Here is a 114,235-nt window from a genome sequence, read left to right on the forward strand (position 1 = left end):
TTAAAAAAAACCTGAAAAAACAAACGTCATGCAATTTACTTACAAAACAGTAACAGTAACAGTCCTTTCCACCACGTAATAAAGCATCTATTGTGTGCTTATTAAACACCTTTCTCTCCATTTACCAGCTTTGTTAAATTCAAAACGAGCTCTTTTCTGGGCACATCTGTAAAACGAAGCAGGAACTTTAAAAGAAGCGATTAGTTTTGTACCAAAGCTACGCCTACAGCACTCAGCAGTACGAGTTTTGAGCAGCCCTTGAAGGAAGCTCAAAGTTCTCACAGTTTGTCTCGGTGAAGTTTGCGAAAAGCTGATATTTTTTGGGTTTCTTCCGTCTGGGGTTTTGCGTGTTTTTCGCCAGGTTTGATTTTATTGAGGATGTGAGTGAGCAGTGAGTCACAACGATGTAGAAACTTCATCGGTGACGTGACGTGACGTGACGGCGATTTCCTTGATTTTGTTGCTCAAATTGTTAACTTGGTTGTTTTGGAAGAAGTCTGACATGCAGCTCCTCCTCCCCGAAAACTCATCTAAACTTTGATTTTTCTCAACGAGCAGCGACTCCTTATCGTTTCTCTGTGTGGCAAACATGCGGGAAAAGTTGTCACGTTACTTTGCCGCGGAGGAGAAACTTGTGCGCGGACAGAGCGGCTGGACTTCGGCGGCGGTCGCGGTGCTCCTGCTCGGGTTGTTCGCCTCGTCCTGCTGGGCAGAAGAAGCGTCCTGTCACGGGGCGTACGACCTCTACTTTGTTTTAGACAAGTAAGTGAAAACTGCAGGCAGAGCTGGTGAACTTTAGATGACTCCTGTGTGATCGCGCTGCAGCAGCATGCTAACTGCTTTTTGTTATGGACTTCTGTGTTTGCCTTTGGAGGAGGACGAGCCGGTGCACCCCTGGGATGTTGGGGGGATAGTTTGGTTAGGGTGGACAGATTATCTGCGACCTGATTAGGAATATGCGTTTTCAACATATCCTGTATCTTATGCAGACTGTGTATAAATTTGTGGCACTATAAGGTTTACATTGGGTTACTGTTACTGGCCGAAAAACCACTCAGGTCTGCTGCGTTATGGAGATGAAGTGCTACGGCCAGGGCCTTACCTAAAGGGGGGGCAAAGGGTTGTTTAAAGTCTGATGGGGCCCACTTGGTGCCTGCTTCTCGACTTTAGTTTCACTGAAAACTTTATACACTCTACTCATTCCATTTATTTACCAATTATTTTTCACATTAAAAAATAAATAAATAAATCTACTTATATGTGATGCTGTTTTGCTTCTGAATGTCAGTTTTAGCGGATTTCTTATTTCCCAAGGGGGTCACATGGATTTCCATGTTAGAGTTGGCAGTTTTTGCAGGCGATGAAGTCTAAGTTTTAACATCCAAACGTGCAGTTTGGAGTGGCCTGGCCTGAACTGCGCCTCTGCCTGAATCCCATCTGTTGACATCAGTGGCAGACCCCAGTCATGCTGATGTGGCTGACTGGGGTAAAAATGTGTTGTTACAGAAGTGGGGTTGGACAGGGGGGAGGGAAACGTAACAAACTAAACCACTTTAAAAGCCAGCGAGTTGTGATAAAAATGAATTGACATGTTATAGTTAACTATACAACTGAAGCACAATAATCAACTGTGAAGTGATGCTGAAGTTGCTGATGTTTGTGTGTGTGAAGCGACTGATGGATACAGTCAGCTCTAATGAAGCTTCCCTGAGCTTTGAACGTACTGTTGTTTTGCTAGAGCGCTTAAAGCTGTGCATGTAAAAGACTTTATCACTGAAGGTGATAACAAGTTTCATTTGCCAAAACTCACAGTACAAAGAAGGAATGTGCGTGGCAGCGTGCAAACTGATCACTCCTGGCACTTGCTTACTTTGGTGTTGTTATGGCTAGCTGGCTATCTTTTAAATTCTTTGTAATCTGGTGAAAGTGGAGACTGGTTCATATTCAAAGTGAATAAGCTGCCGGCACCAGTCTGTGTTCAGGTCTACTGATATCTCAAAAAAAACCATCAGTGAGATCCTGGCAGGAATTTACTAGTGTGATAAAACCTTCTTCAGTATCACATTTTCTTTTTCCAGAAGTATAACAGTCTTTATTTTCTTGATACATTTAGGAGAAGACTACAGCAAGTCGGGGAAGTATAAAAGGTTATATTTACTGTGTTAGCATCCCGTTCATTCTCACAACAGCAAATATGTCAGCCCTAACTGCAGCTTAAGAGTCATGTACATAGTTATGCAAGGCAAATTGCACAACAGTTTAAATGATGTATCACATGAATTACAGCACGACAAAGGATGATAGATTAGTAACTTCACCAATTTCTGTAGCTGCTGCATCACAGGGTTTTGGGTACCTTAAAAATTAGGCAGTGTGTAAAATCTCATTGCTAGATATCAGAGGTTTGCAGATTGCAATCAATAAGTTGTGTTTTCTTCCACCTCCCAATTCAAGTACATAATCCTAGTTATGGTGGTCACTGTAGGACAAGCATCTCTGACCCCCAGTCAACTGTAGTGACTGTCAGTCTGCTGTTTGTTTCGTCTGTCAATATGCAAAACTGTAATATGCAAATAGGTAAAGCTTTGTGAAAGAAGTCAGTGGAGCTCACTTTCATCCAATGATTCAGGTTTTAAGATTAGGCTTCAAACTTTCCTTTTTGCTAAAGCATATAGTTAGGGCTGGATCAGGTGACCCTGAATCCTCCCTTAGTTATGCTGCAATAGGTCTAGGCTGCTGGGGAATTCCCATGATGCACCATGTATTTCTCCCTCAGTCACCTTTCTCACTCACTGTGTGTTAATAGACCTCTCTGCACTCAATCATACTTGTTATTATATCAGGCTCTCCTCCACAGCATGTCTTTATCCTGTCTTCCTTCTCTCTCCCCAACCGGTCGCAGCAGATGGCCCCGCCCCTCCCTGAGCCTGGTTCTGCCGGAGGTTTCTTCCTGTTAAAAGGGAGTTTTATGTCGCCAAAGTGATTGCTCATAAGGGGTCATATGATCGTTGGTCTACCTTACAAAATAAAGCGCCTTGAGGCGACTGTTGTTGTGATTTGGTGCTGTATAAATAAAATTGAATTGATACTGAGGTGAGATGTTGTGAATATCCTGAACTTTTCTGTCAGTGACTGTGAGCCGGCTTTTCTGAAGTATTGGACTCGGATACTTAGCGAATAAACTCTCATACAATGTGAGGATGTAATAGTCATTTACTGGCATTTAGACTCAGCTGACATAATTTCACCTTATAACCAGCTGTTGTTGTTTAGCTGGCTCGTTGTCAGCTGCATGTCTAATCTCCTGTTAGTTTTCAGTGAAGCTTTAGTGTTAGCTGTAACTAAAAAGTGGAAATGGAAATTGGGATTGCCTTGTAATGTAATGTAGAGCCTTCAGTTGGTCTGCAGCTGCAGGAACTTTGGATGGATTAAAAACAGCAGATGATGATTATAATGCACTGGCAGCTTACAGTTTATGTCTCTGGAGATTTCATGACATGGCTTGAAAAAGGTCTCTGTTTAGCTGCTCGGCTGTAAAAAAAGCTTTGATAAATGTTCGAGGCTAAGGTCAGATATTTGAAAAGAACTACAAGTGAACTCGAGATCAAGCCGGGGCTGTGACCGCTCAAGTGAATGATACTCTTGGGCTGTGTCTTGGTTACGTGGTGTACTGCTGTGCTTCGTGGTTGCATGTGGTGAAGCGACTACTGTGACAAACTCGTACCACCACACAAGCGTTACCGTGACCTCATCTTTCGCACCCTGAACGTTAACCAGACTTCAACCATAATATTTATGGTATGTTTAAAGAGCACAGTTGGTAACAGGTCAGTAACATGTCATGGGCTTTTTTATAATGTTATCATTCTGGGAAATGCTGAAATGTTGAGAAGAGGAAGATTGAAGGTTTCTCAACTGTTGCGGTATTGTTTCATTGTTTCAGTATCCATAGCAACAGCTATCTGACATGACAGCAGAGCATCTTCTAATCAATTAATTAAAGTCTTTTAATCATTGATTAAAGTCTTGACTTAAGTCTTTTTTTATGTGAAAGCATTAACTAGTGTGAGTTTTACACATATAAGCTTCTAATCCTCGAATACCATTGAAACCACCCTTATGGTGCACCGACAAACCCAGCGCAAGCAGCTTCGAGCAGATGTTGATGCTGCATTACTTCCTGTGTTTCGCACTCTCACAGCCCTGCTGCAGACATCACACATGCAGAGACTTCACAGCCACATTCAGTTCAGCAAAACTGCTTTGCAGAAGTAGTGCCATGCAAAAAGACCTCCTGTATACGAAGGAGAGTTTACAGCCTTGACAGCAACTGTTTTTAATCCCACCCTCCCACGGCTTGGACATGTGCCACCGTGCTGAGTTGAAACACTGCTCGCCTGGCCCTTTTGTGTTTGACCTACCCTGCCCTGGATAAAATTGCATAATTACAGGATGATGACCAAGGTTTTTTGGCACAATTATGTCAGCGTGCACACATCTTTGCTTGTTCAGCATTTCTTTTTTATAAATTTGCCAAATGCGTTGGATTTACAAATGCAAGTTTAAATGTAACAGGTCTGAACTTTACTGTTTGTTACTTGTCAGCTTGCAGCATCTCTAAGTTTACTTTATCTCTGCAGCTATGATGGCTCTACTTCAGGATTTCCTGGTTGAACTGATAAGACTGTGCTGTAATGTTTGCGGCAGCAATCACTGCCTTACCTTTTTCTTTCAAAACCCTTTTCAGAGCATCTGTCAGTCACACAGTAACACAAATCATAATCCTTTTGGACTCTATTAGGGAACCAACATTTACAAGTGAGCTTCCTGTTGTTTTATAAACTAGCAGTTGAGTCCAAAAACCCATCGGGAAAGTGTTTACTGAAAGTACAGAGCAAGAGAACTGAGAGCTACTTTCCCATAGACTTCCAGCAGGCCATTAGATAGGTTGGGCACTTCTGCACTAGCTTCACTTTTTAGCTTCACTTGTCATCTTTTTCCATTCACACTTGGCAACCAACCTGTACATCCTCAGTGTGACGTCAAAGAAAAGCAAACACTGATTGAAATGGTTTCTAACAGTGGATAGAGCACACTCCACCTGGAGCTTTATTAGCCTTAAAGATTTATGAACATAAAATTCAAGTATTTCCAGCCTGTTAAATCATTCTGAGATAGTTTATTTAAACTGGAGGATAGCGCAACACTATGAGAGCGACCTCTGCAAACTCCAAAAGCAAGAAAATTCTTGCTTTTGGAGATGCAACAACACACCAGCTAATCAAAACAGGTTGAAGGAGGAGATACTATCAGCTAATGACTCTGCAGCGCTCGCTAGTTAGACTCCATATCACAGGAAGAGCAAACAGTAGATGGAAATTACTGATTTGGGTATTCGGTGAAAAAGCAGGGTTAGCTGGTTTAAAAGCTCGACCCAAGATAAAACATCTCACTTTTTTGAGTTTTGTTGCATGACAGTATTGTGCAGGTCCTGATGAGTTATAACGTTAAGTTACTTTATTCTTTGTCTTGATGCACGCTCAATCATCCAGGTTAGTAAATCCCAAAAGTTGATTCTGTTCATCTGGACGCAGCGTTTTGTGGGAGAAACGTTTCGTCACTCATCCAGGTGACTTCTTCAGTCTCAGCTGACTGCAGGTTTCCCCAAATCTTATAAACAGCACATTTGCATAATGACTGAAACCAAATTAATCTTGTGAAATTTGGCACCAGGTTATAAGAGCAAACCCAAATGTTAATGCACGAAGCAGAAAACACTCAGAATAAGATGTCTTTATTGTTATGAACACATAAGTAGATTAAGTTGGGAGCTTCATGCAAATAAAGATTCAAAATTGCTCATTATAATTTTTATAAAACCAAAAACCAACATGTTTGTTTTCTCAAGCCAGTTATGAGTTATTAAACCCAAGCATCGCACTGAACAAAGATGATGACATTGAGATCCTCCAGAGGTGATTCTCATCCCTTTAACTATTAAACCAATGTTTAGCCACAAAGAACTCACTTAAATATATGCAGAGTCACCAGCGTTGTCAAAGTAGAGTAAAACTCTTCTTTATTCTTGCCTCTTTCCTCCGCTGTGTGACCTTGTCTATGGGCAGCAGGGAGGAGAAAGAGGTGGCATGAAAGATGAGCCTCCTAACGGTCAAACTCTTCTTTTTTATGTTCTCCGTACATACATAGAATTGTAATTATTGGTTTAATTACCTCTTTGTCGTTACATCAAGGGCACATTTTACACACTTCGTTCATTGTGGTCAGACCGACTTACTGAGGGGTGAGAGGGGCCAAGGGCTATAGGTTCACACCCACCTTGGAAAATTTATGTGTCGTTTTTAGCAATTACCAACTCTTAATTAGTTTTAATGAGACAAAGACAGTAGAACAAGCACTTGCACCTTATTCCATCTTTCTCTGCACTTCTTGTAGAGCTCGTCTGTGTAACGAAAGGTTGCAGAAGTGGGCCTGTCAGACATCGGAGAACTCCCGCGTTACTAAACTGCACAAATTAACTGGATTAAGTTAAACTGCATTCTGTTGCTTCAACCTCTACCCGGTAACTTCCTGTTAAATTTCAGATCTGTTGGCCAAGTACATTTGTAGAGAGGCAAGCCTCGTGTGAACGTTCGAGGATTCTAACAGCTGAAGTGGCTGCTGTAGTACACAGACTTTGCACAATTATCCAGCATGTGGCTGGTGTTAAATGTCCAACTGTGGTTGTGGTACAAAGCACAAATACTGTACAGTATTTTACTCCCCAGCACACAATCTGCTGCAACTGATGAGCTGTGAGCTGACTGTTGTTTTCTTGTTTTCAGGTCTGGAAGCGTTGCTAATGACTGGCGTGAGATATATTCCTTTGTGAAGAACCTTACTGACCGGTTTGTGAGGCAAGTATGATATTTTCCTGCTTTCTCATATCTCACGGATGTTTAAAAAGAAAGAGGAATAAGTTGGGGAAAATGGAAGAAGGCCTTTTCTTCTGTTTTACATCTGTTTGACATCAGCATGGCGGTTTTATGGGATAAATGTCTATCACTCAAGCGCTCACACCGTTACTTCCAGCCAGTTGCACAGATTTAAATGACTTCCCACCTGTTTTACAAACTATCATTGTGCAGAATCTACGGCATCCGTCTTGCACATAATTCATTAAAAAGACAAAACGGCAGAAACCGGCTTGAAACGTTCAGCTTGCATAACGTTTGAGTCAAACGGCGCCTGCCAGCACAGTACAGACGGTAGCGACCCAGCCAGAATGAAGTGGTTGGTTGAAGAAAATAGCAAAGGCACCAGGTGGGAGTGGGTGGCAGAGAGGAGCAGTCTTCTGGGCTGTGAGAATGGCCATTTGCACCAGGGGGGGTCCGGCTCCACACTTATCCCCTGCTTCCACCACAGAACGGCTGACAGGCAGACAATGTACAGTAAAGCAAAAGAACACTGGAAGGCGATGAGGACAATCTGCTAAACAATGCTCGCTCACCAAGAGCACTTCTGTTCCGCCATGTGGAGCAAACTGGACTACTTCATCACCCCCCTCTCCACCATTCTCAAAGAAAAAAAAAACCCAACACCACCCTCTGATTTGTCCTTGGCATCAACTGCGTCTTTATCCCAAGTCTTTCTTAGAAATAAGAAAAGATCCCAGTACTGCTAAAGAGGTAACAAATAACATCTTAAGCTCCAGTTAAAACCTAAAGTTCGACGTTAAGTCACCACCCACGATTTCTCATCCGTGACTTGCGTGCGGTTAGTTTTTAGTCCACATATGAGTCCCGAAACTTGCAGACAGGATGTGGATGTATACGGCTGCTACCGCTCCCTGCCAAATCTGGCCGTGTGGCTTAAAGATTGTGCTATTTTTGCGGGGGAGGATCGCGACTGGGCCATGTGTCATGTGGGTGAGAAATATCAGCACCTCTCCTTATGCTCTGAAGGCTTCGGATCTCTGAAGGAAACACTTAATTATCTGAAGTTTAACTCGCTCTGTGGGATGGCATCCGTGTGCTTTCTGTCTGTAGCAGAGGTGTGAAGTAACCGAGTGCATGTAATCGAGTATTCACCAGAGTATTGTTTAAGCGACGCAGAAGTATCTTTACTTTAGTTACTTATAGCATCCTGTGATTTCATGGTTACACGATGTTTTTCACCCTAAATTGTGTCGCTGATTGGAATCCACATATGACGAGGACGACCGCGTCGCTGTTACCTTTATGATCGCGCAGGATAAAAACGTTAAGGTCAAGCTTGCAGTGTAAGAGGATTCTGTCTTTCAGTTGACTTGGACGCTTCGCAGTTTGTCTGTGGTCTGGTCTTTTTTACACCATCAAACACTTGATGCTCGAAAAGTTAAACCGTAGGACACCAGCCTCACGCTGACGCGTCTATTTTTCCAGCACTTCTTTATTTTAATTTAACAGGAAAATGTGTTACAGTGAACGCCACCTTTAGCATGAAAGTCTCTCAGTGCGGTCACTTCTCAAACCCACTTCCTTGTAATCATATTTTTAGGTGGCTGTTGGCAGAAATATTTGTTTCGTCACTAGTATTTTTAAAATAAAAAATCCCTTGTAGATGTTCTCTAAAGGTTTAGTGTATATTTAATTTGCCTGCTCAATATTTCGTGCTCCTTTTAACCGACGACCCATCACGCCCTTGTGATTGATTTCGGTATTCTAGTGAGGACGAGTGAAAGTGTGTCACGCCCTGCTGCTGGTTACTTAGAGCTTCTTTGGATTTTAGTTTGTTAACTGAATTTTATAGTGAAACCTTACTGAAGAAATGCACTTGTAGTTTATGTTGGCTTAAATAAAAGTATTGAGAAATCATTGTTTTATAATATTAAAACTAAATAATTCCCCCAGTACTCATCAGATCTTGTCATTTTTTAAATCCAGCTTAGTCAGAGCTTATATCTATATATGAAAATGTGTAATTTTATATATTCTATTTCATTCATTTCTCATTTTATGGCTTTTATTACAGTTCTAATGTAATTTTATTACCCCCAGTTTTGGGGAATGTCACCATAGCCATGTCTTCGTCCCTGCGTCGGTGTGTACAGGACTCAGAAACCAGCCATGTTTGTTTAAAAAAATTAATTATTAATAATTCATGAGGCGGCGAGCGAGTGCTCGGAGATGACAGAGCGGTACTGAATGTAAACAGCGCTGGCTGTACTGCGAACACTTGACGCCACACTGTTTGGTCAGACACACATCAAAGTGTCCAACGTGTCGTTTAACACCCTTAAAAAGTCACAGGTACAAAATATATAGATTCTATACTATATTTGCGCCTGTGTATGTGTGCGCGTGTGTGTTTGTTCGTGTGTTTATGCGTGACTCATTACCACAACATGTTTCCTGTCTTATTAATCACTTCCTCAGTCCCACAGAAGCTGCTTTAAGTCATCCACTAATATTAGTTGACATTAAAAGAGCCCCTTCTGTTTGGTTCATTATTAATGCGTCTTTAATTCCCTTTAACTGAACTGAACTGATGTAAAAGCTTTATATAACACTGTCTGTCACACTGACACATTCCCAGCTAGTCTGAGAACTTCACGTGTTTGATTGTGGCCGCGATCGTTTGGTAAAGACAACAAAGGACAGAAGTGCAGATTTTTGTACAGGATAATAAAACGTGTCATATTACAGGGTTATTTTAGTTGTTATTATTTAAAACAAGCAACTAAATGAGACATTTAGAGTATTGCTTCTGTTTGTTTATTTAAAACGAATCCCTGTCCTTCTGTTTTTCAGTCCGAGAATGAGAGTCTCGTTCATCGTTTTCTCTGCCCAAGCCAAAGTCCTGCTGCCTCTGACTGGAGAAAGGTACCAGAGTGAACCCTAAATGGCACACAGACATGTATATGCAAATACACATACACTGTACTCACTAAATACACACACACACACACACACACACACATATATATATATATGTTAGGGGTGCAACGATACCGTTCAGTGCTTTCGGTTCGGTACGCATATGTAGCGAACAATACAAAATGTTTAATTTATTTTATCAACTTTTCTTCTGACGATGCTGTCTGTGTTGAGAGCTCAGTGAATCTGCGTTCGACTACTCTGCCTAGGCTGCACTGTCGAGCGCAGATCCACTGAGAGCAGCACAAGCTAGCAAGACAGAAGCTAAGCTCGTTGCAAGATGGCAAATTGAAGCTCCCCCACCCTCATTCAGATCTGGCCTTTGGAACTATTTTGGTCTTCATGTGACGTATGACCCTGAAGGTAAGCGAGTCATGGACTAAAGTAAAACAGTATGTCGGATGTGCCACGCAGTGCTCAATTACATGGGTGGGAACTAGTGCGTTAGCGCAGTTAGCTCGTTAACGTGTTGACGCCGTCCAGCCCCACGCACGGGGCAATCAGTGGTAGCTCGTTAACGGAGATTTGCCGTGTTGTGGCGTTAACGTCATTTCAGATTAACGCTGACAGCACTAGTGGGAACACAACGAATATGACTGCACATTTATGCCGACAGCATCCTAGTGCAAAGACAAGTGGAAGCAGACAAAAACAACAAGCACGCATGCTACAAACTTTACCCGAGTCATTTAGACAGCCGTTAGCACAGGATTCTCCTTATGGGGACCTGATATGTTTAATATGCTGCTGAGAATATAGCCCAGAAGAAGCGTATAGTATAGCTTTTATTTTGGAAAGAGCCATTTCTCTGTAATAAACTCTCTTTTCCAAAGATGAGTGATTTCTCCATCAGATAGATTATTTTATTCCTTTGTTGTTTCAGCAACATTAAATTTAAAAACTGTACTTTTGAGTAAAATATATATTTATAATTTTAATAAATGACAAATTAAAAAGGCATGAACTTTTTTTGTATCGAAAAAATATCGAACCGTGACACCAAAGTATCGAACCGAACTGTGAATTTTGTGTATCGTTGCACCCCTAATATATATGTGTATATATATGTAAATGCACATGTAAATACATATATAAGGTGCATTATGCATGAAGTGGTAACTGTAACTTCATGCATAACTGCTTCTTTTTTAATTAAAATTGCAGAAGGGTTTTATATATTAATGTTGGAATCGAGCATTTTCACATTTTCATCATCCTAAAAAGCTTAAATGTGAGGATCAATGATCTGCATGATAACTACTGATTTAACATTTTCACCCAAGAAAAGGAAAAATGTTTATTGATCTGAATTCCAATTCTTTAAATTAATATTAAATACTTTGACAAATAATAATAAAAGCATTTTTAAGTGTCTTTTATTTTTTGGTTTTTACCACTTTAGGGTATAAATAATTTGGCAAGTGGTTTACTGTCGTATTTTTATCTGCACTGTCATCTAAATCATATCTAAATTTAGCACTATTTTTAAAAATGACATAAATAACACTTTAGACAAAAGTGTGATGTGTCTTATTTCTGGAAAGTGAAACTTTTTAATACTTATTAATATCAGATTAAGAAAACAGGGGATGCACAGATGACGTGAAAAGACACTGGCATCTGCACTGGAAACATTTTGGAACATGGCTGATGCTGAGAGTTGTTATTATGAAGAATAAAATAAGTGGTTTTTAAAGATGTTGGAAGTGTCTTTGTTATCTTTGAACATTAAGCCAAACAGCAAAACTGATGCGAAGAACAAGAACAGTAGCGTAACTGTAATGATGATATTGCAGTCAACAAAGCCGATGTTGGTCAGAATAGTGAGTGTCATCATGTAGCTGCTGTAAAGACATTTTACACATCAGTGCTGCCAGAGAACACGCTGAAATGTGATTCGGTGTCAACACGTGGCGTGAGCCGCTAAGCGTTTCTTTATATCGTCAACATTTTTAGACACGAGATTGAAGAAGGTCTGCGGCTTCTGAAAGATGTGACTCCAGCAGGTGAAACGTATATGCACAAGGGAATCGAACAGGTTCGTTTTCTCTCCTTTTACTTTGTAAAGTAATCGTAAAACACAAATCTGATAAAATGCTCGTCACCAATCTGGTTTTGCAGGCCAACGAGCAGATAAAGCAACAGTCGCTCAAGTCCTCCAGCATCATCCTGGCTCTGACAGACGGGAAGCTTGCAGTTTATGTTCACGAACTGACTGTGAAGCAGGTGATTTTCATTCTGACCACAGCTCTAAATGTAGCTTATCTCCCCCCTTCCCTTGCTTTCTTACCTCAGCGTAGTTTAAAATTAAACTCTGCATTTTTCCTCATTCAGAAAATAAAAACCTTTTTTTTTTTAACTTATTCATTTGCAGAAGTATCTGTTCATCTGTTTATTTGCACTCTGTTTCATGATGTTTTTTCTTTTTCTTTTTTTAAATTTCAACCTGTTGCACATCATCCACGCATTTATTTGAACTGCAGGCTGACGAAGCGAGGAAATATGGCGCTCGTGTTTACTGTGTGGGTATCAAAGACTTTGATGAGCAGCAGGTAAGAGGGCTTTAGTCTTAATCTAAACATAAGACGAGTCTGTCGCTGAATGTGTGCTCAGTGATTCCGGTTCTGGTGTAAGACACATTGGCGTGTTGGAAGAGTGTCAGGAAAAGGTAAACATCATCAGTGCTTTTACCTGTGCGGAAAAACCAAGTGAAGTAGTAGGACACCCAAACATGTTCTCGCTGTCAAACTTTCACCTTTTAAAGGCTTGAAGATGGCTGGAAAAAATAATAATAATTTACATTAAAGCAGAGAACAGAGTCTTCGTGACATAAAGCTTGAGTTCATGCCGGGAACACCGGATGTACAGTTGAGGGAACATATGAAGTCTTTGGAATTTCCAGGATTTCTGCATCGATTACTCTTAAAATGTTGTTGATTCTTCTTCTGTTATTATAGACAAACACCAGCTGAAAATACTTCTAACATGTAAATAGTTGTGCTTTTTCTGCCTTTCTGAATGCTTCATATAACTACTTGATGATGTGGAGGAGCTTTGGACCTGGAGCCATATTTCTGGGATGTCTTCATCCCTGTCAGCTCGATCAAATTGTAAATTCAGTGTTTACACATCGATTTCAAGGAGCAGGAGGACGCAGCAAAACCAAACCATGATGCTGCCTCTGTCATGCAGAGCGCACTTCCTCTAGTCCTCCACTGTACAGGAAAGCCCAGCTTTAGTCTCATTTGTTGAAACTTGAGATGCTGCAGTATTTATTTGCAAAGCTTCCTTTGGTCTGTGTCAGTTACTGCAGACACAACCCCTCGGTTCATGACTGAACTTATAGTGTTTGGTTTGTTCAGGATCGCCACTGCTAACAGCAGCAGTGTCGCTGGATTTCTTCCATTTGTAGACACTTTATGTTTGTATTAATAAACACTCGCTTCATTAGAAATTCCTCTGTAGACTTTTCCAGCTTCTCGCATCTCCGTGGTGCTTTTGTGAAAGCTGCTGTAATCAAAGCTTAGTTTTTGCCACCCAGCTATTCTCAAGAAAAGTAACCAGACTTTGTATGCCTGTGATTATTAGGAACACCTCAGTCCAAGCAGCTTGTGGAGAACTTGTAAGCATAAAGGTTCACCTTTTTTTTCCAGCCTGCAGCATGTTATTGTGAATTAGATTTAAAAAAAAAACAAACCCAAACAATTCATGAATAATCTGTGCAGAAATCCGTCTAATCCAAAGCTTTTTTCTTGCACCCGTACGTGTGACCAGTTCTCTCACCTTAAATCACTCTCGCTTTTCAGGTGTTGATCTTAACCCTACACTGCCATTTGTAGCATATTTGATAGATGAGTTTCTGAGACCTGTATCTCATCAAAATGATCAACACTTGCCATAATCTCAAAATGTTATGGACAAAACTCTTTTTTTGTTTTGTTTGTTTTTTTTAAAATTAACATTGACAACAAAAAGTTGCCAAAAACGTCCAAAATATCAAATGTGATACAAAAAATATATAATAAAAGTATATCATACAGAGCACGATATAGCAAAAACAAAATTTGGATTTTGTTATAATCTCATTTCCAAAAAATCAGAATTTTCTGCCTGTTTTTTGTTGCTTTGGGTCTTACAGGATAATATTAGTTTCATTCCCAGTGGTCGGTCATTATTTTCCCAAAATAAGTTGGAATGCTGTACATGACTTTCTAGGACATGATATTTAAACATTTACTCTTTTTTTAGATCGCATGATCAGTTATTACTTTTCATACTTTTTATTTTTGGACAAGCTTCCTTTTGAAATGGAATGAGAGGGTGCATAAAGAGGGTGCACACTAATATTTTTGGTTCATCGTGTGTTTGTTTTTCACAACATTAAAGAATGCGTGGAAATTTAAACCACTCTGAACTTTAAAATAACATTAAATTGAGGTTAATTACATTACAAATACTTGATACTAGCGATATGACCAGAAAATAAACTAATACACAGTAAATGAACGTGTGATCATACGGGAATAGTTAAAGTGCGTTTATACTATTAAGCCAGAATAGCGAATTCTTTAAGGTTGATTTAGCGTGTCGCCTGAGATTATATTAAGCAGTACAGAGACCACAGGAGTGTAACTATTAAGGCTTACTGTGAGCATTTGTTGTCATTAGAAACTGTGGAGTAAAAGCACCATTTCTGTTGGCTGTGAAATCGGTTATTGGCTCCTCACACCGTTCACACTATTTTTATTGTATTTATTATTTGTCTCCGTAACAAATGATGAGTTTGTGCTCATATCGTAAAGTGACGTCAAGAATTTCTTCCCTCTAATGTCACCGATGCTCAGTGCTGTCTGCACTTTTACTGTCACTCTTCCAACATGGTGGCCTGTCCCTTGTAACCATTGGTAACCGATCCTTTGATGAGAACTTAAGTCAAAAACAATGGCAATGTTGCTCCCAATTTGTGCTGCAATTTTTTTTTTTATAGTTGAGCAAAGTGTTTGCCACAGTCATGCCATCTGTTTGTCTCCTCCTGCCCATAATATGAAGGGAAAGACAGAGCTCAGTCATAAAGAGGAAAAGAGAAAAAGAAGAAAGCCGTGTTAAATCAGCACTGCTCCCTGTTTACTCCATTCTTTCGTGATACCAACAGCTTGCTGAAATTGCGGACACCAAAGACCATGTGTTTCCTGTCAAAGATGGCTTCCACGCTCTCAAAGGCATTATCAACTCTGTAAGTTTGCCTGACGTCTCTTTTTTTTGTGTCTTCGTGAGGTAGCTTTGTCGTTCGTGCTGTAGACTAACAAGCTGTGGGTTTCAGCTAAACCTCTCTTCTCCGTATGCAGGCACAGCTCAGCTGCTAACATAGTGCACGCTGTTTGTCAATTCAGCAATTGAGTAAAGTTGTTTCCTTTGGCTTCGTTGGCATCTCTCACAAATTAGAGCAAAACCTCAGTGGACTTCCTGCTACGCTGTTTGGAAAATGTCTGTGGAAATAACTGGTCGTTGTGTCCTCATTTTGCACACAAAGACGGAAATGTCTTAGCCACTCTGTCGCAAATTACACGCTGTGATGGGAACAAGTAGTCACTGTCCATATAGCATCCGCTTCACGCTGTGTTTTTTATTGTGTCACAAGGCGCGAGTGCAGCAGCAGGGCTTCAGTAGAGCTAATTCTCATTTTTTTAGATGATTTTTCAAAATAAAAGCTGGTGTAAGCCACCAGTGCGACACAGAAATCAGCGAGTCGCCCTCAGAGAGCGAGAGTCCCTTAAACAGTGTTTAAATAACGTTCACAAACAGCCGCCTCATCCTCTGCCAGCCAGTTAGTTATACTTTCCATGTGCTGCAGCTTTTAGCCTGAATGCTGTCAGCCAAGGTGGGGGTTTGTATGGCAACATTTTCACATGAGTCTGAGCCCAGAGTCCTGCAGAGCACTCTGACCCGAGCTGGACTTACATGAGCTGAAAAGGCCAGCAGTGTTTAGGAAAAGAGCAGAGCTAAATGTTGCTGTCAGACATGCAGCTGGAAGCACACAAAGCCAAAGGGTGCGACTTGTTTCTGTGTGATGCAAAGAACCACGAGCTATGATTGATGGCTCTACTTTTAAAACGACTGTGATTTACAGGAAAGTGCTGCTTTCTACCTTTGTCTTGTGAATGCAAAAATAAACAGGTAAGACGGAGATACTTCATGCCAGTTCTTTATAAATGTGTTAATTTTATAGTTTATTTAGACACAGAAACATGTAAAGCTTTTAATTTAAGCACTGCAGCTGCTGTTAGCAGAGTCTCGCTCGCGCATGTGCAGCCACGATTCATTGAAAGCAGCTGTAATTGTTGTTGAACTATTGTGTGTGTGTGAGTAACCACAAAGATGAAAATGTTCTCATGTGTAAGTCCAAGAATACTATCAACTGTCAGAAGTACAGACACCCAGTTTGTAACAGTTAAGATCAGAAGATAAAAGACTTTGGGGTGAAGGGTGAACATGATTACTGATATTTTGAAGAAAATGCTTCAGTCTGTTTATTCTATCAGAAAGAGAGCTTTGTTCACAGGGCACTCTTGCCACTAAAGGCACATGTGCGTGTTTTTTGTGGTCTCGAGACACTCCAACCGTTATCCAAAGCGTCTGAAAGCCTGTCTGAGAAAGTCCAGGACAACAACAAAAAAGCTCGTCCCCTCAGAAGAGGAGCTGAGTGCAGTGACGCTTCCAGCATCCAAATGAAACGAGGAGCATTCCTCTCTGATTACTAATACTGGATTCCTGACTAGTTGGCCTTCTTGCTTCACTGTTGGATTTTGAGGATTTGAGATCATCTGTGCAGCCTTTTGCTGCAGGATCCACCCCGCCTCTGTGACCAGCATGACAAAACTCGCAGGAAAAAGCTCAGCAAAGTTGGGTTTCTGCACCCTCGTTTATTTCTTCTGCACTGGCCCTTTGTTGTCTGAGCTGCAGGCCTTTTGGGAAAGCCCCAAATTCAACTGCTATCAGTAACTTCCTTTGCTACTGGACTGTTAAACTCTGCACCATTAGTTGTTATCTTGTGGCACTTCACTGCAAAATAATGCATATGACAAAGAGTTCATTGCCATATGAACCTTTTCACTTAATTATTTCCAGAAAGTGATTAGACTAGCCTCATCCTTGCAGAAACCCCCGCCAGTTACAACACTGGCTGAGATATTTGGATGACTTTGGGTATTTGGACGTCTGCCTCCTTTTCCCTCTGCAGCCCGTAAATAATGTTTGTCACTAGATCCCAGAGAAATGAATAGCTGCTGTTTGAGTTGAAGCAAACGGAGGCCTCTAATCTCAGCATTCAAAGCTTATATTTTAATATCTTCAAAACACCGAGGATGTAGTTTGTGGATCCTGTAACTCAAACAATTTACCAAATTTTCTTTAAGAGTGAAATTTTTCTGTATGTGTGAGATGGAATTTCTTCAAGTGGAAAATTTCACTAGATGGAAAAACAGTGTAATTCCTGAGGTCCTCCCATTATTTTAAGCTTAGGGAGGCAAACAGTCAGTTGTTGTTTTTTTTTATTTCCCCCTTCTTTTTTTTTTCTCTATCGCACTGCCAACGAAGTAATTAGACCGGGAAAATAGTGGCACAGAGGAACAGCAGCAGATCCTTTTCCCTCCCAGCTGTCATCTACAACCCTCTCCCCTTTTAACAATTCCATATCAAACCGTCATATTTAATAAGGCTGCTGTAAACACTTCCGTCTTCCTCTTCTCAGATTGAAGTTTAACCCAACATCAAATGAAAGGTTCAAGTGTCCTATATTGCAGTTAATATGCTTCTTTTTACTGACTGTGTACTGGGATTTGCATAGTTTGTCCTTTGTTGATTTATTGAATCATAGCCGATAGTGCGGCTCCATGACAGTGGGCTCACACAGGCTCTTTATATGGTAATGCAGGATCCCCGAGGTTTTTAATCGAAGTGAGGAACAGTAATAGTCTTGCATAATTTTCCCATAAAAGCTGACACAGCTGCTGTTCTACCTCCTGTTCTCCTCACCGCTGATATTCAGCGCTCTCCTTTAGCCTGCAGGTCCAGAGGAGCAAGACATTTCTCAGGTGTTGCACTCTAATCTGTTTTCTAAACTTGACAGAGTCGATAACGGCCAGGACTTGATGTATTTATTCTCAGCCCTCAAGCAGTAATGTTTGCATTTCATGTCCCCTTCCCCTCTTATCCTCAAGATATTAAAGAGATCGTGCACAGAGATCCTGAGCGTGGAGCCCTCCAGTGTCTGTGTGAATCGTAAGTAAATCCCGATCAAGTTTTTGGAACTCAAGTCGATTTATCCTCCACAGGAATCTTTTTGTTTTTACATGTGCTGAATGAAACAATGACATCCTTCCAACTGTGTCGAGCCTGCTCACAGACAAGTAAAACTTTAATGTTGGTAGTGCAAAGTCATACGAGAGGCCATCAGAAGAAAGGCGAAGGCTTTTAAAATTCCTCCTCCGAGCTTGTCTGCTGTTTGTTTACATTCCACAGAGTCCTTTGATATTGTCCTCAGAGGGAACGGCTTTGCCCTCGGACGCAGCAATGAGGGCGTCGTCTGCAGCTTCATAGTTGGCCAGCAAACCTTCAGTAAGTGGAGAAAACCCAGAGTAAAAGCTTTATATACATACACCATGTAGTCGTTTAATGTCATAACTCACTGTGTTCCTTCGGGTGGACTTAAGTGGACTGGTCTGTGCAGTAAACTGATGGTGAGCATGCAGGATTCAACTCTGCACAGTTATTGATTAATAATTTGAAATGACTCTTAAATATACAACTCGGGTACCAATCATAGGACAGTAACTCCCCGTTAATGAACTGCTGAAGCCACATTGTCCAATATAATCATGATTACCAATGACCAGAATGATGTCCTGACGAGCTCGTTACATCCTGCACAACCGAGCAATCGTTGCAGCTAAGCTGTCAAATGATCATTGGCCCAGTCCTGTTATTCACGCAACACATTCACATCTAAAACTTTTGCAAATATTTGCTCAGATTTGTATTTTTACAGTGTCGTAAGTTTAAATTTTGCTCGTGGCTTTAAAAAAACTACCAGGGAAGTCGAAAATCATAAAGAGGAAGTCGGCATGCCCGCAAAGGAATTTTTTATGAAGACAATATCATGTGGCTGTCTACCACAATCTGTCCATCCAGTCTTTTTTTGTACAGAAATATTTTCTTTGCATGACCTGTATTTCTTTGCTCCTTCCAGTAAATATGTTTCCCAATCTTCTGACTAAAGGGTTCCAAATTAAATTGAGTTGAATCTTCCCGTTGCTCACACGGCAGGACCATGTTTTCACGTCACGTCTCCTGAAATGTCGTCTTTATTTATATGCTGACAAACAGTGTTGGTCAAATTGCTTGAAAAAAGTAATTAGTAACTAATTACTGATTACTTCACTGTAATCACATGAAAAAGCCTCTTTTTAAAAATTGTTTTTTTTTAGTTTAAATCTTTTAATTTTATGCACATTGCATCAAGCAGAAATTAAATTATATGCAACAGTCTTTGACCTGAAGACATTCTTTAACATTTAACCCTATTTTCTGCATATTCCAGCATATAAAGTAAAATATTTTTTTGTGTTTACACTCTTTCAAATAGTTGCAAGTAAAACAGCAGAAAATAAATAAAATCAAAGTCCTGTCGCTCTGAAATCTATTGTCACCTGTTTATCAGGAGTGGGGTGAGTGGAGGTTTGCCTGGCGCCACAGCGGTGATGTCAGTGGGGGGATCCGGGGGTTTTTTCTGTGAAGTTCACATTCCCGTGGCAGCGTGCTCGATGTTTAGTTTAGGGGTTTTTTCGCTGTAAAAAGAAGTTTTTTTCCCCACGCAGAGAGTACAGCGGACGCTAATGTCTTTGTCACTTTTTACGGAATCAAAACTCGAAGTAATGTGATTACTTCCACGCTTTAAATGCGGCATGGTCGTTCTCTCTCCCACTCTACATATTATCCATTGTTGAGCTACACACGTCCGTTACCACGAATGTCGCTCACAAACAAAATCACAGTTTAGTAACGCAGTAACGTAGCGTGCTTACAGGAAAGTAACAGTAATCTAATTACTTTTTTTGCAATAGTAATCCCTTATTACTCGTTACTTGAAAAAGTAATCAGATAACAGTAACAATAACAGGACGTTATATTGCAGAGGAAAAACCAGTACGTGATGGGGAAAAACTCCAACAATAATATGAACCCTTATGGACAAGCACTTGGCGACAGTGGGAAGGAGAAACTCCCTTTTAATAGGAAGAAACCTCCAGCAGAACTGGGTTTAGAGACGGGCTTCCATCTGTTGTTAGAGGGGAAAGAGAAGAGAGCAGAGGCAGATGGGACAAAAGGTGCACATGGGAAAGAACAAAGCAACCACCAAACCTTAGAATCTGCACTGGGGACATTTTTCTTCCCAAAATTTGGAAAATAACCCAAAACTTGCAATAATAATTGCAGACTAACCCAAAATCTCAGCAATGCCCTAAAAGCAAACAGTAAGTGTTCCATCTGCACTGAGCTCAGCAAATTGTGGTTAACGTTTTTGTACGCTGCATCCTGAAATAGCTGTCTGCACTCTGATTAAAGGTTTCCCCAGAGCCACACTCGCAGTAACAGACACTCCACCCTCTTTCTCCACTGCTATGAATGGATCTTATGTGCGTTCATTTATAGTGGAAAAACTATGAGGATTTATTGTCTTTTAAGGACGTAACGTGAGCGACACAGACATGGAATACAGTATGTGTTGGAAAATCTTCATCTCGCTGAGAGGTCGGAAATGGCAAAACAAACCCGGCCCGGACATGTCTGTTATCTCACTCATCTCAATGATCTGAATTCAGCAGAAGGAAGGGGGGGATGTACAGTAGGTCACCGCGCTCCTTATTTTGTGCTTGCAGTCTGTTCTGATAAGAAATCCTTTTTTTAGGAAGCAAACGGGATTTGGCACCTAGAGCCAATCTTTTAAAGCTCTCATTTGGCCGTGGGATCTGTGGGATCGGTGACTGCCAATGACAACACTTCCATCCTTGACAAGTTATTTTTGATTTTCAACATTTCAACTTGACTAAAATACTTGGAACATATTTTTTCCCTTTAAAAAATAAATTCATCTGATTTAGGAAGCGGCCATTAGCAGATGTCTTCCTGTTAGTCCTTTCTCAGTTTAGGCTGTCTCACATTCGCCCACTTGGGGCTATTTATTCCCTTACTGGCTTTTGCATGTGTTCAGTCCAGACCTTTTTAACAGTGGGGCACCTTATAATTATGGACAAGCATCATGGCAGCTATGGAACACAGCACATATGTGAAGCAGATGCTTCACTCAAACCAGTTGGATCCCTCTGTAGAAAAGGAGGAACAAGTTTCAATCATCAGAGTGACCTCTGTGACTGGAGACGCTTCAGGTTTTTGTCAACCTGTGCTGAGGAACGCTCTCAGATTATAATCCAGTCATTTATTTTATTTTGTGCCAATCGAGTCCCAGTTCCAAAATCTCATAGGATAAAAAATCCTGAGCGTAGAAGAAATGTTCATTAACACAAGTCAGTCAAAATGTGACAATATCACTGATTTTTATTCAAATGGGAAAGATACAGGTCTATTTAACCTCCTAGGACCTGCGTCCACATATGTGGACATCACATTTTGGGTTATTTAGACCAAAATACTCAATTTTGCTCTACAAGGGCCTGATATCCACTTACGAGGACATCATGCTGCTACTGTTCTATCGAAATTTTAAACGAATATCCTCATATGTGGCTCTCATTTTTCTTAAAAACAAAAATAAGGTAAAAAAAAAAATCTGGTAATTCTTTGTTTTTACATTCATCGGGCCCCAATCAGCCCAAATATCAAAGAGAAATTAAAAATGCATGCTGTGGAAGAGTTCGGGTCTTAGGAGGATAACACAGACGCTCACAGAAGGCTGTTGGTTGCCAGAGAACCCCAGAACTGGCAGGTTCACCATGAGCGGAGGTCATCCTGTGGGGCTCTGGCAGCGCTGCTTTTGTTCCTCCTCTCACAAAGCAGCAGATACCTGTCTTACTGTTGGATTGATGCTGCCCCTCTCCAGCTCTCCTTACGTAACTACTGCTCTGCTGCACACTGTTGAGACTATACTGGGCGAGACCGCAAACCCAACCTGTACTGGACGCAGTTGCCGTCTTGTGTTACCAGTAGACCAGAACTAGAGAACAATCGGTCAGGAAGGTGAGGAGAGAGCAATGGTCTGTGTCCACCACCATCAAAAATGTTGTCTTGTTTTTGGTCCTCCAGTGGACCTGTTGTGTTTTAAATCACACCAGAGCAGGTGAAATGGATTCGTGATGGTTTACACTTTCTAACGGGACAGTTTAGTTTAACTGTTTTTGTGTTACACCGTAGTGATCGAGGGTTTCCTTCATGTTTGACTGTGTAGACAGAACAAGCACGGATACATAAACAGATACTGTGTTACGATCCGTAATCCGTACTTACCTCATTAAACAATCTGCAAAGTTAATAATAAAACTTTTTTTTTTATTTCTTCCAGCTGAGAAGCCGAGCACGGTGCGTAATGACTATCTGCTGTGTCCCGCCCCGAAGCTCTATGAAGTCGGACAGTAAGTAGGACGTTGTTTCATTGTCGTATATGGAGAAGCCGTCACAAACAGTGGAATCTGTGCTAACAGTGATGCTAAAATATCAGAGAAAGACCTCCAGATATGATGCAAAGGCGAGGTCAGCTAGAGGTTATGCTTCCGTGCACACCTTTAATTTAATTAAGACATTTAAAATTATTCAAGGTAAATATATATGCACTTCGGTATATTCTTTTTTTTTCCATAACACTTGGTGAGCATGAACAAAAGTGAACTTTCTTGGCTGTAAATATTCACTGTGTGTGGAAATGCAGCAGTGTCTTCAGGAAGCATGTTCTCAGAAACATATGACATGATATATGCAGCTCGTTTGTGTTTCTATAGATACATTTATGTTTTCATCTTGGCACGATGACAAGAAGAGACGTGTGAAGTCTCAATGACAGGATCGCGCTGGCGTCTACAAATAGGGACAATCTAAATAGATTCAATATGCTGCCCTATAAATTGTTACGGCAAAGGAAAGAAAGGAATGTTGTGTAGGATAAATGCCAGAGCTCAGTGTTTGTTTTTCAGCTTTATGTTGAATTCGGGAAGCTTAACTCAGTCGGTGGATCATATATAAGGTCACGTCCTTTGTAGTAGTTACTTCCCCTTTCTTACATTAACCACATCAAGAATCTTCCCCCCAAAAAAAGCAAACTTCCCTTTTCTGGAGAATTTAAGCTTCTTTTGTGCAGCTCAGGTCTCTGTGTTTGTTTGTTTTCTTCTTATTTTTATTTAAATCACACGTCTCTAAAGTTTTACTGAAAGATTAAAGTCTTGGTTTCTCTCGTGCACATTTTCTATTTTTTTCCACTCAGTTTTTCAAAAGTCTTTTGTACAAACAATCAGCTCCTAAGTCTGTAAATTAGCTGTATGTTAAAACGCGTAAAGACGCAGTAAACAGTGTAGAAGAGACAAACACCCCATACATACAAGCCGCAAACACTCGAGTGAAAACAGTGCAAATACGCGTTTATTCCAGCCCGCGTTGCTGTTGTTTGATTTTAACGGCATCTCTTATAATCCCAAACCATAGCAGATGATCGCTAAGGCATTATAGATGGAACAACAGATTTTAATGTCCTTGCTGACTGCAATCCAATCAAAAATGTATGATTATGAGTGCCGCTGGCTCCTGAAGGTCTTCCAGCTCTAAATGAGATTGTGTATAATACAGTATGACGGCGGCGATGCCGTAACTACACCGATTCAACTTGAACCTCACCTCAGTTAATCCGCTCATGTCAAAAATCTAAAGTGTTCATGAAAACATGATATTTTCATTTTTTTTTTATTTTATAAAAACAGTGGCCTAAACTACAGCGAAGAGATGGAAGCATACACATACAGACTCTAAAAAACAGAATTTAAATGCAAAAACATACATCAATGCATTAATAACACAGGTCTGAAAAAAAATTATTTTCAGTTGCATGACATATTTTTGGTCAATTTTATGAATTTTAGGGTGCTGAATCCAAAAATGATCTCCATTTCCATCCATCACGTACAGTTTTTGCAAAACAGGAGGAGTTTACTTTAAATAAACTACAACAGCGGTGAAAAAAACCCCAGTTTTTATTACAAGTAACCATGCATAATTTTTCTGAGATTCCTTACTTTCCACTATGAGCAAAGTAAGCCTGATAGGACCTACTTTGACTCAAGTATAGATACCAGATTTCAGTTTAAGGGAAACTATGCACTTAATTACACTAAAAGTATGAGTTTTGCAAGGAAACCTATCGAGATTCAGTTCAATTTTATTTAAATAGCGGCAAATCACAACAACACTCGCCTCAAGGCGCTTTATATTGTAAGGTAGACCCTACAAGATGGAATTTTAAAAATATTTTTCCTGGTTTCAGTGAGTAAAAATCTATAAGACAGTCAAAATATCCTATGCAGTTTTTTGGTTGCAGACCTGTCAGTACAGAAGCATGCATTTAAACAACCCTCAGTGTTTGTTGTACTGCTTGTAGATGGAATTGGTTATTTTTCTGTTTTATTTTCAATATATAAAGTCTAAAAAGATCTTTTCATGTTTTTATAAGGGAGAAAAAAGATCATTTACATCACTATATAACTATCAGTTGTTTTGATTGTGGATAAATCTATCAAATCATTATTTGATGGATTTAATAGATTCATCCTTGTTTTCTCAGTTGAATGCCACAAAAATCCCAGATCCCAGATTATATGGTTAGGTACCTTTAAATCTCTTCAACCGGGAAGAATTCAGTGATTTTAATATAAAAGAAAAACATAAATTCTTATATTTTGGAAATTTGAAGGATCATTTTGGCCATTTTGCATAAAATAAAATGATATTAGATCATAATTAGAGCTGGTTATTTATTGTCTGATTATTTTAGCACTGCAATAACTGAACAGAGGAAGGAGCCTGAAGTTGAAAAGGTTTCTTTAGAATTCTAGAAAGGTCATTTGACACGTCTGTAATTTTTTTACTGCACAGATAAAGTTGTGAAGTCATGCATATATTTTATAATTTTATAGAGTTTTGAGAAGCCTTGAGGATTTCTCAGCATTTCAAAGCGTCTGCTGGACTTTGTCCAGGTTCTTTCTCCTGAGTCGAGCTCAGGGCAGCCAAACACAATGTTTTGGTTCAGCCTGTAAAAAGATGAAGCGGACGCCCTACATCACAGGTCTCCAGCACCTGATAGGACCTGAGCTGACACTGATGTTACGTACCCGCCATTTGCAAAAGGCCTGCTTAATTAACTCTTGGCTGCCGATGATGACCCATTAAGTAGTTAGCTGGTACGGGTGGTGAGTAAACACATCTGCTGGAGGGGCTTTAAAAGGATGTGCGACAGATGCAGCCGTTCCCTTTTCCGTGCTCTCCATTTAAATAATTCACCATGCAGTGACAATCCCTGCACCCCGGACCACCTGCGTGGAACTCCAGAGCCCAGAAACTTCCGTCTCCTTCCATCTGTCTGCTTCTGCTCCATCACCACTGCCGCCGCAAAGGATGCTCCTTTAACACGGCTCTACTCAGCCGGAGAAGAATTGTCATTTCATCGCACAATCCTTTCCCCCCTTTCCAGCCATGTTTTGTTACACATGGGGCCTTGTCCTCGCGAGCACTGCTTGAATTTTTGTTTTTGCCTCACAGATATAAGTTGCTGGGGAACATATTTCAGATACAGCAGTCGACTGAGTTGAGGTCCTCAGCTGCGGCTTCTTGTCCCGCTGGGGTCCCGGGGCACACGGCACCACATCTAGCTTTGGCGTCCAGGAATCAGAGCGTTCCCGGTCATCGAGCTGTGCGGGAGCACTCACGGCAGAGGCGTCATCTGTGCTGACAGCTGTGGCATCAGGCTTGAAACTCTGGCATCTGCTGACACTCTATGCTCCCTCCTCCAGCCCTCCATGCGCATCCCCATTAGGAGACCCCGCACACCCCACTGGGGCTCCTCACGAAGTGTTCTCACAGTAATGGTGGAAACAAAAAAAATACCTGAAGAGGGAGGTGACAGCTGCTTTACACAGCAGGTGCAGTGAGGCTGATATGCCGGTGGATAAATAAGACGCGCTGCTGCAGAGAACACCGTCACCCCGTGTGCTCCCCGGGGGGTATCAGGATGTTTTGATTGAAATGTCCTATTGTCTGAATATCCCTTCATGTTGCGGCACAGGCCTGCTTCGTGTCTGTTGATTGGTTGTAACATGATCTGAATCTGGATCTGGACCCGACCGACCGTGCCTGGGCCAACCTCATCGAGCAGCCCAGGGCACTTTATACTTAACAGCGCCAATGCTCTCTGTTCAAATTCACTCAAACCTGTTGTAGGTGCAGGTCACCTGGTGCGAGTGCACATATGTCACCCATCTCTGCTTTACGTCTCCATTAGTCAGGTTTGTCCAGGAGTTTGGGCTTTCTTTTAACTTTTTTTCTTGGTGTTTCTGATTAACTGTAAAATTGGTAGAATATTTTATATTCCATTAATCTAATGCAGATTTCTCTAAAAGCCTTTTTGACTGTCTCAGTAAATCTGTCCAACCTTTGATCTTCAACGATGGGTAAACAGATCCCTTTCCTACATGACTTTGGGGATCTTTTTGCCACGTTTTCTAGACTAGAATAGCGGCGAACCCTGTTCCCTGTCTCTTAATAAGATCCATCCACGAGAGGGAATGTACGTGGAGCTGAAAGTACCAATCAGAAGTGCTCTCAGTTGGTATTATCTCCCAATTGGATTATTGGTTATAAGAAGCCGGTCAATATTCCAATTTTGTACGGGGAGCCAACTTTTAGAGTAATAGCGGTTGTCTCGTCTGGACCACATTCTCTCATCTGCTGTCCAGGCTTCGTGAGGCGATCCCTCCCATCAACTGAGCTTCAGAACTTCTGCCACACAAACACATACAGACTGATGATTCCTGGATGCCGGGTGACAGGCCCCACATATGCTCTGCTGTAAATTATTCACCCTCCTCAATTTTCACATCTTTAAGGGAAGTTTGAAAGCCATTAGCGTCACCATTGTCAGCCGCTCCAGCTGCATCGCATCACCAAAGCTTAGCGTCACAGAAGGCCTACCTTCTGATGAATTATAGCGAGCCTGGGGACAAACTTTTTCCAATGCGGAGCCAGAGGTCTGCGGCGGGAAGGAGCCTTCGGCCGTTCAACCGGTGTCCCTGGGAAGCGGTGTCTGTTTTTGAACGATCCCTCGGCCCTGTGACAGTCTGCCCTTTCAGCTCCCATTTATTCAAACATAACTACAGACCCACCAGCAGCTGCAGCTCTCTCCTCAGTGTCACTCATTGGCTTTTACTGTGGAAAAGTTAAATGACAGCCTGCTCTGTTTTCAATTATTCATTTACTGGGTTGCCTCTTTAAATTCTTTTAAACCTTTTAACCCCCCCTCTCCATAATCAAATCGCTAGTATTGCATTTAAACATTTTTAAAATGAACTTTACAACTGACTAACGAAAAAGCCATAGATTCATATTCTGCGAGCAGCAGAGTGACTAATCATTAGAGCAACACTTTAATAGATTTGGCCACGCAATTACTATATTCTTTTGGTCGTCTTCATGGAAATAAAAGTGTGTAAAAGAGAAGAGGATCTATGACTTATGCCTCTGTGTCAGAGCACATTCTGCCTACTCAACAGTAACTTGGTAAATTAGCAGTCAGTGTCTCAGAGAGGGAGGAGAAAAAAAGGCCTCGCTCACTATGGTTGGGTTGTGGTGCGTTAAAAGATGTCCGGCGTTGTCGACCGAGGGAGAAGTGGGTTCGTCAGTGTAACTCGCTTGGGAGCTTTTCCCCCCTACACACTGCGGGGTCCACACCTCCAGCTTGATTAACAACCTGCCCACCATTATCACGGATTGATGGTGTCAGCTAAATTAGCCTCTCCCCTCATCCATTCAGCGCAAGCGCTTAGTTAACATGCAGGGACCTAGAACATCTTCGCCGAGCTACGGAGGCGTGCAGCGTTTCCAGTGATGCTTCCTGATGGAAGCAAACTGATTCTCATTCAAAATCTTCAGTTTTCAACTCTTAAAGTTACCATTCATTCATTTTCAGTCCAGTACCAGAGTGTTTCTTAGTTCCCTGTTAATGATTTCTGAAAACTTCTCCCACATTTTCCTCGAATTGCAAAGTTAATCTGTCAGCGTAAGGTGTCGCGGATAAATACAACAAAATAAAACCAAAAAAAGAAGATTTATTCATAACACATGGGAAAAGACCCAGGGAAACAGAGTTAATGATAAAAATGATAAAATAATAACGATTAAAAACCCTGAAAACCATAAATTTCACACCCGACTCTCAACTCTGGCGGCCCGGTACCAAACGACTCGGCCCATTGGTTGGGGACCGCTGACCTAAAACTAAAAGAGCATTACATTTACTTATTATTTTGTTATTTTGCTACGTTGTAATCCTTCACTGACTGTCACTATAAAAGTGTCAGTGTATCTGCAGCACACATAACAGAATAGAATAAATGAATAGAATATTTTGCCCTCTGTAGCATTGCCTAAAATGCACCAGCTGCTTAAATATGAAAGACCTGCATCAAATATCCAATAAAGATTTATTTTTTTTAATATAACTTTATTAAGTAATAGATAATTTGAAAACACAAGTTGATCATCAACAAGTTGGTGAGGTGTCAGAGCGGATCCTGCTTAAAGGTCGCTGCATTGTATTTTAAATATTTAGCGCAGTAAATAAGGTGAGGTGCAAAAAAGTCAGTTTCGAATATTTAGACGGCGCAGTAAAGGACACATGGTCTGGTCGCTCATCTGTTCAGAACCACAGGAGAATTGGTGGCCCAAGGCACTGCCTGAGGCAAAATCCACAGCAAAGAGAGCACTCTTGTTATTATTCCACTGCACCATTTTTAATGCAGGCCTCCTCTGTACACTCCCGTGCACTCACAGCTGGCCCCTCGCACACAATACCGCTCTGCGTACTTCTTTCTCTCGCCTCTTTTCTTTTTGTGTCGGAGGGAATATTTCAGGCGTTTCATTCGTTCCATATCCTGAATTCTCATTAAACCTGCAGTAATTGGATTGGGCATAATAGACATATGGAAATTGCGGTGCCGTTCATCATTAGGGTTTTAATTGCGCCCATTTTGGCGTTGCATTTTTCTCTCTAAATAAGTCTTCGGAGTTCAGGAGCCTTGTTACTGCCAGTCAAGTTACTTCACCCACACACGGTGATTATGTGATAATGACAGGATTTCCTCCCACTGAGGACATTTATTTAATTCTGATTGTTGTCTTTATTGAGCATTGTGCTAACATGACTCCAGGACTTATTAGCGTTTGTGAGAACAGGATTTGCGAGAGCAACGATAGAATTATAGAGCTCTTCTATTTTTAAAGTCTTGATGCAGAGCAAAGTATTATCAGGGAGAACAACATTGTTTTCAGTAACACTCAATACATATTGTTAGATTGATTAAACACACACACACGTAGCACGGTAGAAGAGAGACAGGTAAAAATAATAATGTTGCTTGGCAACAACTCGTTACTTAAAAAGCAATTAAAGCTTCCCAAACAGTGCTGCTACCTCTAAGACGGCGGTGTCAAACATGAGGCTCGGGGGCGAGATTTGATGATCCCATTTGGCGCACCGGATGGCTTCGCCGTGTGATAAAATTACAGTGAAGTCATTAATTACACGTTTTTGTTAAAAACAAACCACGTTGCTGTTTACGGTGTAGTAATGCATGACCAGTATAACTACACATGAGTGTGTGCAAATCTGAGCAGGATCTCTGATTCATATTAGATACAAAAGCTTTACATGTGATGGTTTTATGTCTTTTCACATCCTTCAGTTAAATTGTAACTACTCCAGCTTTACTGGATGTACAAAAACTGAGATACATTCTGTGTTTTTCTGAAGAGATCAGGCTGTTTGTACAGGGATGGTTCGTTACGTTTGAAAATTAAATAGAAAAAAGCTTCTAGAATTATTTTTGGCATTTAGGCTTCATTAGAGAGGGAAGAGGAGAGAGAGGACAGGAAACCAGGGAAAGAGTGGGGTGACGTGCAGAAAAAGATCTGGAGAGCAGACTCAAAGTTGGGCTCCTGCAGTAGCCTTCAGCCAGCAGGGCGGCAGCTCTGAGCAGACTTCTTTATACTTATTTAAAAATGAGAAATTTAGAGGCGTGTGTGTTTCATATAGGCTGTGATGCTGTAGTGTTATGGCTTCCTCAAAGTGGGACCAACTGGACTAAAATGAGTTTGACATCATTGCTTTAGGATGTTAAAGGCCAGCTTATTGTGGGGGGGGGTTGAATAGAGTGTCTCTGAAACATGTGTCCTAGTATAATTAAGGGTACTTTGCAGTACTCCAAAGGGGACTGGAAAATAAAAATTGAATAAATTGAATTACCTTATAATAAAAAATTACAATATTCAAAATTTCATTTTATTATTAAATCCTGATTTTATGGACACAGGTTTTGCACTGGTTGGAGGTCAAAAAAAAGTCTTTTAGGAAAATTGCTGAGGTGACATTTAGCCCCTGTAAGACAGGACCGAGGGCACGATGTTGCAAAAAAACACAAGCTGCAGCGCGATGCTCGTCCTTCTTGGAGATTAAAAAGATATCAGCTGAGACCCGATGTTTACAGTTGAAGTATCTTTAATCACAAAGTTTGCAAAAACAGAAAACGTATGACGAAAATTCCAACACAGTGAACTTCCCTGGAAATGCAAACGTGTTTTTCTTCTCTGACAAAAGTGATAGAACTGGCAGGATAAAGTGAGACGAGGTTTTAATGGTGTTTCCTGCTGTTTCCTTTAATTTCCTCTGATACTAATTAAACTCTTTCCTTTACAGGAAAATGGATGTTCTCATCAGCCTTAACAACGGCAAGTCCTTCATCTCGAGTGCCCACACCATCTCTGCTACCACATGTGTGAGTTTAATGCTGAGCTCTGATATTTCACGTTCCAGATTAAACTTAAAGTCCCTTTAAGAACATGAAGCTGCGTTTCCTGATTTTATAACTGAGGAAGTGATGCATAAAACATGGGTTGCCTATAAGGTTACAAGTTTTCCTGTTATGTTTGAGCAGAACTTCCTTTTTTTTTCAGTGTTTCTCATATGATGAAGCAATGTCATAGTTTTATAGACACTTTCCGGTTATCTGGGAGTCACGCAATTCCTGATGATGAAAATTTGTGAAACATCTGCTTGCTCCGATTTAGCTGTTATCGACCGCGTGTTCCCCTTTGTTTCTATTTCGTATTCCTTCTAACAAACTTTTAATATTTCTCCTCCAGCTTTGACGCATCCAGTTGTTTCCAGCTGTGTGACTGTTTTGCCTTTTCCTTTTCTCCTTCAGTCGGACGGTTTTGTGGTGGCGATAGTCTTCCTGGTGCTGCTCCTCCTCGTGGCCCTGGCCCTCATGTGGTGGTTGTGGCCTCTGTGTTGCAAAGTGGTGAGTGCTGCTACACCGCCTATAACCAGCACAGTCATGTTTGGTCAACCAAAACTGATAAATGAATTAAATCTGGCTTTGAGCGGAGATGAGAGCGGGTTCTCGACTGTGGGGGGAAAAAAACACGCTAAAGTGTTGCTGCTCTTTGTTCTGCCTCGTCCTGTAAATCTGATGAGGATAAACCCTATCACCCACTTTTTTTTCTCTTCTTGCTGAAAAAGATGAGGTCGCTTGAAAAAGCACAAACTGTCTTGTAAAGTCTGACCTAATTTGGGTGAAAGATGGAGTTTAATCACCAGTTAAAAAGCACAAAGAGGTGACGGGCAGGCTCGGCGTTATTCACCAAGCTTTGCCGAAGGGAAGTGGTGCCGAACATCTGTTCAAGCTCGTCACCTCCCGCTTACCGCGATAAGTCACACTGGTTTAGCAACACCGCAGAGGAACAACCTCAAACAGGAAGAATGTGAAGAGGCCACATCCTGCAGACCAGCGGCCGATCGCTGCACATGCTATATCTTCAGACAAGTGGAGAAGTCGCTTTACACAAACAGACTGTTAAAAACAATAACATAGACCAGCAGCAGGAAGATGTGAGTGACAGATTGCATGAAAGTTAACAGAGTCTCTGTTTGTTTAGGACTAATGTCGGGCCTACCTGGGGACTGAAGGGATTCAGAATAATCACACAGACTTTTAGCGGTTTTATCGCATTAGAATCCATCATGTCCTGCTTCAGCTTAAAACACTTTTACACATCTATTCAATCATGTTCTAGATACACTATTATGAATATTTCTTATTCTTCCTCAGTGCTGCTAATATTGTTTATTTAAACCTGCATTAGGCAGAAGTTGGATTAAATAAAACGTCCCTCTACGGTCGCTCTCCCTTTGCTGTTTAAAACCCGCCCACTAAAGACCAGAGGCCTGTGCGTGTACTTCACTAAAAAATAAGAGTGAATACTTTTGCTGATTTTTGTTTGCTCCTCACCCGACTAACACAAAAGTGAAGATGCTCGACTGGATGTGGTGACTGTGGAGGCCTTTGGAGGACAGTGAACTCATTGTTATGGGCTGGAGATGATTTGAGCTTCGCGGCGTGCTTGAAGCAGCCATGAGGAGACGAGCACGCTGTCGTCACAAAGAGACGGAGATGCTCAGCAACAGTGCAACCTTTAAACTGAGCTCAGCTGACACTAAAAGGCCGCCGCGCCAAACTGCAGATACAGGCAGGATCGATCGATGCAGGTTTGACATGTCGTGCGTTACGAGGCGGCTTCTTGTGAACCTTGGCTGGAACGAGGGGTTATTTGACTTTCTGTTGCCTTCCTATGACTCAACATCAACAGATCTGCTACTCAAAGGATATTTTCTTATTTTTGGACCATTATCTGTGAACCCCAGAGACGGTTATGTGGGAAACTCCCAGCAGTGCCTGTCTGCCACCAACAACAGTCAGTGTCTACCCGCCTTAATTCCTGGAGTTGCTGCCATGTGATTGGCTGATATAACACTTGTATTAACAGGCAGTTCAATAGATATAATTACAAAGGTGGCTGAGTGTGTAATGCACACATATACCGCATATGAAACGGACAAAAAACTTGACAGGACAGATTCTTTTTCAGCTTCATCCTCATAAATTGAGTAAAGGATGTTGAAACAGAGACACACACCTGCTGTAAAATGATCAAAAATGTTCTTTTGTTCCTTCGTTTTGGTCCTAAAAGTGTGAAAAGTGGAAACAGCCGGTTATGACTTAAATGTTTCTGCTTAGGGATACGTTTTTTTTTAGTTTTTTTTAGTTTTGTGTTTCTTGGTCGTGCTTTTTATTCTCTCTCTGTGGAGGTTGGGAGGTTCTTCATTAATTCCACAAGTCACCACATTTCCAGTCCCATGTGTACGGGGTGTTTTAAAGTGGAACTTGAGGCTGCGTTTAATTAATTCATCTGAAATCTGCTCTTAAAGTCATAACTTATGACTAGAAAATATTTTTAGCTTTTTTGTCCAGAGTTGAAACTTTGGTTTAGTTGGTTAAAAAAAAAGAGTACTGTTTTAAAAACCTCGCTCTGGCCTCACCCCCTTTGGAAATAAAGTCTCCCCCGCTTAACCGTTTACAAAAATCCACAACAGATTATCGTTTGAGGCTATGAGAGAGGGGCTACAGATGGTGTGCGCAGCCTCTTTTTTCTGTCTCTGCCTTTTTCTATTGAGATCTGATAAAGGCAAATTTACCCTCTACTCCGCCGACCCTCGCGGCGGACCTCTGTTCCCGCTCACCCGCACCGGCCCTTAAATGATAGACGTCACCTGGCTTTGTGGACCTGAAGGGATCCCATCCAGGATGAGATGGAAGCATATTTTTGAAAACCAACAAAGGCATTAAAATGTAAACCCCCTGCAGCATGTCTGGCGGTGGACGTGTTTGTCTTGGTGGAGAGAGCTGCTGTTGCCTTCCATCGAGGGACGCGGCAGAAGAGGAGGGCCATGTGTGGCTTGTTAATATTTAAACCCCCAGTCTGCCAGGTTTCAGCAGTCGGGATGAGGCCGCGCACACACGCTCGACACACACATACACATACACAGAGACACATGCCCAACCTCTTTCCCACAATCCCTCTCTCCCCTTCTCTCTCCCGCGTGGACCGATGCCAGGAGAGAGGTCATACAAGCTGTGGAGTGGTAATTTCTTTGTTTATGATTTGTTTGGAAATTAAACTCGAATGGCATCGCCTTTAGTTCAAATCAAAGGATTCAGGATTGGAGATGCCGTTTTAAATTACATTGCCAGTTTATCCAAATTACAAACTATTCGCTGCTAAATTGGATGCACTTTTGGACACATTTGCGACTCATTTGGTCCTTAATATGTTATTAATCTCTAATTATTTCTTGTTCTTGCAGAACTTTTGTCGTCTTTGTTCTCTTTCAGTTGATTTTTTTATTTGTTTTGTTCTCGTACAAACAGTTTCTCCGCAGATGAAGACCTAAAGCAATTTTAAACTTTCGAATATGCTATCTGCCACTGATCCGTCGTTATAAGCCCCCCGAAACAGCTTGACACGACACGGTTCGAGCTTAAGGTTGGGAACGAACAGATTATAAAGTCCAGTTGGACGTTTACGGAGACGGCCATATGGGGACAATACCCCGAGTGCCTCTGATTGGTCCAATTCCCCCCGGTGTCGTGGCTGCGGCGGCGGGCCGCTGGGGCTTGTGTCAGATGGCGAAATATCCTGTGGTTTAGTTTTTAATTATGCCACCGCGCTGCTCCTCTTCACATCTGTCCATCAGGTAGCTGGGAAAGAGCAGCAGAGCGTTTGTGTGACGCTTTATTTGTCTCACAACATGTGCAGGAAATCTGCTGCATAATTACTTAATAAAAGAGATAATCCTGTGAACGTAAGGTGTGGCTGAAATGATGTTAATCAGCGTATGGCGAGGCCACCAGTAGCCCTTTACTAGATTTGCTTACAGCAGGTTGTGTGTCACAAAGGAATTAATTAACCCTAATTGATTATTTTTCATTATTCTAATGACAACAGTAAGCAGAGAGTGTGATAGCGTCCCTGAGCTTAAGAGTGAATGAAACAGCTGTTAGGATCTATGATATGCCGTAATTACATCGCTCCTTTTCCCTCCGAAACCACTTTAGCAAATGCATAACCAGCTCTGACACTGTGGTATCTGTCTTTGATGACTAATGAGCAAAGGTCAGCTTTCCACTTTGCAGCGCACCTCAGGTTGAGATATGTCCTTAGTGCAATTATAAGCACTGCATTTATAGGGCACCTACTGTGTCCACCCCTGTGTGGGGAGCGGGGAGTGGGCGAGGAGGTGAACAGAATCCTTTCCCTTTGTATCAGGATTTAGGTTTGAATAAATGTCCCACAAAATTCCAATAACACTTCCTGAGCTCAGTTTGATGACTTTGATCCAAAACCTGAAGACTTTTAACAAACAGTAACAGAAAAAAGGAAAATTTCTCTGAATTTGTAAGAAGATACATCTCCCTGCCTTCACTATAAATAATTTGCTCTATAGTTAAATAAATAAAAGTTTTTGTCACCAGCATGTTAATCGATTGAGTAATAATGGAGACATTATTCAGAAGAGGTTGTGACCTCACTGTACTTTAAGATATCGCACAGTATCTCCACACAGCCATTCTGCAATACTCGCTATATCATCAGATTTCATGATTTAGTTAATTGAAATCTTCACTGTGAGCTGCCGTCTGTTTAAATTACACCGTTTGATGAACTTCAAGTCGTGAAACAGAGACTTTGTTCATTTAAAAAAAACTGGCTGGGGTCACTCTTAAAAGCATCAACGTGTTGTAGTGAAAATATTTAGTGCCAGTTCATCCATAATCTTATCGCAAGTGGAAACAGTACAAAATATTGGCTTGCATTGGTATTTTTACCTGCTGGATCAGCTGCTGGACGAGTCATCCAATGGTGCTAATCTGAGGCGCTTGGAAAGAGAAGCGACTGGACTTCTTTGAGTTTATCGATTTTTCACTATGTAAAACTTGACTTGCATTGTGACTTTCTCTTAGTTTCCTTGCGAAAAATACACAAAATAAAAGAAAACTAGTTAAAAAGCATTAAAGATGCAAAAAGAACATAAATAAACTGCAAGTGTGCAGGCCTGTGTTTTCACGTGACGGCTGTGACCTACAGCAACTGACAACACCGAAGAATAAAGCGCCTCGGTCTTTCCAGCGCCAGCCCGCTCACAGATGGGTTTTTGGTGAGTGAGTGGCAGAAGCGTCTTCAGTAAAGAGTCGGGCATCAGTATGTGAAGCGTCTGACTGACACCTGACAAATGTCACTGTCAGGCCTCTCTTTGCTTTGCCGTGCACATCTGAAAAACCCGGCCGAGGCATCTTGTCCTTGAGTGGAATCACATTGTGGACAACCTGCTCCTCAGGTGCCCTCTCATCCAGTGTTGTCACAAACAATGCCGCTGGGCCGGTCACTCTGCTCTGGGAGAGTCGTGTCCTGGTTATATGTGGGCGAGGGCGCACGTGTGTGTGTTTTCTTGTATTTTCTGTGTGTGTTTGCCGCCACTCATCTTCCCTTCAGACGGGGCTTGGAGCTGAGCCCAAGCCTCCTCCTCTGTATCTCATTGGAGCTAATTAACTCCTTAGGACTTTATGATTGGGGGGATTGCTTGGAAGCACTGAACCCCATCCAATTAATTAAGAGCTAAACGGGCAGCGGCGCTCGCCCCAAAGACTCCCCTGTCAACAAGTTGATTTTCAGCTTTTCTTTATTTTGCACGGGGGGCCCCTGATGTTGGTTTACAAGCAGAATCCTTGTAATCAGCAGTCAGTGACGCGATGGGGCAGCAGTCGCTGCTGCAAAACAGGCTGGCAGCGACGGCGTCTCCACCGTGAGATGAGCTCAGGGATGTTTCTGTTTGGCTCAGTCACCTGTCACGAATCACCTCTGTCAGCCTTGTCTGCGCTCGTCTTGATGAGGTTTGAGCGCGTGTGTTTGTGCGTGTCCCAATGCGTCTCCTGACGGGCTGTGCTGACGCTCTTTTGCTTCTTCTGTTTATCCAGGTCATCAAGGACCCGCCGCCGCCGCCTCCACCATCTCGCCCTCCACCGCCCGTGAGTCACAATTGTTTTATTTTCAGGTTTGAAAATCCGTGCGGTGCAAAAGAAGAAAATGGGAGTCAGAGGAGGTTCCAGAGCTCAGAGTGGCGCAGCACTGAAATTTCAGGGAAATTGCATTGAATCAGGATTATTGAGCGTCTCTCTGAGAATTTCACAGGGCCGTTATCGCTGCATTAAGCGTCTAACTCGAGCCAATTCAGACTAAAACTAAAACCATAACGTGTCCCTTTTACATTTATGTTTGTGTACAGATCATATAAACAAGATCACATTTTAATTAGTGAGCTGGTAGATGGATTTTTGAACTTTGGACAGAGGCGTGCTCGCTGTTTGCCCCGTGATTTCAGTCTTTCTGCTAAACTAGAGTAATCCCAGCTCCAGCTCTGCACACAGACATGAGAGTGATGGAGCTTGTTTCTTCTCATGATGAAATGAAGTCAGTTTGCATATTTCCCAACGTGTCGAGCAGTTCCTTCAAAAAACGACTTTAGAAAAGTTGGTGCTTGTGATACACCTTTCGTCTTCACTGACTAACGATTATCGTAAAAGACTGAATCAAAAAGCGTCTTCTGCAATACGAGATTCATTAACAGAAAAAGATTTGAATGTTTAACTGATTATTTTAGTTAATTAAATTCCAGAGGGAAACAGTCAATATCAAAGTATGTAGCTGAGGTCTAATATTTTAGATTTCACCGTGTAAAATCTAAATTTTCACACCATTCCTGAACTGAATCTCTGTATCCAGACGGATAAGTGGATCCGGGTCATTTTGTGATACTTAATCACCCCTAAGCTGGACCAAACCTCGCCATTTTAACTTGTCTATAACATTTAGAGCAGGGGTGGGAACTCCAGGCCTCGAGGGCCGGTGTGCTGCAGGTTTTAGATCTCACCCTGGGTCAACACGCCTGAATCACATGATTAGTTCATTACCAGGCCTCTGGAGAACTTCAGGACTTGTTGAGGAGGTCGTTTAACCATTTAAATCAGCTGTGTTGGATCAAGGATACATCTAAAACCTGCAGGACACCGGCCCTCGAGGCCTGGAGTTCCCCACCCCTGGTTTAGACAATCAGAGAGTTGCCGATGGAGTTACTCAACCTCCTTGGTGAAAATCATTTGCAGGTTTTTAAAAGCAAAGTAAAATACCGTACTGCTTGTAAAGCTTTACACTAAATTTCCCAGCATCCTCAGGGAGCTACTACCTCTTGACTTTTTCCCCCCCAGAGCGGGGGTCTCAAACTCGCAGCCCACGTCACCCCTACTTTGTTAGGGAGGATGTGTTTGTTGTTGAGTGCAATGTTGAAATAAGTTCCTTAAAAAGCAAAAAATGACTTAATATGAGCAGAGAGCACAGACACGTTGAGGGCTGTGTTAGTTCAGAGAGTCAAAAACGAATGTCTGCGCATTTATTTTGTTAAATACGAACAAATTTATAGCAGAAAACCCGCCTGAGTTTAGTTTATTTCCAGAAACATTGTAGCGTAAAGTAGACATTTAAATATCTGGCTTATCATTGGCTGAATTTTTGCCAAACACGTTAGCATGATGCTACAGTTTTGTTGAGTTTTTTTCTGCAGGGCACAGGATTACAGTGTAAATGCTTCTGAAAGCTTTACCCTGTGTGGTAGTTGATCCCATCCCACTGCAGCATTTTCAGTTTGCGGCAGATGGAACTGTAAACGTCAGCAGAGCGATACGAACGGTTTCCCCTCTGCACTTGAACACGCGCTGAGCCAGGAGTAAGGCCTACGTTTCCCTTCCTTCCTGACAAAGTGACATCTTCCCGATGAAAGGAAACGTTGTTCTGGTGTGCAGGGACAAATATGGACGAAAGAAAATAGAACAATAGCAAACACATCATTGCACTTCCTTCCCTTTGTCATTACAGTGACTCTGATTAATGTCATACATATAAATATGGAAAGAAAACTTGCACACACTCTTATTTGACACACGACTATGTGTTTCCTGGTTTTGTTTTCTGCGTTTATTTCTTAGGAGCCTGAGCCGCTGCCCAAGAAGAAGTGGCCAACCGTGGATGCCTCGTACTACGGAGGAAGAGGAGTCGGAGGGATCAGTCGGATGGAGGTCAGAAACTCAAAACTATTGGCCAACATGCTGCTTCCGTTCTTTCTTAGTGAAAAGCTGAACGAAACAAGCAAAAACAGCTGAAATATTCCAAAGGTCAAAATGCAGACAGCAGGAAATTACACATATGTGTGGTCCCGTAAACTTGCATCATCATGTTCAGTCTTTTCTGCGAGGCGGGAACTTTGTTGAGTTACGCAGGAATCAGGAGGAGAAACCCACCGAGCGAGCGACTGACGGGCTGACTGACCGGCCGGGCCGCTGTCCTCGTCAGCCCACTGATGCCTCCGACATGACAGGCCCTGCCATCTCGTCCTTGGCCGTCGAGGGCTGATTGGATCAAGTCGCAGCCGGGATGAAAGATTGAGTGCTGCTGTCAACTTGACATACCCACCTCTCCTCTCTGCTTCCCCCGTCTCAACTTCCAGACCTTGGCAGCTCGCTTTGTTATCCGCCTCCTCCGAAGGGAATTCAGGTTTAAAAGCGAGCTGCCCCTCCCCCTCCTTCCTACTTAGCCCCGAGGAAGTTGGTGGCATGGCGGGGATTTCCCAGCATCCTCGGGGAGCTCCTACCTCTTGACTTTCCCCCCCCCAGAGTGTTGCTGAGATCCAATCCTGGCTGTTACCTTTCTCTGTTCTTCCACTAGCGTGTTGATTCCCGTCGACAGGCGCGTCTCCACATCTGAAGCCCCCACTCCCTCCCCGCCGTCACCCCACTGGTAGATAACGAGTTGCTTGTAAAGACCAACCCGTCCTCTCCTCCGCATCCGCATTTAAGACGTCATGCTGAGAAAACCACCTCCGCCGCTTTGCCGCTGCCAGCATTTCGAACGATTATTGAGGTGACAACGTATCTTTTATTCATGGCAGCCTTTCTCTTTTCCTGATGATGCGGCAGGCCGGCGATGTATCCCAGAGATGATTCTGAAAAGCTGTTCTATATTGTCACGGCTTAACCTACAGCTTGAAAACTGTGTTGCTAATTAATCACCTCTCCCCATTCATGTGACGGTGGGTTTTTTTTTCCTTTTTTTATCTCCTCCTTGTAACAGATGTGATGAATTCAATTAAAAAGCAGGACAGCTTTACTTAACACACAGGCTTGCTTTCACACGCTGACACCCCCCCAACACGCACACACACACACACACACAATAACACATTATACCAAATGTAAACGTCCTTATTGATAAAAGAATCCGAGTGATTTTTCCAACACGTACAGATCTTTTACTGAAGCTAAAGTTGGTCACAGATAGAGGTGTTTGGCCGGGCTCATCACGCTGACACACTGCTGTAGTGATCACACACAGTCCTCACAGCATCTCTAATCTTATTTCCTGTAGTTTTTCTCAGACTGATGGACCAATCAGGTGTTTAACTGCTCGATCGCCCTCATTTAACGTTTCTATTTTCTTGTTCAAGGTGCGCTGGGGGGAAAAAGGCTCTACTGAGGAGGGGGCCCGGCTGGAGAAAGCAAAGAATGCCAAAGTGTCCATACCACAGGATGTAGAGGAGCCAATGATCAAACGGCCCACTCCAAAGCCCGCTCCCAACCATCCACCCGAGAACAAATGGTACACTCCTATCAAGGTGAGAGTTACTGACTGACTTAAGGATTTTTCTTTTCCTACTTTGGGTACTTCTAAATGATACTGATAGGAAAAGTCTCAGCTTAAAGGCCCATTTACTAGTTCTCCAAGGTTCATCCAGCAAATTACACTCATGTGAAAATCTCTAAATTGTGGTTAAAAGTTAAATGGTTAATAGAGAATGGTTGAATATTCATTTAAGAGGCCACGACTGGCATCTACGGTGGAAAACGGCATCCATGGATGTCTAATGTTTACCTTAAAGATCAGTCTGTAGAAACACCGGTTTTGAAAATCTACACAAGATTACGTAAATAAAGACAACCGACACAGTTCCGTTTCTGTGCTTCATCAGGGTCGTCTCGATGCTTTGTGGGCTTTGATGCGGCGGCAGTACGACCGAGTGTCCCTCATGCGACCCACATCAGAAGACCAGGTAAGTCAAAATTCATCCCTGATGTTCTTCTCAAACCTAAAACAAACTCGAAGCTTCTCAGCACCGGTAATTTGCTCTAATGGAAACAAAATATTTGCATATTAGCCAAAAATACAAACTCATTTGCGATTGGTGAATTATGCAGGAGGAAGTCATACCGAGAGTGAAGTGTACACGTGTGCAAAGATTGTGCAGTGCTGCTTTTTAGTTGCACAAACCAACAGCTTGAGGCAGTGAGTCAAAGTCTCATCAGTGGTCATCAGTGCAGTTTATAGTACACAGGAGCAAAAATAGAAAATATCCTGCAGTAGTCAGCAGCGTGGATGTTCTTCTTTTTCTTTTTTTAAGTTGTAAATGTTCCTGTAACCATTCCATGAAGTCCCTAATCCCCTCTATGCCTTAATAGGAATACTTTTATCCCTCCAAATCTTTAAAGTCACCGCAGTTACACTTAAGAGCTCATTGTTTTATTGTATTGTATCGCAGCTCCTCTCGGCAGAGGAAGCTGCTGGCACAAGTTGTGCCTTGTGTTGTTGTTACCTAAGGGAGCCAATGTGAGCTGCAGCTGCAGATACTCACAGAAGGAAGCGTGACAGGGATGACCTAATATGGTTATGCTCTGGGTTTTTTGGTGTGTGTTTTTCAACCAGTGTAAAAGAAGAGGAAGCAAATCGACTCCACAAATCGGCACAGTGAAACCTGACGCCCCACAGGCGGTTAAGAAAGAGCACTGCACAGAAACCGCTGCTAAGTCAGTTAACCAGATGTTTTTATATATTTTAATTGCTGACTACAATCCAAACACAATACAATCTGCTGTGCTCGCTGTGCTGTATGCCAAATGTCAGAATTAATGGTGAGATTAGAATCAGGTTGCAGACAAGTGGAGCAGCTATATTACTGTGGCCCACAAACACGTCCTTGGCTTTTCCTGGGCTGCTTCTTCTGAAGTCTGTGAGGTAATTTTAGAAATTCCCCATCAGTCTCCTTTTTAACATTACACAGCAGAAATGTATTAGTATTAAAACTGCCATGGGAAAACCAAACGTGAATCTTGAAAGAGAAATGCGCGGACTCTTCCAAACTCTCATCGCTTTCCAAAGGACGGTGCTTCACGGGCACAAGCTGTGCAGGCGAATGGGCCAAAAAAATCTGCACCTGTGTGGTGCACATACATTATTTCCCTGTTGTCTCCAACTTCTGTGCATCTTCCTCTTCACAGAGGTTAGAGAGCAGGAACCATCCAAGCTTTTAGTAGTTTAGAGAATGATGTCAGGCTGCAAATCTCTCAAGTGGAGTCGTGTTTTGCAACATGGAAAAAACCCGAGCCAGTGGGCCAGCTGTGAGCCTGCCAGTTGCTACTCGGGGTGTCACAGTGCTGTTTAGCAAATTTCAGAATGCCAGAAGATGCACTGGTAAAAATAGATAACAACTCTCATAGTTCCAGTGAGCAGTGATGTGACAGATCACATTTTAGAAGATGTTTAGATATAGTGGTTAAAATTCATCAGAATCTCACTGCGACGTGTGTCGCCAAAATTTGAATGAAAGTATTTTAAAGCCATGCAGACACTGATGTTTCTGAGCCAGTGCTGATTTTAATTGTTTTTTAATTCCAGCTTTTGTTTTTAAGAGATGTGAGATGTTTGTATTAATATAGAGTCTTACAGTCTTACTTTACATTAGCAGATATTCTTTTGATCCATCATTCTGATACGACTTTGGACGCTCATGTTAACTTGGTTAAAGTATGGACTAAAATCAGTTTATGTACTGCAGGATGTCAGTAAGCCCAGATGATCCTAATATGGTCATCTCAGACATGCAGTTCTGATTGTGAGCGCAGAAGCTCCACCCACCTGCTGATCAAACTTTATTGTTGAGAGGGGCAGCCAATCAGAGAAAAGCACTGCTTGAAAACAGGAGGAAGGGAGTTTAAACAGGTTGTTTGAAACAGTGAATTATGCAGATCTAATGTAGTATAGGCTGACTGTAGTAATGTGAACATTCGGACGCTCTTCTTCATAGATTTCGTTTCTCTTTCTATTTAAAAACAGAAGATTTTTTCCACATTTTTCACCTGTTTTATACATATTAGATTTTTTGAGTTGTAGTTATATATGCAAGTCTCTCAACTCAGCAGTAACCACACTCTCTCCTTTCATGTTTGTCATTGTCATGACGACCAGTAGCCAATTAAAATTTTTGCTCATTTGTACAGTGTGGTGTACCTCAGTGTCACAGTGAAGATACTGAGATACGATACAGAGTACTGAGTTCAACCATTGCTGTTGATACATCAGTGATGGATCAATATAGAACATTATAGAGCTCAGTTTTAGGATTTGCGACACCTTGGGGTGCTGTGAGCTGTAGTAACGTGTAATCTGGACTTTTTAAAGTGACAACCTTTTAACCGAGTTAGTCAAGACATAAAATGAACATCGGTGGAAGTCAATTAGAGGTGTCGTGATCTGTTTCAAACCTGTTTGCCTTCCTAAGCGACTGAGCATCAACCAGTTATTCTCTACAGGAGCGTAAACAACTCAAGTATGATGTGAAGTGACAAAATAAATTGTTAAAAGTTTGTTAAATAGGCTGATGCTCTTTGAGTTTGTTGAAAGGCTTCATGATGAGACTAAACGTGCATATTTACCTGCAGTACAGGGTTTTCGTGAAGTGACAGGAATTCCCCTGCCCGGTATTCATCCAACTGTCTGAACGTGGAAACATCACGGCTGCTCCAGCTGTGTAGAAGATGACTGATATTCCCACACAAGGGGTCACCTCTGTCGCTCTGAGCAAACTGTTTGGAAACAGAGTGAAGCCCACCAGTGAGTACACAAGTTATGTCAAAGCACGTCGGCCGGAGGAGGGAAGGCTGCTGAAGTCTCGCTTCATTCTCATGCCGATCACTGCGTCCACATTAAGTCTGTGATCAACATCGTACACACAGGACGCGGGAGAGAATCAAACAGAGGGCCACGAAGTGCGTTTGAAGTGATGTCTCAACTGAGAGGCAGTGGAAGGTGTTTTGAAACCTAATCGCGTTTTGTAGATGATTATTTTAAATCGCCTACTGGCTCACAGTTGAATTTCAGCTGTGTTGCTAACATGTAATTGATTTCATGCGAGTTTCGTAAGATTCAATCAATCTTTCATCCTTGATTCTATCCACAAATATGAAATCCAATGAACCGTTCAGCTGATTTGATTCACTTTCTAACTCTGAAACTAGACAGTCAGCTGCTAAGTTGTAGCAATTTCCAGGCTAGTTTTTTGAGAAGCTTTTGTTAACGACACAAATTCTCAGAGTTTTTGGGACTTGGGATCCTTACAGGTCAGACATCCTGAATGATTTAATGATACTCCTAAACCAGAGTATTTCCACTAGTGAGACTACATCATGTCTGGAACATGTGAGGAAAGAAATGGAGCCGAGACCTGATTGTTTATCTCGATTTGTGGTTTTACATTTCATTTTCCATTTTAGTATTTTTCCAATCTCTATGATAAAACTGGCTCTGGTGTCACATGTTGCCTTTTGATTGGAGTGGAAATGCTTTGGGAGCTTCCATGCATCGGTGTTATCATGGCAGATATCTCATATTTGACATTCATTAGTTGTTAGAGAGCTTATTTCGAATCCGTACGCGCTGCTGTTGTTGTGCTTCTCCAGCCTGGCCCCGCTGAGACACGTGTGATATCATTCTGAACAGATTCATCAAAGTGTGAGGTGTCTGAACTGTCCAGTGACAGGTTAGGTGTAGATGGCAGAGCAGACAGTGACAGAGAGAGGAGAGCGGCGGCGGCAGAGGGAGGGGACGAGGGAAGGAGGGTAGCGGTCTTTGAAGGCGGACAGGAAACCTCCAGGGTCATGAATTTTTCAACGCGCTGCTTCCGCAGGGTTACAAGGACTCGTACAGGTGTAAGGAAGCAGGTTGTCGCAGACATCTGTTCTGCACGGGGACCCGGGTGTCCGTGCTACCCCCTCGCTCCTCTCCATGCTTCCATCCCTCCCCCTTCTCTTTCCCAGCAGTCTCCTTTTGTGTCTCCCCCTCCCTCCCTCAGTGCTGCCGCCCGGAGCCAGACCGCTGGATTGTCAGCAGATGCAGAAGAGAGACAGAAAATGAGAGTGAAACAATTTTTTTTCCCTTTTTTTTTGTGGTCTCACATTTAGCGCCTGAGGGCCTTCAACACCAAAGGTAGAGTGGGGGTGGACACAGCTGCAGTGCCGAACTTGCCCCAGGCACAAATAAAGAGATCTAATGCGGTTTGACTGTGTTGTCGGTGAGACCAGGGAGCCGGGGAGGCACTTCAGAGCCAACTTAGCACAGCAACATCTGCCGCCAAGTTTTGCCGGGGATCGACTGGGGACAGCAGGTAGAGGAAGGTGGCAGAGAGAGAAGGGGAGGGCGGGAGAGAGGGAGGTTGGCCTTATTCTGATGCTCTCTCAGGCTCTTTTTGAAGAGGCGGCGGTGTGCGTGCACGCATTTCTTTCTGCATTTTCCACCGCCTACCTCTGAATTCTAGGTATTGTTTTCTAAAAACAGCTGTTTACAAAATGTCCAAACAGGGTGCATCACCATACATTAAACCCTCCTCATCCTCCTGCAGATCAAGACGCAGGAGAAAAAAACGGAGAAAGAAGGCGTTTTGAGTTCTTGTGAGTCCGTGAGGATTTACAGTTGAATTTCCATTTGTTCCTCTCAGGCTCATCTGTTCCTCACCAGGGGGATGTGTGGGCTGAGTGTGCTGGTGTGTGCGGAGGTTAATAGTATTAGCTGACGCTATTGCTATTGGAAAAAACTTACTTCTTTGTGGGGAGGTGGGGAATCTCCATTGAACGTTGAAATGGTAGTTTAACGAGGTGATGGGTTCTGATCCCAGGGGTAGAGAGAGGACACAGAAGAGAAACAGAAGCCTTGTGTTTCCTCCCACATCCATCTCCTGATGTCATTTTATCCCAACCTCTGCAAAGGTTCTGCGTTTTTATCGAGTTTTATACCTTTAAACTAAATAGTTAGAGATGCTAAATGCAATCAGGGGATTATTCTTCCTCAGCTAAAGAAAAGGAGAATAGATCAAAGTCAAAACATAACAGCAAACTACAGGGATGGTACAAAAGGAGCCCACGAATCCTCCTTCCTCAGCTGGATTGTGGGTTCCTCTCCCTGCCTGTGCTTGTTTCTCTGACAGCATCAGTGTCTTTATTTAACAACCATTGATCGAGTTGTGGACATTTAATTAAGTGACTGTGAGCCGAGCGACTCCTCAGACCTGCTTGGGAAGGAGGGGGAGGAAGCGATGGACGTTAAAGGGAGGTGTAAAAACAATTAAAAAGGACCATCTCGAGCCGAGGGCCACTCGGGGCAGGGGTGACAGTCTGCTTGCCAGGCATGCGAGAGAGCGCGGTGCACGGAGGTCACAGCAATACACGCTTCATTTTATGTTCTCCATTCTCAGCGGCTCAGTGTTGTGCCCTCGTGTTTTTCTGTTTGTGTTTATCGTCTTTCATCAGTTAAGATGCGACGCTATTGTTTCCTGAAATAGAGCCGAGGCAAACAGTGGAGTACGATTTTTGCTTTTCAGTTTCAGTATTTAAGCCTTTAACATCAGTAAGTCATCAGTAATTACAGAGACATGATCATAATTACTGCAAACAAACACGGCCGTGGCTGAGAGGATTGGCAGCCTGTTTCTGGCCTCTGCACTGCATTTTTACATCGCGAGCCACGAGGTCACATTTTGCGGGAAATGTTCTTCCAGTGCAAATGGAGCTCAAGTTTCTCTCAGAGTTTTTCTCAATGGCAGATGGTGGAAGGAGTGAACGACTGATGGCGGAAAAAAGTCCAATATGTTTACAATCTTCAGAAACGCTTTCATCATATCATCATCTGTCTGACGAGCACTGGGAGGTTTATGGAGGCATTTTCTTAAATAAGTTGTACCATTACTTTGTTTCTGGCAATATGTTCGCCAAAGCAGGGACTCCATTAAGTTTCTTCCTTAGTAGTAGTAGTGATCGTTTACAACACATTTTTGGTTGTTTTGAAAGAAAATTGCTAATGTCCTTGGAAGAGTTGGTCAGTGCATCAGCAAAACTGAGGTGAAAACTCAGAATAACCTAATATTGTGGCAGAGCCTCAGTGCCAAGGCAAACCATGAATGGAGAAATGGTTCAGTGTCAACCCTTTTCCAGTGATGCAAAACAAAAACTAGCAGATTACAGACAGGAAGTGAGTCTTAACATGTAAGAAATGCTTTGTAAGGTTATTTAAAATCTATAAATATAAAGTGGACTGAACTATTCTGATACACCAGGCTCTCCTGTCACCTCTGCATGGCTGCAAGTCATCCAGAGAAAACGCACAAAACATAAAAAAATGTTGAGTTGAGTTTTATCGTGATGCTCTGTTCATCTGTAATCCGTCAAATTCGATGTCCTAATGTAGTTCTCGACCAGTGTCGTACACTTGCAGCTTTCACTGAGTCTGCAGATCTAAAGAAAATTAAACCGTTTCATCCTTTTAACCGGAGTTCATGATCACAGCTAAGATTAAGACAAACGATTAGGATGTTTAATTCACAAAGAAATGCCAGTTCATTTACAACAGCGGACCCCGACCCCTGGGCCAGTCCGGGAGTCGTTTGGTACCGGGCCACGAGAGTCGAGGCTCGGGTGTGAAGTTCATGGTTTTTATCGTTAACTCTGTTTCCCTGGGTCTTTTCACGTGTGTTATGAATAAATCTTCCTTTTTTTCGGTACCGGTACTAGTTTTATTTTGTTGTATTTATCCGCGACACCTTAAAGGCCGGTCCGTGAAAATATTGTCAGACATGAACCGGTCCGTGGCGCAATAAAGGTTGGGCACCACTGATTTACAATATGTGTTGGTGTCTAACATGTTACATTCGACTGAACATGTATGATTTAAAACAATGAACAGCTACATGTGGTGGGCTTGGTGAGCCTATAGAGAAATATTATTAATGTACTAATGTGAAAATGACTTGTAGTAATACCTCCAGTTGTAGACTACGACTGAATACCACTGAGATTTAATTGTCCAATCAAATTTAAACCTGTGAAAAAACAAGTCAAACCTGTGAGTTGCACTGGAAACTGCACTGGAAACTAGGAGGCTGGTTAAGGCTTGAGAGATGCACAGTGATCCATTTATACAATACAGGGAATAAAAAAAATACTGTGAAAGAGGATAAACTTTAAAACTCCACCGAGCATGTCTGAAAACTCTCTCAACAAACCGTTTATTCTTCCGTCAGCAGCTTCTTTCTTTGCATCTTTTGTCGCTTCGTCTCAGTATGTAAAGCAGAGCAAACATTTGTTGAATATAAAAAAAAGAAACCCACACAAACAGATGCACACATACTCATCCTTTCACGCTTTCCTTGCTTTTGTCTCGTTGCATTACAATGCCACATTGAATATGGTGAGAACATCTTTCTTGAAACTAATAAAGCCGTCAAACTGTATCGTTCGGTGTAAAAATAAATGCCTGATAGAAGCCAAAACATGACACATCCTTGTAGGGTTTCGGCGCTGGAGAAGGCCGTTTCGCTCTCTCCACAGCCGGTGAAAGGAATAATTTGGTACCTAAATGCTAATGCGGCGCTAACAAATGCCTAAAGAAAGAGTCGATAGCAGCGCTAACACGGCACAAACGCGAGGTGATGCACGTGGGAGGACTCCTGCATGTTGACATCAGTCAGGATGTTTACCGTCACACGGACAAATGCCTCGCTGAAGCAAATGTAACACTTAATTTCACAATAAAAGGCTTTAATCGAAAGTAAACAACCTGGCAAATGACATTAAGTTGAAACAAACCTCGAGATCAGAGAGCATGAGATTTCCTAATTAACAGGGGTAATTGGAATTAAACCAAGGCGTCACGAATAATGAAGCGTTGGGAGAAGAGACTATGCTTTATCGAACAGGGCTGGAGTTGACTCTGAAAAACAAAGCTGCAAATGTTGCTCATGCTTGAAGTTTAACCCCCAGCTACTGTTAAAATGATCGCTTCAGTTTGAGGATGAAAGCATTAATTCAGGGGCTTTTTGCTCTGCTAAGAGAGAAGCGCGGGTTGTTCTTCATCACACTGCGTATGTGCTGTGTGGGCTTCGCTCAAGAAGGAGACGGACAACAGGCGACATGTTGTAACTGGCCAACACGGTGAAATGTAACATTTCAGGGAAATCTGCAAGTCCTTTAGTTTTTTTGTTGAGTTTGTAAACTCTGTCAGGTTTTCTCAGTTTCTCATCACGGCTGCTTTGTCGGCAGTCCTCCTACACATACTTTCAAAGGGGGTTTAAAGCCGTTAATACAAAACCTAATGGGCATTTTGCAGATCGGCTTGGGCGCTTACCTGTGACCGATAATTTCTTTTTAATCAGAAGGAATTACAGGAATTAGTAACAGTGGATTACAGAAAATCTACCGCTCAAGAGAGCAACCAAAAGAACGCAAGAGAAGAAAAAGCTTCAGTTTTTGCCGTTTTCCAGCATTTAGATGTTGTTTAAAGTCACAGTGTTGCAGACGTGTCAACAGTCTGCAGAGCTTACACGTGTTTCTTATGTACAAATCATATTTTTCTCAAATCCAAACCCTGCCTTTTTTTAAAAAGTGATATGTAAGAAGAATCAAATAAAAATAATCAGATGTTTTTAAAAAAATCTGCTGATGAAAAGTGGAAAGAATGTATCCACTTTCTGAATTTTACATTCATTTGTAACTGAAATTTAAGCTCGCCCTCTGTCCTTTCTCCTTGTGTGCATTATATAGCAGAGAATGCAGCTGAAGTAGTGGCGGTGTGGGCTGCGTGGGGTAGCGCCGGGCCCTGGGCCTCATTAGTCCTATCAGTGGACGGCCTTGTTAGCCCTAACAAGTAGCCAGCTGACAGCTCCATTCAGCCGCCGCTCCCCCACAAGAGAAGTGACAGCTTTAACTACGGCGGAGTGCCGCCGATTTACGAGCCGCGCCCGCGCTCTCTTAACTAGATTAGTTCTTTTTACATTAACCGAGGAAAAGTAGGGCAGATGTCCGTGTGACTGGCTGTAAATTTGATAATGACCGCCATGTTAATCCCCCCTCCCCACCATCCCAGCACATCCTCGTTCACGACCTGGCTGGTAACAGGATTACCGAAGAGGGGGCCCTCGTGCATGCGTGCGTGCGTGTGTGTGTGTGTGTGTGTGTGTGTTTCTTTAACCAATAAAAAGGAAGCTAATTGTTGTTGGTGGTGACTGGTTGGGGAAGTAAAATGAAAAGTGGTGTAATGGTGGAGAATCATGAGAAAATCACCATGAGACAGACACACACACACACACACAAATTAATTTTAGGTCTTTCCAAATTTCTCAGAGACTGATTCTTGGATTTGTTTGGTAATGAGAAAAAAAAACATCCTGTAACAGCAAATGTAAACGTGTTAATTGAAGTAATGACGCAGATTTAGGACATTTTAATATGCAGTTACACTCTGACCAGTCCAGGCAGGCAGATAACAGCTTGTTACTTGGAGATAAACGTGTGCATTTTATACACTTTCTATATTTTGAAGTATAAATTATTTGTGTCTTGTAATCTCTTCATTTTGTGTTTTTGTAGCCTCAGTGTTGTCTCATGATTTCTCGAGCAAACAAAGAAAACGGAACAAAACAAGCTGTTTGTCGGACGCTTTAATATCCTTCCAGATTTAATGTCATTTCCGAGCATGTGAAGAGTCTGACGCTGGATTAGCTCGTGTTTTTCCCGCTCCCTTAAATCTCATTCTGCACTGAAATCCACTTTGCGCACAGCTTTATATATTAAGTGTTTTCCAGTGTTGCTGAGCTCGATACTGTTTTCTGGGACGGTCCAGCACCCCCGCGAGTTGGGCGGTCTCCCCTTTTCCTCTCCATTAGCTGATCGGTGTTGTTGTATTTGGGTGGCCGGGGCTGGTACCTGCACCCGCTGTCCCTCCCTCTCCTCTCCCTCCCTCCTTCCCTCCCTCCTTCTCCGCCTGATACGATGTGAACTGATGTCCTGCCGGTGCCTTTTTTCCCAGTACCCCTCAGACCGGTCGGCGCGGCGGCGCCGTGTGCCGAGCCTTTTCTTCATCACCTATTAAAATCAAAGCCCCGTCGTTTGGCGAGGACCGCTGGGATCTTGGCTTTAATTAAATTACATTATTGTTAACGTCAGCTTTGCCGAGGCCAGCTCTGTCGCCTGCACTTTGCCCTCCTCCTCAGCTCACCTCCTGACAGACATATAGGACTTGGAGGGGGGGGTTACGGGATACATGAAGTAATATATTCTAAAGCTCTCCTCCCATCGATTTGAATTTTTAAAAAGATGAAAGCAGGGAGTCGTGTTATGCAGGGAATATGTTCACAGTGAATATTCAATTAGCCCGATCGTATTTTGTATACATAAATGTAACGTTGTGACAGTGCCGGCTAATATGTAGTGAAGGGCCCTCGCACGCAGCTTCATGCAATAAGATCCATTCTAAACAGTTTGCGTTGCGTTTGATAGCAGACGTACGCTATGAATAAACATGTAAACATGTGCCTCTGAGCCTCAGATGGTAACTCTCGCAGTGACGCTACAGTGCAGCAGTCTTTAAGTTAATTCTTGTTTTCATACTTGTATAATCCTCGCTCCTTCCTGTCTGCGGTAATGCTGTTTTTCTTATATCGCCTCTAACACGAGCTTATATGATACTCCTTCTCATCCTGTAATGGAATTAAACTTTTTACCAGCAGAATCAAAATCACTGCCGACTGATCTTTGGTAATATTTGTGCTTGTTTTTAATGTTTCTCTGGGAAAATATGCCGAGTGGCCGGCTGAACATCTCACCCTGTGAGCCTCTTTCTTCCATTGTGAATAGAGGGTGCAGTGAAGTGTCACTAATGTGGCTCTATTCATTTGCTCGCAGGCTTGAAATGTGTCTTCATGACAATAAACACCCCGACAACCTCCTCCTTTCTCCTCTGTCCCTCTCTTTACTGCTGCTGTTGCTCCTCAAAATCGTGTCGATAACACGGCTCCTACAGGTTAGCCACTTTGACCCCCCTGCTGGATACTTCTGACAATAAAAATTCAACTTGATTCGATTCTCCTTTAGATCAGTGAACAGTTTGAATGGTCACTCGGCCATAAGAAAACCTCAGCTTGTAGGAGGAGGAGCTCGTGAAATTGAAAAATAATTTTTGTGCCAAGGAGTAATGTCCAGTTTCTTTCAGGTACACTCAGCTTTACAAACAGACTCCTGCACAGACAAATGGGAACGTCATATACCGCACACGCCCTCCCAGTTTATGTATTTAGGGTTTCCCAAAATAAATGATTAATTTGTAACAATAAGGTCGTTTAAATATCACATCAAAGGAAGGAAGTTTGAGCGGTTTTAGCTCAGCGTTTTCAGAATTAGACATAAGAAAGCAATTCTTACAGGACTGGTCCTGTTTGCATGTTTCCATTTTCAGCCTTCACAGGGTGATGAAAACGTATCCGGGGAATTAAATAGGTGTCAAATGTGGTGGACATTCCAAAAACTGTAACAAATTATTAGAAAACTATATAATTCTGGAATTTTTCGTTGAGCGCTCTTGGCTAATAATGCTAACGTGACGTTATAATACAAAAATTAAAATTACGAAGACACTTTATTTGTGACAGTTATGTTGGAATATTAGCAAATACTTACGTATGAGTTAGCATCTGTTACATTTAAACTTGCTTTTATAACGAGTTCACACAGCAGCAGCTAAACTTCACGTGTTGCAGTTCGGAGCCATTTTTAGTCTGTGGCAGCAGTTACAGCTTCTGAGATGGAGGAGAATAAAACTGCACTGGCTGCTTATCAGACAGAGACACCAGTGTGAGTGTTGTAAGTGTGTAATTACTGTCACTGCCTTCAGGGGGAGACGAGCATTCTCGCCTGCAGGCTTATGATGCATCTATTAAACCGACTAGTAATGGTTAAAATTAATAAAGGTAAAATATGACGCATGCTGCACTGAATCAGCCAGAAACTTATTATTGTCAATTACTCATTTATTAAAAATATTTCCTTCTTTTATTTTATTGCATTAATATTTTTAAATATTAAGACGTCCCCACGGTGCTGACTGTATCTCACAGGAACCAAAGTTCGGCCTCAAGTGGCCATTTAAGTGAATTAGCGGTGCCCCTGTCACCGCCGTGAAAGGGTCACTTCTCAACCAATTACCGGCTCCACCTCGTTAACTCTTTCAGCGCCGGGCTTCTGTCGTTTCTTTAACATCCTTCCTAATTAAGCTAATGAACTTAAGCATTAGCTCTTTCATTATAAACTGTGGGCTCAACTGCTGTTTAAAGATGCTTTAATTTGAATTCAATTTGACCTTTTAATTAATTTTTTTCCCACATGACCTTAGATGAGAAGCAAAGCAGCTTAAAACCTGGTTTAATTATTTACACAGCGGAGCATTGTTTTATTATTTTTATATGGGTGTTTTATATTAAAGGTGTGTTAAAATGTTTCTGATAAGAAACTCCAACCTCCTGAGGCTCTTCACTGTATATGCCCAGTGATTTAAACAGATGTCTTCTGTAAGATACTGCAAAAAGCTTCTTTTTTTCTTTCCAGTGGTTAAATTCTTCAACCAACTGGAGCCTGAACATTTCATGAATAAATTACAGTATTTCATAATTGATTGAGAGAAAAGATGCAGATGTGACAATAGTTGGCAGAGCAGCACAGTAGCTAATTGAAAACACTCTTGAAGGGCTTCCAGATGTAGTTGTAATTTTGGGGGGATCTTTCTCACCTCTGGAAATATCCTTAGTGCAGTTATTTTTTTTCTACAGTCAGAAACAGAATCAAGGTTTCATTTTTATAGGACGATTTCACCCGTTTCTCTCTCTGCCCACACCAATTTCAGAAGCACACCCATTTTTACTACATATTTTATCAATATGTCATTTATTATTATAATAGATTTATCTAATGTTAATGATGATAGTTTGTAAAACAGCTTATTAACCTTAATGACAGTGTGATCTTTTACAATTGATCGGTTGTCTCAACTTCAATTACACTGAGTAATGATGATACAGATTTAATTAATGCTTAAGTGCTCTAATGGCTTTCTTTAATGCCTGTACAACAGCTCACAAGTGCATCTTTTAGTGGGTTTTTTATTATTTTTTGACATTTATTTATATCAGTATAAGCCGGAGGCACAATAGCAGATGTTTACTGAGGGGCACACGAGAAATACGTAGTTTAGTGCGCCTAAAAGTGCAGAAAACGATTATTTTTAGGTGCAATACTGCAAAAAGAAAAGCGCGTAAAAGAAAAATCAAAAGAAAGAGAATGAAACGTGAGCAAAAATTAGGTAAACTAAAGCGCAACATACTGCGATGATAAACAATCTTTAATTCATCTTGAAGCCGTGTTTGTTGATGAGCTCCCAACGAGATAAAGCCTCCATAGAAGTGCAGAAATAAAAACACAAAAAGAATCTGTGTTCCTGAGTCGTCCCTTTGCTTCTCTGTGGTCCGTCTGTCTATGTATCTGTGTCTCAGAATGAATGCCTCGAAAGCGGCGTTCAATCCCACTGTTGGGGAGCACAGATGCACATTCAGTCCTGTGTTCTCTGCAGTCTTAATAGTGTTAACCCGTCAGCTGTCCCCACACTGAGGACACAAGCGTCTCCAGTGTTTTCGCCACTAAGCCGGATTTTCACTCTTTCTCGCTGAGCAATTAGCCAACACAACTTCCACTTTTCATCTCTTCAGCAGAAAACCATCATCCGCCTTATTTTTTGAACTTTCCGTGCTTCTAATAGCGGGCGTTTAAAAATTGTACAAGGTAAAATCTTAAAGTTAGATTAAAAAATTCTAACACTCTTAGCTAGTAAACAGAAGACAGTATTTAGGCAAGAATGTTTTAATAGTTTAACATGCCGAGTAATTTCAAGCTTATGGTGCTTAATCACCATTTTCTGGAACCTAAATTTAACTATGCTTGCCCTTGGGTACCAAAATTATCAAAGTATCAATGCATTAGCCTCGTATTCAAGTAAATATTGTCATATTTTAATCATTTTGTCAGTTTTTTTTTAAACATAAGAAAATCTGCAAACTTTGCCTGCCTCAAAGCAGGCCTTCAGGGGAACGACAAAGCACATGAGCGTGATTGGTTCAAATGTGGTTAAGCAGCTTGCCTTGCTTAATAGTCCCTGTGCAGAAGACGAGGCGTGTGCAGGATGTGCACCGTAAGCCTCGAAAGATCGAGACAATCTAACTGGATGCTTGAAGTTTGTGCAAACTCGCTAGTTTATGTAAGCTAGTTTACATCAACTTATTTTTGAGTTAAACAAAAGCAGTAATGAAACATGTGCAGTTACAATATTTAAATCGTTTGCACAAAACTTAAATGTTTCTCCTGATTTACATAGGTTTGAAATTCCCTTCAATATTTTAAAGGTGAGCAAACTCTGGACAGACGTCTTTGTGCTGTCATCATCTAAGCCAGTTACAGCCCACTGCACTCGTAGTGTCACACTTTGGGTCGTTTGGGTTTCATATTTCTCAAACCGAGGTCTGAAAAATTGTCATCCCACTGAGAACATTCTAGTTCTTTATCAGCGCTGCTGTGGAGGACTAGCATGTGATCCTTAGCCCTGAAGTTAATGCGTGTTTTCTGCAGCACAGGATGAAAATCCTTGCGTACACTTTGCTTTGCCATCTGGTTTGCGTGACAAAAACTTTCTCTCTTTTTTTTTTATTGCACGCTGTGAACTTCCAGCCACTCTTCTTCCTCCCCCTTTTCCCAGTCTGCCTTGCTCTTTCTCCCTCCCACTGTACATCTTTCCCTTCCTTCTCCCTCGCCGCCTTTGTCTGCCACCTTCGTGTCTGACTTTGCCCTCCTCTTCGTCTTTCACACTCCCTTCCCGTCTCCATCCTTCTCTGTCCGTTCACATCGGGACGAGGGGCGCTGGGTGCCTGTGACAGTGCTCCTAATTAAGACGTAAAATTGTGGGCAGCAGGTTTCTGAAGGTTACACTGTCTATACTGCGGGAAGTGATAAAGAATGGAGTCACTGATGACATGTGACGTTTTCACCAGGGATGATGCAAACCGCTGCTAATGAAGCCAGAGCTATTGAGGAGGAAGCGATGGGGACAGGGGGTCTCTGTGTATCTGTATTTGTGTGTGTGTGTGTGTGTGTGTGTGTAGGGGGGATATTAGCATGTGTGTGTTGATGTGTCTATGTGGCCTGTGGGATTTCAGGGGCAGTATATTTGAGCCAATTAGACAGGTCAAGTACGCGAATTGCTGCCCTGCACTTAGACTCATGCAGTGTATGATGGTCGTGCTGTATTCTGCAAATATAAGATCATTTCTATGGCTGGGTGACGAGAGATGCTGTCATTTACTGACTGTTAATTATCTGCATTCAGACTTGTTACCCAAAGACATTTGTAAAAAGTGTGTGTGTGTGCGATTGAGTGAGTGTGAAGCCTTTCATCAGCATCTTTGCACGTGCTCTAAAGGATTTGGGAGTTTAACCGCTCTATCTGACAATGTCTTAATAATTTAGAGTAATTGGAAACGTTTAGTCTCACTGTGTCTTTGATGCTGCAAGGAGAACTTCATGATGCCTTCTGCAGCATCTGCGTTCACCCATTTCTCCTGCATATCAGGTGATAAACTATAAGAAGTGTCCCGTAACTACAGTTCATGCTATTTGTTTGCATCTCCTGAAGAATTATTTCTTTTTAAGTGCAAAATCTGGCTTCATAGTCTGACCAGTACTGTGATTAGACTAAATATTAGCAAGGCTCAAAACTCAAAGTCGAAACTTGAATGCTTGAATTTTAAACATTTTTTGGCTCCTTAAAGCTGCTTTGTGCTGTTGACACGGCGACCTAATCGGGAAATAAGTTTGATCTGATGGTTGTTCAAATATTTTCAAGATATTAAATATTCGGAGTAAAATCATGGTGGGAAAAACTGAAGAATTTCTTCAAGTGAAATTATATTATTATTAATTTATTCTTCAGGAGTAGAGGTCAGATGTTTTTCTCCAAGATGTCACACTGACTTACATAAAGCAGGCAAAGGCCACGCATCATAAGACGGTCACAAGTGCAGTGGAAACACTAACTGCACTTGTGATTTTTACCTCGTGTCTTTCATATAAAATCCCAAAGTTTCTATGCTGACTTTTAGTTTTTGTAATAGCTCTATGAAGCACTTCTTCTTCTTTCTTTGTAACCTAACGATATCTGCTGGAGTTGTGTGTGTGTGTGTATGTGTGTGTGTTTTATATTTAGAATATAGTATTTGTCTTTCAAAAACATACTTTGTTATATAAAGAAACAGCTTTGAGAAAGAAAATAAATGAGTGAATAAGTTGCTAAAAAAACAGACCTGGTCAAGCGTGCTGTGCTGACTTTCTTTTCTTGAGTTATTCACACTGGGTGCTACAAATACGTTTCCCTTAAAAAGTATTGAGCTTCTATTTCTAAAAGTCCTAATTAAAGAGGTTTGCTTCTTGACTTCTGAGCCCATGCATTGTACTGGCACCAGTATGGAGAAATGTTGAAATGATGGCAAATTACACTAATTAAGATTTAAAGTGCCTGTCAGTGTTCAGTGCAGTCGTGTATAGATGTAAGAAGAACTGAAATAAAGCACGAGCTGGAAGAATATTTGCATCTTCTGTCAAAAGGTGCCCAGACAGACACACCTGTGGTCTTTGCACATTCAAATTTGGGTTATTTATTGAGGATAAATTCATAAATGATGTAGTGCTTAAGAAGAAATTGTTCAGTCCATTTGTTTCAAATAGACCAGTTTAGACACAATCTATGAAATAAAGATGAGATGATGCTATAGCCAAACACATTTCCATCCAGATGCTACGTCAGTGTCAGATCCCATCGCCGCTGTGTCGAGGGTCTGCTGGCACGCGGTCAAGGCCGAAGCATCTGCGGCGGCTGTATGAAACCTGCACGCTGTAAAATATAAAAACTGAAGCTCAAGTCAAGCTTCATCGTCCAACAGCTACGCGCAAGTGAAACTGAACTGAAAGCGAATGCATAAAACATGACAGCTGGCGTTTTCCTTCAAACGAAATAATCTTGACACACTATGTTGAAAAGCGCATAATAAAAGACTACAGAATGAGGCGCCGCTGATTAGCATGCATGTCGCCCTAACAGTACAGCTTGACTCCCCAAAAAACTTGGATACGTGCAGCGACATGCTCTCGGCCAGTTAGCGTAACATCATATGTGGGTCCTCCTGGTGAAATATCCTCTCGAGACTCACAGTATGCACATAGTAATGAACTGCATGGCCACCAAACTCGCCATTAGGAAAACGGCGGCGATATTAGCCTTTTTAATGCCACGCAATGGAGAGCGGACCCGCTCGCCTTTGAATAATTACACTTAAGACTGAGTGTGTTTGAGATCGGGCTGCAGGCAACTGCGAATGTCTGTAGTCTCCAGCATATGCAAATAAATTACCATAATGCAGATCGTGCTCAGAGTTTTGCTCATGGCAGCAGCAGAAGTTGAAACGAGTGTTGACCAACTGCCTGGAAACCCGATTAATTAAACAGTGCAATCAGTGTTACTGCAGAGATTTAAATCGTGAAAAGAGCAGCGACAGAAACTTGATTTTCACATGTGGAGCTTCACATTTGAAGATTTGGAGTCTGTGACTAGAGGCCGACTCAGATTCTTAGCTAATATTGTTCTGATGGATGTTTCAGCGTCGATCTTTTTCAACAAATATCTGTTTTTCTTTCAGTTAGTCACCCCAGTCTGTAAACTAAACTAGTGCTAAAAATGAATTCATATTTTTTCTAATTTATCACCTAATTGTTTCTGCAATAAAAGGATTCAGTCATCACTGCTGAAGTAAAACAAGGAGGACGAATGACTAACATGACATGACCAGTATTTATCTGACAGGAATCCCTGGCAGCTGTGTGACAAAACTATTTTCTTTTAGGTGCAAGAGAAGACGTTTTGTGATATTGTTGTTGGCATTATGAAACTGAGAACATATTTCAAAATATCTGATCACCTTAGGCACTACACTGCTGGAAAACGTGGTTTAACGCCTCCATTTCTTCTTCTCCTGAACCATAAGCAGTCATGAATTTACAGTAATCAGTAAATGTATTTAAGAGTCAGCTATTTAAATTTCAACTGTTGAATGGAACAAACTTAATACCTCAAAATCATACGAACATCAGTCGTTTTGAAAGGGTTCCAATCTCGTTCTCGGCTGATGTAAGAAGTGCTGACAGAAATGTGAGAGGAGAATCTGATTCAGCTCTTAACTCAAACTCAGACCTGGAAAACGTCATTCATGCACTTTTTTATCTGCTGCATCCCTCCTTTCCTTTCTGACTGTATTATATATGTTTGTCTGACCTCTTTGTAAACTCTGTGTTAAAGACGCTGTGTACACTATGAGATTTACACGTTTCGAACAAATACTATGTGCAGCGCTGGTCTGCTTGTGACGGTTAATAGAAAGTTGGACTGCTGGATGTCAGTGTACATGTGGTACAGTTTTCTCGCCGCCGCCTCTAAGCTGCTAAATCTCAAACACGGCCGCGGTGCCGCAACTCGACAATCCTCACGATTTCATTGGTGTGAGCATCTGAGCCCAATGTGAACTCTAGCCCAAATGTGACACGCTGGCTCTGGCCATATGCGAGCTTTTCACCCCTCCTCTCTGTGCTCATACTGGTGTTGTGAGTACACGAGTCACGACTGTTGGCTGTGGCAACACTCTGACTCACATAACCCCTCATAAAAGATCGGGCCAAGCTCTCAGCCCAGGCCAAGCCAGGCCGTCTCTGCATAAGACTGTAATTGATTTGATGGACTGTGTGCCGTTCACACCCCTTCCCCAAACAAACAGTCCGCCCAAGATTTGTCTCCATTGAGACAAAGAGGCAGTGCCCGCCCTCCTCTTGCAAAGAAACACTCTGCGACCGCCGGAGAAGGCAGCGCAGGCCTGCCAAACTTGCTAATTTCACTCCTGTGCCTCAGGGAAGGTTTTAGTGTGCTGTGCAAGGATTCATCATATTGCAAATCAAGGCTCCCGCCCATTGTTATACCAACTCCCAGGTCACCCAGAGTTGACACAGGTTTGCAGGCAATTTCTTGCCAGCATGGCGAACACTGCTCACGTAGGACAGTTGTGAGAACTGTAGCTGCCTTTGAGAGTTCTTGAACAATCTAGGTTTCTTTAAGTGTAAAACGCTCCAATCCATGCAAGTACAGCGCGGCCTTTTTCTTTAAAGAAACTCCTCTTGACTTTGCATTACTCAGCATAGTTTTGTCTCAAAGCGTGAGGAGTAACTTTCCAGTGAACTCTTGGCCTCTATAAAAATGTGCCTCTTTCACCAAATGTGCTTGAACAAGCAGAAATGACAAAAGTAATGTTTTTATAACTGAAGCAAAAACTTGATTGAACGTTTTATTGTCTGGATGTGCAGAGCTTGAAACACCAAAGGGTGATTTATGTATGTGTTTGCTGATCTCCTGTTCACGATTTTGGAGTGTAAGCTCTGAGAACATGGTGAAGGTCAAGGGCCTGTTGTCACTCCAAAGGCAGCGAGGTGACTCAGTCGCAGTCAGGCTGAAGTTACAAAGGCGCCGTATTCCTGAGAAGATGGCAGGCTAGTGTGTCCGGACTGTTACCCTGCTGAGCAGAGGATGACGACTAAAATAGACTTACTGGAGAAAAAGTGGGGTTGTTTTAATGAAAAAGAGTTGATTTATTCAGTTTTCTCCTCTTTAAAATCTTTGGTAAAAGCCAAGTGGAACATAGTATGACTAAAACAGATAAATCTGTCATGTTCTCCTGACATTGAACTGTTTGCATTGGGACTTGAGCTCAAACAACAGTAGAGTTTTTGCCCCCTTGTGAAGAATGGTTGACTTACTAAAGAGTCATTTGTTGTTGTGTGTCAGCAGAACTTTATGGAGACCTGAAGTTAAGTGATGACGATAACAACAAACTTACTGATGTTTACGTAGTTGTTGAGCAACATTAAGCGTAACACTATGTTTGCCTTGAACGTGCTGGATAACTTGTTAACCTGACTGAACCACTCGCCACTACAGTCCAAAAAAGATTGTTATTGCCGTCTGAATGGATATGTTGGGATGTGCCTGCATGAAGCAAGGAGAGCCATAGTGACAACAAATACAACATTAAGTAGGTGAGAAACAACATGGGGGAAAAGAAGGAGCTGGGGTGGAGGTGGGTTGCAAAGTGGTTTGCAGATGTGCAGGAATGTTTGGAAGGCTAAAGCCAGTTGAATGTTTTGAGGGCTTATCAGATGATCCATGGCAGGTGAAAGTTTGCAGTAGTGAGCTTGACTTTGTATCTCCACTATTGTTTTGTTTTTATATATAAGATATTTTGCAGTCTTTATTTTATAGGGATAATATTTGAAAGCAGTCAGAGGAGTAGGATATAAAAGATAGAGGATTTGTTTTAAATTGATACATTGTGTTCAAATACATGCATGTATTAGGACTAACAATGACACTATAGTAAAATAGATACTGTAACATTATTAACATCCACACAGTGTATCTCAGTATGGTGTATATCTAAACTGTTACACAGACAAGCATTAACAATCAGGTGTGTATATGAGGCCAACCCAGGCTTCGTTCATCAAGCATCAGCATTAATTTGGACTAAAAATTTGTATTATTGTGATATTATTTTGGAAAAGATGATAAACTAACATGCAAAAAACACAGTGAAGCCAAATCACATCCACTTGAACGTTGCTCACAAAATAAAAACTTGTTTATAGCTTTCCTCATATATATTTCTTCGTCTTTGTGTGTGGGTTGCTGCTTGTGTCTTCTGTGCTTAGGACATGTTAACCCAGCTCTCACAGTTTGTAGCCCATGTTCAAAAACAAGAAAGACAGAAAGAAAGAAAGAAAAGCACACAAACACCTCCCTGTAGTCAACGTAGCTTCAGGCTCCTTCTCACGCTGTTATATTTCCAGCATCACTGGCCGATGATCGCATTATTTACTGCTTGTATTAACATGCGGCTTGATAAGCATATTTTCCTCAGTAGAGCTAACAAGATGCTTTATCGCCGAGCCTTTCCGCCCGCCGTAGCAGGCTGCGGCCACCCGCTCGTATTTCCACCCTGTGGTAGTTTACAGCCTCGTAAATAACAACTTTTCTCCAGTCGAGATTTAAAGCTGGAGTTTTTGCCGTAAAATCAGATTTAACTTTGAGCGTGAAGACAGATTTTGGCTGTGATTTATACACACAGAAGCTTCGGTGTAAATCAGCCGCAAGCTCTGCTAAATAAGCAGAACAACTTTGGAATATATACAACACAACAGCACAGAGTTCAAAGTCAAAATGACAAAAAGGGAAGAAAAAAAACGAACCGGCCTCTGCCTTTGAGTTTCAGTGAAGCCGATGGTTTAAGGTAGCATTCTTAAACTTTAGAAAAATCAGGTGTATGTTAACTGTTAAAATTGCATATTTTTTGCAACATAAGTAAAATAGATATTGTTTAGGAGAAAAAACTGTGCTGTTGTGATTATTAGCACACAAAATAATCCAGAAGAAAGCTTTAAATACCACGAATGACTAATTGAGTGTGGGAGAAGGAACTTTTCTGTCTGTCAGCGTCCAACAATAACAAGGCAGCTACAGATGTTCACGTCCTGGCAAAGATGAAATAAACCACAGTTGTCAGAGAAACTAATAATAACTAATTCATCAGCCCACAACGCAATTATCTCCTTTGTGTCTGTGATTAGACACAATTTGCCATTAATGCTTTTGTTTTACCTTTTTTGTAATTGTAGTTAATCATGTCAGCAGCGCGAACGCTGCATCGCACGTCTTTGGCAGTTCACGCCGGCACGTCGTTAGCTGCAAATCTGCATCTTTAATTTGTTGATTAACTCTTAAAAGAGAAACGAGGGGCTGTGATCTCGCTCTCGCTAATTGCGTCTGAAGGATCAATGATTCAGTAATGATACAAATATGAGAGCTTCTTTTCTTTAGATTTGGGAAATCGTTTTTTTAAAGAATCGGCAGGAAAAAAAATATGAATATTCATAGCAAATTAAATCCAGCGGAACTGTTAAAAGTGTCACATTCGAGGATAACACCAAGAAAAGTGAAACAAGTAGAAATAAGTATTTAGGATTTTAGGTCAACATAGACCGGCCCTCCCTTTCACCTGTCAACCGGGCAAAAAGCCAAACCCGTTTCCTCCTGCATTAGTCTCATCAGGGACTTTAATGTGTGGCACCCTGCAGGAGGGGACCCGCCCTGGCATGTGCACAAACACGCACACACACACACACACATATATATAAACACACCGCCCCATCTTGACAGCTCACTCCAATTACTGGCCCTCGCTGTCGCATGGCCTGCATCTCCACTCAGAGCAGATCGCATGTGACCCCGTCCAGCATGCCGCTGGTGGAGGGGGAAGAGGGGGACCCACGCAGGGAACAGGAGCACGCACACACGTGCGCACACACACACACACACACACACACACACACACACACACTAAAAGGACACTTTCCAAAAATCAAGGCCAATCAAAGAGTTTCATTTCAAACTGAGCTCTTCAGCACTTGAAAATATATCTGCCTCCTCTGACGAACACGACTGGCATCGAAGTAAGAGCACATTGCTGCTAGTGAGTCATCTTAAGACCTTTGTTTACAAATAGGTTGTGAAGATTGAATCATCTGTGTTTTTCAAATATTGACAGATTCATTTGAGGCAACAAAGTTTGGCCAAAATGGATATTTGCAATATTTGTATAAAAAGAACCTTTAAGACTAAAAAAAGGAAGTAGTATGTCGGTGGTTTCCTGAAGATGTCCTGTTACTACGTGACGCGTTAATTATGTAAATAATTGGCGTTAATGTTACAAAGAAAACTGGAAACCGAAGAGCTGAAATCTAATGTCAAATTCTTAAACATAGCATTGAAAAAATAGAAAACGTGTAATAGTTCAAAGACACATTTATCCTCTTTTGACTTTTTTCAGTGCTTTTAGTAGTTTTTCTTAACTTGATTCTCATCCCCACATTCTTTATTTCTTTGTCCTATTTTGAATGTTACAGATCCATAAATGATGAAGATAGCATTTGCGGCAACATTTCAAATATACCAACGAAAAAAAACGTATTTTTTACTTGTGCAAACAGACTCGCGCTGCAGAGCTGCTGAGTGACTCTGATGAGCATTTACACGTCTGTGAATACCATCAGTGCATTTCTTATTGTCCTGTGGAAGTTTTCTTTCCTTGAGGAGGGGCACGTGTTATTCTGCCACATTTAGCTGGAGGATGCACTGATATTAAAATATGTTTGACGACTGCAGAAATGACTTTCTGTTCATGTTGTAACGCCAGAATCGCACCAGCTGACTCAGAGCGATTGTTGTCACCTCACTGCCGTCTGTAACTTTGAAATATTTTGCATTGTAAGTCCAGCATGCACGGTGTTTAGTTATCCCCCAGCGTTGTGTCATCTGCAAAAGCCTGTTTGTTTGCTACCTTGCTTCACATTTTTGCAGTGTGGTGATATGTCCTCGAGCAGAAACACTGACATGTCCAGCAGCTACACGAATCCTATTTGTCCATAATTTAATTATCGGTGCCTTTGTTTACTTTAAATGTCTAACGACCCTCAAGTTTAAGCAGCAGCGAGGTTTGTTCCTCTGAGCGTCACACGCACAAATATTCCGCACGCTTTAAGTTCTAAAAGATGCTTGTTGATGATGGCCGGGAGACATGATGTGAGCTTATGTTTTTAGTGCAGTTCCGAGTGTTTGTGGCGTCTCTCCTGGCCTCTCTGTGAGGACAGTTGTGGTGATGACGCATAATTTGAAAGTACAGATGAGCCCACTGGCTCTCTGTGGACACTGATACACTGTGGCACCCAGAAGAAAAATTAACAAATGCCCCCCTTCTTTATTTTTGGTTTGGCGTCCTTACTCAGAAGTGTTGCACATGTTATCTGAGCGCGTTGCACTGTAGATCTGAGCTTTTGGGACACTAAACAGCTGACTGTCCGCTGCAGAACTGGCTCCTTTTTGTTTTATTTGTTTTTGCAGAATTCCGGTGCTGCTAGTTCGCATGTTTTTACCTGAAGTGTGCAACAGCTTAATACCTTTTTTGGAATTTTAGGACAGATTGGATCTATTTATTGTGCCCTACTTGCACCAGAGAAACTTTTTCTATGTATGTCAGTAGTTTTATAATGTCGTTCTATAATTTTCTAGTTCCAAGCTGCCCACTTATCCGCTTTTTTACTCCTATTTGAAAGCCGCTTGCATTTTTAGAAACCACACAGACGGCTGAAAAAAGCTCAAACATAAAGTATCATGACCGCTTGGAAGTATTTAAACTTTTATCAAAAGTACACGGCGCTCCAAACAGGTTTTTGGGAGCCATTTAGCACCAGCAAAAGCTGTGACTAGTTCTTCCTACAAGCATCTGTTTAGCACTACTAGCTAAATAAGAGACATAGCAGTGTTTTTGTGAATGCATTACACAACAAATGTTAAAATTGTGCAGTATGTGGGCATCACGTGGAAACGCAGGGAAAGATTTCGTCAACGAGGAAAAAAAGAAAGAAGCCTAAATGCGAGTCTGACGCCTCACGGGTCTCGGAACAGGCTATCGGCTGGCTCGCACGTTGTACAAAAGTACCATTGTACCAGGAGAAGGTGCAGTCTATAAAGCGGCTCTTCCTTGGCACAGAGTGTTTCAGTCTGTCCATTAGCTGTATACCCAGTTGTCGGACTGGAGTGGGTTGACTTGGATGAGGCCTGTCTAAATCGCTTCAGCACATATCAGCCCAGGAACAATCTCTCCTCTGTCTGATCCTCTTGGCACCACTCCACGCTGATCCTCCCACGGTCTCTCTCTCTTATGATTATTTTATCATTTTAAATTCTTTATGCCGCATTGCCGTGGCACCGGCCCCGCTAGAGCAGAGTGACGCGTTGGCCATACAGTACATTCACACTACAGTTATTTGGACGGCGCTCCGGTGTGGCTCTGTCCCGGTCCCTCGGTTGGATTCTGCTCGTCCATTAGTGCCATCTGTGCCTTCATGCGCCGTCTGTGAGGGCCCCGTTGACGCCAAAACGATTGGCATTTCTCTGGAACAACCAGAGGGACGGTGCCCAGAGCTTTTAGCTGCCAATGATGTGCACTTATTCTGACAAAACCAGAGAGGATGGGGGTGAGTGGAAGCAAGCAGGAGGCCTGGGCAGGAAACAGCTGCACCTACAGTACTGCTGCTTCCGGAGATATTGTTTATCTCTGCAGCGAGAAACGCACGATGCAGAGGCTGTTGCAGGACGTGCATGTTAGACATTTAGCTGGTGCTTTACTGAGCACGATGATCAGCTGCGTGCTTGAACAGGTACAGGTACAGATTAGCGCCTGCTTACCAACAAGCTCGTCCTCATCATCAGGTGGTTAAACCTAATTTAACCGAGCACAGACCTCAAATGTTTGCCGACATGTATTTGTGCATTAAAATTACACCTTTTCTGCAGGAAACTGAGAGGTTGCCTTGCCTGCAGATTAGTTTTTTAGCTTTATTTGCAAGTAAACCGATCACACCTGCAAGAAATTAGAAGTGAAAGAATGGCTGTTCCTCTTTTTTCTCACAGACTTCTTGGAGATTTTGATGTAGAGTTCATAGTTTTTCTGCCAAGTCGGGTAAAAAAGGAGCTACGAAAAGCCGAGGTTATCCCAGCAGCATAGACCCAGTAGTAGATACATCTGTCTGCTAAATATCAGGCTTCAAGGTGTTCATTTGATGTGTGTGCAGAAAAAATTAGGCTTGAAAGTTGTGATAACCGAAGGGGGGGGGGATACACGTCCTTGCCGTTGAAGTAATCTATAATACAAAATGAAGACGTGGACTGTGAGAGACAGTAGAAGCAGTAGCGTGGGATGTGCATGAGAGTGGAGATAATGATCGTGTACGAGGCATGAAAACAAAACCAAAGAAGTGAAGAAAAACTAAGAGGGCGAGCACACAGCAGCCAGGCGGGAGAGGAGTGAGATAGAAAGATGCAAGTGTGCCAGCAACAGTTGTATTGTCTGGAAACACTGGGCGAGGAAGGGGCTGGGGTCTTCACAGCGTAAACGCATCTGTTTTATCGCCTCCGGGTCGCGGCAGAGGGCGGAAAACAGAGGAAAATAAAGGCTAGTGTGTAACTGAGACGTGCAAAAGCTCGACTGCTGTGAGTTTGATGCACAGAGAAGAAACATTAACAAAAAAATCTACAATCTAGATTCTTGTTAATGTTAAATGAATCAGTTCTTAACTATAACAGCTCTCAGATTTCTGTAGATCCGATCTGTAGATCTGATCTTTTGACTTTGGCCGCTGACTTGCTGTAATGGTTAGAAAACGAACTCTGCTGCAAGATCCTCCCGATCTGATCGACGCAGTTTTCAAAGTTGCAGCAGAAACGTAAAAGAAGAAGCAGCCCAAATAACTCGACCTTTTTCTTTTCTGCCTTCAGATTTTCTTTTCCGCTGAAATATTCTCCTGTCTGCAAGAAACGGGAGCCAGCAATGCTCTGACAGTCTGCAGACCATATGCTGCTGCCTGTTAGCGTAACTTTTTTACTGCAAGCTGTCGCTCACTCCCTCTCTGCTCCCAGGGTCAGTCAAGTAGCCATCAGAGCCCGATTTCCCATCATCCACTGCTTTATTCACAGAGAAGCGAAGCGGCGTCGCAGTTTGAAAACCCATGAAATATAAATATAGTGTAGAGAATTTAACTTTATCGTCACGCAATTTCAACTGCAAATCCTAGTTAGTGAATTATTAAAGATGTCTGAATGTATATATCAGTACTACACAGACCTGGATATTTATATTTAATTCCAGCACAGTCGCTGTGGTGCACCCGTGTTTTCGTTGTGCGTGTACAATGACAGTAAAGGGCTATTCTGTTCTATTCATTCTATTCTATGCTAATGTATTAGGGGCTTGGACACTGACTCTCTGGAGGTGTCTTGCATTAGAACAGCAGTGGATATTTCAGGTTGGGATCAATGTCATGTTTCTGGAGACAACATCTTAGGAGCTTCTTTTATTGTCTTGCTGAGGGAGGCTGCAGCCATTGGGGAGTGCCCCAGGTTTCTCAGCAGAGCTCTGTATAATCAGTGTGATGATGAACAGAATTAACAGAAGGTGTCAGTGATATTTAAACGGTGGCCAATTAGTGTATTTAAAGATTCACAGAATATGTTCTGATTCTGGGCGGAGCCTTTCTGTGTCCATGTTCTCTTCTTTTTTCCGGGTACTCCAGCTGCCTCCCACAGTCCAAAGGCATGCAGTTAGTGGGGTTAGGTTAATTAGTAGCACTAAATTGCCCATATATGTGAATGTGAACCTGTTCAGGGTGGAACCTGCCTCATGCCCTATGGTAGCTGGGATAGGCTCCGGCACCCCCACGACCCTCATAAGGACAAGAGAAGAGAATGAATGGATGGAACAGATATCACAGCAGACGTGGTGCAGTCTACAGTCTCTTTGGGACTAAAGTTAACATGGGATGTGCAGTTTCTGCACTTTTGGTTTGCAATAGGTTTTTTTTTCTGGTGTGAATTAGACTCCTTGGACTTTGTGCTAACATTTTTTCCTTTCTACTGATTCCTTGTTGAAAATGTATTCCAGGAAGTGTTTTCTATGCAAAACCTTGGTACAAACAAATATTGATCCATTAAAGTAAATTGCAGCATATGCAGGACTTCTAGCCTCAGCTAATTTTCAGACTTGACATGGTTAGGTTTTTAAAACGCAGTATTGTTGGACAAAGATGTGGAACCAGCAGTAAAGTCAAACTGAAACAAAGTATAAGGCGGAAACAATGACTTTGATATTTTATTGATGTGTGTCTCAAATTTTCGCTGAGGGTCCCATATATGACCGGTTCATCAAGAATTTGTACACCACTTTTGATATTTGGATATATTCAGAGTTTAACACCCAGCATCAGTGTTGGATCTTTTACTGAAAGGAAGCAAATTCCAGCGGCCAGCTTAGTCCAGAGAACGGATGTTGTTACAGGAGCACACGATCCAGTCGGTGCTTTATCTGTCTGCATACTTTTGACCATGCAGTTGCACGTTTTTGGTAGTGACACAGAAGCTTAATGAGTATCGAAGTGCGTGTAGTATTGTGGCTCACTGCACTATAGTGTTTGCATGTACGCACAGCTCTTAAGGCCGTTAAGTAAGAACGGAAACTCTTTCCTGTTTTGGAACTTTCCTCCTGAAAGTCGTACTTTTTTGCCAGCTTCTTCCGAGCTATCTGCTGAACTTCACAGCAGTACTGAAGGGAGTTACTGTTTTTTCCTCCAATGTACCTTATGTGCTTGTGTAATCTTTATTCATCTCTTTACAATCAGTAGAAATGCCCGAGTTGTCAGCGAGCATCATGTATTTGGCCGAGTCTCAGGTGGCTCTGATTTCCCAGCAGGCCAGATGGCAGTGCTGTGTGGGCAGTGTATATGTGTGTGTCTGTCTTTGAGCATGTGTGTGTGTGGACGAGGGGCTGTGAGAAGAGGGCCAGCAGCCTCATGAAGGGAGGATTGCTCACACTCTGGCTCTGTCCTCTGTCCCCGTGCAGCTGTGCTTCTCCGTCCAACTTGAACTTTTAATTTGTTCAATATGTGGCAGAGGACACCGAGTAAAACAGAACACATGTCTGGTGGCTGAGGCTCGACAGGCAGGGACTCGAAGGGGAGGATGACACCGCGCGGAGTTGTTTTTTAACGTGTCGAAGTCTGCTGCTTCCGGGAGATCGTGGATTTCATAAGGGAATAGTTCACACCTTTTTTTTAATCAAGCGTTTGCTTTCTTGTACTTGGGTTTGAACCAACGCTGCACAAATACACAAGGTGGCTGCGTGTTCTTAAAAGTCTCAAACATTTACTAATAAAAAACTTAAAAAGTATTAAATCGATTTGAGTTCACGTCACGTGGATATGTTTTCAAGTTTGTAGGAACGTCACCGTGTGAATTTCCAGCACACGGTGGTGTTAGTTAAAGTTTATACGGACTCTTCTGGTCTGTTTGTCTGATGGTAACAGTGGGATGCTTAATTCACGTAGCTTAAACATCTTAAAAATACAAAAATCTCCTCCTGCAGGTCTCTGAGGCAAATTATATTTGCTCCTGCTTTAGACGCACTGATACAGTCTGATTCTGCATTATTGACTCAGTTAATTTTTCCTGTTTTTTCATAACAAATAAATTGAAATTGTTATAAAACACAACAGATTAAATTGCACCTTTATTTCTCTTCAGATCGCTGCTGTCAGTGTGATTTAAAAAGTGGATGTTTACATTTTTTGTTGGGCTCACAGAAGTCTTAAATAAGGTTTAAGAAAAGAGCTTAAATTAAGTTAAATCAAGTTAATCCATAATGTAACTCAGGAAACGACAACATGGTCACATGGTATCGGATTTGTCTGTTTTTGGTGTTTTGTTTATGAAAACTCAGCAGATTACTAAAACTAAGCAGCTTATAGCTCAGTTCAGAAACCCTAAAGAATTGATTCCTTGATTTTTTTGAACATGGAAGGAAACTTTGCATTCATCTTTTATAAAATTCTGTCCCTGAAGAACCTTCATATTTATTAGTTAACAGGATACCTGGTGAATCCTCATCCGTTGGATGGTAGCATATATCCATCCCTGTACAGCATCTACTTAAAGTCAAAGTGTGAAGTGTAGCAGTCTCACGAAAGAATAAAACATCACTGGTGTCTAATCCTTACTTCATATTATCTCATTCAAAACATATTGATATAAAGAGGAGCCGTGAATCAATCAGGAAAGTTATCAGTGTTTGTTATCGATATCTCTGACCCAGAGAGGGAACACGGGAATATTAAAATAGTCATTGAATTAGTCTTAAAATGCTTATTTATCCTTGATCTCATCAGCACAGGATAGTGTGTAATGCAAAGGCAGTAAGGCCCTTTAATACAAAGGAGGGGGGGGCAGTTCAAATGTGGTGCACTGATATTAGTTTCCTGCACAAACAGAAGAAACATGAAAAATATGAAATGAAGTCCTGAGCAAACTCTGCCAGCTAAAGCTAAAATGTTATAAGTCTCTCACCAATATGTAATTTAATTTGAGAGAATGATCTTCACACAATAGTGAAATAGTTCAGAGAGGATATCAAGTAATATTTTGGCTTTTACACTGAACCTCTGGGGACTCCTGTGGTTTCTGGAGGAAGGATGTTGAGGCCTCGGTGTGACGGACTAGACGTACTTGTTCATCCCAGAGACGTGCAGTTGATTCGTGGTGTGGTATCTGCTGAGGTGAGGAAAACAGCCTCCTGTGTTTGTTGCCATCTGAAAGTGATGTGATGGAGGTGACTGTGTCAAAGTAACATGCACGCGAAGTGTAGTTTTATTTTTCATCTCTCTGAGGCAGCGGCACGACTGTTGGACAGTCTCCTCACTTTTATTTTGATAGTTTAGTTCCTGATGACCACCTGTGGTACATTTAACAAACACACTGTTAAATTCGCTGTCGTTGCTGTATTCAGACCCATGTAGACGTCTCTGATCTCTCCTCGCTCGGTCGGACAGACTTTAACTCCATCATCTTGAGCTGCAGAGCAGTAAAGAAACTTTTATCACCAGCTCCGGTCCAAGATGGTGGAGGTGGTGTCCGAAAACAGGATCAGGAAGTTACCGATCTGAGGAAGCTGAGTGTTGCTTTGTTATTTATTGTTACAAAGGATTTATGATATTCTCTAAAAATGTATTTAAAGATTCTGGGTGCACATGCTACTGCTTCATATACAGCGAACATGTTTCATTGGGACAAGTCTCTTATTTAGTGGTTTAAATTTTGCAGACGATCGATGGATACAATATTTCATAAGTGTCAGAAGCATTTGTCGCAGTCGTGTTGGACGTATGATCTTTCTCATTGTTAGCGTCACAACTCTGACATATGATGTGTGCATCATGAAAAACCGCGGCCTGACCTCGTGCCACACGTGGTCACTGTAAGAGAAATGCAACATGCATAACTGTACGCGAGTACTTCGCAGTATGAATTTGCTGCTCAGCTTATTAACATTTTGTCTCAACCAGAGACGAGTGTTGGAATAATGAGTGATGAGTGTTGCTGTTGGATTAAGTAAGCCCTAGATTAACTAAGCTACTGTATACGCTGCAAAGCCCTAATGTGGAAAAAAAGTCTCTGTTCTGGTAATAAAATCTTTCAAAGCCTGTAGCTTATCACTGCAAAATAAGCATCTTGCAACTGGATTACAACTCTCATGCTTGCAAGTGTTTTCACACTACAGTCCAGATGGGAGATTCGTTCTGTAACCTAAATGGATTCTTCTTTTCGTGCATCTTCTTTTTTTTGGTTTCTGATATTGTAAATGTGACAAACTATACAATCAATTAATACACCAAGCCAATACAAACATTTGGAAAGCAGCTAATTCTCCATCAGCTGTGTTTATTTCCAGCAATCTCCCAAAAACGCCGATGGAAAAACATTTCAAACTTGTTCTGACAAACCCAAGTTTTTCTTTAGCTCATAAATCATTGATGGTTTACAAGTTATTTGCTTAATTAGTGCAAGAAAGTCTGGAATGCATGCTCAGGTTTGTGTTATTCCAGCCAACAGGGGGACCCAGAAAGTTGTCACAGGTGTAAGTCCACCTTTGTTGCGCGTGTCCTAAAACCCTGCACATTCAGGAGAGTATTCAGCAGTGAACGGAAAATAATATTTTCCGCTTCTTTAGTGAAATGAAAGCCGGGTCCGCAGCTGTGCCGGCTTACTAAAAGCATTTCATGCACAAACATTTCAAACGCTTCAGACTCCAGGTTCATCTGTGTTCATGTCAACAGCAGACACAGTTCACTCTAAATAAGTTCGCGAGGACCCGAGTGATTGTGTGCAGATATTGCTTTTAAATAGAAAGTTGACTCTGGAAACAGTTGCAGTGCACACACACGCACACACACACACACACACACACACACACACACACACACACACACACGTTATGAAAGCCGGTTTGCTAAAGCCAAAGCTTTCTGAGGTTATGTGACATTTCTTGAAGAGTTTACACAACCTCAAGTCATCCCCTCTCCAAGTTGATGTCAGTAGTCAATGCATATACACATGCAAACATACAGTATACAAATGCAGTAAATGAAAACACTGAAATAATAAAAAAGTAGACAGGGACACCTTAAATATTGCAGTTTCATATTACTGAAAGGCACCGAGATGTAAAACAGGAGCGCTGTGAAGTTTAAACCTCACGCAGACATGTGGCAGCCAATCTGTGGTTCGAATTTGTCGTGAAAATGCACGACTCGAGCACAAAAAGAAGGAAAAGTACTGCTCCTTAAATTCCCTGTTAGTTCACTGAAGCTTTGCTGGTTATGATTTGCACGTTTAATAGCAAGAAAAAAAAATCTCGCAGAGTTTAGTCGCCACTAACAGTTTGCAGAATCTCACAACCTCGTGCAGCAGAGATCTCCAAAGAGTTGTGGGGGACTCGAGCTGCTCAGGGTGTGAACGCTGCGAGAGATGAGAGTCAAAATCACACATGCAAACACGCGCACACCAATTCACTTCTGGAGCTGTGCCTCAAGTAACGAGCCGACAGTCCAAGTGACAAACATGTTGTCTGAGGACTGGACGAACGTGGACCTCTGCGGCTCCTCTCCGCACGCCGCGAAGGCCTCCTAACACGGCTGCGGCGTAGGTGGCGACGGCCCCGATCAGATTATTATTCCTTCCACTTTGGAAGTTTTTGTTCTCGTGCTGAGAGTCTCGCAGAACAAAACTGTGAGTAAATGGTGCGTAAATCCTGTGATTTTTATGGTGTTTTACCTCTACGGTACGTTTAAAAATTATCACAACCTTAAAGCGTTTATTTTGTTTATTTAATATATTTATTAATTTATTGCAAACTGTTTCCATTAGTTTCAATTGAAAGCCAGCGGGGGGTGTCTGTAATGAACCTTATTAATCGCAGTCTTCATTTGGATTTGATGACCCTCTCTGACCCCCCTCCTCTCGTCTCCGCACCTCTCCACCTCCCCGTCTGACTAATCCGACCGTCCATCCGCAGTCACGCTGCCGTCCGTCTGATGAGCCTTCGCCGACGCTCCGTGCTGACATATTCAGACTATTGTTCTGCCGCTGCGGGTGGCACAGGTGGGCCTCCGTCTCTCCAACATGGCCCAGTTACAATGCAGCGCTCCCTGCCAAGTCAGGCCCCGTTCATCCGGGAACAGGGGAACTGGAATGGGTTTGACCGTATTGTGCTGCACCTGCTTCGCCCTCGCACCATATCCCCCTGCTTCGCCTGCCATTCTGCCACTGCAGAGAACGCTTCTTCCCTCGCAAGCCCCCGCGACGTAAAACCCGTAAAATCCACTGAACTTAGCCGCTCTGATGGCCGCGGCCAAAACAGCATCTGATGTGCCTTATTTGTTGACTGTGTGAGATTAGTTGCAGAGGGTACACGTCGAGGGGCTTATCATGCAGAGATGGAGCAAAGCCCCCACCCCTCCACCAAACACCCACCAGCCTTGCCAAATAATGAGAAATGGAAGAATCTCCAGCTTGTCTAAAGCCCTTGTCACAGTCGGTCCGTGCACACTTCTGCTCCCGAGCCAGACTGTAGAGCAGATACTGTAAGAGCTCCGGGACCAGAGGAGCTGGCTGCTGAGCTCCACATTCAGCAGGCAGCTCGGGAGCCAAAGTCCTGGTCATTCTTGTCCGCCGTGCCTCAATAGGAAGCATCCACCTGGACGGCGTTAGGCCTGCATGTGAAAGAATGTGCTTTTGTTTCCACAGAAGGAGAAAGAAGCAGCTGTAGCGCTCGAACATGTGCACGTGTCACCGTGTCGGTACAAATGCAGCGCAGGAAATGAATCGGGGCCTTTCAGATGAAATCTTCAAAGCGTTTCAGCTGCCTCTGTGTTGAAAAGCAGAAATAAAATGTTCATCTACTCTTTGCTGCTGTGAGTCAGTGAGCTGCTCTTCCTGCAGAGCAATGCAGCCGTGCAGAAATCCTGATTTTATAAACCCTGCCAGCCGCAGTACCTGTTCATGAGTTTTGCAGGACTTGCATAAAAAGCAGGCTGTTTTTTTTTCTTCTTCTTTAAGCTCATAAATCCCATAAAGGTTTGATTTCGGGATTAATTTTCCAGAAAAAATCAAATGTATAGAACTCAATCGATCATGTTAACGATGGGATTACAGAAACTTTCCACACAGGCAGCCCAGGAGCGCCCTCGACCTCAGAAAGTTAAGGGTCCAAACTGTACTCTTGTTATTGTTGTATGTGTGAATTGACCATTCGCCAAACCTAAACGCCAAAAACTCCATGCAGAAGATCAGGAGATGTTTACATGCTGGATTTTCCTGTTTACTCTCCTCTTGTGCAGTTGGTCTGTGGCCTGTGGACCTCTTGGCCCGTGTTTGAACCAGATCTCTCGCCTCACAGAGGGCGCGAGCTTTGCGTAATAAAGAATCAGTGAAATTACAGAACAACCCAGTAAAACAATGAGTGAAAGACAAATTCCACAGCTAGCATCAGTGAATGAAGTGTAGCTGAGCACCTGGATGATGCTGGAGTCAGGCTAAAGGGAAACACAGAGAGAGAGAGAGAGGAAGCTCACGCAGGCAGAGATGTGAGGATGGAGGCTGACGGGCTGCTGGGGATTCGCTGTGCGAGAGCTCCCTCTTGGTGCCAGTCGGCCTACTGTTAGTGAGCAGGGCGCTGCCGCACAGAGAGGCTCAGGCAAAGCTACAAACACACAAGATAAAACAATGCACAGGGACGACTGAGATCTCTTTTATTTTGAGCTTACTTTATTTTTAAAGCACTGCTGCAGGGTCACCAGTTGATTCTTCGTTTGCTTGAAGCTGAGACAAAGATTTCAGCTCAGTGTAGATTTTGTTTCATTTGATTTATTCTGAATATCCATCCCGGTGTGTTTACACGCGCTCTGTGTGCATTTATGAAAATCTTCTTCAGTTTGGTTTTTTTTTTTTTTTTTGTGCGTGGGGAAGGGGATTGTTTTGTGAGACCTATATCAGTATTTTATAATATAATCGCAATATTGATTGATTTATTTTGCTGTCTGAATTATACTTTTCTTTTCTACCAATTTAAAGAATATATAATATGTATAGAAATATCTCCCACAGGAATACATGTTTTCAAATTCTGCAAATTCAAAATCAAATGCAAATCATTTTATTTAATATTAAGACATTTAAAAAAAAAATGTGTAATTTGCTTGAAAAACTGCAGTAAAATGCAAAGTGGACGTTTATTACTAAAGTTTTAATCCTCTCGGTGTGTGTGTGTCATTTTCAGGGCCGGTGTGTTAATTTCAGCCGTGTGCAGCACGCGTAAAACAGAAGAAGAAGAAGAAGAACTACTGTGTGAAAACCAGCATGTGCTGATTGCTGTGGACAAGAGAAGAATTTCAGGTTGTTCTCAAAGACGTGTAGCCCTGCAGCTAAAACCACTATCTGTTCGCTCTGCTTCACTTTGTGCACAAAGTTTCCCCCTCTGGTTCTTTTCCTCTCTGCAGTTTTAAAAATCACACGAGGGGAGAACGATAGTGCTCTAATTTTCATTTATTAAGTTATTTACTAGATTTTCCTCAAACCAAATCTTTTTATTTAATAAAAAAGGCCAAAGCAGGAATGCAGCGTGCCCCAGAACTTAGCACTCAGACACGGTTAGCTTTTCATGCGCACCAAAGGCTTAACATATTCTGACCATATTGCAGCTTCTGTGAAAAACCTCATTTCGTGGACACAGACAGAAGCTATCTTTAAAAAAAAAAAGAAAAAAACATGGAGGAAGGGGCTGTTTGCCTTTGGCGTGGAAGTCGGAATAATCCCAGCGGGCCTCGCAAGTGCAGAAGTCCACTGCCTTTTGGCAATGTCTCATCACGACTCCTCTCCAACTTCGGCTGTGCTGGGTGCCTGGCGGCTGCCCTTTGACTGGCTTATCTTGTCATTTTAACACTGAGAAGTGCACACGCATGACAAATTGTAGACAGGATGCCCCAAGGTATTGGAAGGCACCAAGACTTTGCCCTTTAGTTTTTTGTTTTTTTTTAATACACCTTCCTTTCATTATGCACTCGGGACAAGGAAATTAATAGAGCGTTATTCGACCGCAGGACAGCCTCCTGACCGGGGTGATCTCCAGCTAGGTTTGAGGGATTGATGCCTTTAAGACCTTGACATGGCGCTTGGTGTTTTTTGCCCCTGTTTTCAGTTCAGTCTGCTCCCTGCTCAGTAAGGCGTAGCACATCACAAACCATAAACAGGCCTATCAGTTAAGAGTTTTAAGATATAGATGCGGCTGCCTCGACACTGCCCGACTCTCCGTCTCAATTCTCCGAGGGCTCCCGAGCTGCGTCGCAACTCGCTAGTTCGCTCAGCAGCGGAATATCAAAGTTTAATTAAAATAATTAAAGGCAACAGCAAGCAGCAGCCTGTGAAGACCTGGCTGTCTGTTTTTTATGCCTTTTGACATTGAATGACCTATTACCGCGTTATTCACAGGAAAAAGAGGACACGGCGCCACGGTGACGGTGCACCGCGTCCAAAACGTAAACCCAAAGCAGCGGATGCGATGGACGGATAAGTATTGTTCATTTCCAGAAATTATTTCGTCCCCCTCCCCTTCCTCCGCCCCAACCCAAAAAGAAAGGGATATGTACTTAAATATATTGTGGATTTCTCAAGCGCGCTGTCACGACGCCAATCCCAAATGATGTTAGTGTGAGCGGAAACACTGTGGGGGAGGAAAGGGGGCAGCAGCTGAAGAAAAAGGCTCGAATGATCCAGTCACTTTGGATACCGTACTTCAGACGCAAAATGGATATTCGAGTCGAAACCTGACAAAGCGTGCCGGCTTTGACGGGAAGCGGTATAGACAATGACCAGTGGCTGGGTCAGTGGGATGTCTCTGTGCAAGCAGGGAAGCTTATCAAATGACACTAAAAATAAGTTCAACAACCATCAAGTTTGAGGGGGAACGGGCGAGCGTCTCGCATTCGGTGGGCACGAGGGTGCGTGAGACGGGCGGCGAGCAGCACGCCGGACTAATTATTCCTTTGTTTCCTCTCCGTCCCGATCGGAGGGACATAAATAATTCCGAATCGAATCCTCGGGGTGCGCTGGTATTTATGTTCGACTTAAACGCTTTTAGCCTCTTGCATAATTTTGCAGGCTGACATTTAATAGGCTCATCAGCTCTGGACTTGCAGGGGACGGAGAAATTTTAGCACTTAGATCTTGTCTTCTTTATGTAGCGACCGAGAGCACGGGAATATTATTAACCCAAACTAATGAGATATTTACATAGCAGTCACAACACAACTCATCCTGCTTACAGCATGTCACAAGTCACCGCTGCGTCCCCTCCCCACACCACATACGCCGTTGTTGTACATTTAAAGGTAACAAATCAAATTTGCTTGTACCTCTCTGTAAATTAATGCTTTTTTTTTTTTTTTTATAAATGCAAGTATTTTTGTACTTTTTTTAAAACATCTTTACAACAACTTTAAACTTCACATTTTGATTTTTGTCCACTTTTAACAAATTCCGGCTTCGGTTCGATATGCATGCACAACTTTCTGTATCGGCTCATTTCATGTGCAGAATTGTAAATTATCATTTTAATATCTTCAAGTCTTTTTTTTATATTCACGTAGAACCTTAAAGACCAAGTTCGACTCGCATTCGTGTGAGCCGCTGCATCTACTTTTGTTTTTAAAGCTTTTCTGAGTTTTACACTGTTTTTATTTTTAATCTGATTTTTTTCTGTCACTGTTGTACACTCTGCAGTCTGTTGTATCAAATATACATTCAACAAAAAAGTGAACAGTGTTTTTGTGTGTGTGTGTGTTTTTTCTTCCTCTTTCTCTCTTTTTAACACATGTGTGCTGGTAGGGGTGGTCATGCTAAAGGCTATCTTTAATTGGGCCCTCACAGATTTATAGGGCCCGACAGGGAACATGATTATACAGAGTGTGTGTGGACAGAGTGGACAGTGTGCAGCCTCTCCCCCTGTGAAGTCAGTCACCGGAGGCACACACACACACACACACACACAAAATCCCTTCAAGGTCTTCAACGCCCCAAAAATGAGGTCTTCCATTTAGTAAAAAATATGCGCTCGTACACCTTCTGCTTTATCCACATTTGCATGCTGTGACAAGATGCCAGCTGAGGTGTGTGTATGTGTGTGTGTAGGCTGTATATACAATAACCCCTCCGCCATGTTGAGGAAGGATTTGTTGTGTCATGAAAACACTTTTTTTCTTAGTTTAGATGCTTCACTCATGAGTGTTGTTCAGCAAAAATCTGATTTTTAATGTCCTTTCTGGTATTTTAAACATCGAGAAATAATCTTGTGCAGTCCACGAGTCAGTTTTGAAGTACAGTAAAGATGTTACTTATTCATAAAACTGAAATTGTCTTCAGATACCAGAATTTTCTTAGTAAAACCCTTTTTTAATTAAATAAATCAACTTTTTTTAACGTTACAAATAGTCGAACCAAAATACTCTCAGCTGTTCACATGAGGTTGTAAAGTCATAACGACTGTGTTTGTGTGTTGTTGTTGTTGGTTTGTGTTTTGTTTCTTTCTAGAAAATCATAAAAAAACAAGTCAAATTTCATGAAACTTGATGTAGAGACGGAGGATGAACGAATCTATTCAAACGGCACAAAAGAGGCGCAGTTTATTTAAACCTGCATGTCTGCACATCGAGCTTTTACTTTAATCTATCAAAAGTAAAAGTCAGCAGAATGTTGTTAAAGTGCTGAACAGACCCGCACGCTGTTTACTGAATTTATAAATGTAGCAGTGATCATCATCTCACAGTCGAACGAGATCTTTAAAGAGTCTCGATTTCTTTTTCCTCTGAAACAAAAACACAGGATTAAGACTAATTAACACTGATTTAATTTAATTGTAATTATTTATTATATCCTTATAGAGCGATTTTTTGTCTTCTGCCTATGAGATCAGATTAACTTTGTTGATCCCACACAAAGGAATTAAAGTAAAAGCAGTTTCAGTGTTCAGAAAAAATAAGTAGATGGAAGATGATGCCACTGGGGAATTAATGTTTTCTGAATAACTGACTAATCAATCGTTAAAATTAAAAGTATTCAAAACGTCCCCAGTTATATAATCACAACACACACAAATGCATTGACATATTGACAGCAATAAAATAGGAGTCACAGTCTGATCATTTCCTTTCAAGTAACTGAAATCTGACAATTTTTACAAAGACACTGAAGAAAAACTCACTTATGGCCTTTAATTGTTGATCAGTCAAAAAGATTTTCTTTTAAAGAAAAAAACCTCTACATGCAGCATAATTCAATAATGAACTAAATCACGAGAAGACTCTCGCCCCTTCACTTAGCTTTTAGAAAACAGAGACATTAGAAATCATCTTTTTCCTAAAAATGAAATCGCACAACTCTACAAACAGCTTTAGTGAAATATCAGCTCGTCTGCTCTGTTTACCGTTGTGCTTAGGACGGCAGCTACACGCGGGGTTGTTTTAAACAGAGCAGGCTGCAGGAAGCACTTGGTGATAATCTGACTTTAGTATTCAGCCCATAAAAGTTGACATTTCTAGACTGAAGTCTGGTGTATGACGACTTCCTCCACAGGGTGGGTTTATGTAGAAGCTGGCCTCTGATTTTAAACTGCAAACATCAGATATTTATATAAAACACATTGAAATAAAGGAATGAATTAAAAGATAATAACTACAGAAGTAGAAACTGGCAGGCACGACTAATCTAACTGCAGGTAAAGATGTGGTGATGATCAAAATTACATTTTTGCATTTTAATTGTTTTTATTTTTTAATACTAGTAAATTAATTTGTAGGATATTAGAAAACGTGTGTTCTACCTCAGCCTCGCTCTAACTGGATGAACACTGCTGCTGTTTCAAACACGATGCAGTTTCATTTTGTTAATTTATAAAGTTTTTTTTCCTTCTTCCTGCATTTTGCATGATGAATTTCCTCCTTTATTCTTTTTTTCTCGGTTTGTGTTCATCAGTAATGAACGCTGTGCAAGATCACATAAAAATGTGAGTCCGAGTTTCTAGCAAACACCAGCTGAATGTCTTCACACAGAAGGGGTAAAAAAAAATCACTTGAGATGAAATAAGTCCAACGATCGAGTTGGCTATCCTTCTGGGAAAATTGAGCCGTCATCAGAGCTACCAACGAGACCTAAAAAGCCTTTTTTTTATCATTATGAAGGCTGTGTAGCCATTGATGTGTCTTAAATGCAAACAATAAAACATATAAATGAAAAGAAGAAGAAGAAAAAACAAAATGCAACTGCAGCGATGCAGAGTTTGTCTTCCAAAAACACTCTTCACACATTTTTCACTCATCTGCTTTATTGCCTTTACTTCACTGAAGCCGCTTTATATACCATGCTGTCATTCAAGCTTATACATCATGTGCTATGTAAATGGACTCGGTGCATATGAACACACTGCTATACTAGAACAAACAAAATAGTTTGGAGATGAAAAGACATCTGAGAGGAGAATAAAGCAGCCGATTTACCCAAAAGATGTCGTGTGTTTAAAGAAGCTTAGATGCTGCACATATTCTTCATTTTAGCAGGAAAGAAATTCACAAATGCGTTACAAAACAGAAACATGAAGCGCCGTGGAGGAGAAGTGAATTTTGGTGGTAATTTTCTGACTGAACGCTGGAGAAATTCACGTCCTTCCACTGTAGCGGCGTCTGCCTGCAATTCACTATTGTATTTCAGATGGAAACTAACGTCGTGCTTGGAATAAAAGTGGCACATGAGGACAGCGGCATCCGAAGGTCTTTGCATTCTTCTATTTTTATATTAGCGCTTGCAGCCAAGAAAACAGCAAGCAAACTCCTAAATCCACCCTGATCTGTGCCACAAGGTTCTGTTTTCACAATTTGATGGAGGGGGCTTAGCTGCCATAAAATTTCAACCTCCACTTCCCCTGATAAAGTTTCTCTGGCAGGCAGCGAATGGACTTAAGCAGCTGTTGCCCCCCAAAAGCCCGTCTGGCTTCCCAGGTTATCCAGATTTGCACAGTTGTCTCTGAAATTCGGGTAACTGTGGGATCAAATGCTGCAGCGCTGCACAGCCGCTAACCTTTCAAAGCCCGAGCCCAGACCCTGTCAGATCCAGAGGGCCGTCCATCCGCCCTAAGAACAGCTTGTTAGAGTTGACAATTGATTTTATGCATTGTATTTCCGAGAGCATTACAACTAAATCCCCTTCTCAGGCGATATGGAGGGCTGCTGTTCACTGACGGCTATGGAAAATGCAGGTGGGAGGATTAAGAGAGCTTGACGGTTTGGGATTTCAGAGCTTTATCTTGATGCTCTTTCCTGTGAGCTTGCTGTGAATTTTTAAGCCCAATATACTATATATGCTGATAAAGATTTAGGACTCCTGTAAGATGATTAGAGTGTCGGTAATGGTGTACATTTATTTCAAGAGAACAGCAAAGTAGTGGAAAGCCACATATATGTAATGCAAGTCATAAAGCTTTAATGTGACGGAAGAGAAGAAAATACGTTGTGTGATTTTCCAGTGGCTTTAAGTAAATGTGGAAAACTGAGATGGAAAGTGCAACTACAGTGACTCAGTTCTGCTCTTAAATGATGTTATCCATCAAGACAAAAGCTCCAGGGCTGACAAACAAAGTGCCAAAAACATAATTTCACGTAGGTACCCGTGATAAAATGCTTTCTGATTGTGTGTTTGACTTTTGTTTTGTTTAGTTTTTAATAAATAAGCCATTTGAACATTAGAAAGGCCTAAATCTGTGCATTACTACATAAATAGTCACTTTCAGCTACAGGTGGCTGCCATTTGCTTTACCTACCCTAGTTTCAGTTACATCTTGTTTGTGTTTGATGCATTTTGGAATATTTCAATGCAACTATTTGTCATATATGGCTTCCCATGCACTAATAGCACATTTTTTGGTGGTGAGGCCTTTTTTCTGTTTCTGTGTACCACCTAAAGGGGACCAGTATAGAACTGGGGTGGGGAACTCTGGGCTTCAAGGGCTGGTCCTGCAGGTTTTAGATCTCACCCTTGGTCTGCACACCTAAATCACATGATTAGTTCATTACTAGGCCTCTGGAGAACTTCAAGACATGTTGAGGAGGTAATTTAGCCATTTGAATCAGCTGTGTTGGATCAAGGACCCTGCAGGACACCGGGCCGTGAGACCTGGAGTTGCCCACCCCTGGTATAGAAAGTGCTTCTCACCCCCATCTGGTCAAGGTGAATGGCTGCCCCTCCATGAGCCTGGTTCTGCTGGAGATTTCTTCCTGTTAAAAGGGAGGTTTTTGTTCCCACTGTCGCCAAATGCTTGCTCATACAGGGTCATCTGATTTCTCTGTATTGTTCTATATCTTAGAATATCAAGCATATCGGCACTGTATACATTGAACTAAATTGCAGAAATGTTTGGGGGGCACTTGGCAGAAGTCTGATTCAACAGAAGTCTACAGGAAAACAACGCTTCTGCTCCCTTCATGTCTGTAGTCTTATCGGATATAACATCGTGTTAAGTTTACATTAGAGTCAGAAAGGACAATTAAACAGGAAATGTGATTGACAATTACGCCATGAGCCTGCAGTCTTACTGTTTTTGTACAGTCGACCCTACCCTCGGTCATTTAATTACAAAACTCCAAAATGGTGAGGGCATTTATTTCATATACAGTCAATTATTAGCTGTAAACCAGCCGATTGTTCCCAGGCGGACAAAATACATCCAAAAATGTGCTCTGGTGGCACGTTGGTTTTCAGTCAGGTCCCTCACGTAGCTTCACAAAAGATAAGGCTATCACAGTGGCTATGTCCATCTTTATTAAACATTCAGTGTCCTTTGGAAGTTCCTTGCTAATGCTAACAAGCTAAGTTAGCAAGTTAGCTAAGTTAGCTAACAGCATTTTTATTTAAATAGCCTGAGGCTCCAAAACGGACAAAATGTTAAAATAAAATCAGGTTTAAAAACAGGACTCCGTACACCAGTGAGTAATATCAAGTTGGTTTTGTCTATTTTTCTTATTTAGGTTCTATATGAGTTTTATAACTGAATTTCCCAGAGGAACCCACCCGAGGGATTAATAAAGTTCTATCTAATCTAATCAGTCTATAGTCTGTAGTTTCAGAGTGTTTTGCATCATTTTGCATCATGTGTGAAAAAATGGTTAAAATAAATACCATCTTGTATTTGACATAACATTTCAGTTGCCAAAATAGTTTAACACACATGCAGCCCTGTTAATGTTTAACTGTCTAATCAAAACAGGACTTAATGCATATCAACCCTTAAAGTATACTAGTACAAAAAACAAGTTCTAACTGTTAAATTCATTTAAATTAACATATGTACCATCTTTAAACAAAGATTAGTCGAGTAGAGGTCTACGAACTCTAAGTTCTTGTAAAGTGGTTCATGTTTATACATTAAAAGGCCATTTTAATTTAGTGTAGATACAGGAAATTTCTTTATAAAAGTCTTGAAGTAACAAACATTTTAATGCCATTTGCCATTTCATTGGCTACAGTTAAGAAAACCTTTCCATTTACCACTCAGGTGAAGTGACATGATAAGCAGGAGTTCCTGTGGAGTCTGCGTGTGCTTAGAGTGTGTGTTTAAAGTAAATCTCTATGATCAGTTTGCAAACGTGATAAATATTAAGCTAAGACTCTGGCAGTGGTGAGCGACATGACAAAAATCTTGTGTTGCTTTTTGAAATCGCTTGTGTGAAGTGTTTTTGAAGCTGTTCTAAAATGAGCAGATGGCCAACACATGCAAAAGGTTACGGATGCCATTTCTGTGCTTTGTTTCCCTCTCCAACCTATTTCTACTTATGCGGGGGAAAAAAGCTCTTTTCACAGTAGCCGGCATTTGCACCTACATTTGGGCTGTGCTACGTGAAGCTCCTGCTAGGTATGAAATAATGATGGCACAATATGTGTGTTGAAGCTCCACGGGGGCATATGTTGAGTCAGGCGGCCAGGGAGAGATCACCTGTCCGGCCGGAGGGGTCGGCAGGCCGTCTGGAGCCTGATAATGATAAACCTCCAACATACTGGCTGTCAGCTCATGGCAGGTCTTCTTTGAGCAGAAGATCCACGCAGGCAGCCGCGGTCGCTTCTGCTCCACGTCTGAACCCATACTGACCCACTACCCGCACTGATGGATGGCCCTCTGAGCCAATCGCGTGGGGCTCTGGGAGCCCGGGCTGAACCGATGGGGGTGGAGCTGCAGCAGACCCGGGTCGAGTCACCTTGCCAGCAGCGCTCTGCGTTGCACTTTAATGAAGGCAGAGGGGAACATTGGCTGGAGGTGTTTGTATGTAATCATGTCACATTTCCAAAGAGGCATGAGCAGAAGAGGCAGCAGATCGCCTCTGACTTCTCCAGCAGATGTTTGGAAATGGTGCTAATGTAGTGGATTATGTCTGTGGGTGAGCAAGCAGTGAGAAGCTCTGATACTAATGAGAACTGAGTTAACTTTGGTGAAATGTGCTTTTGATTTCCTGCACAAAGAAATACACAAGGTAAGCAGTGGTGGTGCTTCACTGTTTCTCTGTAGTCTGTTACGTCTGGGGTTTTTACTCATATCACACATGCCTGCTTTGTAGAAGTGTGCTTAATTTCCTACATGATAAACAATAAATTATGCTCCAACACAACAACACATATGCAAGCAGACAGGTATAAAATGACTGAAGAGACCAAACGTGTTATGTGCTCTCCTTTAGCTTTTAGTCTTTTTTTAGTGTTACTTTCTTTCTTGTATCTAGTATTCATCTATTAATATCTGTTAGTTGTCTGTTTTATTCACTTCCTGTTTTTTTCCCCTTCTGTGTGCTCATCACACCTGTGTCTTGTTTCATAAGCCCTCTGAGTAAATACCCCTTTGTCTTCTGCTTGTCTTCTAGCGTCTCTCCTCTTTGCCCAGTTTCAAGGTCTGTGCTTTTTATTGTTTTATACTGAGCTTTTAGTAATCAGCGCTCCATAAAAGGCACTTTTTGCCCCGTTCTTGTTCCTTCTACCTCCGAACTGATCTTGACGCTCCATAAGAGGAAAGATTGTGACCTGAATGTCTTGCATGTTTGGTAATCCAGGTAAGGAAATCCCAGAGTTGATTCCGTTCAAAGATCCAACAACCATTATTTGCAAAATGAAAACCATTATTGTGGATATGATTTGAAGTTAACAACTGAAAAGTGTTTACTGATGTCACAGATGCACCCATTATTTTCCCACAGACTTTTAGTGGGGTTTCCCCGGCTGGCCATTTGCATCATGTGTGATGCCATCTGCAGATGTCAGAGCTCACATGGAGAAACTAAAAATAATCCCAGTTGACCAGTCAAAGGTTTTGTTGACTCCATTTGGTGTTAGTAATCGCCTGGAGTTGCACATTAAGTGTGTTATTGTGATACCTTCTGCATTTTACATTTCAACAGAAGTAGCTCTCTCTTATTTTGAATGGATCAAAATAGAAACTGTATGTGTATGAATGCAGGGAGCTCAAGAAAAATACGTTTATAGCACAGTGAAACGTTATCCTGCAGAGAGGTGTGTTGGCTGGATCTCACTCCTAGTGCGTTACAATCAACTTTTTATGGCAGTTTAACTGAGTAAAACTTTGACGTGTCAGAAAAAGGTGGTTTAAACTTAGCGACCTGCAGTAGATTCAAAGTGTGAAGATGAAGCCTTCACAGTTTGGGACCTCTGTGGGGTACAGGCCATCCAAGACGTTTATGTTTTGGGTCCAAAAGAGAAAAACCAAGGATTAACCTTCCGGTAGCTAAAACCAGCTTTTTGTACAGGCTACAGTATTAACAAGAGATTTCCAAAAATACCATCTGACTTCTTTAAGTGCATGTGTTTGGATCCTTTGTTGCTTATAAGAAGCCATTAGTTATGGTATTAATCACATGTATGTATTGTACATGTCATTAAAAGGGGCTGCAAAAATACCCATGAGCATCTCATCAAAACTGATATTATATTTAAAAACACTGGTCTGAAACCCGGGCGAAAAATCTGACATTGGTGTTTAAATAGTAGAGTTTTGCTGATGTTCTGTTTCTCCATTCTTCTCCCCCTGGAGATGAGGTCTGCTCGGAGCTCGCACTCCCAGCAGGCCCTAATCTAGGCCAGACTGCGGAAGGAGGGCAGATCTGAAACGCTGTTTACAACCTCAGCTGCTGCACTCGCTGGGCCGAACAAACACAGGCCTCCCACATGCCCGGTGCCACTTTTCTCCGTGGCTGGCATCGTTTAACATTACGATATTTTCCCGGTGTTTGCCCACGGATGATGAGGCTCTCATTGCTATGCATGTGCCAGATGAATCATAAACCTATACCATATGCCATCGCAATTTGCTGATGGGCCCAAGCTGTTTTGGTGGATATAAAATCCAGGGATTATGGAGGCTTGATCCTCAGTGAATGAGGGGAGAAAAGGACAGGGAGATGGTGAGAGTGAAGGGGAGAAAGGTGGAGGCTGGTGCTCGCTCCCCGCTTTCCTATTGGTCCACTGCAGAAAAGGTAGTAGGCAGGGCTGCTGATTGATACCTCTCAAACTGTGTAATTTAGCAAAGTCTGCGAGGTATTAGCTAAACCTCGCGGTTTGTAAATGCAAACAAACAATTTCATGTGCACACAGACAACAACATGTTTGTCACCTTGTCCCCAGTGTCATATGGTGGTAATTGAAGTAGCTGTCAAAAACAAAGGGACAAAAGCCTTCAGGGAATTACTGTTGTTGTCATTCTCCTCCCAGAAAGTGAGAGTATTACATGTGCGTCTATCATCCTCTTTGTTAGCACTAAAGCTCATATTTTAGAAAGAAAAAAACTGTTTGTTGACAGAAGGTGAGGTATTCCACTCTGCAGCAAGATGAGTTTGATTGTTAACCAAAAACAGGAGTTAAGAGCTTAGTTTGCATCAGTGAGAGTGGATGTTTTTGTTTTTCCTCCCGCAGTACCTGAACACCTTTCTCTAAAGTATCTCGTTCCAAGCTGAGGGGGTTCCCATGCACTGCTATAGCAACATAACATCTCCAGTATTAGAAATATGGAGCGGGTGCTCAGTGTATACAGTAAATAAAAGCATAATAGTGTTTTACATTCAAATCTAATATTTTACTTTTTTATTTCATTCCTCTTTCTATGGTTTTCATATAATATCAGCCACAAGTCTAGTCTGAGAACGTAAAAACACATTAAGGACAAAAGCAGTTACTATGACTATTTCATTTCATTATGTGTTTCCCTGATTGTATTTTTAATTCTTAAATGAATTAGTTTAATCTGGAAATGTTGAGATTTAGAGAAGTGGACTAACAGTTAACTGTAAATCTGGATTTTATTAATGAAGGTAGGATACGGGTACACAAGAAGAAGGGAGGATGAGTGGTGCTGTTTTCACTTTGTTTCATGGTGGTAAAACCCAACAAAGGTATTTGGAGTACTGTGGCACGTGTAAATCTGTCTCTGTTCATCTGTTGACAGATTTTGTTTACTCGATATTAGCACAACTATGTGTGCGATGATTAAATCTTGCAGGTGTGCAGTTAAAATAAGAAAATTATGGTCATTTTTAAAGATGGGTTTGATTATTTCATAAAGGGTACTGAAAGTATTGTGGGAAAATAGTCATATGGCCTTTTTTGTTTTCTATGTGCAACCCCCCCAAGATGGTCTTTACAGTAAATTTACCAGCATATATACGGAGAGAAGATTAATATTTAGTGTTTGAAAAAACTTCATCGGATATAGAAATGCTTTATCAGTCGTTCACAAGATGATTTTTCATTTCTTACTGCAACACTTAAAATATTGAATTCATTTTGTACCAGTTTAGTAATTTATGGTACAGAAACTTTTTTTCTCTAGTACATTAGTGGGTGGCAGTGGTTTGCACCATCACCTTACAACAAGGAAGAAGGTAGATTTGAACCTGTCGATCGGCCTCTGCCTTTCTGTTTTGTGTTTTTTCCATCTCTTAAGTTGGTTTTATACAGGTGCTCCAGCTCCCACAGAACAAAAACCAGTTGCTCGTTAGTTCAATTGGCTGTAAGTGTGAATGTGAGTTTGAGTTTCACCCGAATCAATCACACAGGCTAATTCGTAAGAAAATTTTTAAATGACACGAGCACTGTCACTATAAATAAAATGAGTAAACCAGATCTACTTGTCATATTTAATCTCTTTTTGCATATAAGAGATATCCTGTGTTAGTGAAAGTCAGACACATCCTGTGTGTTCCTCTGCCACTGTTGTGTACATCCTGAATACTTTGTTAAACTGTACAGTGATGTTGCAGCTTGCACATATTGCAGACAAATTAATACTTCAATCAGAAGGCAAGAGCCGGCCTACTCTAGAGTGGTTTCTCACCCCGGTGTGAGAGGTCAAAAAACAAACCGATAAACAAGTAAAGAGGCTTAACTCATTTCCAGGTTTTGATTAATATCAATATTTGGCTTACAGACAAAGAATTCATGTCACGCTACAGACAGTGGAGGAAGGGGATTATGTCTCACAGCAACATTCGAGCAGTTTTAATAGGAAAAAAAAAGAAAACGGTACGATCCAACTTTCTATTTAACTTTACTGCACTTTTAAAGGTCACCTGAACTTAAACCTTTGGTACCTTCAGAGGTTTAATGTATCATTTCTTAAGTAATTGCACAATAGACTCGGGAGCACCAGCAGAGAGAGACCGCACTAACCACCATAACTCAAACTAACAGCATGTATAAGCGATTACCTCTTACTTTTTAATTGAGTGGGTTCAGAGAAGCTCTAACTTCCAAGTTTTACGAGTCAGGGGTCTTTTAACGCCTCGGCCACAGTAATTTGATAATCATTTTCATTTGGTAGAATGCTGGCGATCAATCTGATGGATGACTTCATCAATCCTTATAACGGAGTCGTATAGGCCGCAGAGTCTGAGTGTAAGTCGAGAGGCCATGAATCGTCCCTTTATGAATCACATCCCAACTAAAACTTGATTAGTGAGCTATTGCAGCAGGGAAATACAGCCGCACTTGATATTCATTAAGATAAGGCGTTACTGCCAGCGTTACATGGTTTGTGACAATAAATTTCCCATTTGCATGAAAATGGGCTCCGAAATTTAAATGGCAAAAATACAGTCTAGCTCATTGTGGCACCGTTTGGCAGTGAGGAGTGGAATAATTTATTCATGAGGTTGGCAGGATGTTGTGTGCTACCATCTGAAGTGTGTGGTGAAGAGTGCTGATACTTTGTTGATCTTTCCTAAGTGAATTTTACTTTGTTTTTTTGCAGCATGTATTATTTATTTTTTTAGCATGTATGGTGGAATCCATGTAATTCCAGGATTTTTCCTCCAAATCCACCAAAAGCACCTCAGATCAACACGGTGAAGTCAAACAACATGACGGCTGACCAACGGACTGAGCCGAAAACAAGTCACATCGCTGATCCCAGTTTGATTATGTACATGTGTGTATATATAATAATTCCCTACCTACGTTGGCCTGCCTTTGTTTTGTTTCAGCCTAAAGTCTTCAAACAATTGGTGAATAAATCATATTTTTTCCATCCTATTAATAACTGAGATTATCCTCCTGATTATCCTGTTTTGCACTCCAGCCTCAGCAGACCAGATCAGGTCGAAATAGTTACTGCGGACTTTGATAGACATCTGTGTAAAGGTAAACACAACAATAGGGTGGGTTTTTGGTTTTTTGTTTTGTTTTGGTTTTTTTGGGGGGGTTTTGTGGGGGGGGGGGGGGCACTTTGGTGTTTTGGCCACTCAGCTCAAAAGCACAGATTATAATAGGAAAGATAAGATGAGGAAAGAAAATATTAAAGAGAAAAAACAACTTTCGATTTTAATTTTCTTCCCTTTCTGTTGCTTTCAAATTTTTTGGAAAAATTATTCATCATCATCATATCATTATTGAAATTCATTTCAACCTCATATTTGGTCAAAAGGTGATTCAATTCTCAATGTAATTGTATTTATATAGCACCCAATCTCTCTCTCTCACTCACACACACACACACACACACACACACCACCCCTTGTCCTGTATGTTAACAAATATTAACGATTACATTTAATAACAAAGCCTAACTTTAGGAGTAAAAATAGAAAGAAACAAACATATTTCGTAACATATAAAAAAAAAAAAAAAAAAAGATGTTGACTCACAATCAAATCTAAAAATAATACTTTCATGAAAAAATAAATGTTTTGACTGTTTTTTAAGTCTTTACTGATGTTCATGACACTTGGAGGCACCATAGAGCCCATAGGTTGCTTCCTCTTTATCCCCTATTAAGTTTCACCTTTATAGTTGTTTTTGGTATAGCCCCCCCAAAATTGTGAAATTTGTAAAAAGCAATGGTTTTAGTTCATAAAAACATTAAGCGAGACACAAATATCACTAAACCAACACCATGTGAGTTGCTGACACTGCAGCAGGTTTGGTTAAATGGCAGGCTTTTCACCCTGTGAGTGAGAACGTGTGCACTGATCATCAATCAAAATATGTATCATAAAACAGAGCCAATATTTCGTCATCTATCCATCCATGGATGGATCCATCCCGGGCTGTCATGGAGACCATCATCTATCCATCCATGGATGGATAGATGATGGTCTCCATGACAGCCCGGGTCATGGAGGCAGCAGTCTAAGCAGAGATGGCCACACCTCCCTTGCTGCAGCCACCTTCTTCAGCTTCTCCAGCTGTTCTGCGAGCACAATGAGTCATTTCCAAGCAACCAAGAAGCTTTATCTCTGCAGCATGTCCCAGGTCATGCCTGGGGTTTTCTTCATGTTGGATATGCTAAAACACCTCACCTACCAGGTGTCCAGGAGGCGTCCTGGTAAGATGCCTAAACTACCTGAACTGGCTTCTTTCAATGTGGAGGAGTAACAGCTCTACAGGAACATAGTCTGACCAGTAAATTGACAGAACTCCTCCTTGAACTCTCATCCACCGTTTTCAGCTTCTTTAGTCTTGGCCACAAATTCCCCAGTGCAAGTTGGAGGTCGTTGCTAGATGAAGGCAAACTGAGAAACATTTCGTTATCATAAACAAACATGTAACACAGGATAAAATGTCATATATGCAGATTGTATCAGAACTATTTATCAGCTTTTTTTCAAGTAATTGTTTAAACATTTACCTATTAAGTTACTACTTATTAATAACTCAAATAACTGCCACAGTGTAGCAGATGATGGACAGAGTATGGCTGTGGAAATACCTCAAAATACATACTGTCCCTAAAATCAGAATCACGTTTACATTTTTGTTTGTGTAATTACTGTAAATGTGTTTGCAGTTTGTTTCTCATTCACACTCACTCACACACCAAAGGTGGCAGAGCTGCCATGCGAGGCGCCTTCGGCACGTGTCTGTGCCAGGGATCAGATAATAGACGACCCGCTTTGCCATCTGAGTCACCGCCACCCAGGCAATATTTTAACAACCAAGAATTTAGTGGAGTTAATGAAAGAGCTTTAGAGACTGCTGTTTCTGTGCCTATGATGGATGAACTTTCCATAGTTATTACAATATTCTGATTTAAAGCAATCGGCACCAGCAAAAATAATTCCTGAACCCCTCCGTGTATCGCTCTCACTATTATCGCCTCTTCCTCATTGACTTGCACTTCTCCCAAATCCTGTTCGGACAATTGGCTGGAACAGCCTCCATCATCTCGCTCGCCTGGACGGATGAAAGTGAATGATGTTAAAATGAAGTGAGAGTGGCCCCTGGGGGCCTGTGTGGCTCTGCCGTGAAGAAATCTAGCTCCAGCTCAAGATTTCCTTGACATGTCCTCACCTGAGCAAGGCCTTGGGCGAAGGTTGGCCTCATCTACAACCCTGCACTGCCTCCTTCTAATACCCCCCCTTCTTTAAAGAAACACAGTCACTGATATCAGCCTTTCAGTCCAGGCTAGAAACCTGTCAAGCTGTGACACCATCAGCATCATCCAGTCTCATCTATTCTTTGTTTTGAAGCTAATGGTAACTGTCAGCACTGTAACCGCAGTAAACAGCAAGAAAAAATGACACCAGGTATTGTTTTCAGGTGCCATGTGTAACATTTCAAAAACATCACATTGAGTTTTAGTCTTTGATTTCACTATACGATTTTTTTCTTTCACACATTTTATATATTTTGGATTTTTTTTGTACATGTGGGGCTCTGTTGGTTAAGAATTTCCACTTTATTAGTAGCAAATTTCTCTATTACATTTAAAATAGGGTCATATGTTTGGTGTTTGGAGCAAAGACTGTATAAAAAAGATGGGCACGGCCCTTCTTAAGTCAGCTATTGGTTTGTGGACTCTTGAAGAATAAGTAACACTAAAAAAAATAAGGACAGCGAGGTGGCACAGTGGTGAATTGAGGCCTCTCAGCAAGGTCTTGAGTTCGACTCCACCTTCTGCCGTGGCCTGTCTGTGTGGAGTTTGCATGTTCTCATGTTCTGTGTGGGTTCTCTCCAGGTGCTGCAAAGGAGACTGGCACAGTGAAGTGACTCACTTAAGTTTGCAGATTGTCCCAAAAGGTTGATTCTGTTCATCTGGACGTAGCGTTTGATCGATGATTGAGCATGCATCAAGACGTCTTGCAGATAGCTGCCTGTACTGGCACCAACCTATGGCTACACCTTTAATCAGGCATAACTTTAATCAATTTCATACAGAAAGAGAGATGAATGTGTGTGCACTAGGGGAAGTTTTCTCCTTTTCGAAGAGATGTTCTGAATTATACAGACCAGGTCACCAAGACTGTGTCTCCTTGGCGAAAGGGGTGTCCTACCACAGCTGATTTAGTATGTAATGACAGCATTGATGGCTGGTTTAGTGATTTGCGCCAGACTCATTCTTAAGTTTTCTTAAGAATGTCACTAAACCCTAACCCTAATCATATGTGGCATGATTATTTTCTTGAGAGGACAGTAGTGTTGTTTTGTTGTGGCTATTTGTAGATCCTGTATTTTGTGTTGTATTTGCTGTACTTTTAATACTTTGACATAGTATGGCTTCTCCTTTGGCTAGCCCTTGTAACATGATTTGATCTCAGTGGGACTTCCTGGTTAAATAAAGGGAAATAACATGGCAGTCTTTTGGGACTGACTCATTGAAATTATTTATTTTTTTCACCGTGTCACTGCTGCTGTTCTGCTTCTAGAAAAACTTCTAGAAAAACTGCTCTATTGTTAAATAGCAGCTCGAGTATTTACGATGTCATTAATTCTCACTGTCGTGGCAGCATGGACATGTCTAGACCTGTAGCAAGTTTATTTACTTGGCACTTATTAAGACCTAGATTACCTGCAGTGGTGTACTTGCACTTGCGTTTCTCTAACAGTTAAACAATGGCATAAAGTTAAAAGTTTTAGATAAATGGTGTTTATTACTGATCAAATGTCCATATGTGAGTTAGTGCAGCATTACATCATTGCTGCTACAAAGTCCCCTCTTTGTGTCTTCTTACATATTTGATTTGTCAGATCAGTGCACTGATAATGAATTACATGTCAGTAAAAATCTTTATCTGTCTAAGAATCTGCCTCAAAGTCCTCACTGTGTCGCAGTCCATTTAAAATAAATGAAGAGGAGGCTTTTTTGTATAATGTTGTTGCAGATGAGGGTTTATGTGTTAATGCAGGTAAGTCAGTGTGCAGAGCTTCCAAACCACAACAGCTATACGATTATTCCAACTTTCTGAAGAAATAAATGCAGCTAATCAAAAGTTTCCACATTTACTTACATGTTTCGCCTGCTTCCACAGAGATCTGTGCAGAGATCTAGACCTACATCATTTAAATGCATTTATTACCTGAGTGTCACATGTCAGAATATGTTTGATTCCATATAAAACAGCACTGTGCATTTACTGAATTTGCTGCTAACACACATATCCTTCCTCAAAGGGCTTTAGCCAGTGGGATCAGTGAAAAACCCATGGTCTTGATTACATTAGAAATCTGTCCGTCTCTTCAGAGAATTCAGTCAATGCTGTATAAAGATCCGATGTGTCCCTCAGGGTTTTATCCAACAACAATAATCAGTATGAGAGAGCACATATGTATTTTCATTTGTACTGTATGTACTACATAATCCTGTATATTTTATTTGTCTGGAGTTACTGCTGTAATCTCCAATAGCGTGACCAAACTCACGTGACCTCCAAACTTACACTGGGGGGATCATTGGCTGGCGGGTCGCTGATGTTATTATGTGGACCAAATGAAAATCTGTTGGGGAATTTTCTGACATATTACACAGCTTAACTCTTAGAGTTCTTAAGGCAGAGCGGAAGTCACGGCAGGATGGCCCTACAGCTTATCCTGTTTCCAGCTATCCCGTAAAAAAAGACACGTATTAAAGACCTTCCTTTAGAGAAAATCAGATGAGATTAAAATATGTAGAGCATGTCTTTTCTATAGGGAACTGAAGAGGAGCAATTTGTGAGTTTCAGTCACGTGCTATTATACTGCATGAAATGATTAAATGTTATTATAAATACAATTTAGCACTATGTAACATCACTACATACTCCAAATATCCCCATAAAGTTTTCTGTGACTGAAAATATTAACTTCACAAAGGGATCGTTTAAAGCGGGCGGCTCTTGTTTTGGTATATTAGTTTTGCTGGATGAATCAAACTAGCATCTACAATTATTCAAATACACCTTCAGATGAACAACAGCATATAGAATATTTCACCGTGTTGTTATTTATTAAACACAAACTAAACTAAAATTCAGAAGCAGTGTGGGGAAAAACAAAATAGCCACGATACAGTAGCTTGTAGATCCATGTTTAGCGGTAAGAACTTGGACATACCGTACTTTTCGGACCATAAGGCGCACTGGATTATAAGGCGCATTAAGCGAAACAATTGTCCCTAACCACCAGAAACCCCCACGTTAACTTTTACTGAGTGGAAAAAAAGTTAGCGTTCATCCTCCACCTTCACTGTGCTAATGTTATGCTAACATAGCTGTGTCGCTAGCAATCAAGTAGCACACCATTATATACCAGCCCAACTTCAGTAACCTTACAAACGTCACTGCTGTTTATTTTTCTGTCTTCATTTATGTTGGAAGTGATAGCAGAGCTGTACATTTTAGTTTTTTCAGAAATCTCTCAGTCAGAACATGCTATATCATGTTTAGGTGGAAACTAGCGAGCTAACTTCCTGCTAACTTCTAACTCTGTTAAATTTAATAAATTCTTTTTTCATGGATGCCTGGATGTTAAACTTACCTGGTAAAGCAGCAATACTGATCATTTTATTACAGATGAAAGAATTTAGTCAGTTTATAACTCTCAGTGATGCCGCAGCGTTCATTTGACTTTGGGACCTGAAGTAGATGGCGTTTTGGACCCAGATTACTCCGCGAGGCTCCTGACTATGGCAGCCGTAATGCTCTGACAATCCATCAAGAGGTGTGTACCACATAAAATCAGTTCGAGGTCAATAAGCACAACCAGAATTCCTACATAAGGCGCACTGTCGATTTTTGAGAAAATGAAAGGATTTTAAGTGCGCCTTATAGTGCGGAAAATACAGTATTCATTTTCTGTGTTACTTTATCAGTCCCTCAGTGTGGAGAATTTTTGGCCCAATCTTTACAATGTTGCTTCAGTTCATTGAGGTTTGTGGGCTTGTGTTCATGCACAGCTCTTTTAATTCGGTCAGGTTAAGGTCTGAATTTTTTTCCGGCCATTCTGTTGCAGTTTTCCTGCTGTGCTTGGGATCATTGTCCTGTTTACCCAGTGGGCTGAGCTTCAGCTGTTGGACAGATGGTCTCAGATTTGACTCTAGGATACTTTGGTGTACAGAGGTCGGGTCAGTGACTGCAGGTTCCCAGGTCATGTGGCTCCAAAACAAGCCTAAACAATTTCCCCCTCCACCATCGTGGTGACAGTTGGTAAGACAGCTAATCGATTCTCATTGGATTCTAATTGGTTCCGCTTTGAGAATCATGTTATTGTTGGATTATTACACATCTTACACAGAACATTCTGTAAAATGACTTGCAATGCATTTCTCATAAGTACTAGTTAACAATATTTAACAGTCCCACACACCAACACAAATCCCCATCCTAATGAGGACACGCATACACTCTTTGTCTTAGTATTTAGGTAGAAACACCAAGCTGGGAGCTCAAAGCAAATATGAAAACCAAAGAGACTTTAGAGTCGCTGTGGTGACTGCTTTACTGTAAAACCAGTTCTCCATTCCCATCCCTGGTTCAGGAGGCTTTCTCCTGGCAACCTTTGCAAACATAAGCCTTACTTATTAGTCTGTTTCTTACTGTACTTTCATGAACTTTAACATTAAACATGCAAGCTAGCTGCATTCATTAAATGTGTGTGTACAACATATAGGCACACATGCAAATTAATGTTAAGTAAGTAAATAATAAAATACTGGAATTATGAACGTCTTGCATGATTTGCACCACCCAGCAGGCCGTAGTATTTGTCAGATAAATAATAGATACAGATGCATAGATACAGTAACAGATCCATTTACATAATTTCCTTAGAGATTATTCAAGTATTCTGATTCTGATATAATTCAAACGTGATGTTAATGCACATTAAAGACAAAGTGGGCAGAGGAAAAAGACAAAGACCTCTTTGGGTTGAAAATGAGTAGATGTGCCTTCAAACACAGTGTAAGTCATCATGAGCCACAGTTATATGTGTGCATTGGTTCATATGTTCCCACATTTCAGCTGCTGATGGTGATTTGGGGGGAGAAACTGTGGGATAACCGTCGTCTTTTGCATTCTTGAATTTTCCCATGTAATCCTATTCATTCTGTTAAAACGTTTCTGCTGTTGTGTCTGTGCACTGATGCCAGTGAACGCCTCGTGCTTAATTGCGAGATTCATATGATTTAAACCAACATTAGAAAACATCTTAACCGGTTTGACTTCATGACCATGACCCTTCCATAAATGGAGCTGAGACAATAAAACGGTTTATTTCATAATCAGTATTTTTCATGTCAGATCAACACACATTTGAGGCTCTGGAGAATATAATTTGTGTATTTGACACTAAAATACTTTAATTCATGATAAGGGAACATGTCACCCACTACAACAGTGTGAATGCTTGTTGTGTATCTGACTACAATAAAAATCAAAGGCACAAGCTTTACCGCAGCCTTACCGGGCTGTGACAGACACTCGGCGGTTCCTTCTCTGACACGCTCGTTTTTTGTTTCAATCGTGGAAATGGGACTTCTTAGGACTAGGAACAGCCCTTGTCTTTTAATTACGACACACACTCAAATTAGCTCCTATTGATGCTGTTGGCTAAAACAACTTAAAAAGTAATAGGCATTAAAAGCGTGTCTTAATTTTGGTGCATCAAAAACTCGTGTATCTCTTGTATACATAATTATAGGAAGCCTCGGGGAGAGATACGATTGAATTCTCTATCAATCAAAAGTCAGAACTGCATGTTAGTTCAATTTCCATAAATATTAATTTCTAAATACTGTTAAATTATTTGTATAGCACATTAATTCTAAATTAATTGAAAAAAGGAATCTTTGTGAATTGCATAAATGTGTGAACTACATGCAGATAATTAAGTACATAAATATAAAATGAAAAGTTTAGCTCAAACACCTCAAGCTCCTGTTATATGATCCCACAGCCATTTCCTGTCTTTAAGGCTATGCACATTAATTATAAACCTCACTCAGAGACCCAGTATTAACACAGCGTGTCATTAATAAGGAAGCGAGAGTGACATGTGAAGGTCTCACATTGTGACTAATTGAAAAGGCATCAATCATCAAGGACCATTTTACTTGCCTCAGCACCTGCTACTGTATGGAGGAGGTCACACTTTGAACAGGATTCAGACAACTTAATCTAGACAAATTAACACAGCGGACTGTGCCAGTAGGATGTCTGCCATGTCCCTGATCTCATCCTGCTCTTTCACACAGAGTTTTATCTCATGGGATCAGGTCCATCTTGGTCCCTGCACCCCTGAGGACATTTCTGAAGATTGTAAAATTCCTTTTTTAATTTTTTTCAAAGTGTAGCATGCAGATATTCTACTAAAACTACAGTCCCAACGGCTCCAAAAGTTGAAATGCTGTGCAAAAATTAAATAGAACAATCACTGAAAACCTGTATTTAGCTTAAAGAGAAACATGTCTTCATGTATGCTCAATCATCCAGGTAAGGAAATCCCAGAGAGTTGATTCTATTCATCTGGATGAAACGTTTTCAGTGTGAGAAACACATCATCACTCATCCAAGTGACTTCTTCAGTCTGACCCAGTCCGTCCCTAAAATAATACAGAGAAAACCACAACAATCAGATGAACCCCTATGAACAAGGGCTTTGGTGACAGTGGGAAGGAAAAACTCCCTTTTAAAGGGAAGAAACCTCCAGCAGAGCCAAGCTTAGAGAGAGGCAGCCATCTGCCACAGCTGGTTAAGGGTGAGCGGAAGAAGACTGGACTAAAACACACACTATGGAAGAGAGCCAGAGATTAATCATGACTAATGATTAAATGCAGAACGTTGTATGAACACATAGTGAGTGAAAAAGCAAAGTGAAGAAGAAACACTTCATGGGAAGCCCCCGCAGCCTAGACCTATTGCAGTGTAAAGGAGGAAAATTAAAGTTAGACGTCATCCAGGTCTTTATGTTTTTAAGACATTCCTGCAGTTTAACTAATTGGTGTGTGTTATCTGCCTTCACTGATAGATAAAGGTGCTGTCATCTGCATAGCAGTGAAAATGTATACGACATCTCCTGATGATACTGCCTAAGGGAAGCATGTATAATGTAAACAGAATTGGTCCTAGCACTGAACCCTGTGGAACTCCATAATTAACCTCAGTGTGTGAAGAGGACTCTCCATTTATATGAACAATTGGACCCTTTTAGATAGCTACAATGATACAAACCACAACCACCAGCAGTATCAAACGCTGCACTGAGGTCTAGCAGGACAAGCACAGAGATGAGTCCACTGTCAGAGGCCATAAGAAGATCATTTGTAACCTTCACTAAAGCTGTTTCTGTGCTGTGATGAGCTCTGAAACCTGACTGAAACTCTTCAAATAAGCCATTCCTCCGCAGATGATCTGTTAGCTGCTTGACAACTACTCTTTCGAGATTTTTTGAGATAAAAGGAAGGTTAGAGATTGGCCTATAATTAATCAAGACAACTAGATTTTTAATCTTTGTAAGTTCAAGACTTTTATGTAGTTCTTTAACTACTATCAGCTTAAAGGCCTGTGGTACATAGCCGATTATAAGAGATAGGTTGACCATATTTAAGATTGAAGCATTAATTAATGGCAGGACTTCTTTGAGCAGTCTTGTAGGAATTGGGTCTAAAAACATGTTGCTGGTTTGGAGGAAGTAATTATTGAAGTTAACTCAGAAAGATCAACTGGAGAAAAAGAAAAAATGGTACTGAAAGTAGCTGTAGATAATGTTACGTCCGTGATGTGGTGTGAGTCATTTTTTTCTCCAATGGTTAAAATTTTATCTGTGAAGAAATTGATCAAGTCAGTCAGACTAGTTAACATTAAATGAATGGTTGGGTCAACAGTGATCTGACTGTTTGTCAGCCTGGCTACAGTGCTGAAGAGAAACCTAGGGTTGCTCTGATTTTCTTCAATCAGTGATGAATAGTAAGATGTCTGTGTAATTGTAACCGCTATTATGAAGAGGGAACCAATTTAAAGAGCATAAAACTTTTTCTACCAGGCTGCAAATGTACTTATCTCACTGAAGAGACCCATTACTGTCTTAAAAGTTTCAAAAGCAACATGTTTTCTTATTCAGGATTTCAGCTGCCCAATACTTCAATAGCCTCTGTTGTCATATTCTCTGTGTCAAAGTGAGTCAATTTTTTCCTGTGTGTTATGGCCCTAATAGGCCTTCCTATCGTAAGTAAACTTTAAAATCAGATAAGATGAGATCAGTTTATTTCAGATTTCCATAACAGGATCTAACATAAACATAGTTTTGTCTTTGCATGGAGCTTTAACATGACTCCAGAAGTGTTCCTGAGCTCGTGCACTGATTTCCACTACAGATTCACATCTGCTTTTTAATGCAGTTCTGCATGATCACAGATCACAGCCAAATAACGGTTTGGGGCCTTGTCCCTTGAGTGCAGAGATTTCTCTGGATTCACTCAATCTTTTAACGATATTAAGTTTGTAGATTATGAAATCCACAAAAACGTGAGTCTTAAATTATTATTAAACCATTTGCTCAAGCGGTCCCTCACAGAGTGATGAACCCCTCCCGCAGCTAAAATCTCAGTCTTACTGTGAAGCTCTTTTAATATCAAATCGTGTTACCAGCAAATCATTTGCACTTTTGGAATTAAGCAAGACTATAAAGTGGGAGTTTTCAGCTCTAACTTACTTGAGAATATTTAATTTCTTCTAAAAGTTGAACATATTATGGTCTTTGTCTGTGAAGCAGGCAAGTTTGCATCCAGCATTCATAGTTAATCTCCTTTTCACTGACAGTGTCGTTTAACTGGCCTTGAGGGACTTTATCATCTTTACAAGCAATAAGCAAGCGCTCAGATCAGATTCTGGTTCAGGAAAAAATAAGAAAATATAGACGGTGTTTGCACTGCAGTGAGGGGATGAATTAAACTAAACAAGTACATTCATAACAATTGAATTTGGTATATACACAGTGGATGTATTTGCAGAACTATATACTTTTGTGCATAAAATAATTTAGCTTTATTTATCCTACTACACCGCAAGACCGCATTCTAATGATTCTGCTGATTCTAATGAAGATGAATAGCGGATGCAGTGGATTGTATTACATACTAGAAATCACCGCTAAAACGTCTGCTTCAAAACAAACTTTCAGATGGGGTAGCAGAAGGAAAACATTTCTGCCACCAGATATTCAGCTCACTTGATTTCTTCACAATTTAATATGCCAAATAAATCCTCTTTCATAAGTCTTTGAAGCTTTATTCCTGTGACTGATCTGCTTTTTCTGTTTTATAGCAGCCAAATGACAAACACATTAAAAGAGGAACAAAGGGAGAAAAGAAATCACTGAGCAAATATGCATTTTCCTTATCTAATGGCGATTTAGATTATATCACTAGATAATACTTATGCATTTTATTAAATTATATTTATTGTTTGTCCCAGTCAACGTTCATGTACTGTGCAATGGATGCAATGAGTACAAGCCACACTAAAACAGGAGAATTGCATGCAGGAACCTCTGATCTTGGAATGACCGTGAACTACAGAGAAGTTCTGGGAAATGAGAGAGGTAGCAGCTCTGGAGACGGGATGAGAGATCATCAATAACCCACCGCCCTGCACTCACTTCAGTGTTTTCCTTTCTACACTTGTCATGTATTTTTCATCCTCGTGTCCCATCGGCTCAGGATAGGTCACTCCTGAGCGGCGCTCCTCAGCAGCTCCAGCTGAACAGATGTTGGGAATGGCAGATGAACACAACTTAGGACCCACATATGCTGCACAATCAGGAGTGTGGAGTGATTTATTCATAGAAGTGAATAATGTAAACACACTTTTTAGTGAGCGGCAGTCTGCTTTGGGTGTGTGTGATTCGGTTCAACTTAAGACAAACTGATGTTAACGTCACAGGAAATAACAATCATGTCTCATGTCGGGGAAAACTGAACAGATGTGGAGAAATGAGGTTTCTCTGAGATCGCTGAGATCTTACAGCTTCCTAACCTCTATTTTATATATATTTATATAAGATCTTATCTGTAATTACACGTTTGGGGCGCTTTGACTGTTGTGAATTGAAGGTATACAAATAAAACTGGATCCTGCAACAAGTGTGACATGATTAAACCGTCATGATCTTTGGTCTATTACTGGATTTTTAGCCTTTTTAGAAGATGTTTAAGATAAGATGTGTTCTGCTTGGTTTTTATCATTCTTAGTTTCTTTATGTTACGTTGAGGGTTTGCCAGCTGGGTGGTGACTTTCTTTGTGGCATTCACATATTCTGTGCTAGGTGGGTTCTTTGTATGTACTCGAGCATCCTCCCACAGTCCAAAGACATGCTGTTAGTTTAACTGGCGATTTTAAATTGGATTCTAAATTGTGAATGTGAGCGTCAGTGGTTGTCTGTGTTAGCCCCGCGACAAGCTGGCGACCTGTCCAGGCTGAACCCTGCGTCTTGGCCTATGACAGCTGCAACCCTGAAGTGTATAAGCAGTTAAGACGGATGGATGTTTGATTTCATTTTACATCCCTGTACTTTTAAATTTAGTATCTCTTATTGCTGAGTTCTTGTGTACTGTGTTTTAAGTCGTATTTTTGACACTGATGCTACTGTGGGAGGTTTTTTATCCATGTTTTTGTATTTTGGTTTTGCCATTTTTATCTCTCAGTGTTTCCTGTTGCTCTCTCCGTTTTGTATTTCTCTGTTCAGATGCATCAATTTATTCATCTTTCAGCATATTTTTTGTGTTTTCGTTTAAATAAATTTGCAAGAAGTTTCTTTTTCACCTCCTATGGCATGTATTATGAGGTATTGTGTGTACAGACTTTCGGATGAAAATGAATTTAGTCCATTTTGGAATAAGGCTGTAACATGACGAAATGTTAAACCAGCAATGTGAACACTCTCCTGATGGCTGTATATGACACCCCGGGAAGGATATAGTATATCTTCATTTAAGTATATCTTATACTGAGATATTCAGTTTACTAACAGATTGGAAAAATGTCAGAAAATACTGTAATTACAAAAGTTTATTTAAGCGAGGCAGACCTTACTGTAAAGGGAATGCCAGCATTCCTGCACGGTTAATTCGAGCTCCCATTTTCAGATGCCTGTGAGAAAGGATCGGATATCTCAGTGGAGCCACTGGAGGCACCGGATGAGTTAATCACCTGCCTCCCATCCGGTGAGTTAGATTGTGCTGTTGAATGGTGAATTAGATATCTAAAATGACCAGTGCGATTGTAATGACAGCTCTCTGTAAGAATCATTTCATCTGCCTACATTACTTTGGAAGACGTGATTAATGAAGCGCAGCGTCCTTCACATTTTTCACCCACTCTCCCTCTCATTCCCAGATATACTGATCTGCTGACATTTACTTAAGTTTGGGCTAATGTATTAATTCCAAAGATAATTATTCAATATACTTTTGTCACTGTTGATATAGCTCAGTGTCACCCTGCGTGCTCTCCTCTGAGAGTTTCTATATGACTTTGCCAGATGGGAAGCGGGCTGCTGCAGAAATCTCGTTCTATGAAAAAGGCCATATGTGAGAAGGAGCACAGAGAGAAAAACAGACGTGAGGAACATGGTTTCTACAACAGAGGCAGACAGAGTACAGCTGATTTATTTCTGATGCACCAGGCAGTGATGGAGATCGTAGATTAGGCTAACCAATCCCTGACATATGAACATTCACCATGCAGTCAAAAAATTGGTTTAAAACCAGCAGTAAACAAATAATAACAACACTAAGTCTGCATTAGTTACTATGAAGCTATAAAGATGCATGTAGCCACCATAAAATAACCCACTGGTTTCTGAACTGCTTTTTTAAAGGCTTGCATTTCACATCAATAATATTTCCGATGTTTTGGCAGATTTGATCATTTCCCAGTTATCAGTCTTGTTCTCGTCACCAGAAGGCTCAGATGGTGATTATCATTCATTCTAATCGTGGATAAATGGAGAGTGTACTGCCTTAGCTATGATTGGGCAGTCAGTTAAACTCCTTCCCCACATCAAGACTCTGATAACAAGATTCCCGGTTCACAGGTTTAATGACACAGGGAGAGGTGAAACTGCAACATACAGTACAAGGCATAATCACGTTTACTTATTCACCATGTAAATATATAATGATGAAAATATATTAACCTGGTTTTTTTTAATACAAGCCAACATATAATATTCATATGATTTACTTCCCTTTTTAACTCAAATACAAATATTAAATTATGATTCTAACAACTTTTGCTGTGATGAATTCCTGTAATTTGTTTGTAATTGCCCTTTAACTAACTCCATAAGCGATTGCTAGCGTAAATTGTAGGAGATTGTTTTTAACATTAAACTTGCAGAAAAATCGCCTTCAAAGAAAATGATCCTTACATGCACATAAAACATAAAACATAAAACACGTCTGTACATACACACAATTCTACCAAAGGCATAGGATGTATGTGGATGCCGCTGAATTTAACTAGCTAAGGCCACCATGCTGCACAAGCCTTCTCCTCAATTCACAGACTACTTCCTTTTTACATTCCAACATCATGTCCTATTGCAGGCGACACTGACAGCGGTCCCCAACCTTTAAGGTGTCGTGGATAAGTACAACAAAATAAAATAATACAACCAAGACAAAAACTGTGGTACTTTGTAAATATAATAATAAACGCAAATTCACTCTGTATCTGTGTAACTTTATTAGCAGTGTCCTCCTGACAACGCTGAGAGTAACGTCCTCCTCTCTGCCTCTTAATGCTCTCTGTTCGCTATGGTAACGCATAAATATTTCTTTCAAAATAAGATGCACAACTACAACACGGGAAAAGACCCAGGGAAACCGGTGCTGTTTCCTGTTGTTCCTGTTGTATTTGTTGTATTTCTTCTGTTTCTACAGTAGTGTGCGCTGCTTCTGTGTTCCTGAGTTGTGTTAGTCTTCATGCTTTACTTATTTGGCTCAGCTTTTGTTTTTTCCCCTCTTTGTTGCCCTGCCTTCTCTAGGTTCACCTGTGTTTGATTGGCTCCACCTGTGTCTCGTTCCCACCTGTTTCTTTTAACCAGTCATTACTGTGTGTATGTATCCGGTTTCACTTCTTGCCAGAACCAATTTTTAACTCATTTATCAATAAAAGACTTATGAAATCCTTATGATTGTTCTTTAGTAGCAAAGTGTATGAAGTGAAGCTGTCAGTTTACTGATACCACAGTCCTGCTCTCGTCTATGAATCCATGACTCGCATCTGTGAGGCGTTGACCAAACGAATACGATCACAGATTACTGCTTAAATGAGCTTCTGAAGGGTGTCTCCACTGTTCCTTTAGTACGGAGCCCCGCAAGGGACACAGGAGAAAAAAAAATTACGATGAACTTTTGCGAGATCTCGCAAAACAAACTCGGGATCTCGCATTCCAACAATGGCGGCAGCTACTTAGTTGTAATATTACTCTTTCTGGGTGACAAAATAAACTTTTAAGATATTTTGAGGTGTGAATGTAGTTGTGTAAAAGTCAGATATCTGCTCGGTTTACAAGACATCACATATTTGCAAAAGTGCTCCGACGTTTTCGGAAATCTGACACCCACCATCTCGAAGCTAACGGGAGGTCGAGACCTACTACAGCCGGGAGGAACACTGCTTTCCTGGCACATCGTGCCTCGACCTCCCGGTCAGCTTCGAGCTGGCGGCCTCCGAAGAATGTGGCTAAAACTTTTGCGAGATCCCGAGTTTGTTTGTAATTTTTTTCTCTCCCATGTCCCTTGCGGGGCTCCGTACTTTAGAGAGGATGAAGCCCTCAGCATTTAATTAGGACATCGCCTGAGTAAGGAGTTTCTGACCTGTCCAGCTGTGAAGCAATACAAGCTACCACAAACCAAAGAGAAGTTATAATGCTTCCGTTTGTATGTTCACATGCAGCATTGAAGCATCAGCCCCTAAATTATTTGGAATAAATGTGTCAGTCGCAGTGAGAATAGCCACTGCAGACTTTCCAGGCAGAGAATGTGACTCTTTCTGGAGCTGAGTGGAGCTTTTATGCATGAAAGGAAACTAGGATCAATTTTTCAAAGATCACTGGAGTCATCTGTCAAATAGCACACTCAGCCTTTCAACAAGTTGGACTGCCAAAACATCTGGCTGAGCTATAGCCGCTCAAGTGGGATCCACATGCCATCAACTTTTTTTCTCTTAGATTTGGTGTTGTCAGCACTACGACATATCCCCTAAGGAGCTGGAGTGCAACAGGTGTGGGGCTGAATGGGAAACCTATGAGAAATAACTTGGCACAGATTTATATTTCCCTTCTAAGTGTGATAAGACGGCATTGTGAAATCTGAAGGAGTGCAGGAACCTAAAACTCCCACTGAGGATTGAAGCTGATGAGGTGAAACCAAAACCTTGTGAAGAAATCTAATCTTTATAATATATAGTCTGTGATAGTGCAATCAAACATGATCATTAACTGAACATAACCAGATGTTTAGTGATATATTATCTTCTGCTTCTTTTCTGTCTGCTCTGGGGTCATAACTCCATCATTCACATGAGGATCATAAAATGTATTTTTGTGTTTTTCTCGTAATTTGAGTTGTTTACATTCACTGGTCTATTGTTTATCTACAGTTTGACCACAATTCATGGATTTCCTACCTAAAACAGACTTTTATCAATGTTTTGACACCCATATGAATGAAAGGACAGCAATGGATTATACTGCATGAGCTGGATTGAGTACTTCAACTTGAAAACCAAATTTTCCAGGCTTTGTTAGTAATTAGAGATACAGTACACCATTTTGGTGGGGTTTTTTGTAACCAAACTTCAAACCCAGGGGTCAGATTTGATTATAAGACCAACAGAGATGGCACACTCGTACGACAGGGATCTGTCAGGCTGAAGGTAGACCTGCAGAAAGGGATACTCTGCTTGTCATTTGTGATTCTAACGGAGACCAGAATTTACAAAAGGAAATTCATGATGGTTGTAATAAGAGGTGACATTAGCAATTTTGACCATAAACTAACTGGTATGGTAAGGTATAGATCAAAAGTGGGCAGCACAGTGGTTGTTGTTGTTCTCCCCGTGTTTGCGTGGGTTCTCTCCGGGCACTCCGGCTTCTCCCACAGTCCAAAGACATGCAGTTAGTGGGGTTAGGTTAACTGATAGGTGTGAATGTGGGTGCGAATAGTTGTCTGTGTGTTAGCCCTGTGACAGACTGGCGACCTCTCCAGGGTGTAGCTGGGATAGGCTCCAACTACCCGCGACCCTGACAAGAATTATCGAACGAGAATGGATTTATCAACAGTGCTGTTGACTATTTTCTATTAGATTTATACAACTGAAACTCTTTTTGCCTTCAGTTTGCAACATTTCAAAGCTTCTGGTGCAGAATCTGGGCTCTTTCCTCAGATCACCAGTTACTGTTTGCAAAAGCAGATAAACATCTGCAAAAAACTAAAAAGAATTTAAATCACCATCAACTTGTTTTTGAGATTTAATGTAAGCACATGCAATCTGTGATTTGCTCAAGTAGCATTTATTTACATGCCAGGCCTGCTCAAGCATGACCGGTCAACAGAACGACAAACCAGTAACTGGAAACCAGAAGGATTTTTTAGTTATTAAAAATCTTTGCTCAGAGATATTTGACTGTTATCTTTAGACTTTATTTTGTGGTGTTAAGAGTAACTACGGGGACTGAAAGGGATGCTTTTAAAAAATGTAAACAAAAATGAATGAATAGGAAAGAATACCACCAGAGGTAATAACAATCAGCCAAACTGAAGCTTAGAAGATAAGCAAAGGAATCAGAGGAGCCATCAAATGCCTGGGCCATCCTGATCCAGAAAGGAATCTGGCATCAAGAATCTGTTTGAGTTGGAAACAAAGCCTCTGAACAGAATTTCCTTTTTGCATGTCAGTCGACACAAAAAGCAAAACAGCAGGAGCTGGAGGAAGCCAGAAGAAGAGCGCATCACAGCAGCGTGCTCGTCAACCACACAGCAAAGTCGACATCACAGCAGTGCACGCATCAGTGGGGTTGTGTGTCCGAGGCCATCTTGCAGATGTCTTTGTTGTGTCCTCTCTCTCCGGGCTGACTTGGCCACTGTGTTTGTGTGATAGATACTAGGAGACACGGGGGGGCTGTCTGTAATATTTCAGCAGCTGTTTCCTTTATGCAGCTGCACCGCTGCAGACAGGACACTTCAAATCATGCTCATCGCTGCCACCACTGTGTGTGTGTGTGTGTGTGTGTGTGTGTGTGTGTGTGTGTGTGTGTGTGTGTGTGTGTGTGTGTGTGTGTGTGTGTGTGGCAGTCCAAAGGGATCTAGTCCCTGACGTCATAGTGAGACTCAACAGAGACACGAGGGACACCCTACATCTATCACTATGGATATGATCAGCACAGGTTCACTGCAGAGAGGGCAGGTCGTGTTTGTGGGAACAGAGCATCACTAGCTGAGTTTCTATCCTTTATTCAGTTTTTTCTTCTCATCTAAATACTGTTTTAATTTCAGTTTTATTCAATACTCTTTGTGAGCAAACTTGCACATTTGACCTTAATGAAGTGTCTTCTCTGCAGCAGCTCTAACTTATGATTGATGTTCTGGGGGGGTGCACCTTTGTTTGGCATGTGCACCTCCCAGAACAGGTATTAAAAAAAGAAGCCTCCTTTTCACTTGGATTAACAGTACAGTAATAAGCTGTCACTTAAAAAATGTAAAAAATATAAATGAATATATATATATGAGCAGTATTTCTGAAAACAGTGGCAGGTAGCTGCATATCTGAAGAGAAGACTAAGTGGATGACAGAATATGATGAGTTCTTGCAAACACTAAACCAGATAGTTTACATTTTAAACCTTCCTAAATTTAAGACTCCCTCACTTTTATATCTACATTCATTTAAATTTTCTCAGACTAGACGTTTGACTTGTTAGAGATGTGGCCCCTCACCTCTGCTGACTCTAATCTCCGAACTGGACCTCAAGCTTCAGATGTTAGCGCCTTTTGGAGCATTCTTAACCTGACGAATAATATGGACTACTGTGCAATTGCACACCTCTGCAGAAGTGTGTGCGACGGTTCTGGTGAATGCAGTTCTAGTAGTCATTCAGCACTTAGAAGATATCTGTGTCTGTGTGTTCCAGCCTTATGATACATGGATGCAGGTGGGTGACCAAGCTTGCTAATATTAGGTGATAATGTAAAACTTCTCCCGTCTTTACCCATTTTTAAAAAAAAATAGCATAGCAATGGCCTTGATGCTAGCATCCAGGCTTCAAACTAATATCCCCAAAGGCACTGGGTCACTCTATCTGTCTTTCATATACAGTTTATAGGCCAGACTAAAGATTAATGAATGGAAAGACAACAGTTGTTGTTGATGAATCGAGAAAAGTAAAGCAAAAATTAGCATTGTGTTGTTATTCCCATCAAAATCCTGCAAAAGATGATAGATAATAATACATTGGGGCCAACAAATCATGAAATGTGGCCCGCTCCGTTACTAGGCTCACACAATCATCATCGATGACAGCCTTCAAAAACACGTACCCATCGAATGCCTGTGTCAACAAAGATTTCTCCCAGCCACAACGAGACAGCCCTCTTTGATTTCCTCATTTATTTTTCATTTAAAGCTGAAACCACATTGGCGTGCCCATGAAAAATACAGATTTCACCCTTGTCCAGTTGGGGGAAAAAGATCCAATGAGGCAGAAAGACACATCAACAGGGAGGAGAGGGCAAGAGAGGAGAGAGGGGAAAATACACACAGCGTGTCCTTTGAGCCGGTGTCACCCTGCTGGGCGGAGTTTGACATTCAGACCATGCGACAAGGCTCGGCCCAGGGTGGACGGCCCCCCTGCAATATTAACTCTCATTTGGAGAGCAGCTGTGGCTATGAGCATGAAACATTGAAGGAAACAGCTGCCATGGATCCAGTGCCATCGCACCACCTCTCGCACTGTCTATTAAAGCGCCCTCCCTACTGTTCCCTTAAGCCTGCATGAAAAAAAAGCACACAAACTGGCTCTTATTCCTCATGTAATTTCCCCTCTAACTTCAGTCTCAGGGTGACTTAGTCTGTCTGTGTGAGGCTTCAGTGGCCTGGGAGATATCCCCAACATCTGGACAACAAAAAGTGCTTTCAAGGCCTCACTGTCTTAAAGACTGAGTGGGCTGTGTGTGACTACAATCAAGGAAATTTCTTAAAAGTGTGGCTAGACAAAGACCAATAGGGTGTAGACAAGGAAATGTTTTCTAGATGTTCTAATGCTGAAAGTTTGATGAGCACCAGGAACAATGAATGCTTTATTCTTATGAAAATGTTAAGCATGTTTTTTTAAAGATATCAGTGGGACCTCCGAATTGTTTCTCTGCTCTTTGGAAATAATTTGGTTTCGTCAGCTTCATCGGGCATGTTGACACATGGTGGATTTCTTCCTCTGGGTTTTGGAGTTGATGCTTCAGTATCTGTAGCTGTTTTCACACGTGCACTGCAGCCCTGAAAACAGCTGCATGTGAGAATACAAATGTTGGACGTGGTTGGATATTTACTGTGTTTAAGCTCTGCACAGAGTCTGTGTGATATCTAGTCACACCCATGTAAAAATATGGCAGGTCACTGTCAGCCCAGTTCACAAATGGTGAATGCTAAATGAACATGAAGAGTGCCCTTACAGCTCAAAGCACGCACCGGTACTGATACACAGTATTATACGATGTTACCTTTGTTTCTTCCTTTTCTTGTTCGGAAACTTCAGGACCAGCTCATCGTTGCTTGATGTTGACTTTAAGCATATTTTCCCACAAACACACAGCCCGTTCGGTGTATGTTTACTGTATATGTTACACAACAGACTGCTCGTTTGTATGCTCAGGGTGTAATGGCCTTTAAGTGTGTGTTAAAATGTTACCAACTTCTTCACAAGGCTGTTAGATGTTTCCAGCATGATCTCTGTTGCTCTCTGTCACTGATTACAATAGATGATATCGACGTATTGAGTAGTCTGGAAGGCAAGGTACTGATACTGACATTCGGTGGAGTCAGGGTACCAACTCTACATTGGTACCCACAAAAAAAAAAAAAAATCCTAACTCTCTGCTGCTTTTTCTTTCAGGGTGTAACACATGTTGCACGTGCACATGTAAATACTGATTTTGACTGGAACATTCAGGGCCTCACAAGCCCAAAACCGTGCAGGGCTGTGGCTATCACTCTGAAAGCTATAGAAGCTCTCCTTCCATTTAACTATCAGACATTCATAAGATGTTCAGTGTTTTAAAAGACCCTTGCCTTGTAAAGTAGCTCCTTAGAGACACATGCTAATTTACTTTAGCTTTAGGAGGGGTGGAGGGGGGTGACAGCAATAAAGGTCGTCTGTGATTTCTAGTGACAGGCTGAAAGTAAGTGTACAGGCGTATGAACCTGAAGCTCCGCAGGGACCTGGACCCCCTGGTGTTCTCCTAGTAGCTGTACAAGCTCCCATCGTCCGTGCAGTGTGTCAGTGACTGATTCAAAGGCAAATGGCTCTGAATTATTGATCAGTCGGATCACTGTAGCTGCGGATTATAACCGTGCGAACACTTTCCCGTCTCTGCTTGTGTGTTTAGCCATAATGAAAAACAGCAGCTCACAAAGTGACAAAGAAACGTCATGTACAACAAGAATACGAATAGATTCCTCCCGGAGAGCTCGTGCTGCCATCATCAATGTAAATGAGGCCCTGACTCTTCGCCAGAATCGTGGACAATTAAACTGTTATTAATTATTCAAGAGTGGAAATAATTGATCAGCAAGGTTGAAGTGGCTGTGGATTGTAATGGCATGGGCAGTGCCACTTTCACAGGGGATAATTAGCAACAGGGGTAATTACACTCACAGCCAATTTGTAATACCAGCGTTTCTTAATGCCTTGTGTGTACGCCGCTGTCTGCGTGCAGTATCAAGCTTTAAGCTAACAGATTTTCTTTTTGCTCTGCATTTGACACAGATGATCACAGTCATTGGTTGGTGGTGCTCCCAATTACTGAGCAGCTTCCTTATGGAAATACTACATCCAACTTTTCAAAATATTAAAGTATATTTATTTTTAGTAGTTTTAGTTGACTACGCACTTAAAATCCTTTAATTTTCTCAGAAATTGACAGTGTGCCTTATAATCCAGTGCACCTTATGTATGAATTCCGGTTGTTCTTATTGACCTTGAACTGATTGTATGTGGCACACAGCGCTCAAAAATCTGTCAAAAAATGTTTTAGTCCGACTTTGGTAAGTACGGAGCCCCGAAGGGGACATGGAAGAAAAAAAAATTAAGACGGACTTTTGCAAAACTTTTGCGAGATCTCGCAAAACAAACTCGGGATCTCGCAAAACAAACTCGGGATCTCGCAAAAGTTTTGCGAAATCTCGCAAAACAAACTCGGGATCTCGCAAAACTTTTGCGAGATCTCGCAAAACAAACTCGGGATCTCGCAAAACTTTTGCGAGATCTCGCAAAACAAACTCGGGATCTCGCAAAAGTTTTAGCCGCATTCTTCCCGTTAGCTCGAAGCTAACGGGGGGAGGTCGAGACCTACTACAGCCAGGAGGAACACCGCTTTCCCGGCACATTGTGCCTCGACCTCCCGGTCGGCTTCGAACCAGCGTCCGAAGAATGCAAGGTCTCGCAAAAGTTTTGCGAGATCCCGAGTTTGTTTCGCGAGATCTCGCAAAAGTCCGTCTTAATTTTTTTTTCTCCCATGTCCCCTGCGGGGTTCCGTAGGTAAGCTACGAAGCCGCACCGCTTGATGGATTGTCGGAGCATTACGGCTACCGTAGTCAGGAGTAATCTAGGTCTAAACTCCAAAGTCAAATGAACACTGCGGCATCATTGAGAGGTAAAAACTCTCTGAATTCTTTCATCTTTAATAAAAGGGT

The 114,235-nt window shown here is 41.5% G+C and overlaps 1 protein-coding gene across 1 annotated transcript; it reads left to right on the forward strand.

The window, feature by feature from the left end:
• The first annotated feature begins 239 nt into the window (after positions 1-239).
• antxr2a (ANTXR cell adhesion molecule 2a) lies at positions 240-79,310 on the forward strand. Its single transcript, XM_040003659.1, has 17 exons — positions 240-762; positions 6,843-6,914; positions 9,789-9,860; positions 11,871-11,952; positions 12,036-12,140; positions 12,398-12,466; positions 15,067-15,147; positions 18,131-18,191; positions 18,432-18,527; positions 22,486-22,555; positions 30,925-31,003; positions 31,433-31,528; positions 37,100-37,150; positions 39,161-39,250; positions 40,675-40,842; positions 41,197-41,277; positions 76,771-79,310. Exons 1-17 carry the CDS (start codon positions 590-592, stop codon positions 76,807-76,809), a joined length of 1,485 nt encoding a protein of 494 aa, XP_039859593.1. The 5' UTR covers positions 240-589; the 3' UTR covers positions 76,810-79,310.
• The last annotated feature ends 34,925 nt before the right edge of the window (positions 79,311-114,235 follow it).

Source organism: Simochromis diagramma, unplaced genomic scaffold, assembly GCF_900408965.1.
Source record: "Simochromis diagramma unplaced genomic scaffold, fSimDia1.1 OVJJ01000583.1, whole genome shotgun sequence".
NCBI classification, from domain to species: Eukaryota; Metazoa; Chordata; class Actinopteri; order Cichliformes; family Cichlidae; genus Simochromis; species Simochromis diagramma.

Coding starts and splice junctions, on each gene's coding strand:
- antxr2a (XM_040003659.1), top strand. CDS start 590: ATGCGGGAAAAGTTGTCACGTTACTTTGCCGCGGAGGAGAAACTTGTG. Junction 11,953..12,035: donor TGCACAAGGGAATCGAACAG/GTTCGTTTTCTC, acceptor CTGGTTTTGCAG/GCCAACGAGCAGATAAAGCA. Junction 39,251..40,674: donor GAGGGATCAGTCGGATGGAG/GTCAGAAACTCA, acceptor TTCTTGTTCAAG/GTGCGCTGGGGGGAAAAAGG.